Genomic DNA, 139,816 nt, shown 5'->3' on the forward strand with positions numbered 1-139,816 from the left:
AATACAATTTCAATTTGCCAATAACTCAAAAAAAACTCACCCATGTTACCCTTATAGTACGTGTCTGTGTATGAGTGCGTGAGTGTAGCTTCTTATTTTAAAATCAAAACTCAAAGACTCTTACCTTATATCATTCATTTATTCTTTTCTCCATTTTTTACAATCCAATTCACAATTCACAACACAACACTATAATAAAAAGTTCATTGATTTCTTCTTTTCTCCTTGTTTAGTCTCTCGGTTTTTTGAATTTCTTCACCGTCACACTCTTTTCCTCTTCTTCTTCCTCCTCGCTTTCTTCCCTTCTTCTTTTTTTCTCCTGTTTCTTTTTCTTCACCTGTCTTCTTTCTTCCTCAGAAGAATCCCTCTCTTCCTCTGAAGAATCCCTCTCTTCTTCTGAAGAATCCTTCTTTTCTTCTGACTCCTCTTGTTTCTTTTTTGGGCAATCTGGAGACCAATGTCCTTTTTCTTTACAATAATAACAGGTATCTTGACTTTTGTCTTTTTTAGTCCCTGTTTTTGTTCTTGTTTGACGGTCTGGACACTCTGAAGACCAATGCCCTTTCTTCTGACAGATATAGCAAGTATCTTGACTTTTATCTCGAAAGGAAGGAGAGTAGTCTGTCGGCTGGTCTGAAGAGAATTTTCTAATGACCCCTCGCAAAGCTCTAACGAAACGTTCCATCTGGTCAGTCTCTTCCATCGTTGTGCTCGGCTTGAGAGTGAAATGAATAGTGAAAGGACAAGACACACACCCTTTTATATACGCTGGTCTGCTATGACTATAAAGTAGTTTATGGTGTTTGAACTTGAGTCATTTGACTTTTTGCTTTCAAGATGAAACGATCCCATTCATTCGAGAAGAAAGAAGAAGAAAGTAAGAGGCAGAAACGTGATCTATCGCCTCGAACCAGGGCTGAAATCTTGGCACAAATTCATGCCAGTGATTTTGAAGAGGACATGAGTGAACCAGAATTTGAAACCTCTAAACCAAGTTTACCACCCTTAGTCAACCCTGAAAAGTACTATTCCATTCGAGAGACGGAAAAGCGCTCCTCTAGAAAATTTAGAACCACGGCTTACAAATACACGGTGAAGTTTAAAGATTTCAAGGCTGAAGTGCCGTTAGAGAAAGCAGAAGTGTTCATCACTGAGGTGTGGGATTCTTTGCTCACTGCACTCAAGCGACAATGTCAACCCAAAGAAGACGATCGCTTGAGACTTTCCATACAACACGACGGTTTGAAATCAACTGTTTGGATCGAGTTTAGCACCCCTGCAGAATTGACTGCTTCCAAAGTCATGGACAAGATTCAACACGTACAACAATCTAATGATCAGTTTGACATCACCGATGGTAAAGCCACACTGGACATGACCCACGTCTCTCCTCCTCAAGGGACAGGACGCAAAAAGATGTTATTGGTGGACGACCTTCGCAACACCAAAAAGAGTCTCGTCCGAATTAACAACTCTCATGACCAGATGTGTTTAGCCCGTGCCATCGTGGTGGGACGAACCTATGCCAACAAGAACGACACGGTAGAATGGAAAAGAACCTGGGACACTATTCAACGATCCGATCGAGCCAAACAACGAAACGAAGCACAACTCCTGTTACAACAAGCCGGACTGTCCAAAGACACACCCTGTGGCATTCCTGAGATGCAAAAATTGCAAGATGCCCTAGCTCCACGCTACACCTTGAAAGTGCACCCTCAAGAAGTGCGCGGACCTCTGTTGTTTCGAGGCCAAGACTTTAAGGACGGAAAATACATTCATCTTTATCATCACGATGAACATTTCGATACCATTACCAGTATCACCGGATTCCTGAAATACAGTTATTACTGTGAGAAATGTGACCATGGTTATAACAATCGAGAGCAACACAAGCATTGTGGATCGAAATGCACAGGATGTTTGGCCTCTTCACCCTGTCTGATCGAAGAACCAGTGCCTTGTTCCACTTGTCTGCGCACGTTTGTCAGCCCTACCTGTTACCAACAACATCTGAAAACGCAAGGTTCACAGAAGAAATGCGCTTGTCAACTGCTGAGATTGTGCTCTACGTGTGAACAAGTCATACGTACCAATAATACCAAGGCACACGTATGTTCAGGAAAGAAAAAATGTCACATTTGTCACCACATCGTGGACTTGGAACACCAATGTTACGTGCAAAAATACCAACCCCCACCAGAGAAAGAGGACGGTCACAAGAAGAAAGGCAATTTCATCTTTTTCGATTTCGAATGCATGCAAGAGACCGGCATTCACATCCCTAATTTCTGCGTGGCTCATCGAGCGTGCGAGAAGTGCATTCAAGAACCTATCTTCAGTCATTGCCCTCACTGCAGCAAGATTCCTGGAGGGCGTGAAAAAATCTTTCGGGGACCGAACACGTTAGCCGATTTTGCCCAATGGGTCTTAGACCCCATCGACAAGACGTGGAGCCAAGAGGACATCGAACGTTACGGAGATTGTCATCGTCATGCCACGGTGATGGCTCACAATTTCTCCGGATACGATGGACAGTTTCTTTTGAGGTACTATACGGAACAAGGCACCGAGCGTCCTAAAGTGACTTTGAACGGAGCCAAAATCATTTTCATGCAAGTGGGACAAGTGCAGTTTAAAGATTCGATGAGCTATTTGGCCATGCCTTTGAGTCGAATGCCTAAAACGTTTGGAATGACAGAAATGGCTAAAGGGTACTTTCCACACTTTTTCAATACGGAAGCCAATCAACACGCCGTTCTACCCCATTTGCCTGAGGCTCACTATTACGACCCCGACAACATGCGTACCGAACAACGAGAAGCTTTCTACGCTTGGTACCAGGCTCACGCCTCGGACCCTTTCGACTTTCAGGAAGAAATGCTAAAGTATTGTCGTTCCGACGTGGACATTTTACGGCGCTGCTGTGGAAAATTTCGAGAACTGTTCATGGAACACGGAGGGGTCGATCCTTTGAAAGAAGCTTGCACCATTGCCAAAGCGTGTTCCTTAGTGTATCGACAACGATTCATGCCTGAAAACACCGTGGCTGTCATCAGCCCTCAAACGACCCACTATGTCAAACGTCAATACTCGGTGAAAGCCCTACGCTGGTTACATTACTTGTGCGACAAGGAAGACAAGTGGATTCAGCATGCCCGCAACGGAGGGGGCGAAAAGACCATCGGAACGTATTCGGTCGATGGCTGGGACTTAGAAAACCCCAAGATCGTGTACGAGTTTAACGGTTGCTTATTTCACGGATGTCCCGTCTGTTACCCTGACCGTGGCACTAAAAATCAGTTTTTACAACGAACCATGGAAGACTTGTACCAGGACACTTGTCAGCGACGCCTAAAGTTAGAACAGCAAGGATACCAAGTGGTGGAAATGTGGGAACACGAGTACGATCACCGTATGAAAACCGATCCCGAGTTTAAACGCCTCGTGGAAAGTTACCAGTTCATGGACCCGCTGAACCCGAGGGATAGTTTGTACGGAGGAAGGACCAATGCCACCTGTTTGCTGTACCAAGCCGACGAAGAGAAAGGAGAAGAAATCAAATACTTGGACGTGTGTTCGCTGTATCCCTACGTGTGCAAATATTGTCGCTTTCCTGTAGGCCACCCGCAATTGCTGACGGAACACATCGACCTGGTCAACATTCGACAATACGAAGGCTTGATCAAGTGTAAAGTTTTGCCTCCCACGAACCTATACCATCCCGTCTTACCTCACCATTGTCAAGGCAAACTGATGTTTCCCTTGTGCCGTACTTGTGCCGAAACGTGCAACCAAGACCAACCTTGTCAGCACACCCAAGAAGAACGGGCCTTGACGGGAACCTGGGTCAGCGTGGAATTGTTCAAAGCTCTGGACATGGGATACCAACTGTTAGAAGTGTACGAAATTTGCCACTTTCCCAAGACACAACAATACCGCAAGGGTGACCCCACGCAGAAAGGCATTTTCGCAGACTACGTGGATGCCTTTTTGAAACTGAAGCAAGAAGCCAGTGGCTATCCTTCCTGGTGTCACACTCCCGAAGACCAAATACAATTCAAAGAGAAATACTACGAACAAGAAGGCATCACTTTAGACCACATCGAGAAAAACGAAGGCAGGCGATCGTTTGCCAAAGTGATGTTAAATTGCCTGTGGGGTAAAATGGCACAACGACCGTGTTTACCCAAGACGGAATATTTGACAGAACCTTCCCGCTACTTCCAGATGATTCACGACAAAACCAAATACATGAAACACGTGGACGTCGTTCGAGAGAATTTGATCTTGGTCAATTACGAAGAAGATCTGGACTTTGTACAAGACGACCCTTTTGGAAATGTCATCATTGCGGCTTACGTGACAGCCCATGCTCGCTTAAAATTGTACGAAGCTTTAGAACTGTTAGAAGAACGCGTCCTGTACTTTGACACGGACAGTTGCATTTACATCCATCACCCGATTCAACATCACCCTGACATCGAAGGAGACCGTTTAGGAGCCTGGACAGACGAGCATCCCGACGACAAGATTCTAAGTTTCGTCAGTGGCGGTCCTAAAAATTACGGCTACGAATACCGGGACAAACAAGGAGAAGTGCACACGACGTGCAAAGTGAAAGGACTGACTCTGAATTATCGTACCAGTCGAGTGGTCAACTTTGGGGTATTGAAAGAAGCCTTGCAATCGGGAGAGGATGGAAACTTTAAAGTGACCACCTACCAACCGAACAAGATTGTACGTTTACCCACTCACCACATCGTCAGTCGACCTTTGGAAAAAGTTTATCAAATCGTATACCAGAAGCGAGTTCGACTTCCCAATCATTTCACCTTACCGTATGGACACGTTGGTATAAAACATTGGTTGTAAGAGGATAGCCACTCACCAGAAAGATGACTTCGCCACAGCAAGAATCGAGTGAGAAACCCGATGAGAACTCCAAGTTCAAACCCTACCATTTTTCAGTCTTCTTACCTGACTATTGTGATTGTGCCCGTCGATTGGACACGTTTCAGAAATGGCCTGCGGATAGGGAAGGATTACCTTCTTCGCATGTTTTAGCTAGAACAGGATTTGTCTACTTGGGACCTGAGTCAGGATTGGGATACGAGGTACAGTGTTTCGCTTGTGGACTGAAGTTACGAATGGATCTATGTATCTATAAAGATTCAGCTATTCTGGAACATACTCGATGGTATCCGCACTGCCCTTACCTTTCTATGGCCTTTCCACCCATTACACTACGGTACAATGTTGACGGTACCTTAGAGACGGTACCTTCCGAAACAAGACATAAAAAACGTAAAAAAGGAAAGATGTACAAGCTGGAGACTGCATTGCGACTAGTATAAAAAGGGGGCTATGGTCAAGATCGATAGTTCATTGTGACTACCAAGACCGAGCGAACAAGATGAATACTTTGAAAAAGACATCGTTCCAGTTTGGGGATTGTAAAAAAGTTGTATCTTCCTCTAGTGTGACTAATACTGGATGGATAAGACCCATGCATTGCGACGGAAAATGTCCGGAAGGAAACTGCGATTGTCCATGTGGTTACCATTGTAATTGCGTAACGGAGTTTGCAGACGAGTGCGATTGTGAGCCTTGCGATGGGACCGATGCTGTACCTTGTGACCTGAGCGATGCCGTAAAGCATCATGGGAACTTTAGTACCCCTACCCCTATCATGGAAAGTGATGCTGTGCGTGTCAGACCTGTGGGATGCGAAAGTGATGCTGCTCGTCCTCTTGGACATTTTACTGGGTTTCGTTTTAAAGGGGAATGTCCACCTTCACGTCTACCCCCTTACGGATGTCATCCAGCCCTGAGCAAACTCCTACCTATGTCACTCAACCCTCATCGAAACGAACCTGTGAAAAACGAATATTCGTTTCCTGTGCGTTTGTCGGAATACTGCGACTTTGAAAATCGTCTTCAATCGTTCAAAGGAAAATGGCCTAAGTATCTGGGAGGACCGACCCCCGAAGAATTAGCCAGAGCCGGATTTTTCTACTTGGGCGAAGGAGATAAAGTCAGGTGCTTCAGTTGCGATGTGACACTTCACCACTGGGAACCGCAAGATTCGGCCTACGTAGAACATGCTCGATGGTCACCGAATTGTCATTACTTACCCTTAGTGGGACCGAGACATTGAAGTAACTTCTTACCATAATAATCTGTTCATGAATACTTTACAAGAGAACATTCGTGCTTTGCCTGTGGAGTTGAGAGAACGCATTTACCGAGAGCTGGTCAAAATACAAGTGAAACGTAAAGAACAATTGCATCCGTTACGTCACCGGTGTTTGAACCACTGGTACCTTCAGGCTATACAAGGACTGATTGAGTTGAAAGTGTTCCATTGGACAGACATTGATCAACGACCTCCTGGTTATAAAAAGGAATGGTTTGGTATGGACGATTCTATCTACTACATTGTAAACGTACTGCATCGAATTCCAGAGGAAGAGTTAACGAATTACCAACATCTTTCACGCAATGTCAACTTGGTGAAAGAGGAAACTTCTGAACGAATTGTAATGTGTAGATTAGTGGTGAAACGATTTAGATTTGACAATGAATTAAAACCATGTTTGTGCAAAGAGTACATTTCTTGTGTCAGACCAAAGAGAATTTAGTATAACCTATTCATGGATACTTTACAAGAGAACATTCGTGCTTTGCCTGTGGAGTTGAGAGAACGCATTTACCGAGAGCTGGTCAAAATACAAGTCAAACGTAAAGAACAATTGCATCCGATACGTCACCAGATCTTTAACCACTGGTACCTGAATGGTATAAGAGAACTGATTCGTCAGAAATTCTTTCAATGGTCAGACATTGTTCAAAACTTTGAGGTCGCTAATGATCGACATGTTCATGATTATGGTTACTTCGAGATTCACCTAGTGCAACGCATTGAGGAAGACGAGGTAAAGGATTACAAACATATTTTACGTGGAATCTGCTTAGCGGAAGAGGAAACACCTAAACGAACTCTGACGTTTCGGTTACAGTATGCAAGATTTAGATTCCCTACTGGAGAACGAAGATCTCTGTCTAGAAAGTACGTGTATTGCATCCAAAAAAAAGAGAATATAAAAACAGGCTGCCATGCCACGGTTTATGTCACATGTCATCCAACAGATTCCGTGGAAGGAACTCAATGACCATATTCAAACCGTGGATCATTACCATCGATTATTACAAGAACTTTATCCATTCAATTTGGGACGACAAGTGGTGTGTGTCTTAGTGACTTGTTTTTTGGGATTTCGTTTACCAGCCGATTCTTTGTGGACTCTTTACGATCAGTACTTACCACCTCCATGGCCTTAAATGGTCACGAAAAACTCCTTTTGCTCAAAGCCTTGCGTTTTCATCTGGATACTTCTCGACCTCAACAGGAAAAAAAGATTCGTCAACTTTTAGCTACCCAAGACGTGTATGACGATGTGTGTGTAGCTGGTGACTTACACCCCCATTGGACAGATGTTCGTGATTGGAAAAAGGGGGGTTTTGAGGCTTGGACCCAAGAAGTGGCCCAGTATGCACAAGATTTGTTCAAGGAAAAAAGTTACTTTTCAACCTGTGTTAGTGACGGTGCCAGAAGAACCCGTCACCGAGAACAACCACTCGCTTCAGGACAGGACTGTCATGGACATGCCTGAGAGGTCATTCCGGGAGGACACTTGTGTGACAATACCTCATGTAGAGACTGTAAGAACATTACACACTGTCCCTAGGACATCTTGGTTACCCAAAACATGTTGTACAGAGACTTGATTATATTCCACTTTGATCGTTTTGATGTGTTTTTTATTCCTGTACATCACTATTTGGGTTTTATGTATTTTTGTCTTTCGTGTTCATATTTGAAACATTCAATAAACGTGTTCTGAAAAAAGTATATAAACTCTTGCCTTGTTTGTTTTTCGTGTCACAAGTGACATTTCTCACACCATGGCTACCTCTGCTGTCTCTGCTCCCTCTTCCTCTACTGTCAAAGTCATCGACGAACACTTAGATCGTGCCAGTTGGGAGGCTTTGTATCTTCGCCATCCCTTTAACATGCTCATTGCTGGACCTAGCGGTTCAGGCAAAACCGAATTCGTCAAACGTTTGATCGAGCATAAACATCATTTGATCGATCGGCCCCCTCAACGGATCGTGTGGTGTTACAAAGAGTGGCAATCGGCGTACAGCCTTTTGCGAGAAAGTCAAGGCGATTCCATCGTGTTTGTGGAAGGCATTCCTAAAGAAGACGACGGCATCGTCTCTGACTCCCGTCAAACCCATTTGGTCATTTTCGACGACATGTTAGGAGAAGACGAAGAAGAAATTAAATTGTGGTTCACGCGCAAAGGGCATCACCGTAATGCCAGTGTCGTTTACATCACCCAAAATTTGTTTCAACAAAGTAAAGCCCATCGCACCATCAGTCTCAATGCGCATTACGTGGTCTTGTTTAAAAGCCCTCGAGATAAATCGCAAGTGCAAGTCTTAGCCAAACAGTTAGGAACGCCTTGGCTGACTCAGGCGTACGACGATGCCACTCAAACACCACACGCCTATTTACTCGTCGATTTGAAACCTACAACCCCCGATGATTTGCGATTTCGTACCCACTTGTTTCACCACTGGTGCCAAGACGGAGGACCTGTCCTGTACACGTCTCCGTCCTCGACTTCATTTCACTCCCCATGAAAAAAATCTATAAAAACCTCAGACCCTTTTTCGTCTGTCTCACACAGTGTGAACATGACGTCCCTTCAGTCGCATCTTCCCGTCAAATTGATTCGTGCCTTGTATGGCATCAGTCGAGAAAAAGATCCACAAACACGAGCTCGTGTCTTAGAAGCTAGTCTCAAAGAAGTCTTACGATGGTTTACGGTGACGGCACGTCAATTACTCCAAGGAATCATTCAGATTCCTCATCAAACCAAACGCTTTTTCGATCGAAACAAAGTCGCTTTGGTCCAACTGGCCGATCCCCGCATCGACACTCAAACCAAAAAACAAATCATTTTGAAACCTGGAGGGAGCGGTACTCTAGGAGGGGTCATCATTCGCTCACTCTTAAGATGGGATCCTAATGCCCCCAAAGTTATCCCTAAGACAAAAGTTCAACGAAGCCCCAAGAAGAAAAAGACCAGGTCCCCAAAGAGAAGAACTTCTCCAGTGGCAGGACCCTCCTCTTACCAGACACCACCCCGAAAAAAGAAAAGAAGCCCCCAGAAAAAGAAACAGAGAAAAAGTCCTCAGAAAAAGAAAAGTCCACAGAAGAAAACTAGTCGCAAGAGAGGCACTGCGGCCAGGACGCAGCCTTACACTCGCAAACCACGACCTGCCACAGCGTCTCCGACAGCCTCACGTTTGTCCACTTCTCCGTTGATGTCACCAGGAACTGAAGAGTACTTGGAGACGTTGATTACACCAAGAACTTCTCCGTTGATGACCCCCAAAAGAACTTCCCCAGTGGCAGGACCTTCCCATTTAGCGGCAGTGGCTGCTGCTCACAAAGTACCTTCTCCCAAAATCAAAGTCCATGAAAGATCGGGCATGTTACAAAGTTTACTGGATTTGTCCAAGCAAGAACTGGCTCGATTTAGTCCGTTACGTACCCCTGCACGACGTGTCATGCCTGTCCTCAAACTGATACGACGTAAAGACAATCAATGGCGACGCGTTCCAGTATAAAAAAGGCCTGTGACCGAGTAGGATATCAGTGTTTTTTGGTGCTCCTGAAGACTCAAAGATGTCACCCTCCAGAAAACCCCAAGGAAAGAAAAGGAAAGGACTGCCACCACGTTTAGCCAAACATGGGGACATGTTATCTGTCCTGTCCAAAGCTTCTCCACCCCTACGAAAAAAACTCATTCAAACGGCCTCCAAAGAGGTCATCGATACCGTGTGCGAATGTTGTTTGAACGTCTTGAAAGGCACGATCCCTTTGTCCAAACACCAGAAACAATGCTTAGGCAAACATCGTCACGTTCTTCGGAAAATGGTTCAAAAGAAAATTCCCATTCGTCAAAAAAAGAAGATGTTGGTCCAACGTGGAGGCATTTTACCTCTCTTGTTAGGCCCCATACTGAAAGGAGTCTTGGGAACCATGTTGGGAGGACTAGTGGGAGCAAGATAAAAAGGCCCTCGGAAGTCCCAAGATCTCAGAATCGACCCCTGACAACCCCATGGAAGGACGAAAACTAGCTTTAGTGCCTTACAAACGATGGATGGAATACCATCGGTGGCAAGAACAACGCACCCCGCATTTACCTCCCAATCCCAATTTGAGCGAGATGTCCCAGTTACAACACGAATTGCAATCCTTGATGGATCGCCAAGATTTGTCCGAAACAGAAAAATCGCAAAAGTACGGTCAACTCTTGCAACGACTGCAACTCTTTCACCAGAAAGCTTTAGACGAAACAGCTTTACCCACTCTGAAAGATTTTAAGACCTTGATGAAAAGTCCAGCACCATCATCATCATTACCACCACCACCACTACTGTCATCCCCAACCGTCACCAGAGATGCTACCCCACAAAGACCTGAGGAAGAAGAGACGCGCGAAGTGTTTCAAACACCGTCAGCAGCTCCCATTTCTAGTAAGATTGCAGCATCCTTGTTGACCCCGTCCCCCACACCCCAACGAGAAGAAATGAAAGCTTGGGTTAAAAAGATGATGTCCACACCTCCTTCGACAGAAGTGAAAAAGAAAGAAGGGAAACCAGAAGCGAAAAAAGAAAAGAAAACCAAAGCCATTCCATTGCCACCTCCACCACTACCATTACCTTCGACTTCTACTCCCGTAGCCCATCGGACACGTAAATCCGTTTCCAAACCACCCTTTCGACCCACCCAAAGTAGCATCACCGAAGAGTGGGTGACTTATTAACACACCAACCAACACAAAAAAATGGAAAAAGTCTTAGCCAGCATTTACTACGATCCCTCCCATCCTGCAGGTTACGCAGGAGTTCAAAAATTGTATCGTGCTGCCAAAACGCGACTGAAAAGTCTCCGTTTACCTCAAGTGCAACGATGGTTACAAGAACAAGCTACCTACACTTTACACAAACCCATTCGACGCAAGTTTGCCAGAAGTCGCACCCGAGTGGAAGGCATCGATCATCAATGGCAAGCCGATTTAGCCGATGTCTCTCATTTGGCCAGCTACAATCGTGGTTACAAATATTTGTTCTGTGTCATCGACGTCTTTTCCAAATTTGCCTGGGTCGTGCCCTTGACTTCCAAATCGAGCAGCGAGTTAGTGCGAGCCCTGCAACGGGTGTTGAAACAAAGCGGTCGTCGCCCTCTTCGATGGCAAACGGACAAAGGCACCGAATTTCTGAACCAAGCTTTCCAAAAAGAATTAAAGAAACGTGACATTCATTTTTTTACCACCGAGAATCCCGAAACCAAAGCCAGCATCGTGGAACGTTTTCAACGCACTTTGAAAGAACGCATGTGGAAATATTTTACGCATCACCACACTCTGAAGTACATCGACATCTTACCGCACCTGGTACAAGCGTACAACCAATCTTACCATCGAAGCATCGGACGTGCCCCGCAAGACGTGACTCCCGACAACGAAGTGTTGGTGTTTGAGCGCCTGTTTGGTACGTCCCCGACGAGGGCTGTCCCCAAGAAAAGTGGAGAGTTGACCGTAGGAGATTGGGTGCGCATTGGCAAAACCAAACGCACTTTCGACAAAGGTTACTTACCTAACTGGACCACCGAATTGTTTCGCGTCACTGGACGAGTGCATGGCCGTCATCCAACCGTCTATAAATTGGAAGACATGAACGGAGAAGTACTCAAAGGAACGTTTTATTTGCCCGAGTTACAACGTGTCACCAAAAAAGAAGACGACGTGTACGACATCGAAAGCATTCTCGAACGCAGAACCCGTAAAGTGGGCAAACGACGTGTCAAAGAAGTCAAAGTACGTTGGAAAGGATATCCACCCAGTTTCGATTCTTGGATCGACGCTTCGCAAGTCATCGACTATAAAAAGAAGAAGTGACCATCATGCCCTTTCACTCAGCAGACGCAGCTACGTCGACCACTCCTTCTTCCCCTAGTTCTTCTGTGCAAGATTTACAAAAACAACCCTTGTGGGTGTGGTGTGGAGAACGTGTGCCTAAAACGCAAATCGTCTTTTTCTGCCAAATCTTCGTGGTGTATTGTGTCATCGGGGCAGCCATCGCCAATTTGAGTTTGCAACAAGGAGACAAACAATTGTGGACCATTTTATTGAGCAGTTGCATCGGTTACCTGCTTCCCAATCCCTCCCTGAAATTCTCCTCGAACGGGAACGTTGTGTCCAGTGCCAGTGTCAGTCACCAGTCCAACCACAATCAGAACCCCATTTTGGGCGGAGACACGCCTCTGACGTCCACTAACCCCTCGGACAGCCACAGAACTCTGGAATTATGAGTCACGAAAACCAATTTTACTTAACCTTACCCAGTGACAGTTCCATGGAGGTGTTTCCCCACAACACGTTGTGCTGTTACACGGCCAAATTACCTCAAGCCATCCCCTTAGATCACGAAGCCCATTGGGAAGTGGCTTTAGTAGAAATGATTCACCCGACCCAAGTCCTCAATGTCCTTCCCAATCAAAATAAATTTGATGTGGAAGTTCATGACGAGCAAATGCAACAGTGGATGGATACATATAGCAAATATGACAAGAAAACCCGTACACCAAATTCAAAGTGGACCACCTATCACTTGTTCATTCCCCCAGGCTATTATTTTAGTGGTCAACATTTGGTCAACACCATAGCCACCAGGTTTAATGGTGTGTTTCTGAAAGCTTTGGAAACTGTCAAAAAAAGTGTCACCCTGGAGTACCACAAAACAGCTCGTCGCTTCCTGATGAAATTTCCTGAGGGGCCTAAAATCATGTCTTTCTTATTTTGTCCTGAATTGTTTGACATGTTAGGCGGTGACATGGAGCTGAGGAAGAAAGTAGAAAAAGAAAAAGGTGAATTACCAGTCATTTCTGACAACGATTCTTTTGCCAAGTATTTTCGTACCCCGGTAGAACTGAACCAAGGACTGAATTTGATGTTCGTGTACTCCGATGTGGTGGAGTACAACGTGGTGGGACACACCTCCGTACCGTTACTGCGTGTCATTCCTTTCAAAGTGGATTCTGCCGCAAACGCTGACGAGGAAGGTGGAAACACTTACCACGTCCACCGCGAATTTGTCCATCCTCACTATTTGCCTGTCAGCAAGCCGTATTTGGACACAGTCAACATTACTATAAAAGGAGATTTGGGACAAAATATTCCATTCACCAAAGGAAAAGTCACGGTGAAACTCCATTTTCGAAAACGGTTCTCTCACGACTCGTAAGTAAGTCATGTATCCAGTGTACCGAGGGGTGGCTCGACAGCGAGGACACGGCTTAGGAGACATGTTAAAATCGGCCTTTCGTTCGGTGGCCCCAGTCTTGAAACCGATGGTGACACGCGGATTGCACGCCTTGAAAGATGCGGCACTGACGCAAGGCAAAGAATTTCTCCAAAATGTCATCATCGACAAACAAAACCCTAAAGAAGCCTTCATGAGGGCAGGCAAAAATGTCTTGCTGCAAACGGGCAAAGACATTTTGGGCCGACGAGACACACCTATAAATGCTCTGCACGCTACCGAGTCAGGCATTCAGCAAGGACAAGGCAGAAAGAGACGACGAAGAAAACACCCTTTCACCAGACTTCAAGCGAGAAAGGCCAAGAAAAGAAGAACCGTTCGAGACTTAGACGTTTTCGATTATTGAGGAAGAACAAAAAAATGATGCACCGAGAGTCTTGTGCTTGTTCCAAGACGGAACTGGATATGTTTGCCATGCCCCCCACCATGATGACGATGCAAGAATCCCAGTGGGTGGAATTTCACCCGGTCTCCTCATTGACCGATTCCGCTCCCATCGAGTTTGAAATCAAAGGACAGCCCGAAGATTACATCGATCTGAATAGCAGTTACCTGTATTTGAAAGTCAAAGTGATCAAAACTGACAACACCAATCCTGGAGCCAATGATAGGGTAGCGCCCGTCAACAATTTCATGCATTCCTTGTTCAGCGAAGTGGACTTGTACTTGAATAACAAACTGGTCAGCAGCAGCATGGATACTTACCCATATCGTGCCTACTTGGAAAATCTCTTGACGTACGGAAAAGAAGCCAAGAACACTCATCTGGATGCTTGCGTGGTATGGAAACCTGACACGGCAGGTGAGAACACGTTTAGCGACACAGTCCTGACAGAAGATGACAATCCTCACAATGTGGGGTTTAACACACGTAGAACTAAAATTCTGCAAGGGCGAAGTTTAGAACTGATGGATCGTTTGCATTTGGACATGTGGTTACAAGAAAAGTATTTGCTGAACGGTGTGGATATCCGCCTGAGACTGAATCGTAGCAGTGCCGCTTTCCATTTGATGACCCATGCCAATGAATACAAAACTGTTATCCAAGAAGCCAAGCTCTACGTGCGTCGCGTAGAAGTGTTACCTAAAGTGGGAAACGATATCAGTCAAACGTTAAGCAGAACAACTGCCAAGTATCCCATACGACGCGTAGAAGTGAAAACGTTCACCATTCCTGCTGGACAGCGATCCATGATCGAAGATCATCTGTTCCAAGGACAGTTACCCAAGCGTTTGATTGTTGGTATCGTCAAGAATACAGCCTTCAACGGAGTCCACAACGAAAATCCTTTTGAGTTTAAGCATTACAATGTGTCCAAGATCGAAGTCAGTCGCGATGGCAAGACCTTGTGTACCCGACCTTTCGAGCCTAACTTTGCCCAGAAGAATTACTTGAGATCGTACTTGTCCCTGTACGAAGCCACCGGTCAGTTAGGAACCAACACCAGTCACGGCATTACGTACGACGATTATGACGGAGGCTATGCTTTGTGGGCTTTCGATTTCACTCCAGACCAAGGCAGCGACGAGGGACATTTCCACCCTATAAAATCTGGCCAGATTCGAGTGGAAATTCAGTTTGCAAGTGCACTGGAAGCAGGGAACACAGTGAATGTCATCCTGTATGCAGAATTTGATAATACGATAGAAATCAACAGTTTAAGAGAAGTCATCCTAGATTACTAGAAGCCATGGAAGACTGTTATCCCTCTTTACCTAGTGGAGAAACTTTGGAGATGGAATGTAAGGAGACCATGGAAAAAGAAGAAGTGATCATGATGAAATCGAGATGGCCAGAACAAGAAGCCCATTTAGTCTCCTGTTTTGCCAAACACTTGGTCGACAAAATGACGGAATTGATCAAGAAAAATTGTTATGGATGTCAAAACGATCATCCCAGTCAAATTCAACACGATAAATGCCTAATGTTAAGTCAAGAAGAAAAATTGGACGAGTATCTGGACGAAGCTTGGAGTCTCATCTCGAACAAAGACGTGTTGCACCAGTGGTATAAAGACTTGCGTGAACATTCTTGTCCAGCATTAACCACTCAAGAGATCCATCGTATTGAAGCTCTCCTGAATCAGAGTGAGGAAACAGAACGAATAACCGTTTATTCGTCAGACATTTTCAAGCAAAAAGTCAGGATCGAATTGACGACTTATTATTACCTGTGAAGAAGAAAAAAACACAAAACAATGGATACCTGGGAACTTTATTACCTTTTGAACCACAGTTCGTATACGGCTTCTTGGAATCCTGTCGTCTGTGCTAAAGATGAACTCCCTCATCGCAAACCTAAAGACCATCAAGCTTACGTGATCAACACGGACGACAGTCATCTCCCAGGAACCCACTGGGTAGCCGTCTACTTTCCTCAAGAAGGATGTGTGGAATATTTCGATTCGTATGGATTGCCCCCTTTGGAAGACGATATCATCGACTTTATGAGAAGAAATGCTCAAACCACCCGATTCAATAACGTGAAATTACAAGGCACAGATTCCTTGGTGTGTGGACAGTACTGTGTGTATTTTCTGCATCATCGCAGCCTGGGCTATTCCTTAGAACATTTAGTGACTCATTTCGATCCTCGTTCTTCTGCTAGAAACGATGTGAAAGTAGATCGATGGTTTTGTGACCATTATGCTTATCTTTTGTCTCAAGCTAGGAAACGTAGTGTCCATCAATGGCCTAATGATTTCCAACAGTGGAAATCACAATTTCATTCACAACGTTGTCAACCCTGTTCAAAGTAGTTATTATTTGAAGAAAAAAAATGTTTGTGATTTGAAGAAAATTGTTTGATGTTATAGTGTTGGATTATTGTTAAAAATGTTGTTGTTTAGTGTTAAGTGATTTTTGAATAAAAAATGTTGTGTTTTGAAAAAAATGCCTTTGTCTTTTGTTTAGCTATAAGAATGTTGGATTGATGCTCTTTCATTTCTTACTATCCCTCTCATGAACGTTGCGGCTCGAAAACCGTGTGGGGATGTTTTCCTTCACGTCCGCGCTTTGACTTTAAGAACCGGTTTGTTCCCAGTCTAACCATCCATTGTCGACTCATCCTCCTACGAAGATGTGCTCCAAACTAGCTAAGCTCAACGAAGCCTACGTGAATTTGCATAGGGTCAGACACAGTCTGATACCGAAGCCAGAAGAAATAGAGAATGTGAGAATGTTAAAAATCACTGAAGACCTAATAGAAGAGCTCTTCAGAGAAGAAGTGAACAGGGAAAAAGAAGAATGGACAGAGAAGTACAGACTTCAGAGACAGCAGCAACAGCAGCAACAACAGCAACAACAACAACAAGAGCAGCAGCAACCTGAAGCTGACAGAGGCTTTGTCGATTGCCGTATCGACACCAAAGAGTTCTTCTTCTCTTTCCGAAGAAGCAGACCTATCGCCAGAAAGTCTATCCTCAGAGGACATCGCATTCTTAGAAACTAAAAAAGAATGCCATAGCAAAACAAAAAAACAGCCCTTTTCAGGGCTACCCAATACTCTAGAAAAGAAATAACTATTAATTTGCCAATGTGTGTAAGTAGAGTAGTGTGAAAATAAACACTAACTCTCTCTTAAAAAATGTGAGGGTATGTGTTTGTGTGTTTGTGTGTTAGTGTTAGTAAGAGCTAAAAGTAAGTTGGTGTGGATAGTAGATTAAAATGATATCTTATCATAGTGTTTGAGGTGTATATTTGGGATTAGATTGGATTGCTTTGCGTATGTGGATAGTCTATTGAAGTGATTTATAAAAATTTTACAATAGTGATGGGTAGAATAAAAAGTGAGTGAGTGTTTCTTTTAGGTCCGCGCGTTGTTGTTGTTGTTTTTTGGTTCATGATCTAGGTAAGATGAATTTTATGTTATTAGGGGGATGTTTTCCTTCACGTCCGCGCTTTCAGTATAAATTGAAACTCGTTCGGCAGTCCAGCTACCCTTGTTGATTGATCAACACCAAAAATGAACACGAGACTGAAGAAACTGTTGGAGCTTCATGTGCATCTGGAATATTCCAGGCGCATATTAAATGAACTGGCCGCGGAAGCCATTGTCGAGGAGGGAAGGATAAGAGAGGAGGAAAGAAGAAAGAAAGAAGAGGAGGAGGAAAAGGAGAGAAAAAATTTCAAAATCCCAGAGAGCGAAAATTGGGATTCTGAAGCGACATATCCTGCCTCTGCTCTCTCCCCCCAAAAGGTAAAAAGTAACTGGGGGATAAGATGCGTATGTGGCGCCAGGCCTGGAAGGTGCCACCATTAACCAGGTGCCCATGAAGTTCCAAACAAAACAGCCCTTTTCAGGGCTACCCAATACTGTAGAAAAGAAATAACGATCAATTTGCCAATGTGTGTAGGTAGAGTAGTGTGTATATAAACACTAACTCTTTATTAATAGTGGAAGTGTATGTGTTTGTGTGTTGGTAAGAGCTCAGGTATGTTTGTGTGAATAGTAGATTATGGGTTTCTTAGCAAATGTGGAGAGTATAGTTAGGGTTATATTATATGAAATGAGAAAGTAGGGGGATGTTTTCCTTCACGTCCGCGCGATGTTGGGTCATCATCTAGGTAAGATCCATTTTATGTTTTAGGGGGATGTTTTCCTTCACGTACGCGCTTTTCGTATAAGAACCCACAGTATTCGTCGTTCAAACCATTCTGCAAAGAATAAAAAGAAGATGGCGTCAAACCAAATGGACAAATTACAAACCTTGCAAGACGTTTTAGACAACTTAGGAATAATGGAACAGATGCTAATAAGACTCGTTGAAGACCATTATTCCTATAGTCCCCATCGTGTAAAGATGGAAATTAACAATTTAAGGAAAGCAAAGGACAAGATTAGTGGTGTCATGAAAGAGATCAAGGAGGAGAAGGAGGATGAAGAGGAAAAGATAAGAATAAGAACATGGAACGAAAAAATTGAAAAAGAAGAGGAAAATGAGAAGAGGAAGAAAGAAGAAGAGGAGGAAGAGAAGAAAGAAGAGAAGGAGAAAAAAAAGAAGAGAAAGAGTGTTGGAGATAAAATAAGAAGTTGGTGGAGGAAAACAAGAAATTAGAAGAAGAAAACCCAAAGGCCCTTTTCAGGGCCAGCCATATTTCTCGAAAAGAGATAGTCTTTTGAATTGCCTACCCCTTTTTTAAAAAAATTTTTTTTTTAAAAAAAATCCCATGTTAAATTCCCCTTGTCCCTAAACAAGCCCAAACTCTATTCCCATGTTAAATTCCCCTTGTCCGTAAAGTGCCCCACGATTTTTCTCCATGTTAATTCCCCTTGTCCGTAAAGTGCCCCACGATTTTTCTCCATGTTAATTTTCCATTGTCCGTAAAGTGCCCCAAGGGGTCTTGTAATGCTAATTCCCATTGTCCGTAAAGTGCCCCCCTTCACTACTTGTGTTCCCCGGAACCAACCAACCAACAAACAAACAAACAATAATGTCACCCCCAAAAGACATCCTTCTTCACACACACACACACACACACACACACACACACACACACACACACACACACACACCAAAGGAAATAAAAGGAAAGGACTACCTCACCATGTAGTCAAACATTGGGACATGTTGTCCTTCCTGTCTAAAGCATTTCCACTCATGCGAAAAAGAACACTCATTCAAACAGCCGCCAATGACGTCATTGAAACTGTGAGCGAATATTGTTTGAATGTCTTGAAAGGCATGATACATTTATCTCCACACCAGAATAAATGCATAGCAAACATCGACACGTCCTTCGCCAAATGGTCCAAAAGAAAAACCCATCCGTGAAAAGAAATAGATGTTGGATGTTCACCCGCGTTATGAGCTATTGCCATAGCAGCAGTGTGACACGTGTTGGGACTACGGGGAGGAATTTTAGGATAGAAGGAGAATTCTGGAGTTAAACGATCTCAGACGTGATCATTGGAATCCGATTGAAGGACGAAAACTGGCTTTAGTGACTTCCAAACGATGGATGGAATACCATCGCTGGCAAGAACAACATACCCCACATTTACCTCCCAATCCGTATTTGACCGATATGTCCCAGTTACAACACGATTTGCAATCTTTGATGTGTTGCAGAATAGAAACCGAGTGGGTCTTTGGACTAAATGAATAAGACAAACACAATGTGAGAAAGATGGAAATTTATGAATGAATTAATAAAGAAAAATATATGTAAAAATACAATGATTCTCTCACGCTTTCAACATACGATTGACTCAAATCACTCTACACAAAATTAAACACATCGAAAATAAACTATAAATATTAAATCAATATGAAGTGCAGATCCAGGAAACCTCATGGACTGCAGATACGCTTCAAACAGTATTTTACACTACAAGAGAGATTCACATAATCTCGAATATGAACTCCTATTAAGATTCAAAATAATCTTATGAACACAACGAAGATTCAAAATAATCTTATGAACACAACTAAGATTCAAAATAATCTTCTGAACATAAAAATGCAATTGGAACAACAATTGAACCAAACGTATGCTTCTAGACCCCTTGTATAGTCGCACGATTCCTTGGGTTGGCCCACACTCTTATCGGCCGCTCGCACCCTTTATAGATCCACCACATGTACAATCATACGTATACACGTACAGACAGCATACAGCACCCTTTTGAATTTGCTAAATCTACGTCCGTGGCACAGACACGCGTACATACACTCGTATCGACAGCACGCAGCCTTACATACTCTGGAAACTCCAGACAGCTCTAAACAATTTTAGACAGCTTCCGACAGCTCTAGTCATATTCACAGTCACAATCAGATCGACAGTCACAATCACAGCTACAGTCACAATCAGCTACAATAAAACTAAATAATAGTTTCTGTATAATCTCTAGATATACGATAATACTTTAACCTCTAATAGTGACTAGCAATTCAAAGTTCAAATCTGCGTTGTAATAAATGCATTATACGCGATAAGACATTACAAACCGAATAAGCATCGCATATCAAATGAAATGTAAATTTAACACTTACCCCTATGGCTTTAGAACAATGGAGAGCGTACACTCCTTGACTGATCCAAAACGACCAGTGTCGGTTTTAGACATTGATCTTACTTAAATCCGTAGGAGAGTGAGCAAAAGTCAGGGTAAAATACCAGTGCATATCATGTTATTAATGTTCCTTCGTCACAAGTAATTTCTGGCTAGGTACATGTTAATACAGTCGCTTAACTGGAAAAACATGTATTCACCCTAGGTAACGTTGTACGCATGTACAACGAGAAATAGTCAAAAAGTTCTAAGGCAAAACCAAGTTATTTCTTTGCCCAATTCTGTGACATGATGGATCTCAGCGATTTGTCCGAAACGGAAAAATCGCAACGGTACGGTAAACTTTTGCAAGGACTGCAACTCTTTCACCAGAAAGCTTTAGACGAAACAGCTCTACCAACTCTGAAAAATTATAAGACCACGATAAAAAGTCCACCACTACCACCACCACCACCACCCCATGACCAAGACAGAAAAAAGAGAAGAAAAGGGGTTTCAATCTACAGCAGAAAAAATACGAAAGTCAAAAACACCACCAGAGAAAGTACGTAAGTTAACAACACCGCCTACATCCTGAATTGGTCGGACTAAAATGATGATGGCCACCACTTCTTCCACAGAAAAAAAGGAAAGTCAAGACAGAAGTTAAACAAGAACTGATTAATCATGCTCATACATCCTCCTCCTCGACACCTGATGCTCGTCGGACACGCAGAGCGTTACAATCCCAAAATATAGCACACGAAGACAAGAGTACTATCAGTGAAGAGTGGGTGACTTATTAAAATATAGAGGTGTTAGCCAGCATTGACTACGATCCAGCCCATCCTGCGTGTTACGGAGGAGTACAGAAATAGTATCGTGCCGCCAAAACCCGTCTGAAAAGTGTATGTTTACCTTAAGTGCAACGATGGTTACATTACAAGCCACGTATACTTTACACAAACCCATTTGACGAACATTTTCCAGAAGTCGCACCCATGTGGAAGGCATCAATCATCAATAGCAAGCCGATTTAACCGATGTCTCTCATTTGGCCACGTACAATCGTGGATACAAGTATTTGTTTTGTGTCATCGAGGTCTTTTCCAAAATTGCCTTGGTCGTGCCATTGACTTCCAAATCTAGCACCGAGTTAATGCAAGCCCTCAAACTGGTGTTGAAACAAAGCGGTAGTCACCCTCTTCGATGGCAAACCGACAAAGGTACCATATTTCTGAACCAAGCTTTCCAAAAAGAATTGAAGGAACGAGACATTAATGTTTCAACCACCGAGAATCCCCCAAAACAAAGCTAGCATCGTGGAACGTTTTCAACGCATCTTGACAGAACGCATGTGGAAATATTTTACGCATCAACACACTTTTAATTACATCTACATCTTACCGCTGCTGGTCAAATCGTACAACCAATTTTACCATCGGAGCATCGGATATGCTCCGCAAGAAGTGACTCCCGACAACGAAGTGACTGTTTTTAGAGCCTCTTTGGTACTTCCTTGACGATGGTTGTATCCAATAAATGTGGAGTATTGGCAGCAGGAGACTGTGTACGCATTGGCAAAACCAAACTCACTTTCGACGAAGGTTACTTACTCAACTATACCACTGAATCGTTTCTTGTCACTTGACTTGTGCGTGGCCGTCATCCTACCGTCTATAAATTTTAAGATATGAACGGGGACGTGTTAAAATGAATATTTTACTTTCCCGAGTTACGACGCGTGACCACAAAGCAGACGATGTGTATAAAATCGAAAGCATTCTCGAACGAAATGGGGAAAACGCTGTGTCAAAGAAATCAAAGTACGTTGAAAAGGATATCCGTAGAGTTTTGACTCTTGGATCTACGTTTCGCAAGTCATCGACTTTAAAAAGAAGTGACCATCACGTCCTTCAACTCAGCCTGAATCGCTACCACCGCAGTGACTAATCCTTCACCCAGTTCTTATATGCAAGATCTACAAAAGCAACCATTGTGGGTGTGGTGCCTAAAATGCAAATTGTTTTTTTCTGCCAAGTCTTTGTGGTGTATGGTGTCGGCGGTGGGGCCATTGTCAATTAGATTTTGCAACAACTATTGTGGACATTTTTCTGAGGAGTTGCGTAGGTTACCTTCTTCCCAATTCTTCCCTGAAATAGTCATGTAACGGGAACAAAACGGAAGTCTTGCAGCCAACGTCAGTCACTCTTCCAACAGTCACCACCAGAACAACAATAATCCTCTTTTAGACACTCCTCTGGCTTCCAGTGACCCCTTCGAGTGACCCCTCGGACAGCAGAACTCAGGAATATGAATAACTAATTTTACATAACGTTAACCAGTGACAGTGCCAAAGAGGTGTTTCCCAAAAAGACATTATGCTATTTCACGGCCAAATTACCTCAGGCCATCCAATTGGATCACGAAATCCATTGGGAAGAGGCTCTGGTGGAGATGATTCACCCCACACAAATCTATAACATCACCGAAAAGCAAAAAAACAATTTTCAAGTCGAAATCCTGAACAAACAAAGGCAAAATGAAATGACTCACATTGGGTTTTCAGGTGCCACAAAGTCAGCAAGAAATCTATTATTCTGCATCTACAGGTTGAACATTTCGACAGGCTGTTACTTTATAGGTCAACATTTGGTAAACACAATTTCTGACAGGTTTGAGGAAGCATTTGTCAAAGCCCTGTTCAGAGCCCCCCAAAAAGTGTTAAGATTGAGTACAAGCAAGTGGCTCGTCGCCTAATAATGAACATTTCGGATACGGAAACGATAGCCGTCAGGTTTATTGGTACTTTGTTTCAAATTTTGTGTGGACATCCAGATGGTAACACTTAATTTGAGCCCAAAGATCAACAGCAATATGGATTTTTACAAGTCTTTTGGATCCCCGGTAGAACTGAACGAAGGACTCAATTTGATTTTCGTGTACTCTGATGTGGTGGAGTAAAACGTGGTGGGACACACCTCCGTACTGTTACTGCGTGTAATTCCTTTCAAAGTGGATTCTGATCAACTTATGATTCTTGACGTTCTTGAAGCTTTTGTCTAAGAGAATCGCGAACAGGCAAATTTATTTTGATTGCTTCAAATCTCTCTCGAGCTAATCTAGCCGTATTAGACTCCATAGCTGGTGCCATTATTGATATTTTAGCAGCAGAGAGGGTGCGACCTCAATAAAGCATCTGGTGGGTAAATGAAAACACACATACAAATATAGAAAAACACTAACTAAAAAATAAAGTAACAATTTTTTAAAACCCAATATGAGAAACTCTCGCTAAAGTTAGAGGCTTCGGTTTTCGTAGGAAGCTTTATTTTTCAAAAATGACGTTTCAGAAAACGATCTGTTCACCCCATCTGCTGCTTGCGAACTGCTGACTTTGATATACAGCATTCGAGCTTGACTAACGGCAGGCTCTAGAGTTAGATTTGCATCTATCTGCAATTTTTCTGACAGTTTTGAATCTCGCAGTCCAGCTACAAGTCGATCTCTGATCATTTCATCATGTAGTGGCCCGAAATTACAATTATCTGCTAACACATGTATAGCTGTAACAAAATTGTCCATTGTTTATCCCTCTTCCTGTTTCCTTTGATTAAATTTTGCCCTTTCAAAAATGACATTCCTCTTTGGAATGCAATATTGCACGAATCTATCTGTCACGGGCTTCCACTTCTTTTGATCTTCCTCTGTCAGGTTAAACGAAGACAAAACGTCATCAGACTCACTTCTCATGGAATAAATCAAGGTGTTTACTTGAATTCCTTCCTCTTTTTCACTAAGTCCAGACGCTTGACGAAAGCGTTCAAAGCGCTGACACCAATTTTTCCAAGTTTCAGGTCTCGAAAAGTAAAATTTGTCTGGATTTGTAAATTCAAATGAAACCATTTTCAACTCTGATAATTTCAATCCTGTGTTTTTACCGCTGCCACCATGTAATGTTATTTGTTATTAAAGAATAACTGCAGAAGACGTTCCAGACTATTTATTAAATACAAGATATCAATACAGGTAGGAAGGGGAGTAATGACTGCCCTGAGAGTATGTTTCCCATGGAACATAAACCCTAGTGAATGTATAACATAAACCAGATCTTGGTGTGTATCAGTTCTAATCCAGTGTGGAATATCTGATTACTTTTACTGTCAAGTGATATTACAAAGCTAATTAGATTAAGACATGCGCTACATCAATGTCATTAATTTAAACATGAAAAAGGACACGCACGTAACCGGAGTTTAATACGTGAAGTAAACGCGACAGGGCACTGCCTGACCGGTTCTCGAACTTTATTTCGTTGTCACAGAAAAATATACTACATGTGACTGCTATTCAGTGTGCGCGGTTGGTTACCAAACATGTCGTCGTAAATAATCTTTTCAATGAAATTGCATTTACGTAAACTCTTAGGCATTTATCCTGAAAACATGCAATTTTCGTTTCCTACATGTGTAATTCTTTTATGTCTTGTTATTGTGACCAAAGCAGGTAAGGCATAAAATAAGCGATTCATAAATAATAATTCCATCTATAAGATAAATTTGCAATTTGCAGTTATTTGCTGCCAGCCACTTTTCAGGTTCATACAGTAGCCGGATGAGGTTATCAGGTCTTATGAGGTAATTCGGGGTCATTCAGTTCAAATTAACTTTTTACACTCGGGCCTGAAAAATAATCCATGCCTTTATAAACAGTTATGCAGGTAGTCATAAAATGTAAGACACATCACCCAATATTTTTGTTTCGGGGGTGGGGGGGAGATGGGTCTTACTGCCTAACTAACGGCGCTGTGTAGTATGTTTTGATGTCGAATAACAGTGTAACGAAAGTCAAATTTTGAGGAATAGCACACACAACTGGCAACCAATAACGACGCTTTTCTGCAAAGTAAAGTGATAATGTTTTTGTCAGACTTAACCGGATGTCTTTATCTAATAAATTCTAATTCTCACAAATGAAATGGACCTGTTTTCAAGTTTTGTTGGCCTAAATTTCAGATGTCAGGAAAATGATGAAAGCTGGGAATGCTGAAATCGAGTTAAGTTGAAATTTTATTCTTTAACAAAACAAAAAAAAAATATATTATGCCTATTGGAACTGTAAAAAACGTTTTGTTTTGTTCAAGAAATATATCCCCCACATGAACCTACGTAAACATACTTCAGCATATCTTGACTACCATCACTTTGCAACAAATTCAAATGTATGTCAACGGAACATAAAAAGGCACCCATTTGCTAGTATCATATTTTCATTCCGCCAGGATAAAGATAGCACAGTAAGTATATTAATTACACATAAATTAGTGGAAGAAAGTTGATATATTCTGCCAAGTGTGTGAGATATTCCTGAAACTTTGACTACTCATTCCGATGCAATTCAACATCGAAACACACTATACAAGGCCATTATTTGGGTAGTAAGACATAGCACTAAAACAAAACAACATGTTCTGTGTCTTACATTGTAGGACTATTATACAACCAGAACTGGGGTGGGGTGGACACTTGCTATAAAAATGGCCCATAAGTTTTCTTAGTGTTGAATGTTTCATTTAGTAGCCTGGAACGCTGTATTATCACGGTACTTAATGTTGTTATCAATAGATATTAAAACCATTTTGCTTTTGCAGCACACTTATAATTTGTAAGGTTTCTATGACTTTCCCTCTTTTTATTCCCATTATTAAAATCTTTGTCAATCGAAGCGTAATCCATGTATGTAGCTTTATCAAGCTTTCTGGAACATATGTTTATAAACTTCAGAATAAAGCAATAAGATTTCATTTTCAAGCTATGAAGCTTGTTGAATCAATATTTACTTCACAACATCTCGTTTGAAGCAGGATAACCAATCCAGTACCGTCATTACATTAGCATCAGAGCGTCATGTGTTTCAGAGTGCCGTGGCCATTTTATTTAGCTGATATCACTTGATAATATGTAACTGATGATTTTCAGAAGTTTTCTTGACAGTTATGTCATGCTTTGCAGCAAGTATAGAAAATGCTTCGAGCTTGTCTAAATCTGGTAAGTATAAACATCATGTATAACAATGACCAAAACACTTCAAATTGCCTAATACACTTTTATACCCATTCGAAATACCTATATGTTTTGATAATGTTAATAAATTGAAACCCTCGATGCAACTTGTTCTCAACTGTCTAATGAATAATATCAGGTGACGTTATTTCTGCCCACTGCGCAATTTGTTTTCTCATAAAAGCTCTTTAATGAAATAATTATCAGTTTTGCTTTTGAATTTATTGACATTTTCTTTTTTCATTCTTTCTTATTTCCAGTATTGATTAAAGAAAAAGAAACTTAATACATTGAAATCAACCTATTTTTTTAATAAATATTTTTTTTGGGGGGGACATTAACATTTACATAATATTAGAAACAAAACAATAATAAATATTTCTAACCCTGTCATAAATGCATTACATGCTGTTTGCATGATTTTCAGAATGGTAGAAAACTGCCTTGTTGTTATGACCAAGAAGCTTTATTAAAAACATACATAGATGTTAAGAAGATCAAAATAATGATTCATATTAAGATTGTTTATTGTTATATTTTCCATTTTTGCCATTTCCTGTGATCATTCATTTCTTTTCTCCTCTTCATGATTGCCGCGAGTAGAGTTGTGATCAACTGCTCCGAAACAGATGACATTATAAGCAAGGAAAACAAAATGTGGTACTCATAAATAAACTGTCACAGAATAAATGTCTGCAGCCATAAATAATTTTATATTTTGAATTTTGGTACAGGTATAATGATGATTCAAATTTTTAATAAAATTTTAATAAAACTTAAATTGTTTACTAATTATTCTGTGATTTGTTGTTAAGGGCTCTGAATCAGATGACAAGATTTTTTGCTAAATATAGTGATAGGCAATCCAGATATATTGTAAACAAATTTAAATTACCAATATATTTAAATGTTTCCCCCACAATTTAAAATTTGCACAGTAGTTATGATCCCAAAAGGGCACTGGAAAATTGAAAACAGGCACGTGTAACAAGTAGCTTATCATCAAAATGGCACCTTATTTCACTGTAAGTTATTATTGTTGTTCTTATTGTCAATTATAATAATAATAATGATGATGATGATGATAATAATAATGATAATCATATAATAATATTATTATTATTATTATTATTGTAAAATTTGGAAATTATTAGAGAGCAGTTGACTTGTAAATTTTTCAAATATCTAGTGTTTCATAGTTTCAAATTTATTCCCCTAATGTTTCAGGAGTAAAATCCTAATAGTGTCCTTGACAATATTCATGTTCTACTTTCTCCAATCTTCCCTTAGCAGAAAATAACATTTGGCAGTAAAACTTTGAGAGGAAGTTGAATGCATGGTTAAATTGTAGAACACATTTTATATTAAATTTTTAGTTTCAATTTGGAGCAATAAACTATATGAATGTCATTGAATAATTATAGAAAAGGAAACCTGTCTGAAACTTTTGGAAAGAACAGACTGTCCAGTAGGAGCAGATTCAGTACAGTGTTATCTCATGTTAATTATTGTAACTTAATTGATGTTTGCAATGAAAAAGGCATCTGGCAACTACGATGGACACATTGATGTGGAAATAAAAACCTGCACTATGTAAAGAACATCCTGGCATGAGAAAGAATAAACTTGGTGTGGGGAAAGAACAAGAAGGTGTAGCACCCTTGTAAAATGAAACACTTATATTTAAAAAAGCTTAAGTGCAGATATGAATGTGCATAAAAATATTTAGACTATGAATGGATTGAATGAACCATGTAAATTGTATTACCATAAAAATACAATGTGTTTCTCAGTTTATTAAAGTGTTTTTCCATACATTATGTTCATCTTGAAAGTTAATTGTTCTTTTTATTATTTCTTTAGTTTTACCAGGTGCTGTATGAACTTATGTTTATGTCACCATCTTCTGTCTCCAGTCTGATTACTCACTAAATTTGCTAATTCCTGGTGTACTTATTGTTTAGTTTATGCATATCATGCTGCAGGGGTAAAAAAAAACATTTCATTGCCCAGGAATCCAGAGCAACTAATATTATTGCATGGATACCATTTTTTCCAATGTGCAAACCTGGTCAGGCAGCCAAAAGTATTATTAAAAAATGATAACGTAAAAGTTATAATGGAATATATATATTTTATAGTGATACATGTGATAATTAAATTTTCCCATTGGGTACTTACAGCAGGGTGGCTGAATTATCCACATATAATTTTAATAATTATCTTTATATAATTTTTAATTTAATTACTGAGTGAATGTTGTCACTAAGAGGACACACTAATCCTTGAGTGATGGCTTCTCATTATCTGATTATATAATCACAGTCCATACTGCCAGTCTCTCAGGGTGTACCCCAAATGAAACAAGACTTTTAAATTTTCTTCTTTTGCAAATGCACTGACATATGGTAGTACATGTAGTATTTTTCATCTTTGGCTCCACACACGTAATGTCTCTGATCCAGTTTTACTCTTCCTGATTGGCCTGTTGAAAAAATGGGCACCTGCAGCAAGCATGGGACAATTGTTTCTATTGGCTAAATTTTACTACAGGAATAGGGCAAGTGTTAGTAAACAAGCCATTTACAATTGTTGTTGCAAATCACATAGGCTTGTTGGGTCATGGCTAAGGAAATGTTTCTTGTGGATTATTTAGAGTTCCTGTCCTTTTATGCATGCACTTAATAATGGCATCAAATTCATGATAATCTTACCTGTAATAACAACAAGTCAGATAAATATGAAAAAGTCTATGGTGTCCAATTTGTATAAAACTTACTGACAAAAAGACAGCATCAAAAAGGAAATTGTCTTATTATCTCTTTTTATCTGATATTAAATAAATGCAATATGGGGCAACTGAAATAATTTACAAGGCAACTAAAGAATCAGCTGGGCAAACAGATTTAGGAATACATTTTCAGATGGTGAATAATTGTCTGATCATGTGGCATAAAAAGGATCAATTTGATCCTACACACTTACACATAAGAGACAGACAGACATGTAGACAGAAAGAAATGCATCGATTAGATACATGTTGATAAATACATATAATTTATGGCACAATCCAGTGCAAACCAGATTGAATGTTGCATGCTATTATGTCAAAATGAAATCAGTTTTATTGAAAACAAATTCACAGTACCCTGTTATTTGTTATAATAGTACTTATGTCCTCTTTTCTTGACCCAGTTTAGTGCCTTGCCACCATTGTAAAAGTTCATAGTGATAAAAAAAATTGTCTAGAAGTTTTTTGATGACATTTAAGGTGCAGAACATTAAAAACAAATCAGAATTGAATAGACTTTAGTTAAACCAATTTAGTATTAAATTTTAGAACAAGAATTGATATTTACTTTAATTGTCTGCCTACATGACTACATTGACATACACTTTAGGAGTGTCCTTTTCTAGTTTAAATAGTAGACTTTTCAGTGAAAAACATAAAAAGTTGTATATTTTTAAGTAAAACAAACTACCCTATAAACAAAGTCAAACTGTGGTAGGGAAAAAAATCCAGGATTCCCTCATGTCTTTAATATTAGTTCACATATGCAGTACCATATATGGAAACATAACTTAGAGGGAATGTCACGTTCCTATACTTTGCTTTTTTTAAAAATTGGTTTGTTGAATCACTATCATATACACATTTTTGCAAACAAACATGGATCTTATATGTGCAGAGATACTTCACAGGATTTAAAGCTTACAATATTGCAGTACTCATTATAAGCTTGTAACACTCATAACAAGCTGGCAGTTCTTATTAGAAGCTGACATTACTCTTAACATGCAATCAGTACTCATTACAAGATAACTACTGATTACAAGCTGACATTGCTCATTACAAGCTGACAGTACTCTTCACAAGCTTGCAGTATTCATTGCAAGTGGAATACTCATTATAGACCAGCAGTATTCATTGCAAGTAGAATACTCATTACAGACCAGCAGTATTCATTACAAGCTGACAGTACTCATTACAAACTGGCAATAATAATTACTAACTCACAGTACTCATTACAGTCTGGCAGTGCTCATTACAAATTGGCAATATGAATTATAAAATGACATTACTCTTTACAATCTGGCCAACTTATAATGACAAGCTGGTAAGTACTCATTACATATTGGTAAGTACTCATTACATATTGGTAATACTCATTACAAACTAACAGTACTCATTACATGCAGATAGTAATTGTTAAAAACTATCAATAAACACAAGCTGACAGTATTCATTACAATTTGGCAGTACTTATTCATGTTTTTCAAAACAGTGAAATGGCCAGTTGCGGAAACAGTTAGGACCAAGCATTTTGTTTATTGTATAGAAGTAACCAGGATACAGAAGCATGATATGTACTATAATGGTTTTATAAGAGCAAAAATATGCAACCAAAGGAACCAGTTTATAGTTTACATAGATTTAATCATTACAGTATTTCTCCAGTGACCAGTCTGGGTAAATATAATGAAAAGTAGGGAGTATGCCTATTGTTAGATATTGAAATTATTAGATTAACATTTGTTTACACTTTTTATAAAAGATGGGAATAGACTTATTATTACGCATGGGATTATCTTTGGAGAAATATGGAAATTTAAGTCAATTTCTTTTTAACCCCTAGCAAAGGTGAAAAGGAAGGAAAATAACTATCCATCCAATCTGATTAAAATCCTAGGGGCAGATCTGACAGCAGCAGCTTAGGGGTCATGTTTTGTTGACCTTTGAATAAGCCAATGGAAATGCAACTTTCACAAATCTGAAAGTGAATAAAATCATTTGGAACACATTGATGTGCTTCAGTCACATTACCCAATCTCTCAAATATAAAGATATAAGGCTTCATCTGATTGGCTGATAAAATTAGCAATTATTATAATGACATAGGTCACCAGAACATGACCCCTAAGCAGTCACTGTCAGATCTTCATGTAGGACAGTGGAGATTTGATTTTAATCTGATTGACTATCCATCAGATAGATTTCAGCTACCATATGTACTTGATTACAAGTCAAATCCAACTGCAAACTGCTCAGACCCATATCTTCCATTGCATAATGCACTGGCAGATCTGGGTCTGTGCAGGTTATTAGGAATAATCTTTAGAACAAACATAGACCCTGATCCACGGGCACATTTTGTAATGGCAGAATATGGCCTGTGTTCTTTGATGTTTGACTCAGCTTATAAGAAAGTACATATGGTATTTGTGCAGTAATGATTGGTAAATTCATTCGTATTACTTTCAGAACTCCTGGAAAAGAAGCTAAAAAATTATGACCTGATCAAAGGGATACGAGTCAGAAGTAGAAGATCAGCTGAACCTGGCCACAGTGATCTCCATTTCTCAGCCCTCGGAAGGTAAAGTTCAGGATTTTCATACCTCCCCACCCCAAAAAATATGGAAATGGCATATGGTGTTAATATAATCCTTCATATGTATCAGTATAGAATAGGTAAAGTCAATCCAAGGTCATCCAAGTCTGTCCAAGGTCATAGTTTTACATCAATTATGAGGCTTTTGCCAAGTGTCTGATGCAAAATTCTGACACCAACTGTGAATTTTCCTATCCAATGCCAATGGATAATAAACTTGATTTTATTCACATTCCTGAAAAAAGAATTAAGGTTGAACTCAGAATGGTATATTATGGATTCTGATGGAGATTTGAAGGAGCAAAGGACCCATTGAAAATTTGCTCACCATAAGATAGAACATGGAAAGTAAGTTTTTTAATGAAAATTCAGTGTAATTAAGATGATGAGAGCAAAATGTACTGTTTTGCAGGACACAAATCTTCAACTGCAATGTTTTAGGAGGGAAATATGTTGCATATGTTGATTATTGTGAACAAATGCTCAAGTTTCTTGATGGAAATTGGAATTTTTGCCAGTTTGTGTACACTATGATCACAGTAGAAGGTCATGTGATGAATAACAGCAGTCACATGATGAGAGATATATTTCCCATCATTGCTCTACACAGGAAATATGATCATGCATATGTGAGATAGACAAATTGTAACAATTTTTTTGGCTATTTTTGGAATTGCTTGCCTTAGTTCTTTGTGAGATATAGTAGATGATATTGTTCATGTTTCCAATGAAACAATCAAGTTGTAGGTCTCTGTGACTTAAATTTGTGTTTCAGTGATGGTTCATTTACATGAGTTTCTAGGTCATTATTTGCCACTGATGCATGCAATGTTATGTGTGGATGTATCTTGTTGAGTATCCAATAAATGTCACAGTATCTCTTGTTTTTTTTGGTACTGTCATGTTATATGAAGAAATTTAAGAAAGAACAATTTTAAGATTCTAAGAAGTTAAAAGTTATAAAGAGGATAGAGAATAATAATAAATGAATCCATGGCTATAACTAGAAAGTACTAGTAAATAAATCCATGGCTATCACTAGAAAGTACTAATAAATAAATCCAAGGTTATCACTAGAAAGTACTAGTAAATTAATTTATGCCTATCACTCGAAAGTACAAGTAAATTAATTCATGGCTATCACTAGAAAGTACTAATAAATAAATCCATGACTATCACTAGAATGTACTAGTAAATGAATCCATGGCTATCACTAGAAAGTACTAGTAAATGAATCCATGACTATCACTAGAAGGTACTAGTAAATGTATCCATGGCTATCACTAGAAAGTACTAGTAAATGAATCCATGGATATCACTAGAAAATACTAGTAAATTAATTCATGGCTGTCACTAAAAAGTACTAGTTAATAAATATCCATGACTATCACTAGAAAGTACTAGTAAACAAATTCATGGCTATCACTAGAAAGTACTAGTAAATGAATCCATGGCTATTACTGGAAGGTACTAGTAAATGAATCCATGGCTATCACTAGAAAGTACTAGTAAATGAATCCATGATTATCACTAGAAAGTACTAGTAAATGAATCCATGATTATCACTAGAAAGTACTAGTAAATGAATCCATGGCTATCACTAGAAAGTACTAGTAAATGAATCCATGATTATCACTAGAAAGTACTAGTAAATAAATCCATGGCTATCACTAGAAAGTACTAGTAAATGGATCCATGGATATCGCTAGAAAGTACTAGTAAATTAATTCATGGCTGTCACTAAAAAGTACTAGTTAATAAATCCATGCCTATCACTAGATAGTACTAATAAATAAATCCATGACTATCACTAGAAGGTACTAGTAAATGAATCCATGACTATCACTAGAAGGTACTAGTAAATGGATCCATGGATATCGCTAGAAAGTACTAGTAAATTAATTCATGGCTGTCACTAAAAAGTACTAGTTAATAAATCCATGCCTATCACTATTAAGTACTAGTAAATAAATCCATGCCTATCACTAGAAAGTACTACTAAATAATTCCTTGCCTATTACTAGAAAGTACTAGTAAATAAATCCATGGCTATCACTAGAAACTCCTAGTAAATGAATCCATGGCTATCACTAGAATGTACTAGTAAATGAATCCTTGCCTATCATTAGAAAGTACTAGTAAATAAATCCATGGCTATCACTAGAAAGTCCTAGTAAATGAATTCATGGCTATCACTAGAAAGTACTAGTAAATGAATCCTTGCCTATCACTAGAAAGTACTAGTAAATGAATCCATGGCTATCACTAGAAAGTACTAGTAAATGAATCCATGGCTATCACTAGAAAGTACTAGTAAATTAATCCATGGCTATCACTAGAAAGTACTAGTAAATGAATCCATGGCTATCACTAAAAAGTACTAGTTAATAAATATCCATGACTATCACTAGAAAGTACTAGTAAATAAATCCATGGCTGTGACTAGGAAGTACAAGTAAATGAATCCATGGCTATCACTAGAAAGTACTAGTAAATTAATCCATGGTTATCTCTAGAAAGTACTAGTAAATAAATTCATGCCTGTCACTAGAAAGTACTACTAAATAATTCCTTGCCTATTACAAGAAAGTACTAGTAAATAAATCTATGGCTATTATTAGAAAGTACTAGTAAATAAATCTATGGCTATTACTAGAAAGTACTAGTAAATAAATCTATGGCTATTTCTAGAAAGTTCTAGTAAATTAATTCATGGTTATGACTAGAAAGTACTAGTACATGAATCCATGGCTATCACTAGAAAGTACTAGTAAATAAATCCATGGCTATCACTAGAAAGTACTAGTAAATGAATCCATGGCTATTACTAGTATGTACTAGTAAATGAATCCATGGCTATCACTAGAAAGTCTTAGTAAATGAATCCATGGCTATCACTAGAACGTACTAATAAATGAATCCTTGCCTATCTCTAGAAAGTACTAGTAAATTAATCCATGGCTATCACTAGAAAGTACTAGTAAATGAATCCATGACTATCACTAGAAAGTACTAGTAAATGAATCCTTGCCTATCACTAGAAAGTACTAGTAAATGAATCCATGGCTATCACTAGAAAGTACTAGTAAATGAATCCATGGCTATCACTAGAAAGTACTAGTAAATGAATCCATGGCTATCACTAGAAAGTACTAGTAAATGAATCCATGGCTATCACTAAAAAGTACTAGTTAATAAATATCCATGACTATCACTAGAAAGTACTAGTAAATAAATCCATGGCTGTGACTAGAAAGTACTAGTAAATGAATCCATGGCTATCACTAGAAAGTACTAGTAAATTAATCCATAGTTATCACTAGAAAGTACTAGTAAATAAATCCATGCCTATCACTAGAAAGTACTAGTAAATAAATCCATGCCTATCACTAGAAAGTACTACAAAATAATTCCTTGCCTATTACTAGAAAGTACTAGTAAATAAATCTATGGCTAGTACTAGAAGGGACTAGTAAATAAATCTATGGCTATTTCTAGAAAGTTCTAGTAAATTAATCCATGGCTATGACTAGAAAGTACTAGTAAATGAATCCATGGCTATCACTAGAAAGTACTAGTCAATAAATCTATGGCTATTGCTAGAAAGTACTAGTCAATAAATCTATGGCTATTTCTAGAAAGTACTAGTAAATTAATTCATGGCTATGACTAGAAAGTACTAGCAAATGAATCCATGGCTATTACTAGAAAGTACTAGTAAATGGATCCATGGATATCACTAAAAAGTACTAGCAAATTAATTCATGGCTGTCACTAAAAAGTACTAGTTAATAAATATCCATGACTATCACTAGAAAGTACTAGTAAATTAATCCATGGCTATGACTAGAAAGTACTAGTAAATGAATCCATGACTATCACTAGAAGGTAATAGTAAATGAATCCTTGCCTATCACTAGAAAGTACTAGTAAATTAATCCATGGCTATCACTAGAAAGTACTAGTAAATGAATCCATGGCTATCACTAGAAAGTACTAGTAAATGAATCCATGGTTATCACTAGAAAGTACTAGTAAATAAGTCCATGGCTGTGACTAGAACGTACTAGTAAATGAATCCATGGCTATCACTAGAAAGTACTAGTAAATGAATCCATGGTTATCACTAGAAAGTACTAGTAAATAAATCCATGCCTATCACTAGAAAGTACTAGTAAATAAATCCATGTCTATGACTAGAAAGTACTAGTAAATAAATCCTTGCCTATTACTAGAGAGTACTAGTAAATAAATCTATGGCTATTACTAGAAAGTACTAGTAAATAAATCTATGGCTATTACTAGAAAGTACTAGTAAATAAATCTATGGCTATTTCTAGAAAGTACTAGTAAATTAATTCATGGCTATGACTAGAAAGTACTAGTAAATGAATCCATGGCTATTACTAGAAAGTACTAGTAAATAAATCCTTGCCTATCATCTTGCAGAAGATTTTGATTTAACTTTTATTTCTAATTATTTTTGCCACTATGGAGTTACATTTGAATGCTGTTATAAAAAAAATGGCAATCTCTTTTTTATGTCTTAAGCTTTTGGAACTTCTTATTTGTCTTCTTTCTGTTTTATGTCTTAATAGTTATGGAACTTCATATGTAGCTATTTCCAGTTGTTGGTTTTTGGGTGGGTTTTGTTATTCTATCTGCAAACTCAAAACAGTCAAAACCTTGTATTTTGGGGAAAAGTATTGACAAAAAGTACACTCAAGGAGTATAAATTCCAAGGGAACATTAACTTACTGGAACTGTGCATGACCTTAAAGAAATACATTTGCAGATGAGAACAGGGCTCATACATGACCGCCAAAAAGATTACAAAATATGCCCTGCATTTTGATTGAATTTTTTAATTATTAACCTTTATCTTTTATGACAGAAATTTTTCCATGGAAATAGCACAGGATTTGAACTTGCCACTCAGCAATGGATTTGAATTCCATATTGCTGATGGACAGAATAGAAGACAGAAGATGGAATTTAATGGCAGCCATTTCTTTATTGGAAAAGTTTTAGGTATTGTCCCTTTTTTGGGTTATATCTAAAAATCATACATCTGTTGCATTTTTAAAATGATTAAACTATTAAACTACAGAAGAACCTGTCTTGAAAGACCACTCCTTGTTCCAACTAATAATGGTCTCATAAAATAGGTGGTCTCTCATGACAGGTAGTCTCTCATAACAATAGTCCATCAAGACAGGTTTTACTGTATTTTCAAAGTGATAATACTAATCATCTCCTTCAAGTATACATTAAAATGCACGTATGAAATAAAATATGAACAATGAGGAAAATACAAAATAATATACAGTATATTTTTACAGTTTGCAGCAGTGTTAATAATTGTTACAAAGCGTTTTCAAGTATATGGACCATGATCATCATACCATATATTCTTGCTTATAAGTCCAATCTAACTGCGAACAACATAGACCCTGATCTGCCTTCACATAATGCATTTTCAGATTAGAGTCTTTGCACTTTGTCCCACTGCTTACTGGTAATAAACTGCATAGACCCAGGTCTGGTGGCACATTATGTGCTGGCAGATCTGGGTCTGTGCCTTTTGAAGTTGGACTTGTACAAAAGTATATCTGGTATACGTATACAAAATTCGGAATCACTAGTTAACAGTACACATTTGGAGATTGTTGGGCAGCATAGTTTCTGGTCTTAACTCTACAAGCAAGTTTTCCTGAGCCAGAAAAAGCATTTAACTTAATGGGTTTTTTGTTTCATAACAGGTGATAAATTTTCGGATGTCCGAGGGTATTTTCATGATGAAGAGACCATATCTGCTGTTGTATTGACGGCCAATGAAGAATTTCATATAGAGGTAATCATCTCTGTGCTGTCAAAGCAAATGTGGGGTGAGATAATGTGCAATGTCACGCATCCTCTATACTTTTCAAAATAAAGACCTTAAAAATTGGGATATAATTGGGGTTGATCTGTAGATATGCACAGTTTGTTAAAAATTTCAGTCCATCCCTGGTGATGAATATTTGCAGATAAGTAAGCTTTCTAAGCAAAAGACCTACACACAACCGACAAAAGTACCGGGATATAGGGATATGTTGCAGGGTCTTGAGAGCTTTACATAAACGGCCAAAAGTACAGGGATATTTGAGTATGTTACTAGGTCTTAAGTGCTATACATAGCTGACAGAAGTACAGGGATATTTGAATACGTTACTGAGTCTTGAGAGCTATGGATAACTGTCAAAGTACAGGGATATTTGAATACATTACTGGGTCTTGAGAGCTATGGATAACTGACAAAGTACAGGGATATTTGAATACATTACTGGGTCTTGAGAGCTATAGATAACTGACAAAGTACAAGGATATTTGAATACATTACTGGGTCTTGAGAGCTATGGATAACGGACAAAGTACAAGGATATTTGAATACATTACTGGGTCTTGAGAGCTATGGATAACTGACAAAGTACAAGGATATTTGAATACATTACTGGGTCTTGAGAGCTATGGATAACTGACAAAGTACAAGGATATTTGAATACATTACTGGGTCTTGAGAGCTATGGATAACTGACAAAGTACAGGGATATTTGAATACATTAATGGGTCTTGAGAGCTTTACGTAATTAACAAATTACATGGATATTTGAATATTTGACTGAGTCTTGAGAGCTATACATAACTGACAAAGTACAGGGATATATGGATATGTTACTGGGTCTTGAGAACTGAAATGAACTGGGTTAATTATGTGAAAAGTTTCAGTACAAAAGTATTTGTGCAAGGGTGAGATTTCCCTGGATAGATTAGTTGGTTCTACTTGATTTGAAAATTCACTGAAACTTTAATAATGCTGATGGATGTGACTGTAGATAATAATAATGAATGAAAATAGAGGTCATTTATTCTTAATTTTTATATATAATTTATTTATCTAGGTTCACACAATTAGTTAACTGCAAATAAAACAAATATGCATGTAATTAATAAAGACTTGACAACATTAACACTTACTCAGTTGAATTTGTACAGATTTAATGATTGCATACCAGTAACAGAAGTTAATACAAATTATACCAGGTTAAACACATGGTTATCACATAGATATATTACACCTACCACATTTTGTTGATAATGGTAATGATAATGATGATAGCAACAATGGCAACAGATGATGATAATGATAACATTAATGGCAAAAGAGATGATGATGATAATTCTATCTGTATGATAGAATGATGAATAATACTTTTATCATGTTAGTCATTTGATGTATGTAAATTAAATAGTAGTACTGAGCAAAGTAACTGACTAATTATTAAAAAGTTTGATAAAATTTAAGATAGTTTTTGCTTCTTCACATGGGCGTAGGATGAATAAAGGCTAGAAAATGGGGGGGACACCAGTCGATGCAAAGCAGGACCACTACTGCAGATCACTTGCTCTACTGTTTGTTTATACTTCAGAAGTAAGGTACCTTTTCTATTGGGATGAAGAAGCACCAAAATAATATCCATTCTTTATTATATCACCTTCAGTAATCTTGCCAAGTTTTCATTTAATTTCAGTGGTTCTTTAGTTATTTTGTTCACATACAGCACAGTGACTCACATGAAAATAGAAGCCTATTGACTATAGCAGTCATGCAGTAAATTACTGTATCAGACATAGCTGTGAACTTTATAGTGACAGATGTATGACTAAGAAGAAACTTCAGATGTTTTATAATGGAAGCCATGGTTGACATTTCAATGAATTTTTTTGTTTCAGCCTGCTGTGTATCATTTATCTAATGTGCGCTACGAACAAGAGGCAAAAATGGTCATTTACAAAAGATCTGATGTTATCTGGGATGAAACAGGGTGAGTTGATACAAGCAATTCAACTTTTGCATATATTTTATCTGAAGTGACAGTGTGCTCTAAATTCTCATATAACTCAGTTACTAGGTAAAGAGAAGTAAATTGCATTATTAGTTGCTTTCTAAACTCATTTTAGCTGAAATTGCTGAATGAAACAGAAAGTATGTTCCCTGTACTGGTAGTTAAGTAACAGAAAAGAAATATATGCAGAGACTTTTCAGTTACATTATTATTTTTAACCATGATCTGAAGGACCATCTTCTCTTTAAAATATGACATACTCAACACGTACACAATATTTCATGTTTAGAAAAAGCAGCCACTGCTACACTCATTACAAATTGATATTATCTGCATAAGAGTTACGTTTCTTTTTATAGTATTTGTCTCTTTTTTTCATATGCATATTACCTTGTGGAATATGCTGCAAAGAGGAGACAAAAATAAACGTTAAAAAGAGCCATTTTTTGAAACCCCACAGTTGAACTTGTAAAAGATTTTATGATTGCATTGGGCTTTGAATCTTAGTATTTGGACAGCTGTTTAATTTTAAGCTGCATTCCTTTAAGCTAATGTTAAGTACCAGTAGTCTTATTGTATAGGCTGTTAGTATGTGATATTAGGTGTTATTATGTGATATTAGGTGTTAGTATGTGATATTAGGTGTTAGTGTGTGATATTAGGTGATGCTAGCTAAGTCATGAGATAGACTGAGTTTGTTAGAGGTAACTTTGATATGCGGTTAAATTTATTTAGAATTGTGAGCAGTGATGATATCTTAATTTATTTTAAAACTGATTACTTCACAATATCATCCAAATATTCATGTTCTAAACGTAGACAATGATTATTATTTTTTTAGTGAAAAATAGAACAATTTCAATATTATGTCAATTCAACCTGACTATGTGTCCACCAGATTTCAAATTCTTATTTAGATCCATGCTGCCCTGGTAGCAGTGCATCATGCTAGACAGGCTGATGTACAAAGAACTGGCTTATTTGTTTCTTTGTTTGGTTCGACATTTGATATGTGACCTAGTGATCCATTGTTTAAATTATCAGTATAAGTATGTAATAATACAAGCGTTCCACATTCTATTTGTCTCACAGAAAAACTTCTTTGGATGATTTTAAGACATTTTTATGTATTATGTCTGATTCCCCCCCCACACACACACACAAAGGGAGGGTAACAGTGGTTCCACAAAGTCCATCTCTCTGTGCATTCATCCATCCCTACTTCACACTTTTTTCTAACTGAGCTAGCTAAAGCAAACACTACAGTCTGATCCCACTATAGCACTCTGTTATAACATAAAATTTGGATATAACATAGTTGTGGTGTGGATCTCGAAATTTCATATACATGTATTTTTCTTGTACATGAAAAAAATCTTTCTTAAAAGTACCAAATAAACCAAATAGTTTATTATCATTTTGGTGAAGAGAATAATACAAGACCATTGTGGCATGGCTCCTGAAATTTTAAATGTATTTTTCTCATACATGAAAACATAGTTTTTTCTTCTTGAAAGTACGAAAAACACGTAAAAAGTTTATTCTGGGATCTCGTAGGGCTTCACCAATGTTGCAGACTTGGATTTTTTCCTTATTGGCAGCAAAATATACCATGTGACAATTTTTTTATTGGTGACATTGTTGGCTGTTTAAACAACCTTTGGTTTGGAGTGGAGAAATTCAGAGGCCCCATGAAAGGAAGCCGCAAACTGGATATAAAATGCACTGAAATTTATCTATTGTTATATAAACAAATTCTTTGACATATTGACAATCCATCTAAACAGTGCGTTGTCATATCATAATCCACTTATCTTGACATCTAGTATGAGTACTGTCTGTTGTGAGATATCCGCTTTTTTGCTGTTGACATTTCTGGTAACAAAGATCAAACGGACGAGGCATTAATTCATAATCTTTCTTTCATTGAATTTTCTGCCACTCGGTAGTAATTAATATATTTACATAGAATGACATTTATATGAGGATGGTAAGTAAAATTCCTTTTCTTTTCACTGAGAATTAAATCCTTCAGAACACTCACATTTTCTGTAATAATCCCTGTCATCAGACCAGAACACCTGCGTCTTTGTTAAATTTCTGATGCATGTGTGGAAGGCAGCATCACGCTGCTACCACAAATATAAAAAACCACACATCTTACTTATTGGTTTATTCAATAGGCAGGGTGGAACAGTAACTAGAATAGACCAAACGACGGCAAATTCCCTTTTAAAAATGTACCCAGATACAATAATCTGCTGAAATTTCAAAGGAATCAGATTATATTTGAAGCACCGATCGCTATGAAAACATACTCAGCAACAGAAAAAAAATCAGTCTCAATTATGCAATACAATTATTTGATGTTGCTGCCTTAATAAGAAATGGGTATTTGTTTGGTTCTCCAATGCTGTCCTTTAGTGGTGACTTCAATAACGCACGCTCCCTTCTTCAAAGAAAGCCGACTACAGTCTTCAATAAAAACAAAGAACTTTTCTTCAAAGGAAGTCGGTACCAAACTTAAATAAAAGTAATGGAAATTTGATGGATTTTTGCATTTTCCAGCGTGATTGGAACACGCTAACTGTGCTGTGAAAGTTTCCTTTTTGCAGGGATAAAGTTTATGCTTACAAACACTACCAATGATAGCTTAAAATGCAAACTAACTTTTACCAACTTAAAGTACTGAAAAGTAAATGTGATTCGTCATTTGTGACATAATTGTGCTATGTTTTTCCACTGAATTCAGACCAATATGACCTGTGACAAAGTTATTGAATATTTTAAATCTGTGTGTGCATATTTTTGATGGAATCACTTGTATTGTGGATTCAATGTATATGATGAGATTTGCGAGTGAGCACACAGTATTGATACTCTATTAATGCCTCACATTAGACATGTATATATACACAGTATTCACGTGTATGTACCAATTCATGGTTCTCTAAATAAAGTAAACTATTATATATGCCTTCTCTGTTTTCACTACAGGTGTATTTCTCATTTAATATGCATCAATTTAAGATGGTAACTGTGCCGATGAAACACACCCTCATTTATTACCTACCCCTACCACCCACCCACCCCAATTTTTTGGGGTACATGCATCATTTTCATCAGCTAAGTGACCAGGATGGTTATAACACAGATCAGTCTATAACATGGTTGGGTTCTATGGCTTCCAACTACCATTTTATAGCGGGATCACACTTTACTCAGAAAAAAACCAGGTCAGAGATGCTGGGTCCAAAAACCTGAGTATATTCTGGTCACAGTGACCTTATTTTTCAGTTTTGTTCTCATTTGTTTTTATTTGTTTACTTTGACAACATTATTAGCATGTTTTAGCAGCAAAAACACTTGAGGCAGACATTTTGTTTAGTTAATATGCTTATTTGTATTTTTGTTTGGGGTGAATTGATTAGATTTTCAGGCCATTACAGCAATTTTTCAATCTTTTATACATTTTGTAAAATCTTTTTTGACATTTTGACAAACAGGTTAGCACATTTAAGTAATAAAAAAAGAGGCTGAGGGAGCCTTAAGCGTGCAAGTTGTCCATGGGGCATGCCTTTGCAGATGTCTTACATCTCACCTCTGTCCACATATTTCAGGTCTCTTCTGATCCAACATAGGGTATGTGAGAAAGCTTAACAGTAGTTTCCAATGGGTTGGTGGTTGTTTGTGGGTTATTCCTCTACCAGGTGGAAAAATGGCATTAAACCCACAAAAAACAAAAACAGACTTTAGGATGACAAATGAAATTTAGTAAAAATATTTGTATTCATAATTGAGTAAAACCTAGTTAAAGTGGAGAAATAAAATCTGGCAGACATGTTTGTAGTCACATGTAGAATATATTTTCATGGCATTATAACATTTTTTTCTACATTTTATGTTTTTATTTTCTTCTTCTTCTATATTTAGAATTTGTTCTGCAGTATTTTTTTAAAACAATTGGTGGGGTGCAAGGCTTTAGCCTCCATGTCTCTCATTTTGGACAAATGTCAACTTTAACATACATTTTTTAAATGAAAGTGTTTTGAGAGCTGCATAAATTGACAAAACTGTTTTTATGAAATGAGAGGAAGATGACATTCCAGACCTTGAATATCAGGGACTTTCTATATCACACTCCTAACCAAATATCAGGGACTTTCTATATCACACTCCTAACCAAATATCAGGGACTTTCTATATCACACTCCTAACCAAATATCAGGGACATTCTATATCACACTCCTAACCAAATATCAGGGAGATTCTATATCACACTCCTAACCAAATATCGGACTTTCTATATCACACTCCTAACCAAATATCAGGTACATTCTGTATCACACTCCTAACCAAATATCAGGGACTTTCTATATCACACTCATAAAAAGTTTCATTTTATTTATGTTGTTAGATTTTTACTTTCCTTCAGTCAGGTACCAGTATCACAGAAGGGTATTAATTGTCATGGTGTGGTTAGTGGCGAGACAAATGTTTTTCTATGGCTGTGCAGTCTTTCTGAAAGTATCTTCTTGCTAAAAGTATAATGTAGAATGGCTGTACAATCATGCTAAAAGATACCATGTAGGGTGACAGTAAAAACCTTTTACATGTTTTTAGACAGAGAACCATAAGAATGATTCAAGAAAATGTTTAATAAAAAGGAATAGTCCAATTACGCATCACATTTTTTTTCAGTGGTGAGAAATGTGGGGCTTTTCACCCAGATGATGATTATGGCATCCATGAAAACCAGTTTAGCACCATTAGACCAACAGGTATTACAGTTTATTGATTGGGTGATTGGCCGATTCATTCATTTATTCATTCAGTGATTTGAGAATTTAGCTATTAGATTAATTCCTGTTATTTTAAAAAGTTAGCAAGTGACATTTTGATACTTTTAAGAAAATCATGTTTCATTTTTTAACCTTGGGTTCAATATACTGTTCTGTCAATATTAAAATCTATCTGATACTTATGTAATTCCTTACCAAAACATCTTGATTGTTGGACACTGTGTCTGAAATGTTTCTATTTATTTACAGAAACATCTTTATTGTTGGACACTGTGTCTGAAATGTTTCTAATTCCATACAGAAACATCTTCATTGTTACACACTGTGTCTGAAATGTTTCTAATTCCATACAAAAACATCTTCATTGTTACACACTGTGTCTGAAATGTTTCTAATTCCATACAGAAACATCTTGATTGTTGGACACTGTGCCTGAAATTTTCTAATTCCATACAGAAACATCTTCATTGTTACATACTGTGTCTGAAATGTTTCTAAAATCATATAGAAACATCTTCATTGTTACACACTGTGTCTGAAATGTTTCTAATTCCATACAGAAACATCTTCATTGTTACACACTGTGTCTGAAATGTTTCTAATTCCATACAGAAACATCTTCATTGTTACACACTGTGTCTGAAATGTTTCTAATTCCATACAGAAACATCTTCATTGTTGCACACTGTGTCTGAAATGTTTCTAATTCCATACAGAAACATCTTCATTGTTACACACTGTGTCTGAAATGTTTCTAATTCCATACAGAAACATCTTGATTGTTGGACACTGTGTCTGAAATTTTCTAATTCCATACAGAAACATCTTCATTGTTACATACTGTGTCTGAAATGTTTCTAACATCATATAGAAACATCTTCATTGTTACACGCTGTGTCTGAAATGTTTCTAATTCCATACAGAAACATCTTCATTGTTACACACTGTGTCTGAAATGTTTCTAATTCCATACAGAAACATCTTGATTGTTGGACACTGTGTCTGAAATGTTTCTAATTCCATACAGAAACATCTTCATTGTTACATACTGTGTCTGAAATGTTTCTAATTCCATACAGAAACATCTTGATTGTTGGACACTGTGTCTGAAATGTTTCAAATTCCATACAGAAACATCTTCATTGTTACACACTGTGTCTGAAATGTTTCTAATTCCATACAGAAACATCTTGATTGTTGGACACTGTGTCTGAAATGTTTCAAATTCCATACAGAAACATCTTCATTGTTGCACACTGTGTCTGAAATGTTTCTAATTCCATACAGAAACATCTTCATTGTTGCACACTGTGTCTGAAATGTTTCTAATTCCATACAGAAACATCTTCATTGTTGCACACTGTGTCTGAAATGTTTCTAATTCCATACAGAAACATCTTCATTGTTGCACACTGTGTCTGAAATGTTTCTAATTCCATACAGAAACATCTTCATTGTTGCACACTGTGTCTGAAATGTTTCAAATTCCATACAGAAACATCTTCATTGTTGCACACTGTGTCTGAAATGTTTCTAATTCCATACAGAAACATCTTGATTGTTGGACACTGTGTCTGAAATGTTTCAAATTCCATACAGAAACATCTTCATTGTTACACACTGTGTCTGAAATGTTTCTAATTCCATACAGAAACATCTTGATTGTTGGACACTGTGTCTGAAATGTTTCAAATTCCATACAGAAACATCTTTATTGTTGCACACTGTGTCTGAAATGTTTCAAATTCCATACAGAAACATCTTCATTGTTGCACACTGTGTCTGAAATGTTTCAAATTCCATACAGAAACATCTTCATTGTTGCACACTGTGTCTGAAATGTTTCAAATTCCATACAGAAACATCTTCATTGTTACACACTGTGTCTGAAATGTTTCTAATTCCATACAGAAACATCTTGATTGTTGGACACTGTGTCTGAAATGTTTCAAATTCCATACAGAAACATCTTCATTGTTGCACACTGTGTCTGAAATGTTTTAATTCCATACAGAAACATCTTCATTGTTGCACACTGTGTCTGAAATGTTTCTAATTCCATACAGAAACATCTTCATTGTTGCACACTGTGTCTGAAATGTTTCTAATTCCATACAGAAACATCTTCATTGTTGCACACATTGTCAGAAAAGCTATCTAATTCCTTACTTGAACCATCTTAATTGTTGGACACTGTGTCTGAAACATGTCTAACTCATTATTGGATCCAACTTTATTGTTACATGCTGTATCTGAAACGTTTAATTCATTACGGAAGCATCTTCATTTTTACACACTGATTCTTAACGTTCATTATCTTATTAATTAAAACTTTTAAAAGGTGTTGGAAATTTTGCAGAAGTACTTTGCAATATGGCTGTCTAGTCTTTCTAAAAGTGTCATGTAGTATGGCTGTACAGTCTTACTTTAAATATCTTGTATAGCTTTACAATCTTGCTAATAGTGTCATGTAGTATGTATGTACAATCGTATTATAAATATCATGTATAGCTGTACAATCTTGCTAAAAGTGTCATGTAGTATGACTGTACAATCTTGCTAAAAGTGTCATGTAGTATGGCTGTACAGTCTTACTAAAAGTGTTATGTAGTATGGCTACACAATCTTACGATAAATATTATGTATACTGTACAATCTTGCTAAAAGTGTCATGTAGTATGGCTGTGCAGTCTTACAAAAAGTGTCTTGTAGTATGAATTATGTACAGCTGTACAGTCCTGCTAAAAGTGTCATGTAATATGACTGTACAATCTTACTAAAAGTGTCAGGTAATGTGCTGTACAGTCTTACTATAAATATCATGTATGGCTGTACAATCTTGCTGAAAGTGTCATGTTCTGTGGCTGTAAAATCTTGCTAAAAGTATCCTGTAATTTGGCTTTACCATCTTGCTAACAGTTTAATCTTGCTAAAGGTATCATGTTGTATGGCTGTGCAATTCTGCTAAAAGTTTCATGTAGTATGGCTGTAAATTCTTGCTAAAAGTAGTATGCAGTGCAATCTAGCTAAAAGTATCATGTTCTATGGCTGTACAGTTTTTATAAAAGTATCATGTAGTATGACTGTACAATAATGTTAGAAGTATCATGTGGTATGACTACAGTCTTGCTAAAAGTGTCATGTACTATGGCTGTACAATCCTGTTAAAAGTGTCATGTAGTTTAACTGTACAGTTTTGCTAAAAGTATCATATAGTTAAAGTATCATGTAGTATTGCTGTATAACCAGCCTAAAAGTATCATGTAGTATTGCTGTACAACCTTGCTAAAAGTGTCTTATCATATCGATGTACAATCATGCTAAACATATAATCTTGATTCAGCGAATTCAAGCCAAGAGTTAACAATCAATCCAATGGGCTGAAGTACTCTGTCTCTTAGTTGTGACATACAGTGTATTTGACATTTTTTGCTGCTACAGAGTCTGGCTTATATCTCACATTTTATCCCTCCAGTTTCACACAAATGTTCTTTCTCCACCTCTTCTTTATTACCTTCCTTGTAAAAATATTTAGCAAACTTATTTTATCCACTTAGTAAATATCGCCTTGCTTGACAACTATTTCTAAAGCAAAGAAAATTCCTTAAATAGCATGATTTTTGTGTGTTTTAAAATTGCAATATTATTTGTTTAAGTTAATTCTCTGTATAATCAATTACAAATTTATGCCTCATTACTGCCATCTAATCAGTTCACATAGGTATGCAGCATTAATGTCGGTAAAATGCTTTTCATTAATTTAATTACATTGACTCGCTAAATTAAAATTAAGGGCTAAGCCATTCATGAGCATGTAGTTTGAGTAAACACCATACCATAAAGTCAATTAAAACACTGCTAATTGATCATAAGGCTTTATTTTGTTTGTTTCATGTGTTTTGATTGGCTGATAATTCTGTCACTTAGCCTAGTATGCGATCAAGCAGTAATAGAACATGTTGACATAACACAGTTATCAATGACCACTGGAAGTAAAAAAAATACACAGAGAGTAGTGCAGTCAAGCATTCTATATGCCAAGAGGGGATGAATGGCCACATAATGGCAAATAAAGTGATCAAAGCATGAAAATAATCATTGGCTCAATTTTTTTTAATAGGAGAAAGAAGTTGTCCTTGAAGAAGTGACATGAGAGTTTTGCTTGCCTAGCATTGAAAATGAATAGTCCTATAGACAACTATTAACCTGCTTTTTATATAAAAATGTAACTTTTGTGTAATTTTTGCAGATGAAGAACCTAAGGAGCGTGTTAAACGGCAGTCTGGCTCAAATAAGCGATGTAGAATTATGGTTGTTGCTGATTACAAGTTTTATTCTTCACCTTTTGGGTTCAGTAATGTACTGGCAACTGCAAATTATCTGGTAGGTGGATGAAGAATGAACATTGAACTCTTAACTGGAAGCACTCATAGTAAAAATTAAAATGTTGGTTTGTCATTTGCTTTGAATTTGCTAACTTTTCTTTTAATTTCCCTTTTTTAAATTTCCATAGTAAATTAAAAAAAGGGAAAGTAAAGAGTAAAATCTGAGATCTGAAAATGTTTTACTTTCAAGGAAATAAACAATTCAAGCAACCGGTTTCATTTAATGTGGCATGTGGAAACATAATTTATAATAACAAGTAATGTGGAAACATAATTTATAATAACAAGTAATGTGGAAACTTAATGAAGTTTCAGTTTTAATAGGCTTCATATAAAGTTTTAGAGATTTGTGTGTGAAAATCTGAATTTATTTCTCTTTTCACCAGTAAAACAAATATAACATAAAGACTTTGCAGATGAATACATCACAAGTCCAAAAAGTATCATTTCTCCAGATTGTTTGAGGCATGTGATATTTTGCCATGCTCTGATTTCAGCTATAAAAGTTTCTTTTGTTTTTTGTAAGTAAATCATTCATTCATTGTAAAGCCTCTCATTATGATACCGTCTCCCATATAATGTATGTAGGGTACGAGTCCAATTAAATTGGCTTATTTTAGTTATATAGGTGATGAGAATCAATTATAACATACTCTTACATGACTAAATACCATATTTTCATTTCTTTTGTAAAACATACATAATTAAGATACGGCTTTGATACCTCACTATAAGGAGACCCCTTTATAAGGCTATACTCTTTTATGTCTTAAATGAACAAGTTGTACTTCTAAGAAAAAATGTACATAATACAAAGTTTAGTATTACATAAACAGCACTCTGCACTAAAAAAAACCAACTTCATTATGGCCTTGTTCCTGTTATAAGGCTGGTATGATCATGGATGCTATAATTTTATTATTAATTTACTTCATTAGAAGGCAATGTTCCTGTAAAGTTGTACACTGTATGGCTCCCATGAACAGCATCATAATGAGGGAAGAAAGAATTGTTTTTTGTCTTAAACCAAGTAACAAAAAGATGCAAAACAGTCAAGTTTAGTAAAATCAACAAATAAATTTATTCTTTAAGTTACAATGTGAAAATTTAAGAGAAACTTAGAGTATTGTGAATTAAGTCCCAAATAATCCTAAATGTTCTATTACAGGTCCAAATTTTTACTACACAGGGTTCAGAATAAATAACAATACTGAAAATTTTGATGTACCAGTAGTCTTGAATGAGCTGATATACCAATAGTCTAGATGTATCACAATGATATAATTGAGAATGGCTTTGAAAAAAATCACAATAAACCCAATTTATTGTTTTTGTCCAAAATGTTGATGAGCCCTTTGTAATTTCAATGAATAATTTTTAAATAAATGATTCGTCTCAGATTATATCTGAACACAAATAACAACTCTGATTATAGATTCCCAAAGACTGATTTTAAAAATTGGAATGAATAATTTTGTTTCCCACAACCTTATATAAAAACCCAAGAGACAATCAAATGATTCCTGACAATTCTAAATTTGTAAAGAAAGCTGCTCATGTAACTCAAATATCTGTAAACAGCTTATTTATAACTTACAAACATGATGAGTAAAATCAAGTAAACACACAGATTCCATTTCAGTGATGGACAAAGGTCAGGTACACAATATAAACGAAAAATACACGGCACAAGTCCCTGCCAAAATTAACAAAATCCATTTTCAAAATGAGCATACATATAAAAATTGCCTTAGTATATTTCACTATGGGAGGAGTCAAACTTCTGAACACTCACAAATTATAGCTACAGGTGATTATTTTAGTGTTTTATTGCTAACACTATTGTTGTCAAATGTGGCTTTTCCCACTTTAAATAAACAAGTTCTATAAACAGAATAATCTCTTACTGTCTCAGTGAGACATGTCACTGTCTCTGTGAGTCATGTCACCGTCCCAGTCAAGCATATCAAACTGTAAATAGCCATCAGTAATAAGCAGCACATGATCCCACCTTTTCAGAGAGTTGTTGTTGTTGTTGTGGGGTTTAATGCCATTTTTCAGCACACGATAGGCTATGCATGGTGGCCAGTATTAATGGTGGAGGAAGAACCCGGGAAAACCCCAGGAAGAACCACCGACCCATGAAAAGCTACTGGCAAGCTTTCTCACATACCCACATTGGGCGAATCCTAGACTTGAACCCACACAGGCAGAGGTGAGATGGTAATGATCCATAACGGACAGCACTTTAGACCACTTGGCCACTCGGAGCCCCCCCTTTTCAGAGAGAATGTCACCATTAGTGTAACATATCACCATATCAGAGAAACATGTCACAATCGAAATGCAACATATCACCATAATATGATACGCCTGATTGTTGTTCTGAACCCCAAATCTGTATTACATAAAGTGGTATAATTGAAAGAATCATAAATGACATGAACCATTTGAACATGGTACATTTTACAATACAGGACCCATAAATGAAAATGGGATTCGTTTTATAATTGTCATCTCATTGAATATAGTTACTATAGCATGCTGTCATTATAAGGCTATTACTTATAAGACAATTCATATTGTAAAGTGGGCCTGGCCCATTTCATTAGGTGTTAGAAGAATTATATGTATCATGTACTTCATTATAAGGCTGTCTTGCCTTAAGGCAGTATTCTTTATAACTTCCATGGGCAGTGTTATAATGAGAGAGTACTGTTTCTCCTTCTAATACATTACCCAATCATAATACTTTAGGAGAACTACCACTACCTTGCAAATCCAGCCCCCCCTACTACTTTTAGCTAAATGGAGCAAAATGTAGCCAACCTATTTAGTGGTCAGGCAGTGTGATTCCCCCTTATATATAAGACTTGGTGGCACAGTGTAAGAATATCCCAGTTATTGATTCCACTCATGCCAAGAAGCGCACTCTCTTCATGAGAAAACTCACAAAAGCCATAAAGTACATGGAAGATATACCACTACAAGTTGGAGGAGTTTTAAGGAAAGTATACTCCATCAATATTTCCAACTTTTTCTCTCTTTCTATCATGACCATTTTCTTCCTTTACAAGTTGCCACACTTTGCCATCATTGCACATTTAGGTATGTGCAAGTGGAGCCTAAGTGACTTCACAGTCGGTTGTTGTTATATTTATTTATACATGCCCCTATAACTCCTATATATGTGTAATTTTTTTACAAACAGGTACATATTGGTGAGTTCCTATCCAAGGCTTTCTTAGTGTCTGGGCACCAGCTTTAATGGATTTATTTTTATGGGTAGTCTCTCTGCCTTTTTCCCTACAAGTATTGCCTCATTACGGATATTGTCACACATACTGTGCCTCAGTTCCCTTTAATGCATAGGTTTTTTGTGTGTAATGTAGACACTCTGGTACATTTTTGTATTTGTTCCATTCTGACAAGTACAGGCCAGTACTCTGTACATGGTTTATTGAGTCACCTCCTGTGCATGCATTTTTCTATAGGTGACCCTTGAGTCATGTTTATATGCATAAACTTTAAATCATATTTATCAAACACTTAGTCATTCGTATGTGTAGCCTATGTGACTTCATAAGTTAGGTTCAGGCTACATTATTTACATGTGTGCATGTCTTTATGCACTGAAGAACTCGTATATGTATAATTCAATCCTTTTTTGATATAAAGGTGAGTTCTCTTACCATGGTATTTTTAGCCTTGGAACACCATGCTTCAATGATTCTATCTGTACAGGCCATTTTTGACCTTACCTACAGGTAAGCATTGTAATTAGAATTGTCTGCTATCTCTCTTTCCAGGTAACCATCATTTGGTATAGCTATGTACCCACATGGTATTCAAACATCACATGTGTAGTCAAACAGGTATGTAAATATGTGGTATTGTCATTAGATTTTACCTGTATGCTTCCTTGCTTTATAAGACTTATTCAATTTCTGGGTCACCCTTTTAATAAATTAGCTCTCCATGGACATTGCATTCTAAAACAGGTGCAGGTCTACAGTTTTATCTGTTTTGCTCTATTTTGTCTTACAGATTAGAACTATGGGCAAAGAGCAAACAACATACAACTCAGACCAAAGACTTCACCAATCTGCATGGTGATTTTGTCCTCAGTGTGAAACTTTATGTGAACAAGGGAGATAATTCAACTTACTCTTTAGCCATGATGTGCTCGACATTGGAATGCTTGGAAATAGCTCCAGCACCCAAGTCACCTACACAGGACTCGTCATTATTTTTGGAACTCCCTACATTGCCTCCTCAGGGTCTGACTTGATTCCTCCTACAGAATGGGACAGAGCTAACAAACAGCCAAGTTCCTCATTCAGCAGACATCTGGAATGGTAACTTGGATCAAATATACTATAAACCATCCCAACTGATGATCCTAACATTATTCTCCTCAGACTGATGGCCTATTTCCATTCAACCAGCCTAGGCCACATACTAGTGATCATGAAGGGCCAAACATCAATATTATGGGCTCAATCAATAATAGCCAGGCTTCCAGTACGTCGAACCCGACTTTTGCAGACATGTGCAGGGACCAGTAAAACTCATACAGCATGATACCACGAGTAGATCCTTATGCCTCAACAGATGTCACTTCACAATTTCTCTACACTCTGCTATGAGAAGAGCCTCTTTACTCAGCGAATGTCTTGAAGTCACAATTTCTAATTCAGGGCATTCTATGAGTTTAGTGAGTGACATATCTCATCCTTTCTTTGCCTGGCAAGTCTCATGCATTACCTTGGACCATAGCCTCACTCCACACAACCAAGATGATGTTGCTTGTTCTACCAGTACTGTCATCCATTCTACCCTACATGAGGGCATGGGAAGATTCTGCCTTCAGAACATCCATTGAGGACGTGTTTCCACCCATGGAGCTTTGTCTGCCTTGGACTCCATCAACAACATGCACCAACACTCCAGCATCTTATGCCAAATGGAAGGTTCTGACTTTAGTTACATTCACAGTCTAGGAGAGCTATGTATTTTCTAGCCCACCTTCATCATCAGTTCAATGGTGGTTCTAACATTTGCACTCCCACCAGCTTTTCATTCGGAACCTCAGCATTGACAGTGATCTTGCCGCATCGGGGATGACTTAGCGACACTCCATACATATGGATCAGTGATCCATTTGTTGACACTGCGCAGTTAGTGACCAATATTGTTACCATGACTTCACTGTTGGACTTGTGTTCTCTCAGGCTATCTTCCAACCGATGGAACTTAGCTTATGTTCTCCCACTAAGAATACTTCAGGGCATGCATGAGAGTCAGTCTCAAGCTAAGAGCATGGCTTTTATCCTCTACCTTCTGTTTAATGTTCTGACGGATGAAGAACGCTAATAAGGAGACACATTTCCCTCTCTCCCTTCAGCAACCACAGCATTGATACAGGGATAGTACGCTGAATAAACAAAAGGACCCAAAGGCCACTTATAGGACATGACCGTATGTAAGCCGTCTTATCAAAGCTCCAATGTTTTCATACCATGCAGATATAGCACTGAGAGGGTTATATCATTCATTACGCACCTTTTTCTTGGTCCCAATGGCAAACAACTCTCTATGTCTGGTCATCAGCCTAAGCACCCTCAATCCATTTATCCATGCCCCTTGGTTCCCACTGGAAATGCCACATAGCATTTTGAATGATATCCATGAAGAAGACTTTGCCATCACTGTGGGTTTAGACAGCACATACCTTCATGTCTCTATTCACAAGGCTCTCAGGACATTCCTGCAATCATCTTACAAGATCATCTGTCAATTCAGGGCACCCCAGTTGAGGCTCAACATCAGTTCCGGGTTCTTCCCTGGTCTGATGAATTGAGTAATGGCATGTATACGGACAATTTCTATGGTGGCAATATCAAGTTACCTGGACAACATCCTGCAGCAACATCAGCGAGATGGCTCTAACCAGTCATGATAGCCCTTGTTACAATTCTGAACTTCTCATCAACAAGGAAAAATACAGTCTAGTAGCATCTCAATGATTTGTTTACCTTGGTATGGACTTCAGTACACAGGCATCATATTTTGTCACCCTCAGTATCAGGCATTGAAACAACCCATGGAAGCACCTTACTTTTGAGGAATTCCATCTGCATGGGATTGCTCCATGTGGCAGCTAACATCATGGTCCTAGGTTGCCTTCTACTGCATTGCTACTATTTTTTCAGCACAAATGGAGTCCTCATGTTTGCCCACTTGACCATCCTCTCAAAATCTGTACCCAACTAAGGCACCATCAGCGGAATTAGGAGCAGGCTAACTTGGCTCACGGTTGGTATGCATCTACGCATCCACCTGCTCGAGATTACAGTCTGTACCAATGCAAGTACAAAAGGCTGGGGAGCCTGCCCACTACCATCATTTCAGGATGCCAGTGGTGCATGCTTTCCGCAGGAATGACATTTTATTATCAATAATTCTGGAGAGGATGGCCATTGTGAAAGCCTTTCTTCGGGGGCAAGAATATTTAGATGACAAGGGAGTTCTCATTCTGTCTGACAACTCTACAGTGGTGACTTATCTCAACAACAAGGATTATGTCAATCCTACAATGGTGATTTATCTCCAGTAACAAGGAGGACCCCAGTCCCCAAACCTCTGCATCATGGTGTGAGACTTATATCAAACAACAAGGAGGAACTCAATCCAACAATGCCAATTTATCTTCAACAACAAGGAGGACCCCAGTCCCCAAACCTTTGCATCATGGTGTGAGACTTATATCAAACAACAAGGAGGAACTCAATCCAACAATGCCGATTTATCTTCAACAACAAGGAGGACCCCAGTCCCCAAACCTTTGCATCATGGTGTGAGACTTATATCAAACAACAAGGAGGAACTCAATCCAACAATGCCGATTTATCTTCAACAACAAGGAGGACCCCAGTCCCCAAACCTCTGCATCATGGTGTGAGACTTATATCAAACAACAAGGAGGAACTCAATCCAACAATGCCGATTTATCTTCAACAACAAGGAGGACCCCAGTCCCCAAACCTTTGCATCATGGTGTGCGACTTATATCAAACAACAAGGAGGAACTCAATCCAACAATGCCGATTTATCTTCAACAACAAGAAGGACCTCAGTCCCCAGACCTTTGCATCATGGTGTGAGACTTATATCAAACAACAAGGAGGAACTCAATCCAACAATGCCGATTTATCTCCAGTAACAAGGAGGACCCCAGTCCCCAAACCTTTGCATCATGGTGTGAGACTTATATCAAACAACAAGGAGGAACTCAATCCAACAATGCCGATTTATCTTCAACAACAAGGAGGACCCCAGTCCCCAAACCTTTGCATCATGGTGTGAGACTTATATCAAACAACAAGGAGGAACTCAATCCAACAATGCCGATTTATCTTCAACAACAAGAAGGACCTCAGTCCCCAGACCTTTGTGTCATGATGTCATACCCATCTCAAACAACAGGAAGTAATGTTGTCATCAACATGCCAAACAGGTTGACCATATCACCGGACTCCTCAATGTACTGACCACCCCTTCCTCATGGAACAATCAACTAGCACAGGAGGAATGGTCTTTATCCCTCGGTTCTCACTCAGATCTGTATCCGATGGGAGCAATAATTGGTGGGCCTATCATTGGATTGGATCAACCTGAACTCACACACCAGCCCCTCAACACCTCTGATTCCAAAGTGATATTAGCAAGCAAGAGAATCAGTCTGTAGCCTCATCCCCATTGCACCACTCCATTGGGAGGAGTTATGGATTAACTACCTCATCAATCTTGCATCAGAAGTCTTGTGAATTCAGGTTTTCCTTCATCTACTCATAATGATGACAGCAGTTGTTTCATCCTTGTCCGGAGCCCTGAACCTGCATGCCTGGATCATCTCAAACAGGCTCTAAGAATTAAACATCTTCGCAACCAGTCATGAATGGCCGTCCACTCTGAAAGCATATGAACTCAATAGTAAAGTTTCATCTAGTGGTGTGCAAATGAACATATCTTACCTCTCTAGGCATTGCTACTGAAGGTAGCTAACTTCCTCCTCTGGCTCTTTGAAGAGAGCAAGTTAACCCAGAGTATGGTCCAAGGTTAATGCTCCACAATCGCCAACACCTTTTGTTATCACCACAGAGATCAGGATATCAGACAAACCCAGGACGTATCTGACCTTCTCACCAACTTTGTGTATACATGGCCAGAAATGTTTACCCTAGGCCAAAAGTGGAACCTATCTTGGGTACTAACCTGGCTGGATAAGACATCTTTGGAACCATTTCCAATGGCATCTCTGGCGCTCCTTTTCATACAAGACCTGCTTCATCATGGTATTAGCAATGGCAGGCAGAATTCTTGAATACATGCCCTATCAACAGATCAGAGTTACATGCAAGTTCCTAACAGACAGGTCAGTCTTATTCATGACAGCATCCTCTTTCATCGCTGAGAACCGTCTCTTTTCCAGGGGTAACTTAACATTTGTCATAAACCCGCTGTCTCATCTGGACACATCAACTAAAGGCCACCTACAAAACCCAGTTTGGGCTTTCAGCTGATTCGTTAATATGAAAAAAATGCTGTTGCATCAAAGGAGATCACAGCTCTTTCTACTTCTTATAAAAGGACCGGAGTATTGATCAGAACAGAATCTCATGTCCTGAAGTAAGGGAGTTATTCGCTCAGCATAAAGGGAAATAACCCCAGTGCAATGAATTTTTATGCACTTTGGCTTAAGAGGTTTGAGCAGTTGCCACCAACCTAGCATCAGACCAGAACTGTTCCAACATCAGTCAGGCTATGGGATGGAGATCAGAATCCACATTCTCTAGCTTTTACCTAAAAGATCTGTCATCCCAGAGAGGCCAATTTGACCTGGTAGGACCTGTATCTATTCTGCAGATCAAAAGGTCTCCCTTCCAGATCAATCAACAGCTTCCTAAGACATGGCTTCATAACTTCTGCGAGATTTGCAGGGGGAAATTTGTTCACTTTTGAAGACGTGCCCCAACAGATAGTCACCTCCAGTCAGGTTACCTAGAAGCTGACTCAATACCTTAGGGGTAAGGAGATGTACCACCCTCCACCTCTTACTTATTCTCCAAATTTATTGTGATTGCATAATGTATTTGAAGAAGAAACCAATTTTTCTTAGTAAAATGTTTCTTCGAAAATAATCATAATACACATACATTCTCCTAGCAGTTACATCCATAGGGAGTGTGCCCTCTACTCCAGTAATGACTGGGATATTCTTACACTGTGCTGCCAAGTCTTATATGTAAGGGAATATCACTCTGCTCGACTGCAAAATAGATTGGCAGACAACTTTTAGCTCCCTTTAACTAAAAATAGTATTTGGGAGGGCTGAACTTGAAAGGTAGTGGTAGTTCTTCTATGATTGGGTAAGTATTTTCGAAGAAATATATTTTACTAGGAAAAATTGGTATCATGTACTTCATTATAAGGCAGTCTCACTATAAAGTGATATACTCAGTGGAATCCATTGATAGAATTATAATGAGGGATTATAGTATGTATCATGTGCTGCATTATAAAATGGTCTCATGTTGGGGTGGTATACTATATGGCTTCCATAGATAAGATTAGAATGAGGAAGTGGTGGACCGCTCCAGTGGCCTAGTGGTTAGAGTGTCTGCCTTGGATGTGGGAGGTGATGGGTTTGAATCCTGGCCAAGTCATACCAAAGACTTATAATAAAATGGTACTTACAGCTGTATCGCTAGGTGTTCAGCATTAAGAGGTTAGTGTTAGGACTGGTTGGACTAGTGTCAGGATAATGTGACTGGGTGGGACATGATGCTACATGTCTGCAGCATGATGCCCCAGTGCTAGACATCACTATGAATTACCACACTGCAGACATCATAGCAGTATTACTGCAAGATTGTCAAAGCTATGTTAAAAAAAAAATAAAATCCATTGTTAGAATTATAATGAGGAATAAAATGATGTATCATGTACTGCATACAAGATGGTCTCACTATAGGGTGTTATTCTATATGACTTCCATGGATACATTTATATTAAGAGAATACTGTTCCATTATAAGTCCAATGCACTTACTCTCATAAACGAATAATCCAGACAGGAAATCTTGGTGGATTTTGGTGTTAAGACATTCTAATTGGATTTTGGTGTTAAAACAATAATTGTAAATAGCAGCTATAAAAACTTATTGATTATATGAGTCAGATATTGTTTTTTTTTGCAGGAACACAGACTTATCAGAGGAAATAAAATCTATTATTTGGAGCTAATCTACTTGATGAAAATGATATAAAGCAATCCTCAGTTTAGTTACTTGAATTAAAGACAGCATATCATATAAACATTAATTAGGGACATTAGCAAAGCTAAAATATATTGTAAATATTAATTAGGGACATTAGCAAAGCTAAAATATATTGTAAATATTAATTAGGGACATTAGCAAAGCTAAAATATATTGTAAATATTAATTAGGAACATTAGCAAAGCTAAAATATATTGTAAATATTAATTAGGGACATTAGCAAAGTTACCACTATATTGTAAATATTGATTAGGGACATTAGCAAAGCTAAAATATATTGTAAATATTAATTAGGAACATTAGCAAAGCTAAAATATATTGTAAATATTAATTAGAGACATTAGCAAAATAACACTATATTGTAAATATTAATTAGGGACATTAGCAAAGATAACAATATATTGTAAATATTAATTAGGGACATTAGCAAAGCTAAAATATATTGTAAATATTAATTAAGGACATTGGCAAATCTGACAATTTATTGTAAATATTACTTAAGAACATCAGAAAAACTATGAATATATTGTAAATATTAATTAGGGATATGAGCAAAGCTAACAATATAAGGACATTAGCAAAACTAGGGATATATTGTAAATATTAATTAGGGACATTAGCAAAGCTGACAATATATTTTAACAATTATTTAGGTACCTTAACAAAGCATACTGTAAATTTTAATTAAGGACATTAGCAAAACTAACAATATATTGCAAATACTAATTAGGGACATTAGCAAAGCATGCAATATATTGTAAACATTAATTAGAGACTTTAGCAAAGCTAAAATATATTGTAAATACTAATTAGGGACATTAGCAAAGCTAAAATATATTGTAAATACTAATTAGGGACATTAGCAAAGCTGACAATATATTTTAAGAATTTTTTATGGACATTAGCAAAGATAAAATATATTGTAAATATTAATTAGGGACATTAGCAAAGCTAACAATATATTATAAATATTATTTAGGGACATTAGCAAAGCTAAAATATATTGTAAATATTAATTAGAGACATTAGCAAACTAATGATATGTTGTTAATATTAATTAAGGAAGCTAACAATGTATTGTAAATATTAATTAGGGACATTAGCAAAGCTAAAATTTATTGTAAATATTAATTAGAGACATTAGCAAAGCTAACAATATATTATAAATATTTAGGGACATTAGCAAAGTTAACAATATATTGTAAATACAGTAGAATCTTTCTTGAAAGACCACCTCTTTTGCCAAATAAATTATGGTCTCTCAAGACAGGTGGTTTCCCATAACAGGTCACAATCCTATATAATCAATAAATGTATGCATTGAGAATGTGGTCTCTCTAGACAGGTGGTCTCACATGACAGTGGTCTTTCAAGACAGGTTTTACTATATTAGTTTCTTCACATGATCAAAATAGTTCGATAACTCAAAAATTTATTGTCGGAGATGCATAAGAATGATCAAAGAAATATTGGATGGTTGCTATTTTGTCACTTTATTTGGCTATATTCTGCTGAGGAAATGGAAGCTAAGTGCATTATCCCGGAGACATACTGAGGCAGCTGACTCAGGCAGTCCTGAGTCATATTGAACTGGCAACACTTGGATAATATGTCCACTGCTTTACCAATTGAGCTACTATGGTTTCCTGAAAAATCAGTACATTGAAACCTCTATAAAACAGATACTCGAGGGATAAAAACATTTTGTCCCTGGAGGATAGATGTCCCATTTATGGATGTAAAATATGTACTATAGCCTATTCTTGATGATAAGACGGTTTCTCCCTCATTCCCCCCAAAAATGATGACCCTCTCCCCCACCTGCTTAGCAAATTTGTTTCAGGATTTTATGTTAGAGAAGAATTATTCTATAATATGCCCACCCCTGTTTTTCAGTGAATTTAATCAGCTTTACCTCAGCTTAGTAATGCACAAATACAGTAGGCAAAGTCAGTTTAAAGGATTCATTTTATCCTTTATGGGGAAGTGTCCTTAATATGGAGATATTTGCTAAGACAGGTTCCACTGTATTGGAAAGTATCAATTTTCAAAATTGTTTTATGTGTAAAAATGTTATTTCCAAAAGAATTCTTTTAATTCACACACACACACACACACACACACACAAAGACACATGAATCTCATGTTGACTAAATTGCCATTTTTTTCCCCATACAGGTTAACATCATCCGTTCAGTGAACATCATTTATGAGAATACTCAGTTTGTGGGAGGGACTGGCTATGGGTTTGATATTACTGGAGTAAGTATTCCTCCAACAAAATTTAATTTTCTGGATGAATGGAATCAACTTTATTACCAGCTTCATCAACAAATTGCTAACTCTGTATAATTGTGAGTGAGTTAATTCACATTTAAAATGCTACCATCACGTGCTAAAGTTTTGTTGCAAATGCAGATAAGAATTAAGGTTGATATCTTTAAAGATTTAATTATCATGTATGCTCTACAGGCAGATAAGTAGGCATCCCTTATTCATTTCTTTTTTAATTGCTAGAGATGCTGTACATCTTCTTTAAATTTGAACTCTTCTGTCTTTCTTCGGATTGGATAAGTTTCTAAATATCAACCAATCAACAATCATTTATTAATCACTTGTTGTTTATTCAAAATTTAAATGTGCTACTAGATATTCTGGTTCCAGGTATCATGTCAACCATTACATTATGAAACCAATTTATGCTAATCTTATTGAAATATAATGGATGCATGCCACTTGATTATTTGGAACCTGTGAAGTAGACTCTGCGTAAGATCAATACATATTTTAATAGTGTTGTTGGCCAATTTGTCTCAGATTGTTAGTCAACCAAAAATTTAAAATTAGAAATTTTTTTAAAACAAATTAAAAGAATCTTAGTTATATGGAAATGCTGTTATGATGTGTAGGCAATTACCATAAATGTATTCACAGAATGTGCTGGTAGATCTTGGTCTATGCAGTTCTTTTAGGAGTAATCATTGGAACAAACAACCTACTGGCACATTATCCAGTTAGGGTCAGTGTTGTTTCCAGTTGGACCAAACTTGCATGCAGTTGTGAAAGGTATCTTGATTTTGACATTTTGGTGATTGAGTTGCCATTGGCAAAAAGTTTTATTATTAATGTAGCTCTGGGAATAGATAATATTATTTTGTAAGGGCTATTCCAGAATCAAAGTTTCATGGTTGTAAGGTATTCTTTTTCAAAGATCCATTACAATTTTAATTGGAATAAAATTTAATAAATAAGTCTTGGATTAAGCTGGAGTCTCCCCATCACTCATTTCTAAAGAAATTAAATTCTTTTCAACCTATGACTTACTTCCGGATCAGCCATTTTTAATGCATAATAGGAATAGCTTTATGTATATATGCAGCACATGCATGTCTTAAAATTCATTCTGTGCCAACTTGTGAAAATTTTGCTAAAATGTTACAGTTGTAGCCAGGAGACTGTGAAATAAAACTTCCATACAGTTGTGTTTTTTTACATTTTAAATTATTTTTTGTGTCTTATTATGTTTTTGTTACATTATGATAATGAACAGTGAAATGTAGTACTGAAATTTTGTAATGCACATAAACCTGTAATAGATCAATACTGCTGATGATACCTACTGAAAAGATACTTGTCATATTTTTATTGATTCCAGATGTTAATTCACACTGCGTACACTGCAGGAACGCACTACAACAGTAATAAGGCATTTGGGACCCAGGAACTTCTTGAGGTGAGAGACAACAAATTGAATGGGTCAAGTACTCAATCATTAACAGAGTATAGGGCATATGTAAATTTGGATGAAGTAATCAGTCATTAATTGAGTATATGTCAAATATAACTGTGGATCAAGCACCCAATTAGAAATAGAGTATGAGGCAGATATAACTGTGGATCAAGCACCCAATTAGAAATAGAGTATGAGGCAGATATGACTGTGGATCAAGCACCCAATTAGAAATAGAGCTTGAGGCAGATATAACTGTGGATCAAGCACCCAATTAGAAATAGAGCATGAGGCAGATATAACTGTGGATAAAGCACCCAATTAGAAATAGAGTATATGGTAGATATAACTGTGGATAAAGCACCCAATTAGAAATAGAGTATGAGGCAGATATAACTGTGGATCAAGCACCCAACTAGAAATAGAGTATATGGTAGATATAACTGTGGATAAAGCACCCAATTAGAAATAGAGTATGAGGCAGATATAACTGTGGATAAAGCACCCAATTAGAAATAGAGTATATGGTAGATATAACTGTGGATAAAGCACCCAATTAGAAATAGAGTATGAGGCAGATATAACTGTGGATCAAGCACCCAACTAGAAATAGAGTATATGGTAGATATAACTGTGGATAAAGCACCCAATTAGAAATAGAGTATGAGGCAGATATAACTGTGGATCAAGCACCCAATTAGAAATAGAGTATGAGGCAGATATGACTGTGGATCAAGCACCCAATTAGAAATAGAGCTTGAGGCAGATATAACTGTGGATAAAGCACCCAATTAGAAATAGAGTATATGGTAGATATAACTGTGGATAAAGCACCCAATTAGAAATAGAGTATGAGGCAGATATAACTGTGGATCAAGCACTCAATTAGAAATAGAGTATGAGGCAGATATAACTGTGGATCAAGCACCCAACTAGAAATAGAGTATATGGTAGATATAACTGTGGATAAAGCACCCAATTAGAAATAGAGTATGAGGCAGATATAACTGTGGATCAAGCACCCAATTAGAAATAGAGTATGAGGCAGATATGACTGTGGATCAAGCACCCAATTAGAAATAGAGCTTGAGGCAGATATAACTGTGGATAAAGCACCCAATTAGAAATAGAGTATATGGTAGATATAACTGTGGATAAAGCACCCAATTAGAAATAGAGTATGAGGCAGATATAACTGTGGATCAAGCACCCAATTAGAAATAGAGTATGAGGCAGATATGACTGTGGATCAAGCACCCAATTAGAAATAGAGCATGAGGCAGATATAACTGTGGATAAAGCACCCAATTAGAAATAGAGTATATGGTAGATATAACTGTGGATAAAGCACCCAATTAGAAATAGAGTATGAGGCAGATATAACTGTGGATCAAGCACCCAATTAGAAATAGAGTATATGGTAGATATAACTGTGGATAAAGCACCCAATTAGAAATAGAGCATGAGGCAGATATAACTGTGGATAAAGCACCCAATTAGAAATAGAGTATGAGGCAGATATGACTGTGGATAAAGCACCCAATTAGAAATAGAGTATGAGGCAGATATAACTGTGGATAAAGCACCCAATTAGAAATAGAGTATGAGGCAGATATGACTGTGGATCAAGCACCCAATTAGAAATAGAGCATGAGGCAGATATAACTGTGGATAAAGCACCCAATTAGAAATAGAGTATATGGTAGATATGACTGTGGATAAAGCACCCAATTAGAAATAGAGTATGAGGCAGATATAACTGTGGATCAAGCACCCAATTAGAAATAGAGTATGAGGCAGATATGACTGTGGATAAAGCACCCAATTAGAAATAGAGTATGAGGCAGATATAACTGTGGATCAAGCACCCAACTAGAAATAGAGTATATGGTAGATATAACTGTGGATAAAGCACCCAATTAGAAATAGAGTATGAGGCAGATATAACTGTGGATCAAGCACCCAATTAGAAATAGAGTATGAGGCAGATATAACTGTGGATAAAGCACCCAATTAGAAATAGAGTATGAGGCAGATATAACTGTGGATCAAGCACCCAATTAGAAATAGAGTATGAGGCAGATATAACTGTGGATAAAGCACCCAATTAGAAATAGAGTATGAGGCAGATATAACTGTGGATCAAGCACCCAATTAGAAATAGAGTATGAGGCAGATATAACTGTGGATAAAGCACCCAATTAGAAATAGAGTATGAGGCAGATATAACTGTGGATCAAGCACCCAATTAGAAATAGAGTATGAGGCAGATATAACTGTGGATCAAGCACCCAATTAGAAATAGAGTATATGGCAGATATAACTGTGGATCAAGCACTCAATTAGAAATAGAGTATGAGGCAGATATAACTGTGGATCAAGCACCCAATTAGAAATAGAGTATGAGGCAGATATAACTGTGGATAAAGCACCCAATTAGAAATAGAGTATATGGCAGATATAACTGTGGATCAAGCACTCAATTAGAAATAGAGTATGAGGCAGATATAACTGTGGATCAAGCACTCAATTAGAAATAGAGTATGAGGCAGATATAACTGTGGATCAAGCACTCAATTAGAAATAGAGTATGAGGCAGATATAACTGTGGATCAAGCACTCAATTAGAAATAGAGTATGAGGCAGATATAACTGGATCAAGCACTCAATTAGAAATAGAGTATATGGCAGATATAACTGTGGATAAAGCACCCAATTAGAAATAGAGTATGAGGCAGATATAACTGTGGATCATGTGCTCAGTCATTAATTGAGTATATGGCAGGTATATCAAAGCACCAAATCAGAAATGGAATATAGGGCAGGTATAATTGTGTATCATCTCACAAAGGATTGTTTTTGTTTTTTCTAAATTGTTGCTATATGTATTTCAGTTCATTTTAGTTTGTGCATCTAGAAATAACATAATTATTACAGTATTATGTACTTATTACATTATTATATATTTATTACTTTATTAAGTTCACAAAGTAACCTAAATCAGCACTGTCTTATTATATTGCTGTCAATGGGAGTCATATCAGATTATTGTAAAACTGCTTTATAATGAAGTATTTACAGTTGAACTTGTCAGAACAGCCACCTTTATATAGAGGTTACCTGTTTTCAATGGCCTTTATAATTTTCCTGAGGCAAATTTCTCACATCAAATTCGTGTATATAATGGTTGCTTACTTTCTGCAGTCAGTGGCAAGGTGTTTCCATACCAAATAGTGGTTTCTCTCTGGAGCATACTAACAGTGACCTCTCAGTGTATGCAGTTTATACTTTTCTTCAAGGCATTGTTTAGGGGGGCCATATGGGCCAGTGGTCTAAAGTGCTCGCCTTTACTAATCACTGCCATCTCACCTCTCTCCTTATGGGCTCGTGTTTTGGGCTCAGCCAAAGTGGGTATTCCAGAAAGCTTGCCAGTAGCTTCCCATGGGTCAGTGGTTCTTTCCCATGTTCTTCTTTCACCAGTTATACTGGCTGCCATGTTTAGCCTATCATGTGCTGAAAAATGGTATTAAACCCACAATAACATAGGATTGATTAGATTAAAAAATATTCTGTGAATTGATGTGTTAATATTTCTTATCTCAGTTGTACTCACTGTACTCCAGTCACATTGTCAGTTTAACTCAAAAGTGTAATTGTGTCTGATTCAAACACTGTGGTGGATTTTATAACTATGAGAGAGGGTCAGAGTGGTTTGTTTCCTGGATTATGGAAAAGCAATCATGTTGTCAAAGCATAAATGGAAATCACTTTTGTGCCAGTGTGACATGTATAGTTTGATATCTTCATTTATTTGTTCATGAAAGTAAAGCCATTTCTAATCAGAAAAGCTCTTCACTGTGGAGAGATATGAGTTACTTTCCTTTTCATTAGGGTCATGGGTCATTCAGTACTTACAAAACGTTTCTGCATATTAAAGGCAGGTGAAGTTTTGATTTATGTGTTGTTAACAATAGCTACCCTGAGGCTTCTTTTAATTCCTTGTTCATGGCAAGCCTCTCACGTAAGCCTTTTGATCTTGATGAGTTGAGGAACTGGGTAATCCAGTTACTTTATGAAATGTGAACAGTTTTTTTAAGTCTAATTATACAAGCCAGCCAAAAAAAGAGTCCTTCTTCTCTTTCATAGTCATTTGTAAACTGTCAAGTACACCATATATACACACTTAAAAGTTGAGTCAAACTGCAAACAACAATTATCCTGATCTGAAATAGCATAATGTGCCTGCAGATCAGGGTCTGTTTTGTTTGTTTTGCTGATTACTCCTATCAAACTGCACAGACCCAGATTTGCTGGTGCATTTTGCGGTGGCAGACCTGGTCTGTGCAGTTTACAGTTGGACTTGACTTATAAGCATGTATAGATGGTAATAGCGACTTTAGTGTTTCGCCATGGTACACAAAACAAACTCAGATCTGTGATTTTCATAGGAGTCAGTGATGATAATCAGAGTGAGTAGGAAACTTTAATGTTGTATTGAACACAAGTTTGGGAGATAACATGTATGATTTTGTTAAATAGTGCACAAATCTGATAAAAACAACAACAGCAATAACAACAATAATAATAATAATATAAATAATAATAATACTTCTGTTGCTACAGCTGCTATGCGTTCTAATAGTAATAATGATAATGGTATTTGATGTATGGTGTTTGTTGAAAAACAAAGTTTGAAAGGGAAACCTGCATACAAAGGTCACCTGTGTACAAAGGCCAGTTAAGTCTTTTCCCAATGATGGCTGCTACTGACAGGTTTGATTGTATAAATATATTTTTACTACTACTTAATCAAATTGGATCCATGGTCATACCTGCCTTATAGACGTAACCGTATATAATAAAGGGCCTTATGGTGTGTGAGTGACATATAGTGTATGTAACAAATTCTGCTACAGAATGGCTGTAAGGTCCACAGCTTTTGTCTATAATATAAAAAATTAAATGTTTCAACGCAAAGTCAATGCTACCAATAACGCAGAAGCAAAGAAAATAATAGCATCAACAAACTTATATGAAATCATTTGAAATTGGTAAAATATTTTATTTACTTTAAGTTGGCTATATCAACTTAATGACACATCTTTCTTTCTTTCTTTTTTAGGCATTTAGTGCCGAGTTACTTTTCAATAGCTACTGCCTGGCTCATTTGTTCACATATCAGTCCATGAGTAACAACGTGCTGGGACTTTCTTTCATTGCCTCCCCGTCTGTAGGGGCAATAGGTGGAATCTGTTCAGGAAGTGGGTTTCTTTTAGTACTATCTGTTTTTATTAGTCCTAGTCTCGGCCAGCCTAGACTGCATTTGGATAGTGTGTTTGCTAGTGTGTGTGATTTGGATTTTTAAGTAGTTTTTAAAAACATTCATCATATTGCTATGATGTCTGCATTGTGGCAGTTCATAGTGATGTCTAGCATTGGGGGATCATGCTGCATGGATGTAGCATGATGTCTCACCCAGTCACACCAGGTAAACTGGTCCTAACACTAACCTCTTAATACTGAGCACCTATCGAGGCAGCTGTTAGTACCATTTTTATAAGTCTTTGGTGTGACTGCCAGGGTTCAAACCCATGACCTCCCGCATCTAAGGCAGATGCTGTAGCCACTGGAGTGCATTTGGAATTTACAGATATCAGTATGGGGAAAAGGTGGTTAAAGATACAACTCCTTGCAGACTGTTTACATTAAGCAGATACATTTTGATACATTTGTTACATTTTGAATTTTTTTGGTTAAGTTTTGATAATTTTGATACATTTTGATAAATTATGGGGCCAATTGATACATTTTGTTTAATTTTGATACATTTTGGTACATTTTGATGCCAACTGATACCTTTTGATACATTTTGTTTAATTTTGATAAATATTCTTACATTTTGATGCATTTGATGTATTTTACATGTCATCACTGAGATTATTATGTCATATTGTTCATGATGTCAGAAATTAGGTAAGGCAAGTATCAAAAAATTGTATCCTGCTACATTCTTTCTTTATGATATACATTTTACTTTTGTGTACCTTAAAGGTGAGAACTGACTTGGCTTGTTTTGACTATTACTTTGATTTTGCCTTGCACAATGCTAACAGCACCATCAGCTGCCTCAAAATATATGTTGCCTTGGTTTCATTAGACATTTTTTCTTCCCCAAGCCTGGTTCTGGCTTCCATTGAATAATGAGGAAATCCAATGCAGTATGGGTGACCCAAGCTATTTTGATCCCTGCATGTTTTGTTTTGAAAAGGCAGGGATTGTGTTATTCAATAATCCCATATCATATTTTCCACTGTGAAACACATTTGAAAACACTGCATGATGTTACAAACGATATGGCAGCTTTGTATAAAGATTATATGTTATGTTTGGAGCATCAAGATGTGTTTCAAAGTTATTTTAATACCACATACATATTTGCCAGATTCAACAGCAAACAACATAGACATTATCTGCCATCTCATAATGCATCACCAGATCAAGGTCTCTGTTGTAACAAACTGGATGAAACCATGTTTGCCAAGACAGTATATGACAACATATCTGGATCTATGCAATCAACTGTTGGAGCTGATTTATATGTTAACGTATATAATACATTATTATTTCCTAGTTTTATTTAGTAAAATTAATTTTTGTTGTTGCTATTCATTCACTAGAATCATTCATTAGTTCTCATGTTAAATTTAGCTAATGACTAGTTAAATAATTTCTGTTCTTTGTTGGGCTGGCAATCATTATTTTAATGTTGGATCCTCAGTACATGTATGTCACATGGTCTGATTGTGGGATCCTCAGTATGTCACATGGTGTGATTATGGGATCTTCAATATGTCACATGGTGTGATTGGTGGGATCCTCAGTATATCATGGTGATCGTGGGGTCTTCAGTATGTCATATGGTGTGATTGTGGGATCTTCAGCATGTAATATGGCATGTCTGTGTGATCCTCAGTACATGTATGTCACATAGTGTGATTGTCAGGTTCTCAGTATGTCCTAGTGATTTTGGATCCTCAGTATGTCACATGGTGTGATTGTGGGATCCTCAGTATTTCTCATGATGTGATTGACATGCTGTCATCAAGTAATTTTATACTTTTTATATAACCAATATAGTAACACATCTTAATGTAGTAAACGGTCAAAGTGTAAAGTACAAGGCATCCAAATGAAATCTGGTTCATATTACTAAATGTTTTGAGCAGTTAATGAACAGAACATCTGGATTGTGCTCAGAAATGCTAGCATAGTGTTTTGATCTGGGCTGTGTTCAGCAAGATCAATATTGTGATCTGGGCTTTGTTCCATGAGGCTAGTGCTGTGATCTGGGCTGTGTTCCATGAGGCTAGGACTGTGATCTGGGCTGTGTTCAGTGACACTAGTTTTATTTTCAGGGCCGCATTCAGTGAGGCTAGTGTTAGTGTCTGGGCTGTGTTCCATTTGGCTAGTACTGTGATCTAGTCTGTGTTCAGTGGGGCTAGTTTTATTATAAGGGCTGTATTCATTGAGGATAGTAATCGGATCTGGGCTTTAAGGATCTGGGCTGTGTTCCATGAGGCTTGAATTGTGATCTGGGCTGTTTTCCATGAGGCTTGAATTGTGATCAGGGCTGTATTCAATGAGGTTATTGTTAGTATCTGGGCTATATTCCATGAGGCTAGTATTATGATCTGGGCTGTATTCAGTGAGGCTAATGCTAAGATCTGGGTTGTGTTCAGTGAGGCTAGTGTTAGCATCTGAACTGTGTTTAGTGGGGCTAGTGTTATTATCAGGGCTGTGTTCAGTAACGCTAGTGTTATGATCTTGGCTCTGTTAAGTGAGGCTAGTGCATAATGATCTGGGCTGTTTTGCATGAGGCTAGTGTTAGGATCCTGGCTGTCTTCAGTGAGGTTATTTTTAGGATCTTGGGTGTGTTCAGTGATTCTAGTTTTATAAACTGTGAGTGTGGAAGACAGGAAGTGCTGTAATGAACTATACTGTCCTGGAGTCACAGGATCTACTAGATACTACTCAATCATGATTTAAAAATTAAGTCTATAATTCATTGGTTGAATACTGGAATCTGGTTATTATAAATTTCAGTATGCTAGCATTATATATTTCATAATGAGATATTGAAATACATCAGTGAGAGAAAAATGAAATCCCCAGTGGCACTTCCCCACAGTGGCAATGCCACCCTTTCTGCCAGTGGTAATATCACATTTGGAACTACTTTCTTTATTTCATTAAGGAAGTATATCTGCCCTTATGCATGTTCTTTAGACTTGTATTTCCATATCTAGGCTTATTTTTTCTTTCTTTTCCACCTATCTCTCTCTCACCATTCCTCTTTCTCTTTCCATGAGAATGAATAGATTTTAAATGTGTCAACACTGTTGACCCTGTAATATACATTTATATAATAATTTCGTTTTATAAAAGGCTGTAAAGAACGCATACAAATGAACCTCAAGCAAAAAGCAGGCTTCAGCGATAAGCTTTTTGTAATTATTTTTCTACACGAATCATGAAAATTGTAATACAAATATATTGTTATTTGACATACAGTATCATAATTACAGTAATTAATTACAGTATCATAATTACAGTAATTAATTACAGTATCATAATTACAGTAATTAATTATAGTATCGTAATTTTTGCCACTGGTACACAATTTTAAAAGAACTTATTGACTGCATATGGTAATGAAATTGTTTAAGTAGCGCCTGTAACTGTCATCGCAATCGTAATCATGCCTGAAAATGATGTAGAAATCATGCATTGTTTAGTGTCAATTGCATGAACTGTGATGTAGAAATCATGCATTTTTTACTGTCAATTGCATGAACTGTAATACAGAAATCATGCATTGTTCAGTGTCAATTGCATGAACTGTAATGCAGAAATCATGCATTGTTCAGTGTCAATTGCATGAACTGTGATGTAGAAATCATGCATTGTTTAGTGTCAATTGCATGAACTGTAATGCAGAAATCATGCATTGTTCAGTGTCAATTGCATGAACTGTGATGTAGAAATCATGCATTGTTTAGTGTCAATTGCATATACTGTGATGTAGAAATCATGCATTGTTTAGTGTCAATTGCATGAATGGTGTTATTCAAATAAAATCTTTTCATTTTCCACTGAAAACATGCATTAATATAACCAAATACACAATTGAAAGATTATATATACAAAATAACTTTGTAAACATTTGCTGGCCTAAACTTATTGTAAAAGTTTGGAACTTATTGTTATCGATATAGCAGTGCAACTGGTATTTGCACTGAAATACAAAAGAGAAACAAATCCATGCAAATTAAAGGTTTTTGCCTTTAGAATATATAATTGAAAGAAAATCTACATTTTTGTAGTAGATTCGAGGAAATATTTCACGAGTGAAGTAGAAACATTTTGTTTAGTCATGAGTCGAGAAGTCACTCATGGCAATACATAATGTTTCCACTTCACATATAAACCGTCTATATCATATCAGTTTGTTTTAGCAAAACTACTTTTGCAACTGTAGTTTTTTGCCAAATTTGCTAATATTTCACACTCACTTAAAAACATATACCTGCAAAAATATTTTACTTTAAATTTGCTACTTGCTAAAAATTGTACGCATTAAATTAAACCAAATTTCAAGCTTGTGTTAAAGTTTGTATTGAGTCCATGTTTTTAATGAAACCAAATTTGAAGACTGTGTTAAAGTTTTTATTGAGTCCATGTTTTTAATGAAACCAAATTTCAAGCTTGTGTTAAAGTTTTTATTGAGTCCATGTTTTTAATGAAACCAAATTTCAAGACTGTGTTAAAGTTTTGTATTGAGTCCATGTTTTTAATGAAACCAAATTTCAAGCTTGTGTTAAAGTTTTTATTGAGTCCATGTTTTTAATGAAACCAAATTTCAAGCTTGTGTTAAAGTTTTTATTGAATCCATTTAAAAATCTCAATAATAATAAATTTCAAGCTTGTCTTCAGGGAAAATTTATTCAAAACTGTTGGGTGTCCCAGACACTCAGTTTGAAGGACCAATAATAATGACTACAGGACAAAATGTTAGTCAACTCAAAAGGCCATAAGACATTGTGGTCTATTAATCTAAGGAGAACCATTAGATATACATGTACTGTGATCATTGTTCATCTAATAAAAATGCCTTATTCGTTTTCATAATATATTGTCTATAATAGTAAAAATAATGTCCGTAATGTTACGTTCTAGCTGCCTCCAAAAATGGAAGGATTCTCACAGCAAATACAGCCTGGAGTTCATACAGAAATGGTAATGGTGCTACCGTGCTTCAGACCCAGGCCATACTAGTGACTGCCCACGGTAAGAATCCACACATGCTGAAATTACATTTTGATAATAACCTTTAATGTTCAGGTGAGTTTGGGATCTAAACATTTAAAAATATAACTTTTATTTAGGTTCTTATGTAATGGCTTTGAGATACATTAATTGGTGGTGGTTTGAATAATTTCATAAGCAGTTATATATATATATATATATATATATATATATATATATATATGATCCTAAATTTGATGTATTTGCTAGATATAATTGACAGATGAACTCAAATGACTGTTAGCTAATTTGGTATGTTAGACATTGGAAATGATATTGCTTGATGCAGTTGCTTTTTCTTTATGTTGTCCTGATTATTTCAACAATCATTAGCCACAAAGAACAAGAGAAAAGAGTATCAGAGCTTATCTCCTGAATTTATCAAAAACTTGTAACTGAACAGTTTCCCCAGGGTCCTGAATTTATCAAAAACTTGTAATTGAACAATTTCCCCAGGGTTCTGAATTTATCAAAAACTTGTAATTGAATAATTTCCCCAGGGTTCTGAATTTATCAAAAACTTGTAATTGAACAATTTCCCCAGGGTCCTGAATTCATCAAAAACTTGTAATTGAACAAATTCCCCAGGGTCCTGAGTTCATCAAAAACTTGTAACTGAACAATTTCCCCAGGGTCCTGAATTTAAGACACAACAACATTCACACACCCTATGTGCTTTTTAACTATATTGTATTGCAGTACATATAATATCCGTAGAACAAAATTAGTGTACTCTAGGCCATAATTATAATAAAAAAGAATATACTAGTGACAGTAACTATCTTTTATTATTATCCTCCAATGCTTCTTTGAAGATGACTGACTATATATATATATATAGTCATGGTTTGGTGGTTCTTCTTTCTATCTTGCTTCTGTCTATATATTATAATTATAGATATATGAATCCATTTTTTACTCCTAATACTTATATATATATATAACTGGAACCAAAGCAGTTACATCACATGTTACAGTAGCGATGAAGTGGATCCAGAAAAACACACCCAGGATGGAAGAACAGTGTCAGTGTGAGACCTTCTATCCCTGTATGTTGAATGCAGCATGATCATGGTCGCTGTGTATTACTATCCGCATCCATGGCCATGGCCCTCTGCGCTACCCGAATAGTACTAAGAGGTGTAACAATCTGAAGACCATCGGCCCAAAACTGTGATTATATGGTCTTCCAGCTGGGCCATTAGAGCTGAAGTAGCTGCACCTATACGGAATGAATGGCCACTATACTGGGAAATTGTCCAGTCCCATCTTACAGTAGACAAGTCACATATGATTAAGGAACACAGCTCTTGATAACGCTTGACCTGTAGCCATAATGAAAAGTGGGGCATATGGCTGAGGTGATGAACATCTAATGAATTGCACAAAAGTCTTCAGAGCAGAGTATGGACATATAGCGCCACCCGTGGCATGTAACTGAATGGTCACACCCCTATGGAAAGGGTCAGTTTTTGATGATTTTAACTTTGAGAAATGCAGTTTCTAGGTGGAAGTCCACATCACCAACACAGAGATGAACATTTGGATCGAAGGAATCCCGAACAGTGAATTCCCCACATCTCAGAAATCTGAAGAAAGCAACTATGCAGACAGTCAACAACAACAAATCTGTGTGTGTGTCAAATACTCCTCCTTGCAGAATTGTACAAATGCTTGTCAGGATATTGTATGTAATAGGCTGGCGCAGTTTTGCAGATGAACCTTGGGTTTTTTGGATGGCCTGGAGGATGGTGGCAAGATGCAGAAGAGCATTTCTGTCTGAGGATGAATTTTGATTGCATGCCAGTCTGCATATTCTTGAACCTAATGCCACAAAGACACAATGTTATTGTAGAATGCTTCAGGTTGAGGCTCTTGCGCAATGTGTCACAAAATAGATTAAGGTGTTCTCCGTAATATCTGGCAAAAGTTGCATGTTTGAGGCAAAGCCACACATCAGCATGAAGGTCCTAAAAACATTGAATGCAGTGTTGTAGGCGATTTGTGTAGCAGGGCTTAAAGACTGGTTCCATAAAGTCTACCTCTCTATCCAGGTCCATAAGACCTCTGAGGGTGGGGGGCATTTGCAGGGTTGTAGATCTGCATCTGGAACCAGTGCATGAAATTTCTGAAATTGAAAGCGGGACAAAGCATCAGCTGTATTATTGATAATTCCCAGAATGTGTTTGGCAGAAAAATAAAAGTTACAAGAAGCCACACACCATGTAAGTTTACACATTAATTTCATTATATGTGTACATTTAGATCTCCCCTTTTGAAGTATCTTCACTGTGGCCATATTATCACATATAAATATTATGCGTTTGCCTGCCCATTCTGCACCCCAAATAATGGCAGCCACAACAATAGGATACAACTCCCTGAATGCCATAGAGAAATCATCCTCCACAGAAATAAGCATTTGAAGATCATCAGACCATTCAGCTGCAAACCAGTGAGTTTTGAAATAACCCCCATACTCTACTTTGGATGAAGCATCTGTGCATGATTCAAGATCATCCAATGTAGTGGACTGATTGCCGAGAAACATAGAAACTCCATTCCACGAAGCTAAAAATTGGTGCCACATATATGGTTCCTCTCTGCAATTTGTATCTAAGTGTATGTAATAATCGAGTTCCCTGACTTTGGTAGATAATTGTATGAGATATGACAAGAACGCATGCCCTGGTAGGATAACACAAGTAGCAAAATTTAAGTGGCCCAGTAACTGGAGCTGTTCTTGCTGGTGGACACTTTGTTTGTCAGAAATGTATTTAATGTAGTTCACAATATGCTCCACTTTATCCTGCGGTAAACGTGCTTGCATTTGCTCTGATTCCAGAATTATTCCCAAATATTTTACTGTACATGGGCCAATGGTCTTGCTTGGAGCTGTAGGAATCTTCAATATGTTGAAAATTAAAGTCAACAAAGCCATCGTTCTCTCACCACATGCAGAAGGAGGATCTGTTGTAAGAAAATCATCAAGGAGGTGCAAGATGACGTCAATACCATAATTTTGTTTTGCTATCCAACAAATCGCCTGAGATAAGGTATCAAATAATTTTGGACTTGAATATGACCAGAAAGGAAGACAAACACAAACATAATAATGTTCTTTCCATTTTACGCAGAACAAGTGCCATTGTGAAGGTGCAATGGGAATCTGTTTGAAAGCATCTGAAATGTCAGTTTTGCACATAATAGCTCCCTTACCATAACTCTGAATAATTCGAATGGCATCATCAATCTTGACATAGCTTAGGGAGCATCTATCCTTGACAATAAGTTCGTTGATACTTGTATGCATGTGATCCCCATGGGGAGAGGAAAGGTCAATGATAAGTCTCTTCTTTTTTGAATATTTACCTTCTGTGATGCTGATAGGACTGACTCTGTATTCAGGATATGGTGGAGATGGGAAACGGCCAAGCATGAAACCTTTGACACATTCCTTTGCCAATAACTGATCCACAATATATGGTTGTTTAGAAGCAGAAAGCAGGTTTTTGCACTTTTTTGTAGGCAAGTGAGTTTTTTGCACCATAGGGTCGAAACCATTTCTCAGACCAGAAGACAAATATTGAACAAAGTTCTGATCTGGATGATTAAGGAGTTCAATCTGTTAATGTCAGTGGGGGTGGAAGCATGTGGCGAGAAAGTAGGTCAGATTTGTTGCGTCTTATCTGGCACTGATTTTGCGAGGGGTATTGAAATTGCATGTACCATTGCTGGAAAAACTTTGTAATGGATTGTTTGGGTAGGCAGCTGCTCCATGTGTTTTGGCCCTGCACTGATTGCAGGTATGTAAGAACTGGCAAATAGTTTGGTGGGAACTGTGTATGGAGTTAAAATTGTTACAGAGTTCTTTTCCATCCATCATCTGTCTAGGCCAGCTGTACTTGTCAATATCCATTTTTTTCTGTTGCCTATGTTCACAATAAGTGTGGCAGTGCATGTTTTTTGTGGGCAAAAGTCATTGGGTGAGCAACAGATTGGCAGATGTTGCATGTCATTGTTTTTCTGCGTCCAATCAACAGCTGAAGAGCCACATGCTCCCCCAGAGCCCAGTTATTATAATGTTGGTCTCGTACATGTCCAGTTCATGTTATCTGTTGGGATAAACTGAACAGATGATTCATTTAAATTTTCCGAAAGCCGTTATAAACTTACTTAGACTGAGATGCTTAAGTAATCGGGGATCATTCTTCCCAGCCTTGTCATCGTGATTTGATAGATCCGATTCAGTGTGTGGTAGCAAAAGAGTGGCAAGATTGATGTGCTTACCATCGAGTATCTGCTTCTGCTGGCTTGCAGATACCATGTCAATTGCTGGTAGTATTTCCAGCAAAACTCCTGGGGACTGCATCAGCTGATCGAGCGACGTTGCAAGCTGGGCTACTGGCAATGATGAGAGATAGTGTTGAGCCGCCTAAGAATAACTCTAGAGAATATGCCTGTTGTTGTGCTATGATGTTAGTAATGGAATTAATTAGGTCAGACATAGAACACTGAATGGAGTGGATGGAGGTCATTATGTTGGCTGTACACAATGTGTTTTCAGCAATGGTGGCCATGTTGGAAGTAGCCCCTACTTCCAGAATACTACATTGTACTGCCATTTCCACTTCACTGATTACCGCTGAAGTGAATCCCTCTGCCATATTATCATGAACAATGGTCACACTATGGCAACGTTGATGTGAAGTGAATCCCTCTGCCATATTAGCATGAACAATGGTCACACTACGGCAACATTGATGTGAAATTAGATGTGGAATGAGGAATGCTGCTTCTTCTTCAGACTGACGTGCTGGGTTGCGATTGAGTTGGGTTGTTCCTGTCTTGTCTCAGTAAACGATCAGCAGGCCGTGAACTCGTGGAAGGTGCATTATCCATATATAGCTGTATCAAGGCATGTTTTGGAGAACAACAGACACCTTAATGCCTATAGAATCTAGTTTCCACTGTAAATAGAGAGTAGTTCAGTTGAAAGGATTGTCCAAGTCATGTGGGATTGACCCTCTGTCTTGAAGAGTGTGACACCATAGTTTGTAAACAAAGTAAACTCCCGGAGGGTCCAGTGAATGGCAATTAAACTCCTGATGAAATCCCAGGATAGAAAGATGAAAATAAACCAGGAATAATAGATCCAGTAAGGAAAGTGCATGTTGTGAAAGTTAGTAAAAGATGCACTCACAAAGAAAATTTGTAACGCACATTTTTTTCGACCAAAATATGTGTGCTATCGCTCTCAGCTCCAAATTAGAACAGTTGAACAAAGATGCTGCACATGACAGCTGAGACTGTTTTGATTGGCTGGCAGGTGATGTATTAATACATCTCATGCATTATTAATGCAGACTATTTGCAGGATAGGTAGTGATTGGGTCACCTATTGCTGTGTATAAACTATGCTTAAGTAAGCACTTAAGCGACAATTATAGAGAGTAACACAGATGTCAGATTCCTGTCTCTCAGATATACAAGGGCTAGTTGCATTTTTAAACTAGGCTGATACATTATTTGTTGTTGAACACTGAATTTGGAACATACCCATTTAAGTTGTAGGGGTTAAGGTGTTTGTTGTTACAATCAGATTTGATACTCTCTCTTTTTTTGAGGTACATTAGTACAAAGTAATAGTAATTATCACACATCTTAAATTTGTTTAGGCATTGCTTAATATTTTCTTTCCTCTATCATTTTGAAAATGATTTAACTCTTTGTTGGGAATACAAATTTGCCCATGAAATGGAATGGTCTCCTCCTATGCCTGGTTGAGGCAGAGAACTGTAAGGCAGAGATTACATTATGCTATTTAAAGAAGCCCCGAGGCACTTTCATACTTGTTGCAATAGACATTTTACATATAAGGCTTATTTAAATACCTGTCTGATTGCTTCATTTTAAACAAAAATTATTTTAAAAGTCATTTATGATAAATCAGTCAGACATATATGTCATTTATGACAAATCCGAGTCAGACATATATGTCATTTATGACAAATCAGAGTCAGACATATCTGTCATTAATGACAAATCAGAGTCGATATATCTGTCATTTATGACAAGTCAGAGTCAGACATACCTGTCATTTATGACAAATCAGTCAGACATATCTGTCATTTATGACAAATCAGTGTAAAAGATGTTATTTATCTTATATAATAAGAAAACATTTATATATTTCATGAACTGATGTATTGAAAAATGTGTTGTCCATTCTGGAATTACTGCTGCTTCAGTTTTAGTGTTATCCATTAAGTATTCACTTTTTCCAGTTCCATCTTTTTATTCATCAAATTATATTTTCTGTCATAAATATTTAGTTTAGAATCCTACAGCATTATTGTTTTGCTTTTTATGATTTTTAATTATGCTTTAAAAAATGCATAGTTTTTAATCTGCTAGAAGACATATGACCTTACATGTACATGACTATTACTAGTGAGACATATATTTGGTGGAGTTTCACAGTAAGCTTTCTCCCAAAATAATAATATTTTTGGGATGATATTAAAGGTTATTATTGTTGCTTTTGGTGTTTTTGTTTGGTTTTAATTAGGTCTGAGACAAAAGTTACGTTGTTAGAAGCTTGTAGGCATGAACACAAAGCCGCACATTACATGGTATGATGGATTGATGTTAGAAATAATGTCACTGAGTAAAGACCTGAGTACAGTCTGACCATTATTCAGTTGTGAGATTATGAAAAGAATCGAGGTTCAGAGATGGCTTTTAATGCTGCACTGGCTTTCAGTTTGGAACTGTTGGGTGTGTACATAATTAAGAAGTCATGAAATTAATTGGATATAATAATTATGGATGTCTAATTTCAAATATCCAGTATGGAGAAATAGCAACTGGTTATTTAGCTCATCAGTTGGATATGTCCAAATTAAAATGGCTTTGAGGAACTTCGGATATAATGCTTCTGTAACTGATTACCCTTTTGAGTATATGAGTATACTTGTGTCACCATATGTGTGTGTGTGTGTGTGTGTGTGTGTGTGTGCCCAAAGTTTATTATGCACAATTTTAGACAATCTCCTCTATCTTCACGTTTTATGTTGTTTTCTAGACTTTATTCACTGTTCTTACATTTATTTAATTACTGGTAAATTTGATTTAAAATTGAAAGGAAAAATAATAAAATGTTGGAAAATACTAAAATAATAACTGTCATCAGTGATTTAAAATTCTGGATCATTGAGACAAGCATTTTAATCACAAATTTGTCAAAGAATGAAAACTTTGCAAATTTAGTGAGAACTTAATTTTAAGAAAAATATTTTTATTTTATTTATAGAACACAGGTAACCAACATGCCATTGCCCATAAGCATCTACCAATTCTTATACAAACTTTAGGAATGTACTGAAACTGTTAAAGTTTCTGATGTTCATATCATAAGATCTTAGATGACTTAATGTATAGTTTGCATCACTTGGATAACTTTGTTCTTCATCAGCTGGTATTGATTTGGACTCACAATTATCCAAGCGATTCCAGTTTCCCAGCATGTCAGTACAATGACGTTTAATGTTGCTTCATTTTCCCATAATAGCTTATATATTTACAAGTGTATGTCCTGTTTGTAATTTCATGCAAAAAAACATATTTATATGACTTTTCTTTATTTTCATGTACCTTTCAACGATTGATCCTAATGCATTAACATGAGTAGAACTGGGTAAGTAACGTATTTAATGGTAATTGAATTAGGGCCATGTTTCTGTTGGAATTTGTTAGTTTCATATTGAGTAGTATGTAGATTTTTTGTAATTATAATAAAATAATTACATTAAACATACATTTTGAAACAAGTATGCAATTATATGGCTTTATATTGAGATCAGGCAGTTATAAGGTTTTACATTGAGATCAGGCAATTATATGGCTTTACAATGAGATCAAGCAATTGTATTGCCATACATTGAGATCAGGCAATTATATGGTTTTACACTGAGATCAGGCAATTATATGGCTTTACATTGAGAGCAGGCAATTATATGGTTTTACATTAAGATCAGGCAATTATATGGTTTTACATTAAGAACAGGCAATTATATTGCTTTACATTGAGAGCAGGCAATTATATGGTTTTACATTAAGATTGGGCAATTATATTGCCTTACATTGAGATCAGGCAATTATATGGTTTTACACTGAGATCAGGCAATTATATGGCTTTACACTGAGAGCAGGCAGTTATATGGTTTTACATTAAGATCAGGCAATTATATGGTTTTACATTAAGAACAGGCAATTATATTGCTTTACATTGAGAGCAGGCAATTATATGGTTTTACATTAAGATTGGGCAATTATATTGCCTTACATTGAGATCAGGCAATTATATGGTTTTACACTGAGATCAGGCAATTATATGGCTTTACACTGAGAGCAGGCAGTTATATGGTTTTACATTAAGATCAGGCAATTATGAGGTTTTACATTAAGAACAGGCAATTATATTGCTTTACATTGAGAGCAGGCAATTATATGGTTTTACATTAAGATTGGGCAATTATATTGCCTTACATTGAGATCAGGCAATTATATGGTTTTACACTGAGATCAGGCATTTATATGGTTTTACACTGAGAGCAGGCAGTTATATGGTTTTACATTGATATCAGGCAATTTTATTGCTTTACATTGAGAGCTGGCAATTATATGGTTTTACATTAAGATCAGGCAGTTATATGGGTTTACATTGAGATCAGGCAATTATATGGTTTTAGATTAAGATCAGGCAGTTATATGGTTTTACACTGAGATCAGGTAATTATATGGCTTTACATTGAGATCAGGCAATTATGTGGCTTTACATTGAGATCAGGCAATTGTATAGTTTTACATTAAGATCAGGCAATTATATTGCTTTACATTGAGATCAGGCAGTTATATGGTTTTACAATGAGATCAGGCAATTATATGGCTTTACATTGAGATCAGGCAATTAAATGGTTTTACACTGAGATCAGGCAATTATATGGCTTTACATTAAGATCAGAGCTCTGGATAAGAATTTCATAAATTGGGTATGCTAAGTAAGGTGTTCGTATCATTGAGCATTAATATCACATGATGCTGCAGCAAGGAAGAAGAGTGTTTGGTGTGAAAGGTACCTACAGATGATGTTTATTGCAAGTAAATAGAGACAATTCATCAACCAGACATTTTACTTCATGGTTAGGAAGTAATTGTTATTATTAGAATTTTATTTGTTATTATTTGAACACTGCAAGATAAAATTATGTGTTTTGTGGTATTTTTTGAGATGAAGTTTTGTTTAGGTTGAGAACTTTATCTAAAAATATAGAAATCCTCCACTTATGTATGTGTTTGTTCAAGGCAGATAAAATGGTGCAGACAAAAATACAAGTATTCACTTTGAAAATATCATGTACATTGAGTGTCAGAAGAGTCCAAAACTTGTGGTGGATTCATATTCCAAGGAATTATGCTAGCAGTCATTGATTATTCTAATTTTAAAAAACATTGTTTGATCCATGTAATAAGATTGATTGGTCCATTGAATAACGTTGATTGATCCACTGAATAATGTTGATTGATCCATAGAATAAGATTGACTGGTCCATTGAATAGCATTAACTGATCCATAGAAAAAGATTGATTCAATAAATAACATTGATTGATCAATAACTAAAATTGATTGAACCATAGAATAACATAGATTAAATCTATTGAATAACATTGATTGATCCATTGAATAACATTGGTTAATCCATTGTTAAAGATTGATTGATCCATTGAATAACATTGATTGATCCAAAAGTAACATTAATTGATCCATTGAAAAAATTGATTGATTCATTGAATAACATTGATTCAGAGAAAAGATTTAGTTAGATGGCATATGAAGTATTTACCTCTTTGTTGCACCTAGAATTTCATGGGCAAAGGAAATTGTGCCCCCATCCTTCAATTATGGGAAGCACCCACTTTCAAAGACAAATAATTATTTGCATTTAAATCAATAATTCAAGAAGCACACCCCTGCACATGGGCAAACATTTTACAATGAAATGTAGGAAACCATCAATTTTGTGCATAAGGTACAACACTGGTACCAAACTTGGGAAAATGTTTCATAATATATACACAATCTTGCATGGGTGTTCATCTGATATGAAATTTATGACAGGCTGAATTAAATTATATGCCACAAGTTTCTTAAATTTTGTGTCAAATAAGCACAAATTTAAGATTATCTCTTAACATTAAGGACTTTGCTCTACTCGGTAGCATGGACTTGTTGTGTTGCCAAGTGTCAAGTCACCATGTGGCAAAGGATGTGTATGACATGACATTATAAGACTAGTTAAGATGAACATTATCAGTATTTCTGTATTTTTATAGCCATGATTTGTGTTCAGCCTTGAAATTATGTAGTTATTTAGTTATGAGATAATTAGAAATCCCTGCATGTTACAAATGAAAACCTGTGCAATTTTCTCTGCAGGTCACAATCTGGGTAGTGAGCATGACCCAGGGTCTGGAAGCTGTGCTCCATCTTCAATGTTTGGTGTTGGAAAATATGTTATGTATACCTACTCTGTCACAGGAGAGGATCCTAACAACAATGTAAGAGTTATCTCCCCTGTTTGTGACTATGTTGTAGCTCAGTAAAGCAAAACACAATTTGGTCATAAGACAGTTATTTTCTACTGCATACCTGTCATACTTTAAGAGTATATGACATGGATTTAACAAAATATTTTATGAGATTTGAGTCAATTCTTTGATATTAAAATTTGTTTTTTTCTGATGTCATTTATGTTCATTGATGTTTGACTTGATATATTTACAGGAAACATTCAAGATTAGATCACAATATACTTGCATTATAAGTAAATGACCTGTTTGATATTTAGGTCACATTTGCTCCCTTTTTGAACTTTTTGACTTAAATGTTGTTAGCACATTTTAACAAAAAACTATTAAGTGTAGATAAATGGCATTCAATATGTAGTCAGGATCCACACTGGACTCAAATATTTGGGCAAAATTACTTCTTTCCTCTGCCTGATCCCTTGGTTATATAGTACTGAAGGAATTGGAGTGAAGTATCTTGTGCAAGGATATACCACAGTAGCTGACCCAGGCTGGTCTGATGGTAGGATTCGCATTCTAACCATTGAGCCACCACAGCTCCAGTGCAGATTGAAATATAAATGTAGCAAACACATACCAATCATTTCATTGACACAAATGTTGATTAACAGCACAAAATACTATGTTTTAAGCAATTTTACATGTTCATGGAATGGATGAAAGATACAAGAATGATATTGTAGTCAGAATATGAAAGAATTAAATGGCCCCAATAGACTGGGGGGGGGGGTCAACTCAAGAAAGGGTGAAGTTAATTTTGCTTTCTTTTTGTACTTGGGAAAAATTACAGGCCCTGGAGTGACTGTTTGGCCAGAATCACTACCCCACCCTGCTCCCACCCCCAGTATGGATCCTAGCATGTTTTTTTGTATGTAAATGTACATGACTAGATGAGATTTTCATGACATTAGAGTAACTTTTTAAATTTTTAAAAATTATTTTTTTGTTTGTTTTGGCTTTGACATATTTTAATCCGTTTTGGGGGCATACATGTTACAGCCATAAATCTAGTTAGTGCCAACTTTGGACCTGAGCAGTTACATATATTTACAAATTAGGGCATACCATTATAATGATTCTTAATATATTTATAAATTAGGGCATACCATTATAAGGATTCCTAATATATTTATAAATTAGGGCATACCATTATAAGGATTCCTAATATATTTATAAATTAGGGCATACCATTATAAGGATTCCTAATATATTTATAAATTAGGGCATACCATTATAAGGAATCCTAATATATTTATAAATTATGGCATACCATTATAAGGATTCTTAATATATTTACAAATTAGGGCATACCATTATAATGATTCCTTTGTATCTTTGCTTTGTAAGTCATTTGCAGACTTGTGTCAGTTTCTTTTTTCTTGTTTCTTTTCAGAAATTCTCAAGTTGTAGTATAAATAGCATCAATGCAGTTTTGAGCAAAAAGGCTAGCTATTGCTTTGGTAAGTTGGTAATTTGAATGTAAGTATAGAATACAAGGCTAGCTATTCCTTTGGTAAGTTGGTAAATTGAATGTGAGTATAGAATACATTTGGCTAGCTACTGCTTTGTTAAGTTGGTAATTTGATTGGTAATTTGAATGTGAGTATAAAATAAATTAGGCTAGCTATTGCTTTGGTAAGTAAGTAATTTGAACGTGAGTATGTAATACATTAGGCTAGCTATTGTTTTGATAAGTTGGTAATTTGAATGGGAGTAAAGAATACATTTGGCTAGCTATTGCTTTGATAAGTTGGTAATTTGAATGTGAGTATAGAATACATTAGGCTAGCTATTACCTTGTTGTTAATTTTTATGTGAGTATGGAATACAAAGTATGAAAATGTGAAAGACATTTTCAGGTTGTTAATGAAAACAATTCAGAATGTTATCATCACTACTCTTCTGATGAATGGCTTTTGATAGGGTAGCAGAAATGTTGACCTTTAAGTAGACTTGTGCATGATTTACTAAGATTAAGCTGATGGTGCACATGGTATAGTAGCCCTCATTATAACTGTACATGGCACAGTACCACCTCATTATAAGTTGCTCTTTGGCACAATACCCCTAATTATAACACTGTTCATGGTACAATACCCCCTCATTATTATGCCATTCATGATACAATACCTCATTATAACTGATACTGGTACTGTACCCCTCATTTTAACACTGTCCATGGTACATTAATGCATTTATCAGTCATTATCACAAACCATTTCCATTCATTTTGCATCTGTTTTCCATTAATTTTTCTTGAGTTTATCATTGTTTTTCATCCAATTACTGTTCATTCTCCAACCACAGTTTGTTTGGTTTATTGAAGTGTTTCAGGGTCTGTACAATAAGAAGCAAAGATTGGGTCAAGGCAAGTTTTTCATTTAACAGAGGCTTACAGCTAGGCTTTCAGTGGATTCATGTGAGTGCATATTTGGGGCTCTAAACAAGATGTTAAGAAGAACGAGACAGAGATGATAGTGAGTCTTATGGGAAGGACTGTATTCGGTGGTTTAGGGTGAGATCACATGATCAATCTTGCCCTGTGTTCAAATTATTGGTGGTTTAGGCTGAGATCACATGACCAATCTTGCCCTGTGTTCAAATTAGTGGTGGTTTAGGGTGAGATCACATGACCAATCTTGACCTGTGTTCAAATTATTGGTGGTTTAGGGTGAGATCACATGATCAATCTTGCCCTGTGTTCAAATTGTTGGTGGGTTAGGGTGAGATCACATGATCAATCTTGCCCTGTGTTCAAATTATTGGTGGTTTAGGGTGAGATCACATGACCAATCTTGACCTGTGTTCAAATTATTGGTGGTTTAGACTGAGATTTTCATGAGTATGCTATTTCATTTTGGGATTAATCTGCTAAGATAGTTAGTGCCAACTCTGAAAATTGAAAGAATTTGTATGAAAAAAATGGCTCCACTGAAAATACCTTTTGGTTTTCTGATGACTGTCATGCCAACATCATATTAAGCTCAGGTGCTAATTGGGCCAAGAATACACAATTTTTCCAAATACTCTTTTTAGAATCGGCAAAGGGATTTTCATGATAGCAAATAATACAAGTCCAATAAAAAAAATAATCTTGAGTCCAAATTACTGAAGGGAGTAACTAGTGTCAAGCAGATGAATTATACACAATTGAACATTGCCAAAATCTTAGAGTCTTTTATTTAAAGCTCATCAGCTTCTTTCTTATCACAGCTTTAATCTGTGTATCATGGTGCATCACCTTTATTGATGTATTGTCATGCAGTATATATTGGAATAATTCAGCAGTAGTACTGATATCAACGCAATATATTGTTGCAGAATTTGTTTTTAATGCTGTTATATATTATTGGATAGCTACATTCTCAAATCATAATAAAACCTATACTTCATGTGCTAAATCAGTCTCAAACAGTAAATTCAGTGGTTGTCAGTGTGTTAAAAGCACTGTTATTAATGCTGGTGCTTGACAGTGAATACAAATATTTATGTAATCAATTTCAGTTATAGCCAGTGAAAACCTGTGTGGAAATGGACGTCTAGACATAGGGGAAGTTTGCGATGCTGGGATACTTGGTAGATTTGGCTATGATGAGTGCTGTGCAACTGACTGTACCTTGAAATCTTTGGCACTTTGCAGGTTTGCAATACAAATGTATCCTAAGGTAGAAAATTATTCTTGGCAACTGAACAATGTATACTTAATTTTATATTTTAAAAAAATTGTTTCCTGAATAATAAAACTGGTACTGATGATACCTAATGGTCAAAAAATGAAGTTCTCTGTATGTTGTGTATGTTTTAACCCTTTACCTCATGCAAGCGCCTTTGGACACCTCTACTCCATTCGCATGGAAGCGCCTTTTGACGTTTGCTGTAAACATCAGCCATTTTAAGCCAGTTTTCGTAGCGTTGCCTTCGGGAAAAACCCTCTATTAAATACTACATTCATTTCTGCAAATGACAATTATGTCAGATCACGTGGTCACTGTTTATGCTCTGGTTGATATCTGCTATTTAAAGTAACTGGTTCGTAATCTCCACTCTCCAAAATGGAGGTCACAGATTTCATTCATACTTACGAAGCTTTCACGATTAGAATCACAACTATGAAAGATTCAATAACCTAGGTAAAGGCTCTGATATTGATGTAGGCAGCAATTAGTTTTTATAAATTATTAAATTCAGATGACTTAGTGATGTAGACACAGACGAAAAACTTGTAAATTTCGAGTATGAGAAATGGCAGCTACGGTTGGTCACATGGCCTCACTGACCTGACGGTGAACGAGTTCTCTCCAGATTTTAAAGCATATAAAAAATTCTTCCGTGAAAAATAATTACACAGCTATAACAATCGGACTTTACTCTTAAATTTTTCCACACATAGTAGATGTGTACCAAAAATGTAAAATGGTTAAAATTTCTCTTAAATGTAACATGCACTACATTGCTTAACAGTTAAGAGGCAGGCCTATGCGTATAGAGTCGAATAAGTAACAGGTGTTCTATTTATAGCATGCTGCACTTTGTAACTATGCTCTATGAGGTAAAGGGTTAAGGTGCAGCTTGATAGGAAGGTGAAATACATTGAGGGGTGGGGTTACTGTATATGCTCACTTATAAATCAAGTCAAACTGCAGACTACACTGACCTGGATCTGTCATCTTATAATGCACCAGCAGATCTGGGTCTGTGCGGCTTGTTAGGAGTAGTCAGAGGAACACACAACATGGACTATGATCTGCTGCTGCTTTATGCAATGGCAGATCAGGGTCTATATATTTTGCCACTGGATTTAACTTATAAGCAACTATATACTGTACTGGAGAGGGAAAACTCAACACTGGCTTTATAATGACTATGACTGTTGAAGGGCCTTTAACTGTATTTGCTTCTTTTTCTTCACAGTTATATATTTCCAGCTTTTTTTAAGTGTGCTTTTTAACAATTATTCATCTTGCCAAGTACTTAGTTTACCTTGTAGGATTAAAACACGATACTTGTCTTTGCAATATTACTGATCAGAAATTTATGTTATATGCACGTTTTACATTTATAGCCAAGATTTTTGATGATGTTTACCTATGATTTAATTAAATAAAGACAGTGAAAATCATAGGTTCAGAATGTGGAAGTAATTGTGGATAAGTTGACATAAAAATTTATGCATTACGTGTAGACAAGACTGTAATCAACATAAAACATACATAATTATAATTGTTGTAAATTGCATGAGTTTATTCTTATCCTTATAGCACATTGACAGCATGTCCTTTTGATGTGTATGTACATACTGAAGAGTTTGCTCCCTTTGTTTACCATATTTATCAGATGATAAGACCATGCTTGATGATAGGTTTATCAGTGTCCCACTCATGTATGTGCACACTGAAAGAGTTATCTCCCTTTTTGTACCATATTTATCAGATAAAAAACTGATGCATAATGATCGGTTTTCCCATTTATACATAAACACTGGCTCTATCATGTGCATGAACATAACAGAAGAGCTATCTCCTTTTTTTGGTCCATCTTTATAAGAAAAAATAAACCCATGCAACATGATAAGCTCATCACCCATTTATATAAAAGTTTGATAAATATTTACTTGGAATATGATTGATAATAAGCCCACCTGCTACTTTTGGACAAATATACAAGTAAGTACTTGGTCTTCGGAGAAACATTGTACGTATGATTATAAGTCGCAAGAAACTAATGATGTTCTAGGCATGTTTTAGCAGCTGCTTTTCTGCTACTTTGGATGATGGGATCAAGAGATCTACATTTAGAATTTGGATATTTTTGGGCCAGTTTTGATGAAAAAGAGTGCTGTGCACTGATTAAAGCATGCTAAGGTATTATGTCAAACACTGTCTTTATATTTCAGTCCATCCAACTCAAGGTGCTGTACTTCACAATGTCAGCGTGCGTCAGTGGGAACAAAATGTGCTGATGAGATTGATGGGTTGTGCCGAAATGCATCGTATTGTGAATATCCTTTACATTATTATTCACACCAAAATTACCCACTATGTTATGATATTGTGTTTCTGTGTTTCATTTTTACAAAGAGTGTTTAGGTCCTTTCAGATGATGTAAATAAAAAAATAAAAACGTTAAGACTTTTTATCCATTTTAATCACAAAATCTCCATTGTGGTTATTAAAATTCACAAAAAAATATTTGATCTTCACTGTTTAAAATGTCTGCTACCAATCTTCCCAGTTTTCAAAGTAAATTCAATGAAATGAGAGCCTCATATTTTGGTCATATGTTCTTATAACCAGATGGTTCTAAAGATGGAGACAAGGCTTCAGCAGCTGTTGCTACACCTTATAACACCATCTCCAGTCTGTTTCTAAGTACAGCTGCCATCTTTACCATAGAAGTTACCACCATGCTTAAATCATTTCACCATATTGAAACCTCTCCAAAAACTCGTTTCATTATTGTTTTGGATTCACTTTCCACACTGAAAACCATATAAAATCTTAAATTTGACAATCTCTTGATATCCTGAGTCATACATAAACATCTACTTGTACAGTCTGGAAAGAAAACATTGTACATTTGGCTACCCAGTCATGTCAGTACTAAAGGTAATGAAAAAGCAGATAAAGATGCCCCGCAAGTCACCTGTTTCTAAATGTAAAATCCCACGTAAGATTTTTAAAGTATTGTACCAATCAATATGTTGTATATAAAACAAATCACAGAGATGAGTATGGGATAAGTCAGTACTGTATGAGATGCACATTGCCTGGCAAATGTATACCTAATGAAGGGCCAACCTCAACTGACTTTGAGCACTTTCTTGTTGAGTTTATTAACTTCAGGACTGTGAGACAGAAGTTTTATAATATCAACTCTTTCAAGCAGTTCTTTTGGTGACATTTTTTTACCTGAAAAAGTCTTGGACTTTCTAAAATAATTTGTTTAAATAACAAATTTTGAATCTTTATTTTAAAAGCAAAACCCTTTTAAACTTGGAAAGTTTATATAAATTGAGTAAACAAAGCACCTGTTTAGGTTTTTTAAAATTTGGTTGTTCAATAGTAAAAGCGATGAATCAAATAAGTTTATTGCATAAATTTATTCTGATTAAGTATTTAACAAGTAATAAGATCAAAGGAAAGACACAGAACTGGAATGATTACGGGAATTATCAGAGATCTTAAATATACACTTGAAACATTACCCTTCATGAATAAGAGAAAGAGATGATGTCAGTACAGAAATCTGAAGACGTCAAGAAGTCTCAACAGCAAAAGGATGAATCTGTTCTCATGACTGAGATTTGACAAAATATCGATTGTGATGTTTTGTGTGTGATGTCATTAACACAAACAGAAGAACAAATTTGTCAGTCCAGGTGTTTAAATTTTTTTAGAGTCAGCCATCGTTAACCATGTGGAATGTAATGAACATATACATTCCAGAAATTGTGGCAAAACAACATTCTCTTTATTGAGTGGGACATTTTGTCAGACATAAAGTTATGAAAATGATATTATGAAATACATTTCAATACATATACCTTTTCCTCACTGAGCATTAAATCGGAACAACTAAAGTTGTTGTATTGGGTACTTAAACTCAACATTCAAGAGACAAAATGCATGTCACACAGAGACAGTACAAGAATTTGATGTTTCGTGCATAAACGACAAGTTTAGCAAAAATGAGATAATGTTATCTGCTTATCTAAATATATACAAATATCTCTCTCTCTCTCTCTCTCTCTCTCTCTCTCTCTATATATATATATATATATATATATATATATATATATATATATATATATATATATATATATATATATATAATAATCATACAGGTTAGAGTAATTTAATTCGTACTCCATGGAGATTTTAAAGCCCGAGTCCACTGGTAAACGGCACCCATTTCCTTGCCTATAAGCAACACCATGTTGCACAATGCTACAGAGTCAGTGGTATAGGCATCATGCATAGCAGACACACTCATGTCAACCTAGTAATTCATTCTCATCTGTACACAGTCATTCCGTATTCCTAAGACAGAAATCAAGATATACAGAAATAATGATAGGATCATAAGTATACACCAAACACAATGGAAAGTGCTATTCCTGGATTCTGCAGGAGAATGCTTGTTAATACTAACAGAATTTGTATGAATATGAATAAATATCATTATCATACCGGTTGGACAGTTTTATTTTGTACTCTATGGAGATTTGAACCCAGGTCTGCAGGTAAATGGCAACCATCACATTGCCTATAAGCACCAACCCCTATACCCTCTCTAATTCTCTAACTTGTACGATACTTAGACTTTTTCACAGAAAAGTCTTTAACCAATCAGATTACAGAACTATGAAAATTGTCTTCCTTAACTTTATGACTGGTTCCTCTACTGATTGTCCACAAGGGCCTGCCAAAACTGATGGCACAAGTTGTCTCAATGGGTGAGTTCTGTTTTCAATTGTGCTATTATGACAAAATAAAGGTTCCTTATTAGGTGAGTTATTGTCACATGTTTGTTAGCTTGGCAAAACATATATGCCTTGTTGAGTGAGTTTTTGTCTCACCTGTGTATGCATAGCAAAACATAAGTGCCTATTTGGCTGAACTGGTTGTCTCACCTGTGTATGCATAGCAAAACATAAGTGCCTAGAACTTGCTAATCTCATAATAATATGCTAATTACTTAAGACTAATTAGAGAACTGCTAATCTCATAATTGCTAATACTCTAATTACATATGACTAATTATGGAGATTGCTAATTTTATAATTGCTAATATGCTAATTCCAAATGACTGATTATGGAGCTTGCTAATCTCATAATTGCTAATATGCTAATTCCAAATGACTGATTATGGAGCTTGCTAATCTCATAATTGCTAATATGCTAATTCCAAATGACTGATTATGGAGCTTGCTAATCTCATAATTGCTAATATAATAATTACTTAAGCCTAAGTATGTGGGACTTGGTGATACATCCATTAGCTACAAATTCATGTCTAATTTGTATAGTTAGATGTGCATTCAAGGATCTTATATAGGCCTGTGAGAAATATGTCTAGATATCACTGACAATATTCAAGGTTTTGTTGTGAATGAATGGCACATACTGTCCTCTGTATTATTATTATTATTATTATTCTTTCAGAGGTTCATGTGTTAATGGAGAGTGCCAAGCCTTTTGTGAATCCCTTGGACTGCATTCTTGTCTTTGTGATACAGGTATGATGGATATATTTTTTTTACCATAGTGAACAATGCTAGAAAACCAGATGTGTCCAAAAGATTATTTAAATGGTTTTACACCTTTGAGTTTGAGAGAATTCAGCAGAATCAGCATAATTTTTGGAACTTTGTTTGAGATTTTTTTAGTGGCACTCTTGATAGAGAAGTCATATGTCACAGTGACATAGGAAGCTGTTTTAGAGACATGGGTTCAAATACTGCTTGGAATATAGAAGAATTGCATGTTACAGGAGGTTCCTAATTTAGGCAACCTAATACATATCATTGGAGGTGACTAATTGAGGTAACTTAATGCACATCATAGGAAATGACTAACTGAGGTAACCTAATGCAGGTCATATTTGATTAATGGAGGTAAGCTAGTGCACATCATAGAATGAGACTAATTTGACTAATTGAGGTAACCTAATGCACATCATACGAGGTGACTTATTGAGGTAGCTTAATGCAGTTCATAGGAGGTGATTAGTTTAGTTAACTTAATGTATGTCATAAGAGGTGATTGGTGGAGTAACCTAATGCATGTCATAGGAGTTGATCAAAGGAGGCAACCTAATGCACATCATAGGAGATGACTAACTGAGGTAACTTAATGCATGTCATAGGAGGTGACTAATCGAGGTAACCTAATGCAGGTCACAGATGATTAATGGAAGTAACCTAATGCACATCATAGGAGATGACTAACTGAGGTAACTTAATGCATGTCATAGGAGGTGACTAATTGAGATAACCTAATGCAGGCCATAGGAGGTTATTAATGAATTGAAACCTGATGAACATCATAGAAAGTGATTAATTGATGTAACCAAAGCACTTCATATAAGATGACTAATTGAGGTAACTTAATGCATGTCATAGGAAGTGACTAACTGAGGTAAGCTAATGCACATCATAGAATGTGACTAATTGAGGTAACCTCATGTATGTCATGGTTGGTGACTAAGGGACATAACCTGTTTGCTTTGATGCATCCTTTGATGGGGTTGCAACTTGGAAAGTCATGGACTTTTTAAAAAATGATAGTTTTATATAGAAAAAATGTGACATGTTTGACTTTATCTTTGTTTTGGCTGCCTTTATATTTGTTTCATATTTGTTTTGTATTCCTTCCCCTTTTTTTCCTTTATCTTTATTTTGTATTCTTTATTTTGTATGCCTTTGTCTTCATTTTGTTTTGTTTGCCTTTGTCATTATTTGTTTGCCTTCTTAAGAAACTGTTGCAACATATTTCCTTTTTTATCTTTTATTTCAAGGTATACATTTGCTTTGGCTGGAGGGTTTTAACTTTACAATAATTTTGGCAGGATGTTTGGTTTTGTCATGGTTACCAAATAGCGTATTCTCATTACTTTATCGTCAGAATACTGCTGATACCATTTACATACATATCATTTGGAATAATCTATACATACATATCATTTGGAATAATCTATACATAGATAATCATTTCCTATACATACATATCATTTGGAATAATCTATACTATACTTAGATAATAATTTCCTATACATATCATTTGGAATAATCTATACATAGATAATCATTTCCTATACATACATATCATTTGGAATAATCTATACATAGATAATCATTTCCTATACATACATATCATTTGGAATAATCTGATCATAGATAATCATTTCCCTATACATACATACATATCATTTAGAATAATCTATACATAGATAATAATTTTCTATACATATCATTTGGAATAATCTATACATAGATAATCATTTCCCTATACATTACATACATAATATTTTGAATAATCTATACATACATATTATTTGAAATGATCTATACATAGATACTCATTTCCATATGCATACATATCATTTGGAATACCCCATACATACATATCATGTGGAATACCTTATTCATACATATCATTGGAAAACCATATACATACATACTATTTAGAATACTCTATACATAAATATCATTTGGAACAATCAATACATACATACCATTTGGAAAATCTTATACATACATATGATTTGGAATACCCTATAAATACATATCATTTGGAACAATCAATACATACATAACATTTGGAATACCCTATACATACATACCATTTGGAAAACCCAATACATACATATCATTTGGGAAACCCAATACATACATATCATTTAGAATAATCTATACATGCATGCCACTTCAAGACCCTATGCATACATATCATTTGGAATACCCAATACATACATGTCATTTGGAAAACCCTGTTCATACATATCATTTGGAATACCTTAAGGTTTTTTTGCAGTGGCCAAAATCAACCAAGGATGTGATTTTAGGGATATGTGGAAATTACAGTCAGATGCTTCAAAACGCTCTGCAGCCTTATTTGCCATGAACACAGCACTATAATCTGAATAATAACAAAACAACACAATAGCAGTTTATCATAAAACTTTGCAAGACATTATCATTGATATTTAATATATATCATGATATGAAAAATATTAAATCTCTAAAGGAACAAAATTAGAAAGTCATTGTACTGTATGTACTTACTTGTAAGTCTAGTCCAACTGCAAACTGCACAGACCCAGATATGGTGTCACATACTGTGCTGGCAGATCTGGATCTGTGCAAGTAGGAGTAATCATTAGAACAAGAACACAGACCCTGAATTTTGCCATCCATCAATCTCTTGTCTAGTAATATCTCCAGAAGCATTTGATATATTTTCTTGAAACTTGGTATGAATGTTTGTGTTTAATTTACAGTTTGGCTTTGTCAGATTAGTACTTTTAGAGTAATCTCCCCAATGTTTTGACAATTGTACTGACACTTCATATCCTGTTGGGAGTATTCTATAAGCACTCATTTACTGACAGATCTAGTTTTAACATGTTCCTGGCATATCAAGTTTCATGCTTTACCACCTTATTTCCCAGTCTGGGAAACATATCACTACTATAAAAGTATCTCTGATTTTGTTTCTAAGAGTCAGGTACATTTGACTCACATTGGTACACTTTTTACTCATGTGCACTTGACTCACATTGGTAAATTTTACTAACATTGGTACATTTGACTAGCAATGATAAATTTTGACTCATATTGGTATATTTGACTCACAAAGGTACATTTGATTCATATCAATACATCTGACTCATATTTGGTACATTTTATGCATTCGGGTACATTTGACTCACATTGGATGAGACAAGAATATTGCAGATGATGCAGTCAACGGACAGTTGTAGCTAAAGATGGTCATGATATAAAGTATGATCATGTGATTACATTACTGTCCATTGTCCAAAGGTGTATACTCCAGGCACCAGTATTTTAAACGTGGGATGTGCAAGGTTTTCTTTAAAATCTGCTGAGTGTGTGACTTAGTTACATGCAGACCACAGAGTAAATATTCTTGCCATACAGTATTGGCCTGTTAAGCATTTATTAATATCTCTGTTGCTTGCATTACAGATGGACAGTCATGTTTGAGATGCTGCAGGAACCAGACTTCAGATATCTGCTTTGCTGTTGTTCCCCCTATCAAACTGGAGGATGGGCGATTCTGTCCTGATGGGTATTGTCAGAATGTAAGCACATGCTGCCTGCCTGTTGGTCATATGCCTTAAACAAATATGATATATGGAGTAATTTCTGTGGGATTTTATTTTCATGACATTGTGATTGAGTAGAAAATGGCAAAAATTTCACCTCGTGTAAAATTTAGGAAGTGAAAGAATTCATGCCACTAAATGCCCAAATCATCAAAATTAAACCTGTTGAATTTTCTGAAACCATAAATTTGCAAATTTAACAGCACCAAAATTTTCCATAGGACAAACCTCCCAAATTTAGGATGAATTTGGTCTTTCCTTTTCTTTGTTTTATCTGTAAATATTACCTCTCTTTCTCAGTTTTCTCACTTACACAGCCAGTTTTCCTCAGTCCCTTTGCTGGCTGCATTGTATCATTTTCCCACTCAAACATTGGATGTTTGTCATGGTTGCATCATCAAATAGAGACCAGTACTCTAGTAATCTTTTCATCATAATTAACTTATATGGTGATCGCCAGAAAATGTTATTGTAATTATCTTTTTTTTAAATTACATTTTTATTAATTTTAGTATTTTATTACATTTTTACATAGCTAAGAGTCAAAGTAATTGAAAATAACTTAAAAATAAATTGGTTGGTCTACATATTTCTGCAAAAGTTATTAAATAAAAAAGTATGGGAAAAAGTGCCCCGTCACTAAAATATCATTACATAGATGAGTGTAGTGAAAAGTATTCTGTCACAAAATGATCATAAAAGATAGCTGAATGAATATTAAAAAGTTCATGAAATTTGCACAAGTTGAAGATTATAGATTCCTCTTATAAAATATAAGAAGAAAAGTGCATGTTGGCAAATGAATTTTTTTCACTATGACATAAATTATTGAAATCACATTAGTTTTCCGCAGCAGAAAGCCTATATGGCCAGTTTTATTGACATCATAAATCAAATATGATTTCTTATAGATTCTTATATATTTTTCATTGACTTTATAGCAATTATTAAAACAGACAGTTGCAAACATCGTAATTTTTATGTCCAATCTCTCCCAGATTTCAGTATTCAGGTGTCACATCTAAATGTTAGCAAGTGAGAGATGCGGTGTTCCACAAACCCCTTGTTATTCTTTTTGTTGACCCCTTATCCAAAAATGCATTTGAGGTTGATCCAGGGTTTCACATGGAGTGTCAAAGTAGCTATTGTAGACAACAGTATGTTGAAAGTGCTGTTAGAAACTAACCAACCAACTGGGATTAACCTTTGCCTGCATAATAGGTCACACATCAAAAGCACCTTTGGACCCTGAAATAGGTAGGTATATTTCTGATCCCATGTGTATGTAGTCAGCAGAGTTTGGTGAAGGTGCATGGTCTACAACTAAAGTTACTGGGAAGAAAAAAAACATTTTTGTTGTTTCAGTCACAGTGGCCTTGACATTTGATCCACATATCTATTGACTTTTTTCATACCTTCAGTACAAGTCATTGACAAAGTTTGGTAAAGGTACATGGTCTAGACATAGTCATAGTGCCAAAGTGATTTTTCTTTTAGGCAAAGTGACCTTGACCTTTGACTATTTGACCCAAATTAATAGGTTTTTTTTCCCTATCGCTAACTGCAAGCTGTCCACAAAGTTTAGTTTAAATATATCTAAAACAAATGTTATTCTGTGGACACCATAATTCTCTGTCATGATGACCTTGAGCTCTGAGTTTTGGACCTCAAAATCAAAATTCCATTCTTTCCCCATTTGCAAGGCATTCACAAAGTTTGGTGAAGGTCAGTAATGTAAAACTTAATTGTGCAGAAAGCAAGTTTCTTATTTCAATCCTGGTGATCTTGACCTTTGACCCTTTGACTGAAAAATAATTTGCCTCTTTCTTACCTGAAGTACAAGCCATCCACAGCGTTCAATATCTGTGATAAAAAACTGACGTTAGTTTGCAGAAACCAAGTAGGACCTGTCAGATGGACATAGTATCATGCATAAATGGGCTGGGAGCTTTACAACTGACACAAATTTAGATAAGTGGACAAAATATTGATGATGAGAAACAACTGGTATCTTCTAAGACAGGCTGATTGCAATGCTTATAATCATAAATTCCAGATAACTGAGTATATACTCAAATTTGAGACAATTTATAAGGCAGGATCTGGCTTAACTTACATCAATGGATAAAAAGATCATCAGAATTATGTCACCTTTATTGCATAAATTCATGGCATGGCCAGAAGCAAAGGATTATATATATATATATATATATATATATATATATATATATATATATATATATATATATATATATATATATAATCATGGTTTAGCTGCACATTTGTCTGAAAAATTATGTGGCAGGATATTAATTTGTGAAACTGAATATAGAAACAGTCAGAGGAGATAAAACTGCTGTGACAAAAGAGAAAACATTGATAAGCCTAAATAATACATGTACTCAAAAATGTGTCATTTTTGCTCCCAGATTTGCTGTTTTTATGTTAGTATTGTCCTTCCATGATCAACTGATTTCCTGTCAAATTTTTTATTTATAAAATTCATATTTTGGTGGAAAAAATTATACTATAGAATTGAATGGTATAATTTTATTTTACTCCAATTTAAAAAAAAAAATATTTATTGATGACAAGTTGATTTACTACCTTGAAATACCTAACACCTCATTAACATGTATTTTCAGTAGAGTTGGATGGTGATCTTTTACTTGATCAGGTCAACAAAAAAGTCTTGAAGGATGGTAATAGAAGTTAGTTGTTGCTGCTTTTTGCTGCTTGTTGCTTTTTTTCCTATTTCGGGCCAAGGCTTTGCATTTTTTGCCTTAAATTCATATTTTGGTTGAAAAAACTATACTATAGAATTTAATTCTACAATTTTATTTCATTCTACTTTAGAAAAAAGTAAAATAATTACTTAACACCTGAGTAATATGTATTTTTAGTTAAGTCGGATAGTGTTGTTTTATTTGATGAGGTCAACAAATACATCTTGAAGGATGGAAATAGAAATTGTTGCTGCTAGTTATTCTTTTCCTAATTTGAGCTTTGCACATTTTGATTTAAAGATATAATATACTGTCACACACCTTGACAGAATCCACATCACGTAAGGGACAAATCTGTAATGTCTATTATATAGTTCAGATCCTGCAATAATCATTTAGCTTAGGAGTTTTTTATAAGTCCAGAAGGTAGGCTTTGACAAATCTGTAATGTCTATTATATAGTTCAGATCCTGCAATAATCATTTAGTTTAGGAGTTTTTTAAGTCCAGAAGGTAGGCTTTGACACCTCATTTGTCTTTATTTTTGTGCTTATAAAGTGTTTAAACAATTTTTTAAAATAAAGTTACCAAAATCGCAAATTTTGCAATATCACTGTCAATTTGTCCAACAAAGAAACTGTTAATTAAACTTAGCCAAATTATTTAATTAAGCTTAGTCAGCAAATTCTTTATTGATTGTCCGACAAAGAAACAGTTGTAAACATTACCTAGTTAACTTTGAATTTTGCTTCATTAAGGTGTTTATTTGACAGTTAAATGGATAACCAAATACAAGACAAGTTGACATAATGATATTCAAGAACTCCTGTGACCAATGTCCAGTTGTTAAAATTATGTGCCAATCTAAAAACTTTCACATGTCTAGCAAATCTAGTATGGTGGTTTTATCCGTATATATAAATTGATTGATTAATCCATTCTTCCTTCCACCCAGCCTACATACTGATGCTTCCTGAGAATAAAAGCACAATGTATTTGTCATTGTGCAATTTAATATGTTTGATTGATTTCTTTTCACAGGGACAGTGTAAAAAAGTTTCCACAAGCTTAGTGGAGCGGTTCTGGGCATTCATAGAGAAAATAGATTTGGACTTCATTGGTAAGTCCATGGTTAACATGAATGTAATGAAATTAGTGTCAGAATGCATAATTGTGACTGAAATGAAATCAGTCTCAAGATGCATGATTGTGAATGTCATGGAACCAGTCTCAAGAATGATGATTGTGGCTGTCATATAACCAGTCTCAAGATGGATGATTACGAATGTAATTGACCTTACACCAGAAGGTAGATCGCTCCGCCTACCAAACACGTGACCTGACAACATCTTAACCTCCGACAAACATTCTGTCAAAATGGCAGGCGTGATAACATTAAAAGATATACCAGACGATATTGGTGAGCATTATTTGCCATATGAAACAACATTGAGACAGAGACAGAAAGCGAGAGCATTTATCCATCGCTTGCACTTCTCTAAGTTACGTCGGTATGCAGAGAACTTGCACCCATGTAACTGGAGAAGTTGCCCCAGAGTGGTTGGAGAAGTCGCCCCAATTGGTTGGATAAGTCATCCCAAAACTTGTCACCCAAATAACCTTTTTTTAACAGAATTAAGTCATCTTTTACGTGATTCATATTTATATTTTTTTATATATACGCGATCACAAAAGAGATATTAACTAAATTAAAGCAATATCATAGTAATATTTATAAGGACGAAATTAAGTCTGTATATAATCTAATGAATGACGACAGTATAGTGATTAAAAAGGATGATAAGTCAAACACTATTATTATTGTGAATCAAGATGATTATGTTAAAGAAGTTGAATGTGAATTAGAAATTAAAAAAAAAATTCAAAATGCATTAATGAGATGACTAAAAATAATAATTCCATATGCGAGGAATTTGATACTTTCCCTCTTAACATATGTACACCTCAATTCTACATATTACCCAAAACTCATACAAATCCTGACCATTATTTACCTTTAAATTTTCCAAGATGACCCATTATATCAGGTTGTAATTCTTATACTGAAAACATATCCAAATTTATTGATAGTGTTTTACAACCTTAAATGAAATCACTTCCTTCATACATTAAAGATACAACTACTTTCATTAAAAAGTCAAGTCTATTCCACATCTATCTGATAATTTCAATCCTGGTATCATTAGATGTAACATCACTATATACCAACATTCCACATGCAGATGGTATTGAAGCGTGCAAATATTTTCTTGATAACAATCCTAATAATAGCACACTATCTAGTGAAGATATTTGTAAAATCATAAAAACTTATCTTGGAAAATAATTATTTTCAATTTAATAATACGAATTACATACAGATAATGGGTATTAATATGGCTCCTATATACTCTTCCCTTTCGTGGGTGAATTAGAAAAGGATTTTATTCAAAACGAAAAGTTTCATCCACCTCTTTGGTTCAGATTTTTAGATGACATATTTATGATCTAGAAGCATTCAACTGAAGAACTAAAAAAAATATTGATCGCCTAAATCATTTTCACCCGACGATTAAATTTACTTATACTGCATCTAGTACGCATGTTCATTTTTAGATGTAAATGTAATAAAAAATATTGATAACGCTATCTCTACAAATATTATTAAAATGCTTCTAATGATTTGAAGAGCAGAGCAAAAGGGACAGATAACACTTATTTTTCATTAAGTACAGAAGCGTAGTTGATCAAATGAAAAAGTTGAAAAATTGCAAATTTTATAAATTTAATAAGCTATTCAGTTGAAGAAAAACAACAATAAATAAAGCCTTAACCATGTGGCTGTATCTCAGAATTACTATATATGATCCTTGGGGCGACTTCTTCAGGCGATGTGGGGCGACTTCTCCGAACCGTTGCAAAATTTGGAAATATATACAATAGCCGAGTCGATATCGACAGAAGCAGCTTGTCGGAGGAAAATGGCAGACGTAAACAGTGCCTGGAGGTGTGTATAATAATACTCACTGATTGGTCAATTGAGCAGAATGATTGACAACTGGCGATAGGTCAGTTGTCATGAAGCCAGTCTCAAGATGGATGATTGTGAATGTCATGGAACCAGTCTCAAGAATGATGATTGTGACTGTCATATAACCAGTCTCAAGATGGATGATTATGAATGTAATTGTCATGAAACCAGTCTCAAGATGGATGATTGTCAATGTGATGAAAACAGTCACAAGATGGATGATTGCTAATGTCATGAAACCAGTCTCAAAATGGATGATTGTCAGTGTCATGAAACCAGTCTCAAGAATGATGATTATAAATGGGGGCACTCACCAGTTATTATGTACTTTTGAGAGAGTGACATATGTAAGGTGAAGTTGTTTGCATTTAAAACATGCACAATGGAGAGAATGTTGGCATACCTCTATGCTACATTAATGTAATTTGGATGATATTTCTTTGGATATTGTACTTTTGGAAATTGTACATGATCTAAGCACTCTGCTAACTAAAATGACTGCTCCCTTGTGCTAAAAAATCAGCCTGAATTAGTCTAAAGTACACTATCCATAGCAGCTATTAAAATAGGGAAAATGACTTTTGCCAGACTAGACAATACCAGCTTTTAAAAGTGCAATGAATGAATTATTAAATATATAAAATATAAAAACAATTATTGGCTCTTTTTTATACAATTTACCTCTGAAGGTCAGGAAGTGAAAATGACCAAGTGGAGCTAGCACTTTTTTGAAAGGTGCACATCTGGAGTAAGTGCAAGCTGTATACTCTATAACCCATATTACACCCATCAATCATGCACCAAAATAAATGGAATTAAAGGTTCCTTGAATTATACCCAAGATATATGAGGTCTTTTTTTAAATAGCCAGTATAACCAGTGAGAAAATTCAGGGAAATTCTTTTTCTTTAAAATTCTAACCATGCAAAATACTAAACTTTAGAGCACCACCAATGTCAAATAACCAGTCACAAGATGGATGATTATGAATGTCATATAACCAGTCATAAGATGAATAATTGTGTGTGTCATGAAACCAATGATAACAAGTCACCACTATCAAATGTACCCATATTCATTATGTTTCTTATGACAAATCCATTTCCATATCTCAAAAACTCAGGCACTAATAAAAACAGAACCTGTTTAACTCGTGTCCCATGTCAGTGTTGCTTAGCAACATTGATTTATATACACAATAGGCCAAAATGTCATTCTTTGAGAATGTTGGTGTTATAGACTTGGATCATGATGGTCACTATTACAATCTCTATTCTGTCTTTAATATGTGGGTTTTTTCTGACAACAATTGAATAGCTGCAAAAGGATGGTAGTTAAGAAGTTATTTTAAAAAAAATGAAATTACACTAGAAATGATGTTTTATTTTTGAAAGTGGCCTGAAAAGATTTCAGATTCTAATTCAGTGACTGGTTTGCTGTTGTATGTCATTATGCATGTTGGATGCTGCAGGTGTAATGGTACTGGTGGTATAGCTAGGCATTTCTGTTAGATCTGTTGGGGTCTTGTTTCATTCTCTGGTTGTTTTTGTAAAATAAACTTATTATAACCAGATTTGAGGGGTTTTGTGTTTTATTGTGTCTCAGTTGGAGTTTCAGATCCATTAGTCTTTATTTTAAAGCTCTGCAATCATTGGGGAACTCTATTATAACAGATTTTTGATATAGCATGGTCATATCTTGGCTCCCAACTCTTTGTCTTAGATGTCCATTATTTTCCGACTTAAAATATCAGCCAAGCTGACAAAAAAAATAAAAATCATTCAGGTAAGTTTCATAAAGCCACAGCTTATGGATTGTAAGGTTGTAATTAATATTTTTACACTGTAATAATTCATGGGGCCATCTTAATCCTCATTGTTATATAATTTGGCAGGTAGTAAAATTATTGCTCTGTGTTTTAACATTTGATTTATTCTTCCTCACCTTCTCGCAAAACTCTTATAGTCATTTAAGTTTCAATCAGTCTTGTTATAATACAGTTCAGTACATAATGTGGTCAGCAGTTATGGATCCCATCCTTTTGCTTTATTGCCCTATAGCACAAAAGCAAGAATAATTAACAAAACCCATCTTCAAACAAGATTTAATATTATAATACAGACTTTATTCAGTGAGATTAGTTAGTATTACAAGAAATGTAATAGTAATAATAATAACAATTGTAACAATACATTTTGAAATAAATTGTAAGCCAGACCTACTGCAGAAAGTAGCGCTCCTTGAGACCAGGTGTACTATGAAAAGTCCTTGAAATCTACAGCTAAGGAAATAACCAGACCACTAACTGCCCTAAAATACTGTCAGAAGAGCTTTGAAACAGGATAATAATAAAGTTACTACCGTAATTCGTCATGGCGAAATGATGAAAATTCAGTTTTTCATGGCCATAACTAAAAATGTTTTACATACGAAATGTGGTAAACTTGCTTCGTTCCGACACAAAGAGATTACTCAATCACAAAATGGGAAACATTGTCAGCATGTAGAGGTGTTTAAGTGAAATTAAACTTCTGTAGACATTTCAGACCAATGTACCTCTCCTAAGTTTATTGTGCATAAGGCAGCATTCATGATGTGATTACTATTAAGCTAACGCCAACTACCAACTTCTGCGATCATCCATTCCTCGAGTCTTTTCATCACATAATTTTAATATGAAATAACATTTCTTCTATTTACAGTGGAATCTTTCAAGACCAATATGGTTGGATGTATACTTGGATTTTCTCTGGTATTATACATTCCAATTTCTATCATTGTCTGGTGTGTGGTAGGTACCATGTTTTATTACATTATATAACTCTCTCTCATTAGAACACTCTTCATTATAGTGGAGTTCTATATATAATAGAGTACTGCTACAGACCCCATTATCAATGTTAAACCATTGGACCTGAATTATTTTTAGGACTGTATTTTATTTCCTTCTTTAAACATTTTTATTTGACAAAATTAAGTGTGTGCGTATATATTTATATATATATAAAATAAAGTGAAAAATCAAATGAATTCATATAAACTAAATTATTGCTAACTGTAACAAGATAACCGGATGGGATTTCAGATTTTCTACATAACACTTTTGATTGTGATACAAATCCAATGTTTAATCATGAATGACTTGAATGAGAAAAGAATTATGATTGATATGTGTGTATAATATCCAAAATATTGGCCAATTAACATAATCCCCACAAACTAAATGATGAAAATACAAACAAATGACCTTATACAGTACAAGGACAAGGGGTGAATGACTAACAGTGATTTCACAATGAAAGAATGATGTGTTTTACTTAAATAGTAAAACTGTGGTATTTTACTCCTATAGTAAAAATGTATACACTAGTCAAAATGATGAAAACAGAGGGACAGATGTACAAACTATCTTTATAGTCCCCAAAACACACTGGGTATTACATTACCCCAAAGATTAGCCCATGGCTAAAAGATTACATTACCCCAAAGATTAGCCCATGGCTAAAAGATTACATTACCCCAAAGAATAGCCCATGGCTAAAAGATTACACACTGGGTATTACATTACCCCAAAGAATAGCCCATGGCTAAAAGATTACATACTGGGTATTACATTACCCCAAAGAATAGCCCATGGCTAAAAGATTACATTACCCCAAAGATTAGCCCATGGCTAAAAGATTACATTACCCCAAAGATTAGCCCATGGCTAAAAGATTACATTACCCCAAAGAATAGCCCATGGCTAAAAGATTACATACTGGGTATTACATTACCCCAAAGATTAGCCCATGGCTAAAAGATTACATTACCCCAAAGATTAGCCCATGGCTAAAAGATTACATTACCCCAAAGAATAGCCCATGGCTAAAAGATTACATACTGGGTATTACATTACCCCAAAGATTAGCCCATGGCTAAAAGATTACATTACCCCAAAGATTAGCCCATGGCTAAAAGATTACATTACCCCAAAGAATAGCCCATGGCTAAAAGATTACATACTGGGTATTACATTACCCCAAAGATTAGCCCATGGCTAAAAGATTACATTACCCCAAAGATTAGCCCATGGCTAAAAGATTACATTACCCTAAAGATTAGCCCATGGCTAAAAGATTACATTACCCCAAAGAATAGCCCATGGCTAAAAGATTACATGTATTACACACTCCGTCACCAGCACACTTGGCTACCAGTCACACTAGTCAATCAAGCAGTCAGTATTCTAGGTTGGTCAATCAAGCAATCAGTGCCCACCAATCTTAGTCAGCAATGCCCGATCACCTGCTACTCGACCAGCAACACTGTTTATTCAGCTCTACAGATGCTATGGTTCAGCTTCACAGCTGATACGGTCAACTTCTGTTGTTAGCTCTGCATCTGGTACCACATCCACTCCGATCACTCTGATAAGCTATACAGCTGCAACTCCGATCACTCTGGTCAGCTGAAAATACATTTAACACCATGTACTATGCATGACATGGGCACATACAATAAAACGTAATAACATTATATACAGTAAGCTACACAGATTACATTATTAGCACAATAATTACAAAACAATACACAAGTTCAGAAGTGAACCTAACCGTGCCCAACAAGAATCCTATGGTACTAAACATTTCTTAAAAATGCAACTTGATATATTGCTAATATAAATCTCTTGCTAAGTCAAAGAAAAATAGAAAATATTTGCATGATGCTACCTAAGCCAAAGCTACAATGAAAATATACAAAAATAAACTTGGTAGTACTATAGTTACAACCTATACACAAGAAATTAATAACTCACATACCTCTACAGGTGAAGTTTTGCAAGTCCTTAAAGTAGACCGCTCACTGACAAGATGTTCCATAATGTAAAGATTTAGTCTTACAGTGAGGCATTTATACACAGACGATGCCGCAATACATTGTGTGCTGGAAGTATTCAGTTCTTCCCATTGAACTTGCTTCGCACGTGCAGCATATTATGAACTGAACTCACTATTCGAAATCTTTGTACAATATATATAAATCACCCTCAGGTATCTTTGTACACAATTCTGTGACATTAACATTTTTACTTTCATTATTATTTATCTGCCCACCCCACTACACATACATGCATTCATACCTATTTTATCATTCTGACTATATCATGTTCCAGTACCTAACATGGTACTTATGGACCCTAAATGCCATGCTGCTGTGCCTAACATGGTACTTATGGACCCCAAATACCATGCTCCAGCACCTAACATGGTACTTATGGACCCCAAATACCATGATCCAGCACCTAACATGGTACTTATGGACCCCAAATACCATGCTCCAGCACCTAACATGGTACTTATGGACCCCAAATACCATGCTTCAGCACCTAACATGGTACTTATGGACCCCAAATACCATGCTCCAGCACCTAACATGGTACTTATGGACCCCAAATACCATGCTCCAGTGCCTAACATGGTACTTATGGACCCCAGATACCATGCTCCAGCACCTAACATGGTACTTCTGGACCCCAAATACCATGCTCCAGAGCCTAACATGGTACTTACGGACCCCAAATACCATGCTCCATTGCTTAACACATTAACCCCTGGAGGTTTTTGTCATTTTTGTCTGAAATTCAAGTAGGAAACACATTTTGAAAGCTATTTTTAAATACATCCTAACACACTAACTTCCAGAAGATCTTCCAATAACATGCTGCCTAGTTGTGTTAGAAACATCGTTTTTCATTGGCTATTTGGCTCGCACATGAGCAGAAGGGTAACAGTTGTAGTACTGGGGTTTTTTTGTTAAATTTTTTTTTGCTTAACGGACCCATTATTTTCATATCGAGACCACTCTTTATTCCAAATGCCCATCTTATCCTACTTTTTGCAAAGGTTCATCTGTCTGTTTGCAGTTCATACCGGTTTGCCTTAGATCTGAGACCAAACAGTCTAAAATCTTAACACAAAATTGGATTCTGACCATGGGCGAATTTTGGGTAGAAAAAAATCAGGTCCAAAATATGAGGTTCTTCCCTCTGTATTTTGTAGTGCAACTAGAAAGTCGAGATTATTTGGTATCATTGTAGAGCTACATTTGTCTACTTTTCTATAATACCACCCACTTTAGTGTGTCATTTATGACCTTGACACTACAGAGCTTGGCAGTAGGCCGCTACCTCCTGCCATGTTAACTCATCATCAGGGGTTAATGTGTTAACATGGTACTTATGGACCCCAAATACCATGCTCCAGAGCCTAACATAGTACTTATGGACCCCAAATACCATGCTTCAGAGCCTAACATGGTTCGTATGGACCCCAAATACCATGATCCAGCACCTAACATGGTACTTATGGACCCTAAATACCATGCTGCTGTGCCTAACATGGTACTTATGGACCCCAAATACCATGCTCCAGAGCCTAGCATGGTACTTATGGACCACAAATACCATGATCCAGCACCTAACATGGTACTTATGGACCCTAAATACCATGCTGCTGTGCCTAACATGGTACTTATGGACCCCAAATACCATGCTCCAGTGCCTAACATGGCTCTTATGGACCCCAAATACCACATTTTAAAGGAGGAGATATGTATAAACAGATCTGTATACTAATGTGATGTCATGAAAATGGCATGTCTAGCTGTAAAATTACATATAGCAATACCACAAACAGTAACATAGCACTGTGCATTACTACAAGCTGTATCATAACATTGAGTAATAGCATAAGCTGTAACATAACATCTATCAAATCTGCTTGCTGTAACATAACATTGAGCAATGCTGCAAGCTGCGTGTTTTTCTTTTCCATATTTAATTAAACTGGATGCTTCTAGTTCTTCATGCTGACCCCCTGCACTGTATTTGACCCTAGCCCAGGGGTCAGCAACCTACGGCATGCATGTCACAAGGTGGCACATCAAGATGTTTTGTGTGTCATGTGTAGGGCAGCCAAAAATCTCTATTTTAACAGTGTTACTCACTTACTGGTGGCACACGCTTTCATTTTGTAATTAATCAGCAAACAAGTGGCACACTAAGTCAAATAGGTTGCCGACCCCTGCCCTAACCTATAATGATCCTAATGGGCTTAAGAAAGAGCATTCCCTGAAGACCTTTTCTAGAACTAAACATACGATCTGAATGTTTTAACTGCAGACCTTTAACCTTTGCATACATAACAAAATGCACAAAACCTAAGTTCTATAATCAAACTATGGCCATATATCCACTCTCTACACACACTCCTTTGCAACCTTTAATGTGTATTAGACTTAAAATACTTATAAAATTTATCTTTATGAGCTAATTAATTCAAAATTAAACTGTAACTACTTAAATATATTTGAAACACTTTGCATCAACTAAGAAAGCTTAAAATTTCACAACAAATGGTCATCAAAGTAAATACTTGAGTAGTAAGGGGAATTAGCTGTTACATGACATCCACCAATACCACAAGCTGTAACATGACATCTAGCAATACCACAAGCTGTAACATGACATCTAGCAATACCACAAGCTGTAACATGACATCTAGTAATACCACAAGCTGTAACATCAAATCTAGTAATACCACAAGCTGTAACATCAAATCTAGCAATACCACAAGCTGAAACATGACATCTAGCAATACCACAAGCTGTAACATGACATCTAGCAATACCACAAGCTGTAACATGACATCTAGCAATACCACAAGCTGTAACATGACATCTAGCAATACCACAAGCTGTAACATGACATCTAGTAATACCACAAGCTGTAACATCAAATCTAGTAATACCACAAGCTGTAACATCAAATCTAGCAATACCACAAGCTGAAACATGACATCTAGCAATACCACAAGCTGTAACATGACATCTAGCAATACCACAAGCTGTAACATGACATCTAGTAATACCACAAGCTGTAACATCAAATCTAGTAATACCACAAGCTGTAACATCAAATCTAGCAATACCACAAGCTGAAACATGACATCTAGCAATACCACAAGCTGTAACATGACATCTAGCAATACCACAAGCTGTAACATGACATCTAGTAATACCACAAGCTGTAACATCAAATCTAGTAATACCACAAGATGTAACATCAAATCTAGCAATACCACAAGCTGAAACATGACATCTAGCAATACCACAAGCTGTAACATGACATCTAGCAATACCACAAGCTGTAACATGACATCTAGCAATACCACAATTATGCCATAACATGACATCTAGCAATACTACAAGCTGTAACATGACATCTAGTAATACCACAAGCTGTAACATCAAATCTAGTAATACCACAAGCTGTAACATCAAATCTAGCAATACCACAAGCTGTAACATGACATCTAGCAATACCACAAGCTGTAACATGACATCTAGCAATACCACAATTATGCCATAACATGACATCTAGCAATACTACAAGCTGTAACATGACATCCAGCAATACCACAATTATGCCATAACATGACATCTAGCAATACTATAAGCTGTAACATGACATCTAGTAATACCACAAGCTGTAACATCAAATCTAGTAATACCACAAGCTGTAACATCAAATCTAGCAATACCACAAGCTGTAACATGACATCTAGCAATACCACAATTATGCCATAACATGACATCTAGCAATACTATAAGCTGTAACATGACATCGAGCAATACCACAATTATGCCATAACATGACATCTAGCAATACTACAAGCTGTAACATGACATCTAGCAATACCACAGTTATGCCATAACATGACATCTAGCAATACCACAAGCTGTAACATGACATCTAGTAATACCACAAGCTGTAACATCAAATCTAGTAATACCACAAGCTGTAACATCAAATCTAGCAATACCACAAGCTGAAACATGACATCTAGCAATACCACAAGCTGTAACATGACATCTAGCAATACCACAAGCTGTAACATGACATCTAGCAATACCACAATTATGCCATAACATGACATCTAGCAATACTACAAGCTGTAACATGACATCTAGTAATACCACAGTTATGCCATAACATGACATCTAGCAATACCACATTCTGTGACATGACATCTAACAATACCACATTACTATAAAATTGAGTCACTCTAAGTTTTTGAAATACTAGTAATGTTTTTATAGAATTTGGGTTCAGTAGAAAAGATATTTATTAAACTTTCCAAATAACAGTATTGTTGCAGATTGTGGCATATCAAATTATTTAACTAGTTTCATAAAGTTGGTGTCCAATGAAAACTTGTGCATAGATGCCAGCCATTCCAATTTTGGAAGAATCATTCCTAGTTTTAACCTTGTGGTGTCCGTCATTCTTTTTTATAATAGTATACCAATATACTACTGTCACAAAAGCAATAGAATATCGGCCTGTTAGAGATGGTGTCAACTTATTATCCTGATTCACCTCAAAAGTTCAAGTAAAATGTTGAAATTAAACGTAGGCCAAAGAGGATAGTACCTAGATCTAAAACATAACACATGGCACAGAATGTCAAGATTGGATATGATGCAAGGAATCAGCACAGGAGTAGCATTATACTTTTGCAGTTTATTTTCAACTGACATCAAGATGGTGTGAGAAATGACCATAAGAAATGTGTTTAACCAAACAACACTTGAATCAATCAGGTTTAATGTTTTAACAAAATCTTTTGACAATGATTTTGAAGTGTTCCTATTGTTTATATTCTAACCTGAATTTTTGAAAGCTGTCATATTTATTCAGTATCAGTATAGATTGACATCTTTGATTCATCTAAAATCCACAGTATCTTCTCTTTTATCATTGTCCAAGAAAAATGCCTTTTTATTTGACTTTACCCGTATGGCGTTTCACAGAGTCATACTCTGAATTGACTGCTTTTGTGAGCCAATTTTATGTTGATTTGATGGTTGATACACACAATGAATTTAAATACCCAACTAACAGTGATCCTTCAGCAGAAACAATGGGACCCCCACCCTCATTTCCAATCCACAAATTTCAGTTAAACTGCAAACTGTACACAGTTAGATCTGCTGTTCCATAATGATCAACAGATCTGGGTCAATGCTGTTTGTTCAGAGTAATCAGTAGAATAAAATGGACTCTTATCTACTCTCACATATGATAGCAGATCAGGGTCTGTGTTGTTTGCATTTGGACTAATTCAATAAGTGAGTACATACAGAACTGATGGAAATGTGATTTTTTAACAAAATCAGGAAAATTGATACTGATGGCAAATTCATGGCATAAAAAGCAAAACCTAGGGCAACACAGGAAGAGCCTTTTCTAATAGTTTAAAATAAGTTTACACCTTGTATGGTGGTGGCAATTCCAATGCTAATTAGTTGTTGTAGGGTTTAACGCCATTTTTCAGCACACAATAGGCTATACATGGCGGCCAGTATTAACAGTGGAGGAAGAACCCAGGAAAACCCCAGAAAGAACCACCAACCCACGAGAAGCTACTGGAAAGTTTTCTCACATACCCACATTGGCTGAATCTGAGATTCAAAACCATGCAGACAGAGGTGAGATAGCAGTGATCCGTAATGGAGAGCATTTTAGACCACTCGGCCACTTGGGGCCCCTGATGTTTGTGTATCACATTACTGCCCACTTAAGACAATAATGAAAGTGACACAAGGGTACATTGGTCATCCATCCAAGCATTAATTGTTTTTTTACTCCATGTTCTCCAATTTTCTCCAAGAACATGGTATGCCTACATCTTAGGATGATGTATTCAACTTTAAAAAAATTATTTTTACATGACCATGGGTCAAGAAATTACAAATCATTTAATATGCATAAGTTAATGTGCCATTTCTCGGGATAATCTTTGTTGAATATCTATCATAAATTATGTCGAAAAATATTGGGATAAATATTCTGTCACTAACTGTCCTTAAAACTAAAACTCAACGACTGTTTAAAACTATTTAACGATTTTGCACAGGTTGAAATTCATCGTTGCTTCTCCTTTTATCAAATACACAAAGATAAATTTTGATGTTGGTAAGTGATTTACTTAGCATGACGCAGTTATTGAGATCATGTCGATTTTCTCCAACACAAAGCCATGACAGCCAGTTTATTGCAGGTTATAAATTGCAAAAAATTGTCAATGGTCTTGCTGACTTTGTCATTTGTTTTTACAGGAATGTTATTGTGATAGTAAAATGTTTATAAGCATGTTTCTTTGTAATTATTGAATAAGAGACAAATGTTGCATTCAAGTCATTTTGAAACCAATCTCTCCCAATGTTCATTGAGCTGTGATACGCTATGATATTATATCAATGACCATATCGTTATTAAAGCTAGATTTTAAAAAAATCCAAATCACACCATATCATTGTGAGTGGACGACATTAAGACATGGGCAGAATACATTTTTTTTCATTGGTGGATCTAGGTATACAGACTATGTAAATCAAATAAGAAAAAAATTATAAAATCAAGGTGATAAATGGTTTAATTGCCATGTTTTTTCTTTCATTGCAGGACCGGAAAAGAAAAAAGAATTGGGAGATAGAGCACACTGTGCATTTGCGGAAGGTAAGTTTTGCTTTTTGAAATCTGATGAAAAACAATATTTTCTTCTCAATCCAAAACGCTTTTTAAAAATATGTATTAACTTGACTTTAAGACTGTCATTAATCCATAATTCAGTAACATTTATATAATATACAAAGTACTTCTTGTAAGTGTTGACTTAACATGACTATCAGAAAAATGGTTGCAGATTTTGAATGAACCACCATCTGGATTGGTTTGGTGTTTATGACATAGCAGCAATTTCAAAGTTATATCATGGCAAGTACCTTCCCAAGGACACACGACTATAGCTTTTGTGGGCTGATCCAATGGTGGGAATTGAACCCACACCCTTCTGGTCAGAAAGCCAGTGACTTAACTACTGTACCATCATGGCATCTGCTATTTATATTGATTACATATAATATCAAAAATGCCAGTGCTAACTGGAGTATTAAAAACATCAACAGTAATAAACAGAAAACTACAGATGCTTTTGATAGAATTGGAATTATTTGATTTTAACACAAATTGCATCTACGTTCTTAAATTTGCTATATGTAGCGCATTTATATTTTATTCTGTGTATCACAGTTGATGTTTTTATTTCAGATCATGTTTCTGTAATTGATACTGTATGTAATTGATACTGTATGTAATTGATATTTATGTAATTGAAACATTTTGTCTGTAACAGATGGTAGTTCTAAATCTCATCTCTTACAGATGGTGGTTCTACATTTTGTCTGTAGCAGATGGTGGTTCTACGTCTTGTCTGTTACAGATGGTAGTTCTACATCTCATCTCTTACAGATGGTGGTTCTACATTTAGTCTGTTACAGATGGTAGTTCTACATTTTGTCTGTAACAGATGGTGGTTCTACGTCTTGTCTGTTACAGATGGTAGTTCTACATCTCATCTCTTACAGATGGTGGTTCTACATTTAGTCTGTTACAGATGGTAGTTCTACATTTTGTCTGTTACAGATGGTAGTTCTACATTTTGTCTGTTACAGATGGTGGTTCTATATCTTCCCTGTTACAGATGGTAGTTCTACATCTTGTCTCTTACATATGGTGGTTCTACATCTTGTCTCATACAGATGGTGTTCTACATCTCATCTCTTACAGATGGTGGTTCTACATAGATGGTAGTTCTGCATCTTGTCTCTTACATATGGTGGTTCTACATCTTGTCTCTTACATATGGTAGTTCTACATCTCATCTCTTACAGATGGTGGTTCTATATCTTGTCTCTTACAGATGGTAGTTCTACATCTTGTCTATTATAGATGGTGGTTCTACATCTTGTCTATTATAGGCGGTGGTTCTACATCTTGTCTCTTACAGATGGTGGTTCTACATCTTGTCTCTTACAGATGGTAGTTCTGCATCTCATCTCTTACAGATGGTGGTTCTATATCTTGTCTCTTACTGATGGTAGTTCTATATCTTGTCTGATACAGATGGTGGTTCTACATCTTGTCTGATACAGATGGTGGTTCCACATCTCATCTCTTACAGATTTTGGTTCTACATCTTGTCTCTTACAGATGGTGGTTCTACATATTGTCTCTTACAGATGGTAGTTCTGCATCTCATCTCTTACAGATGGTGGTTCTATATCTTGTCTGATACAGATGGTGGTTATATATCTTGTCTGATACAGATGGTGGGTCTACATCTCATCTGTTACATATGGTGGTTCTACATCTTGTCTGATACAGATAGTGGTTCTACATTTTGTCTGATACAGATGGTGGTTCTACATCTTGTCTGATACAGATGGTGGTTCTACATCTTGTCTGATACAGATGGTGGTTCTACATCTTGTCTGATACAGATGGTGGTTCTACATCTTGTCTGATACAGATGGTGGTTCTACATCTTGTCTGATACAGATGGTGGTTCTACATCTTGTCTGATACAGATGGTGGTTCTACATCTTGTCTGATAGAGATAGTGGTTCTACATCTTGTCTGATACAGATGGTGGTTCTACATTTTGTCTGATACAGATGGTGGTTCTACATCTTGTCTGATACAGATGGTGGTTCTACATCTTGTCTGATACAGATGGTGGTTCTACATCTTGTCTGATAGAGATAGTGCTTCTATATCTTGTCTGATACAGATGGTGGTTCTACATCTTGTCTGATACAGATGGTGGTTCTACATCTTGTCTGATACAGATGGTGGTTCTACATCTTGTCTGATACAGATGGTGTTTCTACATCTTGTCTGATATATGGTGGTTCTACATCATATCTGATACAGATGGTGGTTCTATATCTTGTCTGATACAGATGGTGGTTCTACATCTTGTCTGATACAGATGGTGTTTCTACATCTTGTCTGATATATGGTGGTTCTACATCTTATCTGATACAGATGGTGGTTCTACATCTTGTCTGATACAGATGGTGGTTCTACATCTTGTCTGATACAGATGGTGTTTCTACATCTTGTCTGATATATGGTGGTTCTACATCTTATCTGATACAGATGGTGGTTCTATATCTTGTCTGATACAGATAGTGGTTCTACATCTTGTCTATTATAGATGGTGGTTCTACATCTTGTCTGATACAGATTGTGGTTCTACATCTTATCTGATACAGATAGTGGTTCTACATCTTGTCTGATATATGGTGGTTTTACATCTTGTCTGATACAGATAGTGGTTCTACATCTTGTCTGATATATGGTGGTTCTATATCTTGTCTGATACAGATGGTGGTTCTTCATCTTGTCTGATACAGATGGTGGTTCTACATCTTGTCTGATACAGATGGTGGTTCTACATCTTGTCTGATACAGATGGTGTTTCTACATCTTGTCTGATATATGGTGGTTCTACATCTTATCTGATACAGATGGTGGTTCTATATCTTGTCTGATACAGATGGTGGTTCTACATCTTGTCTGATACAGATGGTGTTTCTACATCTTGTCTGATATATGGTGGTTCTACATCTTATGTGATACAGATGGTGGTTCTATATCTTGTCTGATACAGATAGTGGTTCTACATCTTGTCTATTATAGATGGTGGTTCTACATCTTGTCTGATACAGATTGTGGTTCTACATCTTATCTGATACAGATAGTGGTTCTACATCTTGTCTGATATATGGTGGTTCTACATTTTGTCTGATACAGATAGTGGTTCTACATCTCATCTCTTACAGATGGTGGTTCTACATCTTGTCTGATACAGATGGTGGTTCTACATCTGATCTGATACAGATAGTGGTTCTACATCTTGTCTGATACAGATGGTGGTTCTACATCTTGTCTGATACAGTTAGTGGTTCTACATCTTGTCTGATATATGGTGGTTCTACATCTTATCTGATACAGATGGTGTTTCTACATCTTGTCTGATACAGATGGTGGTTCTACATCTTGTCTGATACAGATGGTGGTTCTACATCTTGTCTGATACAGATAGTGGTTCTACATCTTGTCTGATATATGGTGGTTCTGCATCTTATCTGATACAGATGGTGGTTCTACATCTTGTCTGATATATAGTGGTTCTACATCTTGTCTGATACAGATAGTGGTTCTACATCTTGTCTGATACAGATGGTGGTTCTACATCTTATCTGATACAGATGGTGGTTCTACATCTTGTCTGATACAGATGGTGGTTCTACATCTTGTCTGATACAGATGGTGGTTCTACATCTTGTCTGATACAGATGGTGGTTCTACATCTCATCTCTTACAGATAGTGGTTCTACATCTTGTCTGTTACAGATGGTGGTTCTATATCTTACCTTGCTAACTATGCATTGTGTTTCCTTTGCAAATAACAAAAATACAAGACCCAAATCATATCATGCTGAAAAAAAAGAGAACATGAAATGAAGTTTATGGTAATACTATACATACATAAAGCTGTATGTTGTTATAACACCTTTTTTAATGCAGTTCCAGGTATAATGTGATAATGCGACTCAATGACCAAAATTATCAGAAAAAAAAAATAAAATAAAACATTTATAATTTTTCATATCCATTTGCTGAAAAATTTATGTGAAAATCATTTTACTTGCTTTGATCTTTGAAATGTGTAACAATATGGGTTGCAATGAACAACATAACACTCAGCGTAATTTTCTTTTTAGAACATTATTATATGACAAAATTAAAAAAGCACTAACACTCCATCCCACCACACATTGAATTTTATATCAGTCTTATTGCACCACAGTTTGGTGCATAATGCACTCGGTGGTTATGAACCTAATAATGCACTTGGTGGTTATGAACCTAATAATGCACTCGGTGGTTATGAACCTAATAATGCACTCGGTGGTTATGAACCTAATAATGCACTCAGTGGTTATGAACCTAATAATGCACTTGGTGGTTATGAACCTAATAATGCACTCGGTGGTTATGAACCTAATAATGCACTCGGTGGTTATGAACCTAATAATGCACTCGGTGGTTATGAACCTAATAATGCACTCAGTGGTTATGAACCTAATAATGCACTCAGTGGTTATGAACCTAATAATGCACTCAGTGGTTATGAACCTAATAATGCACTCGGTGGTTATGAACCCAACTACTGAGTAATAAAGAGGGAGAGCTGCACAGAATAAACTTGAGAACCCAGAAAATCATCCTCTAATGCAATTTGTTTGTAAAACATGATTTTTAGCATCTAAAGTATCAAATGTAGAATCAAATTATTTTATTAAAACAGGTGGTCTTTTGCCATAGGTAGTATTTAACATGGATTTAACCATAATTAAAGTTTTACTAGTTATTGAGATGGATAAAAGTGGAGAACATATCTGACTAGTGACCTCTCCACCATAATCAAGGTTTACTCATAATAAACATTTTTTTAGACTTAGAAGACCTGCTCAGACTGTACAAGTGCAGTCTTTTCATTGGTCAAAATGTACAAAATGCAGTCTTGTGGTTGGTCTTAATGTACAAATGCATTCTTTTGATTGTCCAGAATGTTTTTTAGCAAGATTTAAAATCCTGTCAAGTTTTATGATGCAGGGGCCTGAACTCTACAAGCCACTTGCTGTATTACTTACTGTAAGGACTTATAAACTATTTTAAGGTCAAATGCCTTGTCATTTCCAAAATACACTGGCAGTCTACCACTTTAGAGTGGTTTTGCAGTATTTTTGTGTCACTTTTAATCAAGTAATCAAAAGTTAGTGTAATAAACCAGTTCTAAGCACTGCACAACATGATCAGCAAGCTACAACATTAAGCCTTGAAGCAGACTAGGGTTTATAAAGATTAAAATGGCTGTGATTGCTGAAGAAATAATATAAATGCTCAGAATGGTAGCTTTTTTACCATGCTGCATGCAAAAGCAGTCACATCTTGTAGACAGATGGCTGTTTTATGCAGTCACCTTTTTCACTTGGTGAAATTCAGTGCAGAAATACCTCAAAGCCTGCCTCAAGTTCCAGGCCCAGTATTTATAAAATACTAGACTCGCTCTAACTGAAAATGGCCTTTTTCCTTCATCTTACATTTGTTAAATTAACTACAAAATTAATTATGCAATTTAGCAGACATCTGTATCAAAAAGTATTGCTGCTCTGCAATCTCATGTGCTTCAATTAATTTATTGTATTGCTTGGGAAGAGTTTTGGAAATTTCTTACAAATTGTCAAGGAATGGCTAATTTTTAATTTTTATGCAGTGTTGATGCACAAATGGTCCAATATGCAAGGAATATTCAAATTTGGTGGCATCATCAAAATTCACCTGTTGAAAATTTGTGCTTGAGTGTGCACCACTCCGGTGGCTTAGTGGTTAGAGTGTCCACCTCAGATGCAGAAAGGTCGTGGGTTCGATCCCTGGTCGAGTCATACCAGAGACTTACAAAAATGGCACTAACAGCTGCCTTGCTTGGTGCTCAGCATTAAGAGGTTAGTGTTAGGACTGGTTGGCCTGCTGTCAGGATAATGTGACTGGGTGAGACATCATGCTACATGTCTGCAGCATGATGCCCCAGTGCTAGACATCACTATCAACTGTCCCACTGCAGACATCGTAGCAATATGATGGAAAATTATTAAAGCTACGTTACAAATCAAAATCACATGCATAATGCTTGAGTCAGGATGAGGATTTTAATGTATTAGGAATTTTGTGTATTAGGATTTTTGTGTATTAGGATCTGACATCTCTGCTTAAAATATCTAGACCTCTGGCCGTATGTGTGCATTCACAAAAATCAGTTAATATAATGGGATTTGTAACCTCAGCTAGGTCACTATATACAAATGTTCTAGTCCTGCGGATTGAATCTGGAACCAGAGTCACATAGTGAGCATGCATATCCTGTACTATTTTTCCATCCTAACTTATCCCATTGTTATTCCAGAATCCGCTACTCAATCAGTTAAAATAATCTTCATGTTAATTTGGTCATGTTTAAAAATCTTATCCCTTGAATATCATGTAAAAGAAATTAATTTTAAAAAATTTCACTATCAGATTCTTGGAAACCACTTTTGAATATGGTATGAAAACTGCAAATGTTTATAAAAAATCATTAGTTACAGAGTAAATCCCTGACCTCATAAAATTTCATTTTATGGAAAAAATATTCTTTGCAAAGTTCATTTACTCCATAGATTTGGGTTTTTCCTTGTAATTCTGAAAGACTACAACTGAATTCAGTGTCATCTTAGTTTGATCTGTCACAAATTATTTCTCAGGACCGCACATTAGATGTAGACGAGGATAAGCGAAAAGTGATCCCCCCAATGGTTGAGCCTGCTAGATCACAACAACGAACAAGACCCCTTCCCAGTGTGCTACCAGATCTCCTACCAATTACCAGCAGATCGCGGGGCAGAAGCAGAAATCTTGTCCATCCAATGTAGGCATTTAGCTCCAGGGCAACATATAAGAGGGAAAAAACAAAAATATTGTCAACCATTGAAGCAATTTAACTCAGGGCAGTCATATAGATGAACCAAACAACAAACAAGGGAATGTTTTAGTTGCATTCCATGTCTACACAAGTGTTTTTTTTTATATGTAATTATGATGACAAATCATTTTTCATAAAAAGGAAAACGAAATGTACATCCTTTATAATTGTTTTAAGTGGAATATCTCTTAGTTACACAACAATTGTCTCCACACCCATGCTGTTAACTTTTTTGCAAGAATAAATCACATGGTTCCATTTATTCTTCCTACTTTCAATAAATAGTATTTTAAAATTCAAAGTCTCCATAGCCAGCCTACAATTTTTTTTGACAACAAATTCAATTTAACCCTTTACCTCATGCAACTGTCTTTGGACTCCTCTACAAAAGTCGCATCTAAGCGCCTTTTGATGCCTCTACAAAAGTCCCATGGAAGCGCCTTTTGATGTCTACTGTAAACATCAGCCATTTTAAGCCTGTTTTCATAGCGCCACCTTCAGGGAAAACCCCTTATTAGATACTACATTCATTTCTGCGAATGACAATTACGTCAGATCACATGGTCACTGTTTATGTACTGGTCGATATCTGCTATTTAAAGTAACTGGGTCGTAATCTCCACTCTCCAAAATGGCAGTCGTGGATTTCATTCAGTACTTATGAAGTTTTCACAATTAGAATCACAACTATGAAAGATTCAATAACCTAGGTAAAGGCTCTGATATTGATATAGGCAGCAATTAGTTTTTATAAATTATCAAATTCAGATGACTTAGTGATGTAGACACAGACGAAAAACTTTCAAGTCTGAGAAATGGCAGCTATGGTTGGTCACACGGCCTCACTGACATGACGGTGAACGACTTCTCTCCAGATTTTAAAGGACATAACAAATTCTTCCCTGATAAATAATTACACAGCTATAACAATCGGACTTTACTCTTGAATTGTTCCACATATAATAAATGTGTACCAAAAATGTAAAATGGTTAAAATTGCTGTTAAACGTAACTTACACTACATTGCTTAACAGTTCACAGGCAGGCTCTGCGTATGCGGTCGACTAGGTAACATGTGTTCTATTTATAGCGCGCTGCACTTTGTCACTATGCTCTATGAGGTAAAGGGTTTAAATGATGCATTTCTTTTCTTTTTTTGTTGATCTATATATTAATGGAACAAAATCTTGGTCATGAAGACATTAGTGGGAACTGGATAAATTAAAAGTAGAAATAATTATTGTACAGATCTTTGAATTTTTAATGTACATGTATTTCATTAAAGTGGCAGCTAGATAACAAAAGCTGTTGAAATGCTCTGAATGTTTTGAATAAAGTTCAGTACAAGTACAGGTCAGTCAACTTTTGTTACATTGACTGAGTTTATTTCCAGTCATGGTGTCATGGAAATGAATATGTCTTTATAATGGTCATGCCTTTCATTTAGAGGAGTTATCTTTCTTGTTTGATCATTATAAAAGCAGCATGTATATACAGGGACAGAATGGGTCAGAAATGTGAATCTATACTTCATGCTTCATGTCTAATATTATCCTAATTATTTAAGAAATCTGATAATTTCCAACATTTAAAACTAATTTATATATATATATATATATATATATATATATATATATATATATATATATATATATATATAATTAAAACATTGACATACTGTGTTTTGAAGTATTCATATTAAAAGTACTATTCTAAACAGCAACAATGTCATTATAATAAGAATATATAAAGTACTATTCTAAACAGTAACACTATAGTTATAACTAACAATATATAAAGTACTATTCTAAACAGTAACAATGTTTCATCATAATGAATCTTTTCGTAAAGAGAGTAGACTGCATTGAATGTTATACTAATGAGAGTTGACTGCAATAAACTTTATTCTAATAAGAGTTGACTGTAATGAACTTTATTCTAATGAAACTTAACTGTAAAAAACCTGAATATTTCACTATAATGAATCTTTTACTAATGAGAGTTCACTCTAATGATATTTGTTCTAATGAGAGTTGACTGGAACCTGAATATTTTACTATAATCAATCTTTTACTAATGAGAGTTGACTAGAACGAACGTTATTCTAATGAGAGTTGACTGTAATGAATGTTATTCTAATGAGAGTTGACTGTAATGAATTTTATTCTAATGAGAGTTGACTGGAACCTGAATATTTCACTATAATGAATCTTTTACTAATGAGAGTTGACAGCAGTGAATGTTATTCTAATGAGAGTTGACTGTAATGAATTTTATTCTAATGAGAGTTGACTGTAATGAATTTTATTCTAACAAGAGTTGACTGTAATGAATTTTATTTTAATGAGAGATGACTTTAATGAACTTTATTCTTATGAAAGTTGACTGTAATGAATTTTATTTTAATGAGAGTTGACTGTAATGAATTTTATTCTTATGAAAGTTGACTGTAATGAATTTTATTCTAAAGAAACTTGACTGTAACCTGAATATTTCACTATAATAAATCTTTTACTAATGAGAGTTGACTGGAATGAATGTTTTTTAAATGGGAGTTGACTGTGATGAATTTCATTCTAATGAAACTTGACTGTAACCTGAATATTTCATTATAATGAATCTTTTACTAATGAGAGTTGACTGTATTGAATGTTATTCTAATGAGAGTTGACTTTAATGAATGTTATTCTAATGAGAGGTGACTGTTATGAATTTTATTCTAATGAAACTTGACTGAAACCTGAATATTTCACTATAATCAATCTTTTACTAATGAGAGTTGACTGGAATGAATGTTATTCTAATGAGAGTTGACTGTAATGAATTTTATTCTAATGAGAGTTGACTGTAATGAATTTTATTCTAATGAGAGGTGACTGTTATGAATTGTATTCTAATGAGAGTTGACTGTAATGAATTTTATTCTAATGAGAGTTGACTGTAATGAATGTAATTCTAATGAGAGTTGACTGTAATGAATGTAATTCTAATGAGAGTTGACTGTAATGAATGTAATTCTAATGAGAGTTGACTGTAATGAATGTAATTCTAATGAGAGTTGACTGTTATGAATTTTATTCTAATGAAACTTGACTGTAACCTGAATATTTCATTATAATGAATCTTTTACTAATGAGAGTTGACTGCTTAAGTAAGAATGAGTGATACTGGTATATAGAAATTTTCTATGTTAAAGCTACAGCAACCGTGAATATACGTGTAAAATGATTATTTATATGATATTGTTGTAATGCATTTTCTGGGAATTTTATGTGTTTTTATATTGTTTTGCTTTTGTCCCTCTGTATACCCATAATTTATAACATCTTCCATAATCCATTTTCATATAAGTACATAAAAATTGCTTGATGTATACATGTGGTATTTGGTCGACATGTATCTCCGGATATGTGGATGACTTGACAATGTTGATAACTTAAATAAGTTTTTCATGTTTATGTGCACATTTATATGGTTTGATGAGATTTTTGTCCCATTTAAATGATATTTGTATTTTTATCAGCGTTTTTTCTTATCGTTTGATCTCAGATCTTTTATGTCAAAAACATGACTGCATGATTACAACGAAACATTTTAACCTGTATCGATGAAATTTGATACTGATATTACTGATATGTATATAATAATAATAATAATAATAATGAGGACTTTGTATAGCGCCTATTCTTTAGAAGCTCTAAGCGCTTTACAACATTAGACAACACATATAAGATAAAAAAACATATAATGATATGATTACAAAAACAAACACCATGAAATTTGAAAACATTAAAAAAACATGCTGAGAATATTTAAGGTAGGAAACATTATTAGGTCTTTAAGTTATATGTACTAATGTACATGACCTAATTGGATTTGCGTGCAAATTAAATAATTTTTGCAAGTTTTATCAACTTTATGGTTTGGGGTTGCAATAGGAGAATGTATTACATGCTTCATAAACAATATCTAGCAATTCAGCTATAACCCTTGATTAAATTATGCATTAATAATTGTATATTTCCCACACATTTTTGAATATTTTTTGTGTTTTCAGGTTCTTATTTTATCAAATAGATTTAATGGGACTTTTAACACATTACTGGCTTTACCATATCAAGGAAATGATAACTAAGTGCCTATCCCAAGTACACATGGATGAAGCCTACCTGGGATGGCCAGGGCAGGTATCAAACCAGTGACCTTTGAATTTTGAGTTTGATACTTTACCATGTCAAGGAAATGATAACTAAGTGCCTATCCCAAGTACACATGGATGAAGCCTACCTGGGATGGCCAGGGCAGGCATCAAACCAGTGTCCTTTGAATTTTGAGTTTGATACTTTACCATGTCAAGGAAATGATAAATAAGTGCCTATCCCAAGTACGCATGGATGAAGCCTACCTGGGATGGCCAGGGCAGGTATCAAACCAGTGTCCTTTGAATTTTGAGTTTGATACTTTACCATGTCAAGGAAATGATAAATAAGTGCCTATCCCAAGTACACATGGATGAAGCCTACCTGAGATGGCCAGGGCAGGTATCAAACCAGTGTCCTTTGAATTTTGAGTTTGATGCTATGCCATCTGAGCTAGCATGGCTTTCCTTTTTCAGATAAAAATAGGACAATCATTCATTTCATTCAAATATGTTTGTGTTCTCAGTTACAATACTTAAACAACTACAGGTAAAACCCATTATAATGCAATTCTTTATTATGAGATTCCGCTTATAATGCGATGGCTGCATGGCTCCCATTTTTTAATTTGAGGTAACCTCTCTTTTAATGTGGTATATACATGCTCTTGGAAAAGCCAATTATTCATATCCCTAGCAGATTTTAATCCCAGTCCTGCGTTTAATGTTGCTTTGACTTCCAAAATTTTCCAAAACAAACGATATATGATCAAGAGGTTAGTTAAATATGATGACATTCAAAATTCAATGCACATTTTCTATGGTGAAGTTTTTCAAAAAATTTGATATCGCAATGTCATTCTTTGGACCCCAAGCATCGCCTTATAATGGGTTTTACCTGTATCTTGCTTTCTTTGATGATGGAAAAAGCTCATACAAAGTTACAGTTATGTGTTTATAAACAAAGCCGCTTTGTCTATTCTGCATGGAAATTGGGGATCCCCATGTGTATGAAATGAAACCTTTTTTTATACTCAGTAGACTAGACCAGAAGAAGAAAAGTATCTTACTCAGCAATCTAGTATACAAATATAAAAATATTGATGATGTTAATTACCTAAATTTGATTGTGCAATAGGTATTTTTTCCAGAACATATTCATTCTGATACCAGCTTATTGAGGGGCCCCGAGTGGCTGAGTGGTCTAAAGTACTCTCCGTTATGGATCACTGCCATCTCACCTCTGTCTGCGTGGGTTCGAGTCTAGGATTCGGCTAATGTGGGTATGTGAGAAAGCTTGCCAGTAGCTTCTCGTGGGTCAGTGGTTCTTCCTGGGTTTTTCCCAGGTTCTTCCTCCACCATTAATACTGGCTGCCATACATAGCCTATCGTGTGCTGAAAAATGGCATTAAACCCCACAACAACAACAACCAGCTTATTGATAGCAGTGTTCTCTCCCCCTCTTAAGCATTTTTATTAATATTAAACAGTGGGAGCCAATAACTTGTATGAGCTTGATGAAAATGAATGGAAAACAAAATTGTGGTAGAAGGTATGGACTTTAATTGAACAAAGTTGGTAACATTCATGACAGAACATTCTATTTATTACAGAGAACAATGGTCAGCCGTTATTCACTACTCTCCCTGTGGGGCAAGAGATTGGAAAATTTACTAAATTGTCAGACATTTTAATTTGTCATTTCAAATTTGGTGAGTAAATTTTCAGTCCCTGCGATCAGGATCATAATGACCATTCATAATTTGAAATTTCCGAGTACATCTGCAAAGCATCTGGGTGGGAACAGTGAATCTCATGAGTGGAGACAGCAGACCTCATGGTGTAAGGATAGTTTTAAAAGATTTAGTAGTGTTATAGATATATGTAGTATTATGAATCCAGTAATTTTATATAACACTAATTTATTATTTTTCATATATTTCTTTTTTTCAACATATCAAAATTAAATGCAAGATTAAGCTATGGTTGTGACAAGATTTGTGTCACATTTTCATGAACAACTCCTGTAATCAAAATAAAGATTTGTGACAAGATTTGTGTCACATCTTCATGAACAACTCCTGTAATCAAAATAAAGATTTGTGACAAGATTTGTGTCACATCTTCATGAACAACTCCTGTAATAAAAATAAAGATTTGTGACAAGATTTGTGTCACATTTTCATGAACAACTCCTGTAATCAAAATAAAGATTTGTGACAAGATTTGTGTCACATCTTCATGAACAACTCCTGTAATCAAAATAGTTTTATTCAGGTGCGAAAAGAGAAATAAAAAGCCATTTCTGTTTTTGCGTAGCATATCCAGGGTATTTATTTAGGGTATTATTTTACTTCTCATTTTCACAAGTTACTCAATATTTATTCCTATTTTACTCAGATGTTACATGTAACAGAAATTGTATTGACTGTGCAAATATAACAATTTCTTACTCTTATTAGATTTCAGTAGTTTTATATAAGGGCAAACATAAAGGATTTTTGTGTCAAATTTTTAATTTAATATTTTTACACACCTGCCGTAGATGGAGCATATTATGTTGTGATGTAGAGCATCCATCCTTCCGGTCGGTCATCTGTTACAATTTCATTTCAACATGATAACATCACTTCCACCATCCACAGTTACAACTCTTTATGAATGGGGGAAGAAAGAAGCTTATTAATTTGGGGGTCAAAAGGTCAAAGGTTAATGTCACTATTAGTGAAAAACAAAAAATGGTTTTTGCACATAATTTAAGTTCACAGTGATGTACCTTCACAAAAGTTTTTGGATGCCTTATGCCTATGTAAAAAAATAAAGAAGTCTGTTGATTTGGTGTTAAAAGGTCAATGTCAGAATGACTGAAAGAAGAAAAATGCTCACTGCATAATAACTTTAGTTTTACACTGCATGCATTGATCAAATTTTTTACAGCAGACTTGCATTTGAGGTATGGAAGAGACTTTTTGATTTTGTTACAGTGAAGACCATTGTGGTTCAAAAAACAATAAGTTTTAAAAAATACCTTTTATTCTGGAGTAAGTTTCTTGACCAAACTCAGGAGGATGGTTTGCACTTACAGTAATAAAGAAATCTCAAGATTCTAGGGTCTAAAGGTCAGAGGTTATGGTCGTTGTGAGGCTAATAAGTTCAAACCTGCATATCATGACCAAAGGTCAAGGTCATTGAGTCCCATTAGTAAAAAAAAAATGATATCTCCAGTACCAACTGTGCCATTCTGTTGATTACACAGAGGACTACTAATCATGGGGTGGGTGTATAATGTACTGCTCCTGGTACTCTTGTCTGTAGGAGGTTACCTGCATATGTTTTATGTGCTTCCTTTCTGTGTTTATCTTTTACCTAAATATTATTCTAGATTTGAGTCTAATCGTCAGTTTCTTTTATGTATTTTTTTAATAAGAAGATTTATATTTTCCAGTAATAAATCACACATCGTTGCAAGAGGCTTGATAACACTTTTTCCTTGTATGCAGCTGTATTTGTGAAAAATATCAAGGATTGAAAACAAATGTATTTGCCAGATATGAGAAATATGTGAGTTCAAAAGACAATTTGCTAACTTAATATTTTGAATATTGAAAATAGGGCTAAATTATTATCCCATGCAGGCGTAATTATGTTTTCCCAGTTCTTTGAAGCAACAAAACACAAGACAAAAACAGTGTTAATGTTTATTTCTTGCACTTATGAAAGTTGATCATTGAATGATTGCTGCATGATCTCCACTATACACATTAAATCAGTCTTCACACCTTGAGCTTTTATCTTTTGTGGCTGTGTGCTGTCACAGGTCAGACATTGGAAACAAAATACATGCAGCTTTGGCCCTAATTTTCTTTTAAAAAAGACCTGTTTGTATGCCTGATGAAATAAAACTTTCCATCTGACTTGACCAGAAATACCTGTCTATAAAATATTGTTTATATCTGAAGTCATAAGTAATTAATTAAGTCATAATTAATTTTAACAACAGTAGATTTGAAGAAAATACTGTCATTGGGTGGAATTCAGTACTATAGGTTTCAGATAGAAAATGTCATTTCTGTAAATAAATTGTTGACTTAAAACTTGTGACGACAGGAAGGATGACACTAAAACAGAAGCCACAGCAGATACAGATAATGACAAATTTTCTGGCACATTTAAAAATTAAGTATATCAATGTTGTTTCTTTTATTACTACTCATTGTACTGGTTTCAAATGTTTTTACATTAAATTTCACAAACACATTAATTTTCAAGGAAACAGTGCTGACCAAGAACAATCAGAATTTTGTGATCTCTGATGTACACACTAAACATCCATGATGTATCCGTTCTTTATTGCCCCCTAACTCTTTTGTATCATCATCACCGATGTTCTTCTGGTATTTTGCCTTCCTGAATGGCATCCATCATGATGTGAAATTGCGTGATGGAATACAGAATAGGTAATTCACCAATTTCCTGTTGAAGTGAAACAAAATTGTTTACATGGACCAGAGTTTATCCAAATCTCCAAATATAACCTAACCGTTACTTGCTCATACAAACTCCATTTGATGGCAATGCATTTTTGCTTCTCCCAAAAAGAGTATTGATAAACCTGATTTTTTATTACCAGTCTTGCGCAATACAGAGACGTTTTCTGTCTGGGCCATCATTAGCATGCTAATTTGTAATTAGTGGAGTTTCTTCATGTAAACCATAATTCTACTGACTGATGCCACTAAACTTTACCTGTGTCAAAAAGTTGTATGTCTTTTCTTTGTGATAGATGAAATACACACAACAGGATCATTTTGTATTATTTTGCTAGTAACTTATTTCATTTACATGCATATGCATAGATAAGTTATATAAATTCATGTTTTATCTATTGTACATTTCATTAATATTTGTTAAGATTGGTCATCTTTTTATTTGTTATATTATGGATGTTTTTATCTTTGCATCTTGTTAACATACATTGTTTCTAATATAGAGTAGAATTATATACATATGACCAGAATTGTTGGATTTTCAGGGATCAGTTGTTTATTATAGTTGTGAGATGAAACCTATTAGAATAATGTAATTTAATTCTTCTGCTGTCAAAGAATTTTGAGAAAAGTTTTTTGATTTAGAAATAATATTTTGTTTTCATCTTTGAGCATCTACATGCCATTAAACAGTACAGCTTCAGTAATTGGTTCAACCAAAGCAAAAACTTGGGTCACACTAATACAACAAAATAGGTCCCACCAGTACGAATGAAAAGGGTCCCACTTAAGTGTTGTATCTGGAATATGATTTGAACCAAGTATAATTTGGGTAAATTTCAGGTGGATAAAGTTTATCTTAACCCTCATGATTAATCCACTTATTCCTTATGATCTTAATCCACAAATATAAAAATAACTGGCAAACTAATACCAAAAAATGGGTCACACTAATATAACAAAATAGGTCCCACCAGCACCAATTAAATGGGGACCCACCAATACAGGTGAATGGCATTCCACTAATACAGAAATGGGGTCCCACAATATGAAAAGATGTGGGTCCTACTAATTTAAAAAAGGTGTCACCACTGCAAAATAAATGTACACAAATAGACAATATAGGTTGAAATGCCGTCTACAGGTAAAAAATAAAATTAAACTTCCTTTTTCTCCAGGTAGATTATAATAGAATTTCCCTAATATGAAGTCTAATTATAACATACAATTTTACATTTTGTTTTTATATAAAGCGAATGCAAATTTTGTTAATGGGGCATATTTTCTACATAAATATTTTATTAATTTTTTAGCCAGTGAATGTTTGCCACCTTGTGATATTGACTTTGATTTTGAAAAATATATGTGCTGATTTAGATCCCTCAGTGAATTTGTATTAATGCCCTGCTTGTGATAAATTCATGCCTTGTAGAAGATGTAGCTTTACCTTTGTTTAAATCAGTACAGAAACCTTTTTTCCTAATTTCAATATTACAGCCTTCCTAAGCACAACAGCCTTCCCAAGTGTAATAGTTGTCCCAGTTATTTAGTATCACATCCTTTCTAAGCTTGGAGTCTGTACCAGCTTTTTACATAATGAACTTGACGATGATATAAACATCACATTATGATTTTAGTTCAGAATAGATCTTTCTGAAAAATTAAAAATATTGAAAACAAAGAATGGAATAAAATCAAATTGCTTTAAAATTCATAAATACAGGAATATTTAGTAATGTGTATCATAAATGATCTGATATTTTGGACCATACTGACTTTGTGCTGGAGACAGCTCTGATTATTGTGTTTTTCAGGATTAACATTCTGTCAGATCAAGCAGTTTTTCATTTGTTTCCATAGTAACCTGTTATGGAACAGTGCAACCAGATATGAGTTTCATGTTGAGAAATTTAATGTGAATAATTTCTACATCACCTTTCAAATAGTTTTTTGTTAGTTTCTTTTGTCTTTTAAGTCTCTGATGTTTAATGTATTTGGTGTTAAATGATTAATGGCAATGAGTTATTCTATTGAATGATAGATTGTGTCTCACAATATTTTTCTTTAAGATTTCAAGTCTTGATATTTTAATGGATTTTTATTGTCATACATTTTATAATCAGAGTATAGAGTTTGCAGATGGCTTAGAGGGTTCAAGTTTATTACATTAAACATTATAAAAAGAATAAACATGACTTGCAAGATATTGATAATGTTTCTTTTTTATTATCATAATCAAATACCATTACCCCAAGACCCACTAAATACATGTAACCTGAGTATCAATATTTTAGTTATTTTCTTCTCCTTTTCTCTCAACAGAAGATTGATTCTAGAAAATCATAAAATGTTTTGAAACATATTTCAGCAGTTATCTTTAATGATCATTTTTGTCTATTGAAATTATGCTGCATTTTTTAAATGCTACATTGAGGCTCTTAAACTATATAAAATAAGGTAACCACACTGGGTAATCAGTTCTTCTCTGGATTAGAATTCAAGTTATGTCCATTTTCATTCTTTTGACTGGTTTTTCTTGGTCAAAAAGTCATAAGAGCTAATATAAAAAGTGCCTTATTATTAGAAAACAATAAACTATTCTTAGTAACAAGGAGTGTGCAGTATGCCATAGGCTTTGAGGATTAAAATCCCTCTAAGCCAAAAAATGTATTATCGAATGTAATCTTGCTCAATATATTATGTTATGTTTGCTTATGAAAACTCAGTGTTAAAAGTGCTTTCACTATGACCTATTTTTTTACTCAGTCCCTTTCATGTTTTATCTTATTACTTTTATATTTAAGAATTTGTTTTTCTTTCTTTTACTTTTTGTCAGAATCTCTAAATGGTTTGTTATTATCAAATGTAACGTCCTTGTTTTGTTTTGTTTTCAGGGTAGTAAGTTTAGATACTTGTTCAGAAGGATAATAAACTGCAACACATAACAGAGTATCAGTTGTTTTGTTTTCAGGGTAGTAATTTTAGATACTTGTTCAAAAGGATAATAAACTTCAGCACATAACAGAGTATCAGTTGTTTTGTTTTCAGGGTAGTAATTTTAGATACTTGTTCAAAAGGATAATAAACTTCAACACATAACAGAGTATCAGTTGTTTTGTTACACATTTACAGCAGAATCATAATAATTTTACTATTTTGCCTTCTTTCACATATAATAATAATAATAATAACAATAATAATAATAATAATAATAAGAATAAGAATAATAATAACAATGACTTCTGTAACAACCTAGGGGATTAAACTACATATTAACAAGAAAGAACAACAGCTAACAAGTTTTGTATAATTGAAAATGTAAATTTATTTCTCTAAAATACGAGGTGATAAACTTACAAATAACTTACTGTGGTTGATAAAATCCTAAAATTACTGCAAAGTTCTATCAATGGCAAGTAATCTGAATATGTTCCAAAGTATTCCAAATGAAAACTGCACTGTCCTTATGTGCTGACACCAAAGGAGAATCACTGTTTTAAATCCAGATATCCTTTAACTGAATTCACAGTAAATTCAAAATATATTAAGTCCAAAAAGCTTCATGGTAAATCTAAATAATTAAATGCAAATTGTCTATGAATGTTTCATGGTAAATCCAAGGATATAAATATATCCAGGTCTGTAGATCTGACAAATTAGATCAATAAATCAAGCCTCTCAATACTCTTACAAGACAAATATCAACTTTAAGAATGAGTGACTCAGCATTCTACTTCACTTATATAGAAAGATATATTAATCTAACAATGCAGGAGCTAATATGCCAGTTCTAAAATGTAATCCAGGATTTCAATGAATCATATCGATATTTCAAAATAATTTATTTGCAGTCAACAAGCTGTTCGATTTCTAGCCTGTCAGGAACCAGGTTAGTCTGACCAAATCACAGTACAAATGACCTCTTTGGATCATATGATGTTCATACTGAATTCATAGTCCGTGGAATTTATGAATGCAATAGTATGATGTATTATACTTAATTTATCTCTATAGTACAACACGTCTATAGGACATTCAGATTAAAAAATATTGTCATTGATTAAATGACTCATAGTAAAATCATTATTTTCAAAATGTACATAATATAGATATACATAACACTATTTAGAGAAAGCAACTCTGTTACAGGAACTAATCTACTATCTAGTCTTCTGTTATCTACAATATATATAGTATATACAACACAATGTGACAACAATTAAGCCTAACTCTTAAGAATGGAGTTACCTTATACAGTCACTTATAAGTTGAGGCAATCAGCAAACAACAAAGATCCTGATCTGCCATAGCATAATATCCTGCAGATCCAGGTCTTTGCTGTTTCTTCTTAGTGATTACTCCCAACAAGCCACACAGATCAAGAGCTACCTGAATATTATGCAGTTGGACTCAGAAAGTGAGTATATATGGTAACATGCATCCATACATCGTGGGTTAGATAATCTGCACAAATACACAAAAGCCACTTAAAATTAAACAAGTGAAATTTGTTGGGCATGTTTCTGCACATACATGGATGACTTTATTACATTTTTTCATTCAGTTTAAGTGACTTGGGTAATTTGTATTTGTCTTCTATACTTTGTATTTGTGATAACTTCATTAGCAAAAAAGTAATAAGAAAAACATTATGTAGACAAATTAAATTTCATATGCATATTCTCATGCATATACAGGAAAGTCCCGAGACTTGGCACACAGTTTCACATGGAGAAAAGTCCCGAGACTTGGCACACAGTTTCACATTGAGGAAATGTCCTGAGACTTGGCACACAGTTTCACATTGAGGAAATATCCCTAGACTTGGCACACAGTTTCACATTGAGGAAATGTCCCGAGACTTGGCACACAGTTTCACATGGAGAAAAGTCCCGAGACTTGGCACACAGTTTCACATTGAGGAAATGTCCCAAGACTTGGTACACAGTTTCACATGAAGAAAAGTCCCGAGACTTGGCACACAGTTTCACATTGAGGAAATGTCCCAAGACTTGGCACACAGGTTCACATTGAGGAAATGTCCCAAGACTTGGCACACAGTTTCACATTGAGAAAATGTCCCGAGACTTGGCACACAGTTTCACATTGAGGAAATGTCCCGAGACTTGGCACACAGTTTTACATGGAGAAAAGTCCTGAAACTTGACATGCAGTTTCATCCTGATTGAAACTGTTCCAATCTGACATTCAGTGTGGCCATCATGGTTGATATCTCCAAAGTCTTGTTACAGCTACTTTTCCTGAACAAATATTCAGTTATTGACATGGAGTTTTCACTAGCAGACTTCTAATGATAATTGAGTTGGTTAGTCCTAAATGAAAATCGTATTGCTTTTAGGTATCCAAAATGGCCACCATGACAGCCATTTTGGTGTCCAATGTGTCCATAATGGTAAACAGCTTGAAAATCTTTTTATCCTCATCTTGAATGGATAGTCATATCCACATAGGGCCTTTGCTAGAAGATTTCTAATGTTATATATTTGGTCCCTAATGAAAATGATCTCCAGCATGATCACCATAGCAGTCATTTTAAAATTCTTGCAATGCTGCTTCTCTTCCTGAACAGCTGGTCAGTTCAGCATGAGGTTTTCTCTCAAATGTTTTTATTTAGATGATCCTAGATGAAAATGGTGCCAATATAGCAAATCTTCTTATTGCTACTTCTACTGAAAAAGATGGTTATCATATCAACTTGGGTTTTTAACACTAAACCTATTATTAACTATATGTACTTGGTCCAATTTAAAAATTTTGCCAAAAGGACCTCACAAAATGGCTGCAATAGAAGCCATCTTGAAAATATTGTCATTGCTGCTTCTCATGAATATATGGGTTGTATATGCATGGCTGCTGCAGTGGTTATTGTGAAAATTTTATTTTGATTATTATTATTATTTTATTATTGCATGGATGTATGTATCAGCCTTAGTCATGTGATTAGGCATTATTTATCAAGATGAGATGACCTAGAATTATTTATTAAGATGACCGTTACAGGGCCGATAAAAGCACCAAATTTGGCAATAAGCTACCTTAAGACCCACTTATCAGTTTTAGCCCTGGATCTGCCAAGATGGTCACATTCATCATAAGATGTGAACTTTCTTGGGTTCCATGAATCATATGATGGCCAAACAGATATCAAAATAAGGGATTTTGAGGTAACTGATTTTTGACAATGTAATACCACCAGTAAATTAATATCAGTTATGGATATAGCTAATTTAATAAAAAAAATTCACAAAATGGCTACTGAGGCACAATATTCTAAGATACTTATAATCTTGTGTGTTATTAATGGCAAGACATAGCATTGCCTGTTGCAGAGTCCTGGAACATGTGGTGTTCACAAGACAGTTGCCTACATTTCATTTCTGACAAATGTAGAATAAATCTGGAACATCAATGCACTTATAGCTAAATTCTGTTTTGGGGGTGATGAAATTGCTGGGGATTTTGAAACCCATCATGCAGACTCAGCATAAATCTGGCCATTTGAAATTGAATGTTTTTAAGCTGATGAAAGCAACAAAAAGAAAGCACAACGCAGATGAAATTCAAAAGAGAAGGCCAGGTAAGCACCAGGCACTGAATGTTCAAAAGGAAGAAAGCAATATCCATCAGGTTTGGCCATTGTATGTTGTTGCCAACTTGTGTGCCACGATCAAAGAACTAAAGTACACACAATTATTTGCTATAATTGTTAAAGAAGATTTAATTACAATGAAAGTCAAGTGTAATCTTAAATGCCAGGTTAACCTGAGAAATTGATACATCAGAACTATCATCTCCAAGCTGTCTGGACTTAACTCTCTTAATTTGAATTGTCATGAGAACCTAGGTACAAGAAACTAGTCAACAAGACAAGGCTGGTGGATTTTTTTATTGGAATCTTTGCCAGATGTGCCATAACAGTGTGACGGCAGAAGCACTGTTCTCATTTTCAAAGTAAGTGAAACATGTTGAAGGAAGCTCTGAAGAAATGAGACTTTTTGAAACATGCTGTTATCCTGACCAAAGCTACCATGATAACCTGAAAAGACTTTTTCAGCCTTTAAGATTTGTCACATTTATTAAATGTTTCCCACAAGAATGTCAAGATGACTCACTACCCTCAAGCTTCAAGTCCCTCGCCTGCCTGATTTTTATTGGCCCAACTTGAAACATCAAGACAGACTTAATTTCCAAGCTTGTCTCACCACTGAGCATTCAGTTATCCTGTGAAAACAAGGCATGCTGTGGATCATGAGCTACACTGACCTTTATATCCATGGACCAACCAGAAGCAAGATTAACTCAGCAATTATACCATATGGGTGTCTGGATGTTATATAGTGGGGTTATGGAGCTGGAGTACTGGATTTTCTCTCTGTGAGTGCTTTCAGTAAGATGGGGTCTTATCCCCTGCTTGTCTCAAAAGAAACCTACTCACTGTTGGTACACTGGATAACCTATATCACAATCCAAGCTTAACCACTTCCCTGATCCACTTCCCTGATCCACTTCCATGGGCATGGATATCTCCTTTTCTAGTTTCTCACTTGGAATGAGCTTGGTGAAAACAGATCCAAGACAATAGCACCTTCTGAAACCAAATATGCTATCTTCCTGATTGTGATGCATCTATACCATCTGTAGCTCTAACAACTACTGCTACTGCTGTGTCTCAGTTACATATTTCAGAGGCAAGAATGAGGAATCCCTTCGTGGATGGTTTCCTGGACCTTGTAACACTTGACAAGTTGCAATTGTGTTGATGAACTGGTAACTTTATTACACACCCTGAAGAACACAGGCAAGAAGTTAGTACTATAACTTTTTAACAATGTACTTAAAGATCACACCTGCCCTATCCATGACCTGACGAAGGAATTATCTGACCTTATTCAGAAAACCACAACATGAGTCATCAATTGCAAACTGTGTTTGTTTCAAAATCAATGTATTCCTTTACCATATCACCAACAAAATGAAGAGAACATTTTTTTATGATTGGTGCAAATGTGTATATGTTGGTGGGGGTGCATCAGATGTTAGGTGTAGAATGTGAAGATATATGTAAAAGAACAGCAGCTGAATAACATATGAAGTAAAAATGTTTGGGGCTATTCTTTTTTAATAAAACATGGATAACAGTAACAGGAGAAATTCAATCTATGAACCAAGTACAGCGACAGAGAGAGAAAAGATTAAACATGGCACATTTTGATAGACAAAACTTGTCATTTTCGTATGTGATTCAGTACCAGTCAGCTATATTTCACAATGAAATCATCCTCCAAGCCTTTTTCAGGCCTGCACAGTTTACAGAAAGCAGTTCTGAAGGTGATTGCTGTGTATAGACAGATTACTACTTGGTATAATACAGATTACTTCAAAGATGATTACTGAGTATATAAAGAATACTAATGAGAGTAATTACTGGATATATGAAGATTACTACATGGTAGATACATAATTACTAATGAAGGTGATTGCATTGTATAAACAGATTATTTACTACTGGAATGTGATGAAGGGGATTACTGAGTATCACTGGAAGATGATTACTGTGTACATACAGATTACTAATGGGTATATACAGATTACTACTTGGTATATACAGATTACTACTGAGTATATACAGATTACTACTGAGTATATACAGATTACTACTGGGTATATACAGATTACTACTGAGTACATACAGATTACTAATGGGTATATACAGATTACTACTGGGTATATACAGATTACTACTGAGTACATACAGATTACTAATGGGTATATACAGATTGCTACTGTGTACATACAGATTACTACAGGAATTTTACAGATTACTACTGGGTGTATACAGATTACTATTGGGTATATACAGATTCCTAATAGGTATATACAGATTGCTACTGTGTACATACAGATTACTACTGAGAATACATAGATTACTACTGGATACATATAGATTACTACTGGATATTACATATATATATATATATATATATATATATATATATATATATATATATATATATATATATATATATATATATATATATATATATATATATATATATATTGTAATAAATTTGGAGTATGCAAATTTGGTTATAGTGCCCTGTTACATATATATATTACCACTATGTATATATATATATTACTACTGGATATATGCAGATTACTAATGGGTATATATAGATTACTACTGGATATATATATATATATATATATATATATATATATATATATATATATATATATATATATATATATATATATATTACTACTGGGTATATATAGATTACTACTGGATATATATAGATTACTACATGGTATATGCAGGTTACTACTGAGTATATACATATTACTAATGGGTATATATAGATTACTACTGGATATATATAAAATATATATATATATATATATATATATATATATATATATATATATATATATATATATATATATATATATATATATATATATATATATATATATATATTGCTACTAGAAATATATAGATTACAACTGGATATATATATATAGAGAGAGAGATTACTACATGGTATATACAAGTTACTACTAAGTATATACAGATTACTAATGGGTATATATAGATTACTACTGGATATATATATATATATATATATATATATATATATATATATATATATATATGACTACTAGGTATATACAGATTACTAGTGAATATGACAACTGGGTATAAACAGATTACAACAAGGTATATGCAGATTACTAATGGATATATACAGATTACTACTGTAAATATATAGAATACTACTGGGAATATATGGATTACTACTGGAAATATACAGATTACTACTGGAAATATATGGATTACTACTGCATACATTCAGATTACTGATAGGTATATACAGATTACTACTGGAAATATATTGATTACTACTGTAAATATATAGATTACAGCTGGGTACATACAGATTACTAATAGGTATATACAGATTACTACTGGAAATATATAGATTACTACTGGAAATATATAGATTGCTACTGGA

The 139,816-nt window shown here is 35.7% G+C and overlaps 4 protein-coding genes across 4 annotated transcripts; 3 read left to right on the top strand and 1 right to left on the bottom strand.

Annotated features, from left to right (window-relative positions):
* Nucleotides 1-24,827: 24,827 nt before the first annotated feature.
* Nucleotides 24,828-75,219, top strand: LOC149790450 (ADAM 17-like protease). The gene is made up of 12 exons (XM_089973219.1): nucleotides 24,828-24,967; nucleotides 31,787-31,898; nucleotides 36,808-36,944; nucleotides 37,676-37,767; nucleotides 39,687-39,778; nucleotides 44,501-44,580; nucleotides 48,851-48,984; nucleotides 61,507-61,590; nucleotides 62,984-63,061; nucleotides 68,181-68,319; nucleotides 73,295-73,405; nucleotides 75,122-75,219. Exons 1-12 carry the CDS (start codon nucleotides 24,862-24,864, stop codon nucleotides 75,217-75,219), a joined length of 1,263 nt encoding a protein of 420 aa, XP_089829345.1. The 5' UTR covers nucleotides 24,828-24,861.
* A 242-nt stretch (nucleotides 75,220-75,461) lies between these two features.
* On the bottom strand, nucleotides 75,462-76,973 carry LOC149790451 (uncharacterized). The gene has a single exon (XM_089973220.1). It carries the CDS (start codon nucleotides 76,971-76,973, stop codon nucleotides 75,462-75,464), a length of 1,512 nt encoding a protein of 503 aa, XP_089829346.1.
* Nucleotides 76,974-80,160: 3,187 nt separating this feature from the next.
* LOC149790452 (disintegrin and metalloproteinase domain-containing protein 17-like) lies at nucleotides 80,161-90,566 on the top strand. Its single transcript, XM_089973221.1, has 6 exons — nucleotides 80,161-80,203; nucleotides 83,922-84,043; nucleotides 85,467-85,533; nucleotides 87,578-87,713; nucleotides 89,967-90,067; nucleotides 90,367-90,566. Exons 1-6 carry the CDS (start codon nucleotides 80,161-80,163, stop codon nucleotides 90,564-90,566), a joined length of 669 nt encoding a protein of 222 aa, XP_089829347.1.
* A 1,845-nt stretch (nucleotides 90,567-92,411) lies between these two features.
* LOC149790453 (ADAM 17-like protease) lies at nucleotides 92,412-121,412 on the top strand. Its single transcript, XM_089973460.1, has 7 exons — nucleotides 92,412-92,528; nucleotides 93,238-93,311; nucleotides 96,783-96,898; nucleotides 100,689-100,767; nucleotides 105,381-105,469; nucleotides 114,188-114,241; nucleotides 120,937-121,412. Exons 1-7 carry the CDS (start codon nucleotides 92,437-92,439, stop codon nucleotides 121,102-121,104), a joined length of 672 nt encoding a protein of 223 aa, XP_089829586.1. The 5' UTR covers nucleotides 92,412-92,436; the 3' UTR covers nucleotides 121,105-121,412.
* The last annotated feature ends 18,404 nt before the right edge of the window (nucleotides 121,413-139,816 follow it).

This window comes from Sinohyriopsis cumingii, chromosome 10 (genome assembly GCF_028554795.1).
Source record: "Sinohyriopsis cumingii isolate HCF-2022 chromosome 10, ASM2855479v2, whole genome shotgun sequence".
NCBI classification, from domain to species: Eukaryota; Metazoa; Mollusca; class Bivalvia; order Unionida; family Unionidae; genus Sinohyriopsis; species Sinohyriopsis cumingii.

Coding starts and splice junctions, on each gene's coding strand:
- LOC149790450 (XM_089973219.1), top strand. CDS start 24,862: ATGAAATTGCATTTACGTAAACTCTTAGGCATTTATCCTGAAAACATG. Junction 63,062..68,180: donor GGACCCAGGAACTTCTTGAG/GTGAGAGACAAC, acceptor TTTCTTTTTTAG/GCATTTAGTGCCGAGTTACT. Junction 73,406..75,121: donor CATACTAGTGACTGCCCACG/GTAAGAATCCAC, acceptor TGTATGTAATAG/GCTGGCGCAGTTTTGCAGAT.
- LOC149790451 (XM_089973220.1), bottom strand. CDS start 76,973: ATGGTGCAAAAAACTCACTTGCCTACAAAAAAGTGCAAAAACCTGCTT.
- LOC149790452 (XM_089973221.1), top strand. CDS start 80,161: ATGGCTTTTAATGCTGCACTGGCTTTCAGTTTGGAACTGTTGG. Junction 80,204..83,921: donor TTTCAGTTTGGAACTGTTGG/GTGTGTACATAA, acceptor TTTTCTCTGCAG/GTCACAATCTGGGTAGTGAG. Junction 87,714..89,966: donor AAATCTTTGGCACTTTGCAG/GTTTGCAATACA, acceptor TTTATATTTCAG/TCCATCCAACTCAAGGTGCT.
- LOC149790453 (XM_089973460.1), top strand. CDS start 92,437: ATGAAAATTGTCTTCCTTAACTTTATGACTGGTTCCTCTACTGATTGT. Junction 105,470..114,187: donor CTATCATTGTCTGGTGTGTG/GTAGGTACCATG, acceptor CTTTCATTGCAG/GACCGGAAAAGAAAAAAGAA. Junction 114,242..120,936: donor ACACTGTGCATTTGCGGAAG/GTAAGTTTTGCT, acceptor ATTATTTCTCAG/GACCGCACATTAGATGTAGA.